This window comes from Betta splendens, chromosome 6 (assembly GCF_900634795.4).
Source record: "Betta splendens chromosome 6, fBetSpl5.4, whole genome shotgun sequence".
Classification (NCBI taxonomy): Eukaryota; Metazoa; Chordata; class Actinopteri; order Anabantiformes; family Osphronemidae; genus Betta; species Betta splendens.
Genome location: NC_040886.2, coordinates 10657813 through 10779708, shown reverse-complemented (window position 1 = coordinate 10779708; position 121896 = coordinate 10657813). Strand labels below are relative to the sequence as shown.

Here is a 121896-nt window from a genome sequence, read left to right as displayed (position 1 = left end):
CATATTAAAATTAAAATTAAAATAAATAACAATATCGCTAAGTACGACTAGACTTTTTCGTAAATGAATTCTAAATTGTTACGTAAAATTTAGAAGAACACACAATACAAATTCGTATTAAGAATTCGTATTAACCTCTGATGTTGAATGAATTGCGAACAAAATGTTATTTCTGCCACGGACCGAATACCATGCGTGAGAAGGCAGGTTTACGGGGTGCTCTGGAGGCAGCACGCACTGACCCCTGAACACTCATTCATTACGGCTTGCCTCGCGCTAGCCGTTGACTTGACTCGCTAACCTGCGCGCGCTAAGCGGTAATTAGTCGATAGTAACGCTACGAGGTGTAACGCGCGTGACTGGCCGTTATATTGGCTGCTGCGTGTTCATGGAACTTCAGCGACACTTACGTGCAGGAACTAGGAACTAACGCCTCGTGTTATGGGAGAGCTACGAAGGTCCGACGGGTGCTTGGCTGTCAACAACAATGTCCGGGTAAAGCGAGCCCGCTGCGGCTTTGACAGCTGTCCGTCGCTACTGTAGCACCGGTGAGGACGACGGCGTTTGCTCCGGGAGTAGCAAGGTCGCGGTTTTTGCTACATAGGTGGTAGCTTTGCAGTGTGCGTGCAAAAACATGGCCGATCAGGTAGAGCTAGAGAGACTCTGACTGCAATGCAGTTAACTTAAGTGGATTTTCTTGCTAGCTTTGGCTCGCCACCATACGGAGCTAATTGGTGGTTGCTAGCGTTTTTATAAACGGCGGCTAAGTAGAAGACTTTGAACAGAGCCAGCAAAGCTCTTCGAGGGCAAACGGGCGGTGAATGTTAGTTTAGCCGAGACAAGCTAGCTTATTAGCTAGTGGGCATGTAAATAAAGGAAAGGCACCTCCACCCTGGCAACAACATGACCACATAGTTAGGAGTCCCACTACTCACTCCTCAATGTGTAGTCAGCTATTATTGAGATCAGCGTGGATTAAAGTCACGTTAAAGACAGTGTCACGAGAAAGGACATTAATCGAGGGTTTGATCATGTTTGTTCACAGATCAACATTAATTTGAATCATGCCTGGGAAACTGAAGGCCAAAATTGTGGCAGGGCGCCACTTGCCTGTGATGGACAGAGCCAGTGATCTTACTGATGCTTTTGTAGAGGTCAGTGAAGGCTCCTGCACTGTTTAACACTTTCAATATAGTTGGTTCATCATCATTATAACATCATTGTAACAAGCCATTTAAAATATTTGCAATGCATCTTTTATATTTCAGGTCAAGTTTGGAAATACCACTTTCAAAACTGATGTCTGTCCCAAATCTCTCAATCCACAGTGGAACTCAGAATGGTTCAAATTTGAGGTAAAATCTCATTATGCTTCTCTTTAGAGATGACAGTCAATAGTGGAAAGGTTGAATGCATCAGATAATGTGGATTAATTGTGTTAAATGTAAAAATTACTATCATCTGGTATGCTCTTTATATTTTCTCCGCCTTGTTCTATTTCCCTGTCCTTTTCCTCATCTAGGTTGATGATGAAGACTTGCAGGATGAACCATTGCAGATCACAGTCTTGGACCACGACACCTACAGTGCTAATGATGCCATAGGGAAAGTTTACATTGACATTGACCCTTTGCTGTACAGTGAGGCCGCCTCTGTCATCTCTGGCTGGTTTCCCATCTATGATACTATTCATGGTATAGGAACGACCTATCTGTTAATGATCCTAATTGTTTTTACAGTAGACAGAGTATTTTCCTCTTATTATTTTTTAGGTATCCGAGGTGAAATCAACATTCTTGTCAAAGTGGAGCTGTTCAATGATTTAAACCGTTTCAGACAGTCCTCCTGTGGAGTCAAGTTTTTCTGCAGTATGTCTGGATTAATAGTAATCTATTGATAATAATTTCTTTGACCTATATTGCTTTTATATATGTAGTTTTTATTGAAATGTGTTTTGCAGCAACAGCCATTCCACGGTGCTACCGGGCAGCAATGGTGCATGGGTTTGTGGAGGAACTTGTGGTAAATGAAGATCCAGAGTACCAGTGGATTGACCGTATTAGAACACCGCGTGCCTCCAATGAGGCACGCCAGAGGCTCATCTCTCTTATGTCTGGTAAGAAAGTTTGCAGAGGCCCTTTTTATGTGGAAAAAAAGACATTTGATTGTCCTTCTCTTTTGTTAATGTCATGATGTGCTACCCGTGGTTAGGGGAGCTACAGAGGAAAATTGGGCTCAAAGTACTGGAGATGGGCGGAAATGCAGTAGTTGGTTACTTGCAATGCTTCGATCTGGAGGGGGAGTCGGGCCTGGTGGTACGCGCCATAGGTACCGCCTGCACACTGGATAAACTAAGCTCTGGAAGCGCCCCCAACACCAACACACATATACACCCTAACACAGCTCCTGCTTCCAATGCCTGCAATTCCCCTTCTAAGGATGGAAAGGAGTGAGTATGAACCAGCAACACAAGCATGGCCCCTCCGCCTTCATATGTGCAAGTTTCACGGCTAATCCACTTTGTGAGAATGGATAAAAAGTGTTTGGTGTGTGCATGAGAGGGAGTGTGTGTGTATAGAAACTGGACTGTTTTGGTCTTTGTGTAGTCTAGTAGTTACTCCTGTGTGTGTCTCAGTATCTGTTATTGCCCTTTGTGGTCTGTGTGTCCACTGTGTTGCCTGTATTGCATCATGACACTAACAACACATGATATATCCTGAGACACACACACGTATAGCGCACACACACAAACACCCCCCCCCCACCTCCCTCGTCTGCTCTGTTACATGGATCTTCTATGACTTTCTCCTCGCTTCTGCATGTTCGTTTTGTGACTTTTGTCGAATATCTAGCATACCTTTTGCTTAACCTCAATGCTATTTTTTTTCTCTGTTGCCCTCCCTATTTTCTAAATGATCGGTAGTTTGGAATTTCCTGAACTTACTTTAAACATAATGGCAATCTCTTATTTGTTTATCCACCATACCGTATCTATGTACCTGTACGCATAGGTTTAACCATTACATATTTTCTGTTTGAATGCACTTGAGAATTAGCTTGAAGTAAAGCCATCATTTACAAAACCATACTGTATATAATGGGTTGGAAGAAGACAAGTACTGTAAGATTTATTCTCATTCTGTGATCCTCAAGTTGTCTCTTTTGTGACTGCAGTCTCCTCCGTTCTTTTGATCATAGGAGTTTTTTGTGTGACTGCCAGGCTCAGTGTATAATAATATATCATTTATTTTTCCCTGTGTCATGTCACTGTACATTTTTTCTCTGTTAGGTTTCCTATTTAACGGTTTATCCTATTCATTATATTACTAGGTTTTGTAGCAACATACTTAAGCAGTTAGAAACAGACTATTAGACATAATTTAAATCTTACAAATCCCCCTGCTTTAACATTATAAACATTTTAATACTACTGTGTTTTTTGTGTAAACATTACCAGATCTCCAATCCAGTAAATTTACCTCTGTCTTACTAATGTTTCACATGTCTGCTGCATATGCTTTTGTGGCACTGACCTCTTGAGCAGACAGCTTTGCATGAGGTTCCTGCTGCTTTTACATAGCTTTAAATGTTGTAATGGGTAAAGAGAAGGGGTAAAAGAAAAACCTCTCTGTGCTTTTCTTTTGCTTTAGTCTCCCTTTCACATTTTGCTATGTTGTGGTGTTGGTTGTTGTGTGCATCTTTCTTTCTCCCTTGCGGATTGGGACCATTCTGACTGCTTGTGTCCAAATCGGTCCTCTGCCGTCCTTTCTCTCTTTGTGCTGACTGACCTAGGTCTCCCCTTGCCCATGGATGCCGCTCCACGCACAACAGTCCGGTGCATTCGGCCTGCAGCTCCCAGAGACTATCCCAGAACTTCTCTGTCTCTGTTCCCACACTCATCTTCACTGGTATGCAGGGGCAGGGAAGGAAGTAGCTAAAGAGTGAAATTTCGACATGCAGTAGGTGATCATGTTTACATGCCAGGTCAATTAATATATATTTGTCTGGCGGCTCAAGAGCCATGCAGCAGCAGTAAAGGCATATCATAGACTAGAAAGAAGGCAGAGTCCTACACATGGATCAGGGAAGATCCAGGCCTTGAAGCTGTACTTTCCTTAGATCCCTCTCTCTCTCTCTCTCTTTCCACCAGCAGCTTCAATCTGCGTTTTTATTGGCTCTTTGTTACGAATTTAAGGTGTGACTTCAGCCAAGAAAAAAGGCTTCTAATCTTTCGACACTTACCTGACCTTTGCTCCACTCCACTGGGACACATGCTTCAGCTTGTCATCCTCTGTTAAATTCAGCCTTCTTGTGTGTTGCCTTATTGCTTTCTTCAGTTCAGTGTGTCTATGTGTGTGTTTTGTTGTGTTTGTCTCACTTTTGCTTTCCACGCTTGCCTTTTTGTTTTCCGGCCATCTGTAGCACCTCAAACATGCCTCAACCAAAACACGAAAATCACACAGTTAATAACTGAATGGTGGTCCATCTCACATGTACACACACACAAACACACACTTAGAGGGTGATGAGGTGGTGACTGGAATGTACTTGTTTGTGTGTGTGTGTCATGTTCTCCTGGCAGGCCAGTATTTGGTGAGGATCTGCCCTTGTCCTCTGGCCCACCTACCCCCTTCAGAGCCCTTCCCACCTCCTCCTCCTCTCCTCCCCCCTTCTCTCCCTGCAAGCCATGCAGCCGCCAGTCCTCATCATCAGACACAGACCTCAGTTTGACGCCCAAGACGGGTAAGACCACTTGCCCCGGCCCCCTCCTTTCTCATTCCTCTCCTCCTACACCTCATTGTGGTGCTACTATGGTGTGTTTATGTTTGTTTTTCAATTTATTTTGCCTTTATTCTTTTGGTTGATTTGAATGATTTTATTGTCAATTATACCTCCATTGTTACCTTTTCCCCAGTGACCTGATGTGTTTTCATGTTTTTTTAGTACTGACTAGTATGAAGACGCACCAGATCTCTGCATTAGTTCTGTTCCTTGTTGGTTTGGTCTTTAATCGAAGCACTGTGTCTCAAAAGGGGCTGTCACTGTGCTAAGGTCACCTCTTATTATTAATAGTCATATTTAGCCAATAAAGAAAATGTATCTTTGGACATTCGCTACTCGACAGAAAAACTAGTTTAGCATTTATGTACAATACAGGATAAAATCCACTCACAGCACCGTCTTACCAGAGCTCCCCTCCCAAAACCTCCAGAGAACCCTACCCTTTCTTATTGCCACTTTAGTTTTCTTCTTCTTGTTTCATCTCACATACTCTATTTTCCTTCCCCCTCTCTTTGCTTCTCTCTACATCATGTTTTTTTGTTTATTTTAGGTTACCTCCTTTGCGTCTGGGATACATTAACATTTATTCTCCCTGCTTGAGATGACTCAGTTTACAGCACATATCAAGTAATAATTCAACATGAGCAGTATTGATTTCCTAAATTCAAACTGCAGACAATAGTACCCGATAAAGCCAAGCTTGTTGGAATTATTTACTATTAGATGACTATTATGTGAAATGGGCAATGCTGTAACATGGCTGCTGATCATGTTTGATTTGTGATTCTTTTAAATAAGGTTATTAATAGACCTGATAATTGTCTGCTATTTTTAGATCTGTGCATCTCTACTTTGTGCATCATTTCTCTGTGTTTGTGTCCACTTTTAATTTATTGTGTCCACTTTCTAGTTTTCTGTGCTATTGTCCACTCTTCTTGTTACTCTTGCCCTAGCCATTCTCAATATATCTGTTTTTTCTCTGCACCCTTCATCTGTTTCTCTGCTGGATAGAGGAACCCCGGCCAGTGAGACGCAGGTCTGGGATCTTCCTCTGCCCCAGCTCCCCCATCCTCTCCACAGAAACTTTGTCCCTTCCTGGTTCTGGCTCAGTGGGCTTTGGTCACAGCTCTGCCCCCAGAGCCACCACCCCGCCCCCTCCCTCCTCCATCCATTTAGACTCTGCCTTGCTGAGAAAGAGTGTGTCCTTCACAGAGAACCTGCTACTGGCAGCCTCCGGTATAGTAGGACTTCTGTGTGTCATCAAGTAACAGAACCTGAAATCAGTGACAGGCAGGGTTGTCCACTCTTACTTCACTGAAAAAATAACTCAACATGCATGGTTCAACGAGCCAGAGTCCCTTTATGAAATTGTAAGTGACAACTCTGAGCTCCACTTTGGATTCTCCCGTCCCAGCTTGTGATGTGTGGTTTGTCAGGTATACTCTGAGAGAAATTCAAGGGTAGGCTTGTTTTACGATGAGGATGGAGCCACAGTGTCCTAAAGCTAAGGTGCCGCTGACAGTTTTAGCTTAATACATAGACACAAATACTAATGTTTAACTATAAGTTTTACTTGATAGTCCAATGAATTATGCATGGAGGAGAGAAACTAAACCCAGACTGTCATCTGTGATTAGGAATGGGAAGTGGCGGCAGTGCTGGGAAGGAGGCGGGACCTCTGAAGACCCTGCTACGACAACAGACTCAGACGGCGCTTGAACAAAGGGTACAGTGACTTGCTCACGCACCCTTTTATGGGCTCACACCAATCAGAAAATGCAGGACCAAAATCCGCCACAACATGCAGTCAGAATGTTTTATTGCAGTGAAATTTCACATGGCATCTCAGTATAGGCTGAAACTGAAGGAAACATACACATAATCTGTAACAGAGGTCAAAAGTAAGAAGCTAGCTCGGTATTGTTGTTTCAGTAGCAGGATCTTGTATTGTAGTTTCTAAAGGTATTTTTAAAATTAATTTGCTGGCAATCAATATTACCCTGATGTCTGCTAACAGGCCATGCTCTTTTTAACTACTTTATACTGGTGTTTGATAGAGAGTAGGTATGTGTAAGAGCAAGTAATGTTCCCTTTCTCTGTCCCCTTGACCACTATGCTATTCAGGGAGCGTCCTCCTCTGGGTTATTGTTAAACGCCAGGGTATGTCCCATCAGTGTGACATTCTCCCTCTCTCTACCTTTCCCTCTAACCCTGAACCGCTGATGACTACCACCCAGTCTGAATCAACTCCTAACCTGTCCTGCCTCTGCTGTTTGTAGATCTGAGGGGAGCAGGCAGGGCTATGCAACATGGCAGTGGTCATTGCACGACTTTGCGATTGCTTGGCACCTACTGCACTCTAAACGATTCACAGACACGTTTGGTGGAGGGCTGGGGGCTAGGAGTTGCCTTCACCTTACATTTAAAGGGGTGTTTACTGTGTGTTTGTGCCTTTTGGATACTTGCGTTAAATATATTCCTTCTTTCTAAGTTATTTTCCTCAGCCTGATTTTTGTTTTTTGTTTCAACAATGGGAATGAGCACGCTCACCTCATCGTCTCATATATTTCATCTTGCTCTGACAAACTGTCAGTTAAATTAGTACTTTTTCCTCTCTGGAACACTGGACAGGAAAGAAACTAGTGTTGGTCCCACCTGAGTTTTTACCATTAAAGTAATTTATCACACATACAGTGGTTCCTGAAAGTTTGTGAATCTGTATAGAATTACCTCTGAAATTTAGTCTCCATTTCTGCATAAATTTCCAATCCAATCGAAAAAAACCTGGCCCTCAGTGGATGCCCATGATATGTTTTATTTCCTTGGCCATGGTGTAATCTTAATTGACTCTCGTCAAATGTTTCAAAATAGTATTTAATAGTAACCAGTCAATCTGATAGTAGACTGGTACTGTCCTAATTGGCCCATGGTCATTCCTTTGCCTAAAACACCTGATTTTACTAATTTTACCTTATTAATAACATTTGGTCTTGTTTTAAATCCTATTTATGCAGAAATGGAGACTTTCAATAGGGTTCACAACCTGTACATGTACCTGCATGTTCAGATACCACAATGTCACTCAGGCACTTCAACTTGGAGATTGAAGATAATCGTTATTGCTCTATTTGAGTGACTTCATAGATTTGTTTCACACTATTATGGGACAGCTTGACCGTAAGCGGAAGAGGGAAAACAAAACCTAGTGTATTATCACACCTATAACTTAATCATGCATTTGTGTATATTTTTTTAAGTATTGACTAAGCCACTTAGTTATTCATCTAGAATATCTAGTTTTTAATAAAAAAAAAAATTAATTGTTTCTCAATCACTTGAGTCCTGTTTGAAAAGAGCGATGCAAATATAGGTTGATATGTTGGATTGGGTAAAGGTAAACCTTGCATGGGGCACACCATCACAGCCAGTCCTTGATGCATGTTGACTCTTCTCCTCTTGTCACCCAAGTCTGCACATAATTGTTGAGATACAATACACAGTGTTTAGTACTTTGGACAAACAGCTGAATTTACGAATTCAACTTTTGCCAACTTTTTATGAAAAAAGAGTGAATGAAAGACATAAGTCCTTAAAGATATTGCCACTTCAGATGGAGCAAAGTGCAGTGATGTATGATTAGCAAATACCCAATGTAATAGTAATGAGGGGGTTTCCCTTAGTGTAAGTGATCCAGCTGTTTTCTGTCTGCAGGAGTTCCCCTTCTTCACCTTGACATCCTTCCCTGCTGGATTCTTGGTTCATGTCGGTGGAGTGGTCAGCGCTCGCTCCGTCAAACTACTGGACCGCATACACAATCCCGGTGAGTTCCTTGCGGACAAGGACAAAGTCTAGTCAAGGTCCGTTGTCCTGTAAAACGCTATGAGTGAGCTCCACCATTGACGTACTGTATTGTGTGAGTGTCAGGCCTTGTTGCAAATGGTTGTTAGCTAGTGCTGCCCATCATCCTTGTGTAGAGAAATTATGTTTCTTGAGCAGGTTAAAGTTGTTCCTGTGCTTAATAGAGATGCTGCTTTTTAATGAAAGTACAATTAGAATAGGCTGGTTCAAGCCTTTCGCCTTGTTAATATTGCTGGACGTGTAATTTGCAGTGTGTTCTGGTCATGTGATGGCAGTTTGTGTGTGCGCGCGCATATGTGTGTGTGCTCTGATGGCAGTGGTGGTTTCCCTAGGATGTGAGTGGTGCATGGCTCTAGTCCATTGCCTGCTGCTTGTGTTGTGTGGTGGGTGTTGTTGGCTTCAGGAGGTGCTGTGATGAGGTATTGGTGGTGTTTCCTAACCTCTGCTATGCTGCCTGGAGTGTTCACAAAGGCCTCTTATCTGTGCTGAAGTTAAAATTAGATTTTTATGGATTACAATCAGAAGGTGTTGAAGGGTTCTCCCAGAAGGGAGTGTTGATGAATGGTGACTGGGTTAAGATAGAAGCAGGGTTGTTTTCAGAGGTGGACAGGGCAGCACTTATAAGCTACCTAAAATATTTTAACAAGTTACAGAAAGATGATAATTAATGCTTTACCAAAACCTACGTGTTGCTGCCTTTGGTCCACCCTGAAGAGAACCCTGTTCATTGCCGTACTTGGACTGCAGTTTATCAACTACAGAGCAGTGTGAGGTGCCCTGTAGACTTCTTGACTATGAGTCACCATAGATTTTATTTGCCTTAGGTGTTTGCAGTGCATATAATGGTATACCCACGACTGAGTGTCTGGCGTAGGAGGTAGTTTTGTCATTATTCAGTTACCAATAATCAATTGTAAATAACAGTAATTCAAAATATCACATAATAAATATTTACACACCTTTCAAGCACTAGACCTCAACTATGCACAGAATTAGGTTTAGTGTAGTGATCTGAATGTAAATTTGTTCAGTTGAAAAATCCACAGGGCACCTTTTTGAATTCAAAGTCCATACTGCCACAGTTAGACTGCTACTGCATGCCTCATTTTGTATTCAATAGCTTCTTTTTTCTTGTAGTCTGTAGCTCTTTCTTATCTCTATACTCCTCCCTTCCTGGTCAGTCTTCTTTTCAGATTTTTTTAGTAGGCCTGAAACAGTTTGTCTTCACATGGTGACTGTGAAGTGTGCTTTCTGTCTTTGCATAGTGACTGTGGTGTGCTACTGTTGTGCTGTGCTTGTTTGTTAGACTGTCTCTTCTTTTCTTCTTCTCTCTTTTCTGTACTAACGGTGTGTTCTGGCCCAGCCTTGGGTAACACGCGCTCATACAAACTGCTAGACTGGAATAGTGTCACTGCAGGTATTTTCCCCCTTTTACTGCTCTTACCCACAGGAGTGATGGCAGCTCAGCGAAGTAGAACCTGAACCTCGATTTGTATCCTGATATTTAACTGACATTGACCAGCTAACCTGGTCACAAACACACTTTATATTAGCCTGATGATTTCCTTGAGCTGCCATCCTCCTTTCTCTATTCTCTGTGAGTGTATGCTGATCTAAGTTGAGCATGTGCTGTGTCCCCACCCCACCCCATCCAGACTGGCCTGGCTGTCCCCCACCCAGCTCATCCTGCTGCATACAAGAGCTGCAGCTCCTTCCTAATGTCGTCCCAACGCTGTTTTTAATGCTTCCTTAATCAGCATTGTGGTCAAACCTGTCTAGACCAAAGGAGGTTTAGGAGGTTTATTCTGTGACAAAGAGCCACTGACTAGGCATGTGCATCCTTAACTCCATGGGCCGTATTCATACTGAGAGAGAGAAAGGAGGTAGTGATGGATGAATGGGTGGAAAGCAGGTCGACTGGATTGGTGGCAGTGGAGAAAAATTGGGATGTATGATTCGAATGGAAGGCAAAGAATGATGATGGGGAATGGACGATACTCAATTATTCTCTAACCTAAAAATTAGACTAGATTTGATGTCCTCTGGTGAATGAATATGGCCCTTATCTGCCCATGAGCGTGCACATTGTCATGAGTGTGCACGTTAGTGAGCCTGTGCCTGTGCGACATGCTGCTTTTGGTTTAAAGGAACCCACCTCATGGGCCTGATGCCTGACTCACTCATTATTCTTCATCTCTTCAGTTGATATTTTATCCTACCCCCACCCATTCATCCCTTCCCTATCTCACCAAGCAGCTGAGTGTCTCTCGCTCCGTCAGCATGTGGCCCTCCCAGGGAGTCATGTGGTCTCCATCATCAGTTCGATCACGCAGAACTAGTAAAATGGTGCAATTAAACTCGCAACTGGCAATGATCGGGCTCTTCCATCAATGGCAATAAAACAGAGGGGGTATCTAGGAAGCAGGGATTTAGCTTCAGTCATTTGTCATCTTAATCAGAAATACCTTTTTGCTTTTAGGCTCCCACAGAAAGTCAGCAAGATTTATTTTTTAATCCTGCACCATCACAGCCAAACCTAGTGGCTGGTGGTTGTATTATTCACCTGTGTTTATTCATGTTAGTTCATAAAAAGAAAAATGACAGACAAAATAGGTTAACAGTGTATACCTGAAGTACCTTAGATTACTAATACAACTAACTACACTATCTTTACTTTCCTCATCAACACTCATTAATCATTCTGATCATGATGTTGCATTGTTTACAGAATGAAAGTTGGTTGACTTGCTTTGATACACCATCTAATACATATTCATCAGAAAATACAAATCTTTCTGTTTGTTGTCTGTTTATTTTCTGGTAAATCAAAGCGGTCAAATTGGATACAAACATCAGTTGTTTTACCCATGTCAATCTTTTTCAAAATCAATGTTAACAGATGTTAACGCAGCTGCTCACTAAGCTGCTAATAGATCATGTGAAATGTTTAGTGAAAGCTGTTTTATTTCTTGCAGATGAGCCAGAGACTCGCGATGCCTGGTGGGAGGAGATTCGCCAGGAGATCAAATCTCATGCCAAAGCTCTCGGTTGCCATGCTGTTGTAGGGTACAGCGAGAGCACCAGCATCTGGTGTGTAGTCAGACATACAGTACAGTAGTGTACCGTTCTGCCCTTTGTTAGAAATCAATCTTATTTTATCTTTTTTGTCTCTGTCCGTCCTGGTTTGATCTTTTCCTTTCCTTGCCTATCATTTAATCTTCCAAATCAGCGAGGAGGTGTGTATCCTGTCTGCATCCGGCACAGCTGCTATCCTGAATCCTCGGTACATGCGTGAAGGCTGCCTTGACATCGGAAGCACTGATCACAGGTTGTTTTGTGTGTGATACAGATATTGGGCGATTTCAGTGTTGATTTTTGTATGTACAGTTTGTCAGTACAGCTTAGATTGTGTTACGAAGGCTGATACCAGATGGTATGTGTTGCTTCCAAGGTTTGAGGAGCCGTCTCCCCCAAGCTGTGGCTTCTGTCACATCCCATACGACGAGTTCAACATGCCATTTCCTGCTCAGCTCACCTACTGTTACCACTGCAGACGACAAAAGGTTCTAGATTTATTACACTAAGACATGTTAAAGAATGTCAACACTGATCGGTAAAAATCCCTTTTAAAGCTTGCTATGTTTGTTTTTCCTGACAAGGTTCCTGATGTGTTATTTACAACAATCGACCTACCCCCAGAAGCGTCTGTCACAGGAAAGGGTTGCCTTATCCAAGCAAGGTAAGAGCCCCTCATGGTTAAATGACTCTTGATCCATCCAAAGTGTTGATGAACGCATGATTAAAATATGCATGATTTATCCAGACTGGATAACGTCTTTCAATCTGCTTACTTGTGTGCTAGGCTGTGTCGTCTAAAGAAAAAGGCCCAGGGCGAGGTGAATGCCACGGCTATCTCCAACCTGTTGCCTTTCATGGAGTACGAGCTGCACACTCAGCTAATGAACAAGCTGAAGCTGCGGAGCATGAATGCTCTGTTCTGTCTACACATACAGATCAGTGTTGGCGAGAACATGCTCCTGGGTCTGGCTGTAGGTTACATTTTCTAATCATGATTTGTTTTTACATTGTATATGTAACAGGCTGTCATTCCCGGGTTTTCTGAAGCATGTGTGGGTGTGTTTAGTCTGCTACAGGAGTGTATTTGACAGCCCTGCCCGCACCAGGGGGGATTCAGATTGCTGGAAAGACACCCGGGGACCTTAGCAATGAGCACCACATTCTCACCATCCAGAAAAGGATCAATGACACCATAGCGAAGAACAAAGAGCTCTACCAAATAAACCCCCCGGTGAGACATGGCCATATGTATGTGGCCAATAAATCTATGATGCACACATTTATGATTATGTCTGCAAGCGTCGATTAATATCTTTACTTTGGGCTATTAGTTAGGACTGTGTGTCAAGTAAATGAATGCTCACCAATTTCATGGTGAATTGTTGTGGGTATAATTTTTTGTTCTCTAGTGTTTCACACATCATGTATCAGTTTTTTATTGTGAATAATGATAAACTTTTGCCTCTTGTCTCTCTTTGGTCATTAAAGAAATTATTTGTCCTGGACCCTGAGGTATTCGGCGTTATAAACATGGTACTGAGCGAAATTTTTAGCTGTGAGATACAGCAAAGCATGACAAATATTTCACTCTATTAATCACACTACGCCACTTGTACTTTAACTTTATAACGGCTCTTAATTGGGGACAACTGGGAGCAGGACGATGTGGAACCGACTGCAGAGTCACTTCTAAAGCGCAAACCACTTTAGACCCATTGCGTCTGTGTTAATGACCTTCTGTCCTGCCCATTCACAACCTCACCTGAACATTTTTATGGTTTGTGTGCGTGCGCGTGTGTGTGTGTTTGTCTGTCTGTCTGTCTGTGTGTTTTGTGTCACTTCTTACTCAACCCATTTTCAATCTCACGTTAACACCAGCCATGTGTGTATGCAATAGCGCAGCTGACTGGGTACTCGAGTGACTGCGAGCATGTGTAGTGTTAGTTTAGTCTTTCTGCTAGCTCTACAGCCTGAACAGATGCTCATTGTGTGCTGCTGCAGTGGCCTGGTGTTCACCATGGCATCTCGCCAGCTCAGGTCTCATGTCCTTTTATTTGCAGGAGCTGACAGAGGAAACGGTGGGTTCTCCAATCCCTGAGCCGAGGCAACGACATCGACTTCTTCGCTCGCACTCAGAGAGCTCAGATGAACTGTCAGAACTGGATCTCTCCCATGGCAAGAAGGATGCCTTTGTGCTGGAGGTGTGTGTCTAGAAGACTGAATATAATGTTAATAAAACTTTATTTTGGCGTAAATATATGCTTGCATTTTTTTATAGATTGATGACACTGATGCTCTAGAGGACATCCACTCTCTCCTCACCGATGCCTCTCCTCCCACAGGTGCTAAGTTGTCTCTTGATTTGGTTTTATGTAAATATTATTACTTCTGTGTTCTGTTATCGATGTTTCTTTACCACTTCCAGGATTTTACAGCTGCAATACTGAGATCATGCCTGGGATTTTTAACTGGACTTCCGGAGTGCAGGTAAAACTTTCTTATTCACTATGTTTTAGTTCGTATAGTATTACAGATTAAAACCATATCTTGTTTTTTCAGAATTTATATATATTAGGTACATTTCAGTGAATTTTATGTAATCAAACCTATGATCTGAACATAACATCTGAACATTGTGGAATTTGTGGATTCTGTTTTACAGATGTTTACATCTGTGAGGGTCTTGAGGTTGAGTAATGCTAATCTCACTAACCAAGGGTTGAACAAGACTTTCACAGACCTTTGTGAAAATCTTTTAAAGGTAAGACATTTTTACGTGTTTGTACTGAGCATGCTGACTTTTCTGTGCTTGTTTTGGTTCTGACAGTCTGATTTATGTGTTTCAGAGTTTTTACTTCAAGTTGCGCTCTATGATTCCCTGTTGTCTCTGTCATCTCAAGTTCACTGTAGCAGTGCCAGAAGAAGAACTCATACAGGTGTGAAACCTCAGGCCATCAGTGATTTGGGAACTAGGTTATAAAACATACCTGTTATTATTTTCTCTGTCTGCTTTCTAGGTCACCGTGACAGCCGTTGCCATGACATTTGACAAGGACCAGAGTCAAGAGAAGCTGACAGAAAAGCCCACCACCAAGGGTTTGCCTAATTAAAGTCTTTGTTGGAAAAAAGGCAGCTAACCCTCAAACATTAAGCTACTTTACTGCTCTTTAGAAATAAAACCCCTTTTCAGTAGTAGTTACATAGAAAAGGGAATATTGTGTATGTTAGAATTAAAGCATCCTGGTGTTCATTTTCAGGATCCACTGAGACTGAAGAGCAGCTGCAGTTTCCGTTGGAGCTTAGCACAGACTTGTCCACCAACATGCAGACATCAAACAAAATCTCAGGTATCTTTTAAATATATCTACTGTAGTTACTCCTGACTTCCACCTGCACCTTGCCTCACTAACAGACCATAACCATGTCCTCCACTAACACCTTAGGTACAGTCTCTTTACTCACTCCAGCTGCAAAACTCTACCAAAATCAACTGATTATGGTTCATTCAGCAGGTAAACAAACAGTGATGTGATGTAGTCAAGTTAGTCCTGTTTAGTTTAGTTTAGTTTAGTTTAGTTTAGTTTAGTTTAGTTTAGTTTAGTTTAGTTTAGTTTAGTTTAGTTTAGTTTAGTTTAGTTTAGTTGATAATCCTAAAGCACTGTGTCCTGCCCCTCGTCTATTAAATGAACACTGTAACAGGAACAGACTAAACAATACACTATATTTTTGATGATGGTTAATGGTATGGCCTTTTGTGACTCGGAGGTTGACCCAGAGCCCGGTCTTGGGTGCAGATCTAGACTCTAATGTTTCAATGTGTATGTCGCAGGTGTCCCAGAGAGCACCACTGTCTCACCTAGAGGTAAGCCGGTTCCTCCTCCTCCATCTCCTCCTCCACCTCCCTGCTACCAAAAACTATTACACTACTCTGTTTTGACCTTTCATTCTTTTTTTCTGACAAAGTTATCCTGCACTGCTCCCAAACCTCATCCACTTTTCTTTTCTTTCTGTTCGTTTTTCCGTGTCCCGTTGTGTTGTTGTTATTTCTCTTGTTGTTGTGTTTTTGTATGCTCGGGTGTACGGTTGGGTGTGTGCGTTTGTGTGGATGTGTGTGTGTTCTCTCCAGCTGCCTCCGTTGATTACGGTTCCTTTGCAGACAGATGCAGCACCTGGCTAGAGCTGCTTAAGATGAAAGCTCACACCATAAGACGAGGATCAGTTAAGACAAGTAGGAGGACACAGTCTCTAGCACACCCTGGTGATCATACCCACAAATACAGAACACAGTTTCACCAAGAATTCACAGACTCGTACACACGCTTGCATACGCTCACACACCCCTCCATGCATGCCACTGGGGGGCGGAGCACTGTAAATCCAGCACCAGCTTCTTTTTTCCTTTTTATTTTTAGCTAGAGTGTGAAAGTTGAAGCCCCGCCCCTCAGAGGATCCACAATCACTGGCTTGGCTTTAAAATGCCTGCACCCATTATAACAGCAAAGAAAAGTGAAGTCGTTTTTGTGCAACCTTTTGCTCGTATGATGAAAGTTGGTGATAGATGGTAGAGAAGCTTTGATTTTACTGCACTTTGATTACACCGTTCACTCAAGCTTGGAAAATACTACGTGATTTAAAGAAAAATGCTGAAATACCTGTGTCTGAATGTCTGAATCCTGAGTTTGAACACGGTGTTTCTGAAGCAACTTCAGTTCTGTGAACTACCACATAATGTGTGGCTCTGAAGGTTTTTGGTTTGATGGATGTAAGCCACAGCGGGTGAACTTGCTGTAAGACGATCAAGCATCTTTCACACTCCGGCTCATGTACATGTGACCAGCTGAGGTCATAGCTGTCTGTCTGTCTCCATTTCTCAAGCCTCTCTTTCAAATGCAAAGAAATCTAAATATTTTCTCATGTACTGTACTGTACTGTACTGTACTTCAAATAATGTATCCACACATGAACACAGCTGTTCCTAGGTCTGTCCATCTGTCTGCAGACACTCTGTGACTATCTTGTCTTTTTGCTTTAACTGCATGAAATGCATGGCAGCGCACGCTTTTTAAGTAATTGTCTTTGCACCTGACATCCACACGACTGCATGTGAGGTCACACATGTACAGTATGTGACGCAGACAAACACTTTACCCACACATACTGTAAATGCACACATACAGTATGTCACTCCTGCTGTACAAATGCTAACAGGATTGTTAGTTGTTTTGCACTCAAAATTCACTTTTTCTGCTTTATAGTTCATATCTGCTCTTTATTTTTGTACTATTGTTCAGTGTTTTTGTGGTATCTCCATTCCCTGTTGTTTTCTCTCCCTCCTTCGTCGCCTTTTCATATCTCCCTCCTCTGGACCCCTGCTTGCTCTCTATCTGTCTGAACCTGCAGTCTCATCTTTGGACCGCAGCAGTCCGCTGCCTGAGGGGCGTTCGCGCTCATTGCGCTCCAACCGCTCATTTGGTGGCAGTTCGGTGCCAGTGGTGAAGATGACTCCAGTTTCCTTCCTCCCTGGCACACGCATCATTAAGTACCTTGGGATCATCAACATGTTTTTCATAAGAGAAACAACATCATTACGGGAGGTACAGTATGAGCAGCGTGACCTTGGAAAATAATAATATAGGGGACTAAGTTCTAGGACTTAGTTCTCAGGTGTTTGATTTGACATAATCACTTCAAAGACTAATTAGACATGACAGCATAATAATGTGTCGTATATCATTATACTGTATGTTCATACATAAACACAAGCAGCATGTTTTTGTCTTCTGCAGGAGGGTGGTATTAGTGGATTCCTGCACTCATTCATAGCAGAGGTGTTTGCAATGGTTCGAGCCCACGTAGCAGCTCTGGGTGGCAACGCAGTAGTGTCCTACAGCATGAAGGAGTGTGTGTTAATGGAGAATCCAAACAAGAACCAGGTAATCATGCACATTTTATTTACCTGAAACACTCCACTCACAAGTTACAATGAATGGGCATGGTGATTTTAGGGTTTCTTGACTTTTAAGCATGTCACCTTATGTCTTCTAGGCTCAGTGTCTTATTAATGTGAGCGGTGATGCTGTCATCTGCGTCAGGGAAACTGACCAGGAGCCTCCTTCAGTGGCAAACATCGGGCAGACCTGTTGTAGTAGCGCCGATGGGGCCACATGACATGAAATGAGAGGCCTCATTCACACGGCAGGACACAGTTTCTGAGTCAACACATTCAAATATGGTTAATTTATGTCTGCCTTAAAACTCAGTGAAAGAGCCAAAGGTTTGGACACCGGTAATAAACAGTGACTTCTCACACACTGGAAAAAATAGTGTGTAATATTACAGGGGTGCAGAATGTTCCTACATTCTGTGTACATTCTCTGGGAGGTGGTAATAATGTAGCTCTTTGAGAATAAAAACTAGCATCTGAGAGTATTTCAAAATTAAAATCCGTCCACATTGGAGTCACCCACTGTTATAGTATATTGTTCATCTCTTTAAGGCAGCTATGATTATTGCGATTATCCACAGATCACACAAGTCACAAACATACATGCCAAAAGGGACACAGTTGTACGTCATCAAACTATTTTAAAACCGTCACACTCTTCATAAGGCTCTGCTGCCTGTAACATGCAGATAAGTTGCCAATCTGTCCAGATGACAACTGTGTCAGGCAAGACAACCTCAAAATAGAACGTTCAGCCTGGAGTGGAACGTCTTGGAGCTAAAAGCCAAAAGACTTTGACAACCCTGTAGTGCAATCTTCCAATCCAGTTTATTGTCTGAAATATTTTTTCATTCTAAATTAGATTTTATTATGTCAGTGAGTACCCGTAGCCAGTGTCTACCACAGTATTGTTAATTGTAATGCAATATTATAATTTTTATTCCAGAGAGAGAGCATCTATATAAAAACATGCCAAGATGACAGCATTATGTTTTTGTAGTGTGTTTCCTACTACAGCAGCCATTAGCCTGTATTCAAGTAACTACTTTATAAATTAGTTATAAATAAACTACTATTTTTAGTTGGGGAAAAAAGTGGAAGATGATTTAATATGGACTGACATACAGTCTTACTCACAACGTGGCCCTTTGGGGCAGCAGGGATAGTTCTTGGGACACAGTCTTTGTGGTAATTTTGACTGAACTAACATGAAGCTGTGTATTAAACTGTTGTGCCAGTTGATCCAATCTTTCCACTCTCAGTACTTATTGCTGTGTGTCAGATTCTACATCCCTTTGCCAAGCCTCATTGTTGTTTTGGCAATATATTCTGCTACTGAAATATCCACTGCTGACATTCATTTCCTATGCTGGAAGAAGGCATCTTAGGGAGTAGATGCCACGTCAAAGAAAACTGTAAATGTTCTCTAAAATCAGATTTTAGTATTTTTGTAAAATAACAAAACTTCTCATTTTGCTTGTGCAATTCCTGGTGTTTGTACTCACTGTCAGAGACGTAGAGGTACGCTAATCTGTTTGTGCGATCAGCGGCGTTCGATTAGTTACTTCCCTATTTGTCTAAAACTTGAATGTACATACATAGATGCTTTTTGTTCTCTGACTAGCAGCATGCAGCCCCACATTTCATTGCCATTAATCTGTACGCTTGCCTAATAAGTCTTGCACAATAAACTCATTCAAATCAAGATTTATCAGTCATTGTTGATACAAATGGCAGATGCAACCTTTTCAAATATGAACCCAATTTCAAGAAAAGTTGGGACTACTGCAGTAAAGGTTTTGATTTGTTATTTAATTGCTCTGAGCTGTTTTGAGATTTCTTTGATTGACTACAAACATGCAGTGTGATAGATTACATTTACCTGATGCTACTATTAGTTGTAATATATGGATAGTATATAGAGTTGAATGTTTTGCCCAGTTGTTTAAAAGCTGAAATAGTTACAAAAATAATAGGAATAAGAAGAGTAAATAATTCGTGTAATGTATTTTTTCTAGATTTGAGGATTTTAATTCAGATGTATTTTTATGAATATTTTTGCTTCTTAAGACATGTTCAGATTTATGTTTTTCAATCTGGACATATTTAGTTTTGCTGTTTTGACTCAGACCTTTCGCACTATGGTTGTGTCCTATTTACTTCCGACACGTGACGTCCTGCAGATTACAGAGACCATGATGCCTTTAGGAAATGTCGGCCACAGGGTAACTGGTCGGAGTGGACACCTGGAAAAAATGACCGATAATTATTTTATTGCTGAATGGATCATACAACTGTTGAAGTGTTAGGTAGCAAGGGTAAATGATTGCTTCGCAATTGTTCAATAAAAATACAGTGATAATTTGTCACCATGGTTCGATAGTGGTCATCGGAACGTATGTGTTTGAATGCAACGTGTCGTGTAACCTCTAGCGTTTCATTCGCTGTCCCCTGAATGCACCATACTGTTCAAATGGACGACAGCGACACTTAGAGGCCGCTCGGGTGAACTTATCCTCAGCTGTTCCCCGCTTTCTACGTGTCTCCGGCTACGTTACGTCCAGCTCCCCCTGCTTCCCATCCCGCACCAGCAACAGACGCTGTCCTGAGCGGCAGCTTGGCGCAGACATGGGGGAAATCGTGCTGCCGCGGCGCATGTTCCTCTGGTGCATGTCGCTCATATATCTGGCTGCGTTTGTGTCTCTCTACGTGCAGATCCCAGGTGAGTGTCGGAGCCCTGCTAGCTACCTGTGGCGGACTCAAAGCTACTGCTAGGTGTTAGCTTGGTAGCGGGAAAGTTTTCTTCTTCGTCAATTTTCCTGCTAGTAAACGTGACACGGTTATGGGTTGTGTTGGTTAAACTACAACTCCCACAATGCCTTTGTTTTTTGTCATAGGTTTTATTTCAGTAGCTCAACACGTACACAAGTACAAAAGACGTAGCCTACGCCCATCTTTTAGCAGGAAAAAATGTTTCTTGATATATGACTGACTTCTTCTTAAAATGTTGTATTCCACAGCGCACTTTCACATAATTTACATTGATTCTACAAATAAAAACGTTAAATAAAGTTTTTTTATATTGATTTTTATGCTCTGAATATTAACAAAATAAATAAGATATTAGTGTTGCAGTAACTAATACGAAATAAAACATTTCCTAATCATCATTATTAAAATCACCATACATGATCATATATAATCGATAAATGTTAGTAAACAGTTTATTTCAGGGAAAATAATGAGAATAGGTTTGCTCCCTACTGTTGATTTGCTGCATCCTGCAGTCCTGTCCTAGTCTTGCAGCATGTTTTCTAAGACACTTAGTATTGCTTCACCCCGTCGCTTGCTTGTCCCGCTCTATTCGCAGGTCTCTATGGCAACGAAGGGCTGTTGCCCGCCCGCTGGCAGCTGCGGTACAGCGGTAAGGCCCTGGGGGAGCAGCTGCTGTCGTCTCCCACCCTGCTGTGGCTCGGCCCGCGCCTCGGCCTGGACACGCACACGGCCATGGAGCTGCTGTGCCTGGCGGGAGCCGCGCTGAGCCTGGCCGCGGCGCTGGTGGAGCCTCTCCGAGACAGCGTGGTGTTCTTCTGCCTCTGGGCCTTGTACCTTTCCATGTACCAGGTAAGTTTGTATCTGTAGCTATGATTGTTTTTCAGTCACTTTATTCCCAGTTATGATTCTATCACACATTACATGTGTGTGTTTGTTCAGGTGGGACAGGTTTTCCTCTACTTCCAGTGGTGAGTGTCGTTTACTGTTTTTTTCCTTTTTTAATACCAACACAACCTTAATGAATAGCATCTGGCTTTGTCTCATTTATTCCTGTACAGGGACAACCTGCTGCTGGAGACAGGCTTCCTTTGTGTCCTCGTTGCTCCACTGACATTATTCAGGAGGTCCCAGCAGGTCAGAGAGCATGATCGTGTGACTTTCTGGCTGATCCGCTGGCTGCTCTTCAGACTCATGTTTGCCTCTGGTGTGGTCAAACTGACATCGCGTTGTCCCACATGGTGGGGTCTAACAGGTACATGCTGTGTCTGTATGGAGGAGTTTGGGTTTCATTCTTTTTTTCTGCTACTTATACCTTTGGTTTTGTCTGTTTTCCATAATGTGTTGCTACAGCTCTGACGTATCACTATGAGACTCAGTGTATCCCCACTCCTCTGGCCTGGTTTGCTCACCAGTTGCCAGTGTGGTGGCAGAAGCTGAGTGTGGTGGGAGCCTTTGTCATAGAGATTCCAGTACCTCTACTGTTCTTCAGTCCACTTCGTAGACTGCGTCTTGGATCTTTTTACCTGCAGGTCTGTGGAAATTCAAGCGCCCTTTTAAAAAATGCCTACAATTATTCTCCAGAGTCCAATCTTTACACATCTTTGTTTAGCTTCTACTGCAGGTCCTGATCATTTTGTCTGGAAACTACAACTTCTTCAACCTGCTGACAATCGTCCTTTGCCTGTCTCTGCTGGATGATGAGCACATACACTTTTGGCTGCGCAAAGCAGAGAAGACTAATAACCACGGTACACGCTTCACACATTGACACACAAGATGTAAAGATAAACTTAGATTTCATGTGTTTACTTTATGTACAACAGAGTAAAAAAAGCATATGTTGTCTTGTTCACCTGCAAAATCTAAATCTATCAGACTCTAAACTGTGGTCGTGGCTGTGTTACCTGCTGGAGCTCGCAGTCTGGTCCCTCCTGATCTTTGGAACAGTAGTTTGCTTCGACCTGCAGCTGGACACCACAGCGTTTGCCATCACTTCCAGGACAGGTAAGTGTGTGTGGCCAGGTATCTGTGAAAGGGTGGTGTGGACAGTCTGAACATCTGGCTTGACTTACCGTCCTTACAGCGTTCACATACCACCAGTTCAACCATTTTCTCAAAGCTGTCACAATCCCCTGCGTCTGGATCGGGGTTCTCTCTCTCACCTGGGAGGTCGTCACAGCCATGTTCAGGTGCCAGTGTGTTCGTCATCTCACTTTTTCTGTTCTTTGTTTTAGAGAATATGTTATCGTGCAGTCGATGTACATGTACTTGTTTTTTGTAGGTGTGCATGTGTCTCTGGTTTCTTGAAGAGGTTCTGTGGATCTGTCCAGTGGACTGTGTTTGCCGCCGCCGCTGCTGCAATGTTCACTGTCAGTCTGGTGCGTGCTGTTGGGAATGTAGCATCATTAAAGCTAATAAATCCACCGATCATAATTCACCCCATCACCCCTATTGTTTTGATGTCATTTACTGTTCCAGGTGCCATTCACCTACATAGAGTATGACTCCAACGCCAGGCTCTGGCCTGGAGTGCGTCGTGCTTATGAGCTGGTGGATCGCTACCAACTGGTCAACTCATACGGCCTCTTCAGAAGGATGACAGGGGTTGGTGGACGGCCAGAAGTTGTCATTGAGGGAAGCTACGATGGCGTCTCCTGGACGGTGAGAACAATAGAAATATTTTCCTTATTTAAGTAAATACTTACTACTGCGTAGTGGTTTGCACTTTGATTCTAGGTTCGATTGTACGCTGATACAGGCTCCAGCATGTCCACAACCCTTGCCAAGAGTAAACAGCAAAACAGAGCGAGTTCTCGTTTTTGTTTTTGTTTTTTGCAGGAGATTGAGTTTACGTATAAGCCAGGGAACCTAAGTGCAGCTCCTCCTGTGCTGAGCCCACACCAGCCCAGGTTGGACTGGCAAATGTGGTTTGCTGCGCTCGGACCTCAAACGCAGGCTCCATGGTTTACAAGCCTCATTTATAAGCTCCTGCAGGGGAAGACTGATGGTACGTTCCCCCAGAGTTGCTGTGATGTCACAGTGTTGTTACATCACACCCCTGCAACCGTGTTTTGTGTCCTGCAGTGATGGAGCTGATCCAGACAGATGTGTCCCGCTATCCCTTCCACCAGCAGCCTCCCACTTACCTCCGAGCCCACCGTTACAGATATTGGTTTACCAAACTAAAAGCCGACGGGTCAGTGTTCGAACGTTTTAACCATTTTTGCTCAAACCCAACCTTAAGGGGATAAACGGTTTGGCTGGTGTTTGTTTGCAGTTCATACCCACAGCGTTGGTGGAGGAGGATCTATGATGAGGAGTTCTATCCCACAGTCCACCTGGGCAACACCTTCCTGGAGAGCATGCTGAACCAGTATGGACTCAAGATCAATGTAAGTCAAAAATGTATAGTTTATTGTAGCTCAATTCAATTTGTTGTATTGAGAAATCTGGAATAGAATCTATGTTAAGTTTTAATTTGTCTATAGGACAAATCGCCTCCACGACGCGTCTCCAATACAATCGTTGGCCAAGTAGTGAGGTGGGTGCGCTCTCAGGTCAGAGGTGTTCCCCCGCACACACTTATCTGGACCATCCTTGCCTGCACTGCCACCTTCTGTCTCCTCCGGGGATTACGAAACAGCAAGAGTCACCCGGAGAGGTCCCCACTTGGTCAGAAGACTGTGACAGTAAGTGATCAGACTAAAAAAACAACGGAAGACTCTTCAGATCATCCAGGGAAGTCAGAAGAACGACAGGCGGAGGAGGAAGATGGAGAGGACAGTGATGATGAGGAGGAGGAAAGAGAGGACAAAGACACTGTTGGGGATGAAGAAGAGTGTGAAGCCACATCAAATAGAGGAAGATAAATGTTATCTCACAGAAACTGTCACCACGTACCTTATTGGAATGTTACCAAAGTGACCAAAGAAATGATTATGTATATTTGTATGTTGATCAGTGAGTTGCAGAAACATAATTAGCCTTAGTTCACCTACGCCTTACTGCAGTGTGTTTTTACAGTATACGTCGTTTGTCTACATCAGAATCTTCATTATGTGGAAGCTTTCCAGGTTTTGAAATCTGTGCTGGTTGTGACTCGTAAAGCTGAACTCAAGGCTTTAAAATATCAAACTAGGTCTGTTCCGTACGCTGCATCCATGGAGTGTGCTGTGTATTGTTTATGTCACTGCGTTACTGTTTGTTTGTGGTTGCATCTGTGTGTCAGCTTATTTTGTTTTCTTTAAGTTTGTCTTTTGTTTTTGTCTTATGGAAAAACCACAACCAGCCATTGATGAACTTTATAAAAATTACAGCTTTTATAATATTAAAATACAATAAAATAAAACAGTTTGACATTTTATTTCAAAATGTGTAAAAATTACAAGCGAAAGGGTATTGATATAAATTGTTGATATATTTTGAGTCCAGGCTCAGCGTGAATGTAAAGTGATTTATCAGTTTGATCTCTGACGTCGCAGCCTCACTCCTGTTTTACCACTTCAGTTTTCCAGGACAGTACTTGTCGATCAGGGTCTGGTAGTACGGCTTCAGCTCGTTGACGTCGGGCAGATCCGTGGTCTTTGTGTACAGGTCGAACTTGCTGTGGAGAGGATGGACGGTTGCAGCCTCGGGTCAAAGCGGTCAGCAGAATAATAATTAATAATATTGAAGCCGGTGGATACGCACTTGAACTCTTGGACCCAGGGCAGCATGTGCAGGTCCCTGTCACTGCACAGGTGCATGTAGTCACCGTGGGAGTGCCAGGGGTAGAAGGAATGGAAGCGGATCATGTACAACCCCTGAAGACGGACGTGGACGAGGAGTCAGTCGGTCACCCGTTTCCCCAAACACGCATTCAACTAACAATAACCGACTCACCTCCTCTGGAATGGAGCAGCTGTTGAACTTCAACACTCTGTAGAGGTACTCTGCAGACAGAAAGCAAAGCGTGAGCGCACGCCGGTGGAGAGCAGCGTGTGCAGCCGGTGTCTCACCGTCATGGCCCCAGGACATGAAGACGTTGCTGAGCTCACAGTTGGGTTTGTAGATGCCGTATTCAGTGCTGAGGAGAAAACGGACAAACTCCCAGACCGACGCTCAGAACGGCCGTGGGCTCGTATTTCTTTCCATTCAATAGAACAAATGCATCCACTACATGTGTGAAATCCTAAATCCGTGCTATATTTATTTCTCATTTGGAAACGTTACACAACCAGAGCCTCAGTCACTTGCATAGATGGAACACCCACTTGTATTTTGGGTTCTTGTCGTCCGGGTTTTCCGTGAAGGTGTTGTCTCTGAACACAATGGACTTCTGGAACTTGCAGCCCACCGGGAAGGTGTCGCCCACCACAGCCCACTGCAGAGTGCCGCCGTTAAATGGGCCTTATTCTGTCCTCGGCCTCTGCTGAGCCTGAGTCTTACCGTACCTGCGGTTCTTCCCAAAGAGCCAGCATCTTCCCAACATCGTGGATCAGACCCACCAGGTGGAACCAGTCTGCGGGGGGGGGGGGGGTACACGTGTTAACCAGAGTCTCTATTCACAGCTGACCTCTCTCTCTCTCTCTCTCTCTCTCTCTCTCTCTCGCGCGCTCTCTCTCTTCCCCTCTCTCTCTCTCTCTCTCTCTCTCTCTCTCTCTCTCTCTCTCCCCTCTTTCTCTCTCTCTGTGCCGTACCTTTATCTGGATGGGCCTGGCGGATGCCCTCCGCCGTCTGGAAGGCATGGAAGGAGTTGGGGAAGTCCACGTCCGGGTCAGACTCATCCACCAGCTGATCCAGGGACATTACGGCGTCCATCATCCCCATCCGAGTGTGGCTGCAGCCGCTCCACTCAGCGTGCTGCCGCATATAATATAATTATTAATGAATTAATAATATTAACGACGGTCCAGGAGCAGGCCACCAGGTCGGGTCATGTCTCATATACACTACGAACATATTTGGCCTCGGCCCCGAATCTATTGACCCGATGGCCAGTCAGGAGACTGGCTGACTTTTATTTGCTCAGTCTGACACGATCGCCAGTCAGAATAAAACAAACAGTCACTGGATACTGTACAAATAAAGTTCAGAGAAGTTCAGCTGATACGAAGTAAGAAAAAGTTCATTTAAAAGAGAGTGGATTTTACGGTAATAAATACTGTATATTTACAGTATGGCCCATTTACAGTATATTTACAGTTACGGTATATTAACAGTATGGCCGATCTTGTGACTTACTGACCTTCTGCTTCACAAACGCCACAGTCTGGTTGGTGTGCATCAGTTTGTATGTGCTGAAGACTCGTTCAATCAGGCTGCCAGTCTGAAAAACACCACTACAACTACAGCACAGCTCCCTGGATGCAAATACAGACAACAACACAAAGGAAATCTGCCCTCACCTCAAAGTTCCTATAGTCCTTCTTCTCTTTGGTCGCATTCGTCTCCAGGTTTGGCCGATATGCCAGCGACGGGTCTGGACCCTGCATTTTATACATAGGATTTACACGAATGTACAACAGACTTCCGTAAGGGAAGGGGTTGGAACCGCACGTACGATGTCGACGACCCTCATGGCTGCAGCTGCTGCGTCGGCTGATGATCCTCTGGAGCGGCTCTCCTTATTTCCCGCAGGTTAAAAACAGCCCCACGCGAGGCGTCCGCTCGTGTCCCCGTCACATTTGATCCCAACCCGCCCTAATGAGGAATACTGCGCGTGAACCTTGACCCCCGCGTGTTTGTCCGTACGTGTGCTGATCCGACTGATAATCAGCGCCCGGCGTGCAGCGACGCAGCGGCGGGTTGTGGCAGGCGCTGCTGTGGAAGACACTCAGCTGATCTTTAAATTTACACATAGAAACAGGTCGGAGTAGGTTTTTTCAGCTCACGCTTTGCTGCAGATGCCTTCACTTCTGGCCACTGAAGCTGTTTCTTAGCACAAGTGACCGGCGATAACTGGCCTGTCCCCACACAACCTTCCTTTGACTCCAATACTGAGTGTTATTTATTGATTCCTGTCAGACTGTCAGAAGTGCAGGAACTTAACATCTGGCTCAGAGCCACGCCGCCGACTCCACGGCGACCAGGGCGCCGATATCTGCATGAACCCGGAGCTTGGGTCACTTTGCTGTTTGTCTGTCCTAGAAAATACTATTTTATAACATAAGGGGAAAAAAACAAGTACAAATTAGGAATCAGACAGGTTTCATTTTGTTCAAGTCAGGGGTGGGGGGGACTCGGCCTGACCTTGAAATCTGATTGGCCACCTTGAAAACCTCCCTAAAGCTCCGGAGGTGAACAACAACCGGGTCTGTGTAAGTTAAAGGGCCTTCCGCCAATTCTGATGTGTTAAGTTACCACTACAAAAAAACACAAGAGGCCTCGTCCAGATTTGTGAAGTTATGATCATATTAGTTGCACTGATCAATACAGTACATTGAGAGACACAGAGTTAAAGGGTTAAAAGTTAAATAACACATTTTTAATATTCAAGTCATACAGAATATAAAGAAGTTTAAAGTGCTTCCATGCGTCTCTATGTAGTCGTGGGCCCTCAGGTGAACGGGCTTCGACTGGCGCTTCCTCTGGGTTTGGGCCAGCGCCGACGTAACTGGTGGTACTGGCCGATGACGCCGACGCCGCGCGCTGGAAGTCCTGCGTGTCCCAACTTGATGAAGTAAAGCTGAAATGTTGGTGTTAGTCTGTAACTCATTCATCCACCTACTGAAACCATAACGCTGCTGATGCACTGACGATTTACAGCCCAAGCCCAGCTGGAATAAAGCAGACTGATGCCTCCCACACCGCGCGGCGCCAGGCTGGATTTGTGTGTGCGGCCTCTAGCCGTAGCTGTGGGGGCTCCGAGGGTTCATGGGGGAGGAGTTCTCTCTCCCGCTCTGTCCAATCAGCTGGTAGAGACGATGGCTGAGGTTCTGAACCTGACAGGTGCCCAGGACGCAGCCCACCCTCATCAGGCGGCCGTGGCCCCTGCCGACGCCGCCGTTGGCATGGCGACGACCCCGCGGCCCGCGCCGCCGGCCCCGCGGGGGGTCGGACGGCACCGGCGCCGCCCCCCGGGGCATCGCTCCGTCTCCCTGAGCGATGGAGTCGTCAGCAGACGCCGGGTGATGAGAGGCAGCGGGCAGGACGCTGGTGGGAGGAGGCTTCGGGTTCTTCCAGCTGAGAGACAGAGACGAGGGGCAGGTTTAGAAACACAGCGACTCAGTGCGTGAGCGTGAGCCGCTTCGCCGCCTCGCCAAGTGTCTCCTACTCTACCTGCTCCCATGAATGCGGGCCCTGAGTGGCTGCTTTCTCACCTCCCTGCTGCCTGGCTCAGCTCCAGTCTCACGCCGTCACAATAGGTTTTCTCATGCCGTTCACTCTCAGACACTGGAGAGCCGGTCGGATGGACCCGGACCCGGCCCTGAACCAGCCACAGGTGACACGTGTGAAGTGGCTGCCTGTTTCACCATCTAACGGTGACCGGAGGGAGATGAGCTAAAAATGTTTGTTTGTTCTGAAAAGTGGGTTAGAAAAACTAATGATCTTTATCCTGCTACTAATCCTCGCTGGTATTCTGACCGGTGCCAACATTTGTTCACTGACTTAAAGCTTGTGAGATTGTCCAACTCTGTTGCTTCGCCTGGTTTTAATGGATCCTGTGTCCTGGCAGGTTATGGTGTGGCCTTGGACAGCTAATATTGCACCGGTGCAATGTGTAGCGGTTACAGCTAACAGCTAGCCGTCGTTCCCCACTTCCTCTCTCTTTATCTGCCCCCCCCCCTCGCGTGCATGAGTGCGTATTGTCCCCGTCCTGGTTGTGAATCTGTGGAGAGTTTGGGAGTAAGTAAGGAGCTTCTCCAACATTCCTCCCAAGTTAGAGCGCAGCATGAGGCGCCCCACACACACACACACACACACACACACACACACACACACACACACACACACACACACTCTTCTTGCCAAATAGAAAACGTTTTGTTCAGATCCCCACTGTGTCCACTCATTACTCTCTCCTCTGTTTCTCAGAAAGCGTTTTCTTTTTTTATATTATTGTCATTCTCCTCTCCCTTTGCTTTATTTGCATTCCTGATAATTGTTGATTATTGAAAGATTATACATATTATGTCTCTTTAGCACCTGAACTTTGGACTAATTCAGAGTAATAAGGGATTAAAGTTTCTAAAAACTATTTAAAAAAAACCCTCTTATATAAGACTCAAACCTCCATAATCTCCCTGTAACACATTAAAATCTGAATAATGTAGTAAGAGGCCTTGTTCCTCCACAACAGAGGCTGCTGATGCGTCTGGTTCAGGTCTGAGATGCAGATTATCACCGTGCCCCTCGGTATGCACATGTATCCATGTCCCAAATCCCACTAAAGCGGCCTCACCTCTGTCTCACCTCCTGCTGCTGGGAGGAATTACCTCATTATGCGGTTACAGGTTTTCTCACATTAATGACTGCCACACGGCCAGTGAGAAGCAGCGGAGTTTAAATGCATCCACCAGTGTGGCCCCTTTAAACGGCCCCTCAATCAGTCAATCAATTTGTTTTCAGTTCACTATAACACAAAGGGCGACGCTTTTACATTGCTGCTCGAAAACAACCATTATACCGACAATCGACGCAGAAACCGCACGCGCTCGAGCCGTTCGTAGGTGGGTGCGTCGCCGCTACGGTACCTGTGTCTGTGGGTCACAACCAGGGACTGGATCCCGAGCGGCAGCAGCACCAGGCACAGCCACGCCGGCGGGAGCGCGCGCATGGCGGCGCGCGGCGGACGCGCGCCCCGCGGAGTCTTCACGGGACGCAGCAGGATACGGACCGAACCGGCAGCAGGTGTGGGAGAGTTGCCTCTAACATGTGAAGGGCTCCGCGTCGACGGGCTCGGCTGTGGCGGCACGTGCGCGCTGGCCTCGCGCACCTTTAGCGCAGCGGCACGCGGAGAGAGTGCGCGGAACCCATTGGAGGTCTCTCCCGGAGCCGCTGCGTTTATAAAGGCTGATTGAGGGAGGAGGGGGAGGGCGGGGGAGGAGGGAGGAAGGGGAAGGGAGGGAGGCTAATTGTCTGTCCCACTCAAGAACCCCTCCCCACTTAATTTACCCCTGGACACGCACTTGTTCTCGGTTATGGAGCTGAAGACGGAGCTGCGCTTTCCCTTTGTGTTTTATGTGACGGTTCAGGCTTTTATCACTGAAGCTCCATTTGTGTCCGGAGCGACTCTGACCTTTAAGGTCATTTCAAAACAACCTGATGCTGTACACACTAAAAAACTGTACTCATAATTCAGGTAAGAACAACACGCTACAACGAATGCTCCTTAAATATTATTGTGTGCTGTTGTTTTTTATTGTTGGTTGAGTCTAAGTTTATTTTTTGTGACTTTTGTAAAACCTGGCATTTGACTTTACAATGAGGTCCATTCTCAATAAAAAGAAAGATAAAAACCCCACCAACCCCTGTTTTAGATTAAAGAAGATGGAAGCCGATGGACACATGTCATATTTAAAGACCAGACTGTGTGTAGTGTATGTGTAAGTTGTGTAACCTGGCGCCTGGTGTCTCGTGATTTCTAGGAGTCCGAAGACGAAGGTTTTGAGTTACCATTAAGACAAAGCCACAGAGAGGAGGTCTGGTTGAGTGTTGGTCGCTGTGAACCTGCTCTCCTCGTTTTCCTCCTATAACAATTGTACTCTTATGTTTTTGTGAAGAAGGACACAGATGAGAAGCCTCCAGTCTGAGCCTGATTAAAGAATGCTCTGTATGAGCCTTAATTAAAGCACCGAGTGCGTGTGACTCAGCGCTTTGCTGTATTACCTTCTAAGCTCAGTTTCCAACTCAGTCCAGCATGTGCATTAACACGTCTCGTGTCTATCCTTTCCATTGACCTCAGTGTGTGTGTGTGTGTGTGTGTGTGTGTGTGTGTGTGTGTGTGTCCACGCTGAGCTTTTCCCAACAGACAAAGATGCTTTGGGCTCATTGCAGCGGCTGAGTTTCAGTTTCAGTCTTCGGGCCTTGTGTCTGCTGGACTCCTTGGCCTGAAACCAGAGATGAAATCAAGACACCTACATTCACTGCCACCCGTACACGATTAACACACTCTTGTTGCATCTCTTGCAAACTTTTAATCCTGATTTCAGATTTGTCATTTAGAAATCACAGCACGCGTGGGAAGATGAAGCGGAGTTTCCTGAAGGTTTGAAAAAATAAAAATGAGAACCTTGCTAAATACTTCAAATTTGTTAGTTGTTACTAATATAATGTAATTACCTACAGCAATTCTGTTTAATTCAGTGTAGGGTTGATTGAACATGAAGATTTTGTTAGGTTAATGTGTCCTCTCTGCATGGTGGCGCTTGGCTTCCCCCGTGTGGTGAAACTAAGAACTGCAGGTCATGTGAAACAATACATTCACTCCCTGATTCTGAGATAAACTCTGCCCTGATGGCTCCTAAGATGTCATGTACTGTTGTCATAGTGGCATCTACAGCAGCATCTACTAATAGTGGTAAAACTGGACCTTCTGGATTTTTTTTTATGTCATACATACGGTTCACCTTTTATCCAGATATAATTATATTATGTACTGTATCAACACATTGCCTCCAGCTGTTCACTAAACCTGAATTTAAAAATTTAGAACTAATCCAGAACTTAATCAATATCCTTTATTTCAGTTCAATCGCATACAGGAACATTTTTTTTTTACCAGAGTACAGAATCACACCTAAAGGTGCAGAGAGAAGCAGGGCTATTCAATAAAGATGCAGTCACGACAATGTAATCACATTTGTGTCAACACAGTCCCATTATGGGTTGTTCAATATGCAATAATGGCACATTTTGTGTATGCTAACTTTGAATTGCGTGGATCGCTTTATGCCTTGTTGGCAAAGTCACCAGAGACCTGTTAAATTCGCTGTATTGTACTTTTGGCCTCTGAGGAAGACGTGAACGACCTTGAAGATCTTGACCTTAAAACATAATACAGCACTGTAGCCCTTAAAATACCAACATGCGGTTTCACGTGTTATCACAATGACGGATAATGACTATATACACAGCGGGAGGCGGAAACTCTTCTTGACACATGTTTAAGTCTGGTTAGAGGCGTCGCTTCACAAACAGCCAGAACAAGGAAATACTCGTGTGCTTAAAACGTGTCCAGAGCAGCGATGAGGTCCCGCATGGGCTCCGTTTCCTCCGGCTCCAGCAGCGCGTGCTGCCGGCTGAAGAGCGTGAGGTGCGCGAAGAGCGTGTTGAGGTGCGGATGCAGGCCCAGAGCCAGCGTCTCTCTGTAGTGAGACCAGTAAATGTGAGCCAGAGTCCTGAACAGCAGCAGAAACACCTTCTGGACCAGAAAGACAAAGCCCGTCGGAAACACTGAACCTGGAAACAGACGTGAAACAAAAGACAGCGACTTAGCAGCAAAACCCGAACGCGGCGTGGAACAAGGCGCCCGGTGACGTAACAGGACGCTCACCTGCTTTTGTGGGGAACACGGCTTCGTCAGTCAGCAGGTCCTGAATGTACGACATGGCGTAGTCGAAGTACAGGGGAGCGGAGCACTTCAGCTTCCTGCCGTGGTCATCGGTCCAGAAATACACCCTGACAACGCCAACACGCAGCTGGTTACTCTTTAACAGCCGCGACCTTAAGCGTAAACATTAGAATGTGGTGCAGAATAAAAGCTATATGCTAAAAATGCTAAACCACAGGGCGTTCCATCAACTGCTTGGCTATTGTTGGTTTAAGGGCCTGGAGATGGATGTGGGGATGAAAAGACGACTGCAGGTCACTGTTTTGACCTTTAAAGTGGGTGATCTGTCCCTGTGTGTGTGTGTGTGTGTGTGTGTGTGTGAGCTCCGTAACGTACGTGTTGCCTGGTCCACAGGCAGTGGGGCAGGTGCTGGGAGTGCAGAACTCGCACAGTGCGCTGGAGAACAGGTTGATGTGCTTGAAAAACGCCACAGCTGAAAGGAATCGGCGCGATGATGATGTTACATCGTACATACTTCGTGACTCTCGACTAAACGTTTCCATGAGGCGGCTCCACTCACTGTTGCTGGCGAGCCACTCGGCCTCGTCCACGCCGGGCGGCAGCGCCGTGAGGGCGAACATGTCCGCGTGCGTGACGCGCTGGCACGCGTTCTGCTGCTGCAGATACGGACGCTCCTCCAGGTTATTGTTGTTAATTCCCCTTGAGAGGACAGTGCAGAGTTAAACGGAGCGGAGCCACGGGGAGAAGACAGAAAATACGGCCGCGACACGCGATCGATAGGTCGGCGGATCATCACTCCTGCTGCAGCCGGTAGATAACGCGGTTTTACAGTCTCAGTCTCTCACACACACACACACACACACACACACACACACACACACACACACACACACACACACACACACACACACACACACACACACACACACACACACACACACACACACACACACACACACACACACACACACACACACACACACACCAGGGCCAATAAACCTGCAGTTAATGTAATGAAGACAGTCAATTCTAAGCCAGAGTTAATGAGGCTCACTGCTGCAGCGCAAATAATGGGGAGGTGCATTAACATTGTGCAGGATCAGGGCTGAGTGTTGGGGCCGGCTGCGTTCACGCATCCTCTCCATCAGGTCTGAGCTCCGGGGGACGTCCTGGGATCTGCTTCGCAGGCGAGTCCGCACAACTAATGACGTTCGCCGGCACGCGTTGGCGAGCGAGCCCTGCTCGATTTGACTTTATGCAAAGGAGACGGGTGACGGAGTCGCTCTGCTGTGTGCGACTTCTGCTCAACATCCTTCCCTGGATCGGAACGTGGGCTAATCAAGCAGCTGCCACGCTCGGTTTGTGGGCGTCTACGCGCACAACAGCTGAGAGTTTACTCAGTGTGACCTTGCCTATTTGTGATAAGGGGAAACACTGGACTCTCTGTATGTGTGTGTGTGTGTGTGTGTGTGTGTGGGGACTGGCCAGGCAGACTCGGTTTAATGGCTCTTTGTCCTACGTAAAGGTCAGGAGAAGCAGAACGGAAAGGAAGCGGCGCTAATGTAAACATTAGCTGTGCAAACGCTCCAGCGCAGCAGCGAGGCCTCGACCGTGACCCGACTCCTGGAACGTCCACAGGAACCTCTCCTGTTAACATCCTGCTGGGTTCTCCCTCCCTGGTATCAACTCTTCGGCCACACGGAACCGCCGCGAACCCCGGAGACACTTGTAATGTAGTGTTTTAGTGTAAACACATTCCTCTGTGACCCAGCTCTCGGCCATCTGTTTACCTTTACCTACGCCCTCAGGGGATAATGAGCCGCAGTCACACTGAAGCAAATATTTGCACAGCGACTCTGGATTCAAAAACATTTTCCTGCAAGAGGCTTTCCTCGTTTTTGGTTCAAGCGTCTCCCCGACATGTGTTCTCTCTGTTGGAGGGATCCACGTTCACTGATGCCATCAGGCAAATATGTAACACACACACACACACACACACACACGCACACACGCACGTAACCGAAGAACATTCCTCAGTAAACCATGTGCAGCCACATCTTCTATTTTCACTATCATTAGTGCTCTTGCAGCTCAGTTCACTTAAGGTTGGCTTTAAAAATGGGGAGAAGCAAAAGTCAAAAATGCTAAAACTCAAACTTATTTGCAGACAGGAAACATGAATGCACACACAAAAAAAAAGAAGATCAACTTACAGTTTCTGGCCGCCGACGGCAGAAGGCTGAGGAGTCTTGTCGTCTACCTTCGTAGCCGAGGGGTAACTATGGCAACCCCCCATGGCGTGAAGCTAAGAGCAGAGCTGATTGTTGTGCCAGCCCCACTTTTCCATCCCAAACATGCTAACCCACACACTGAACACTGGCTGCAGACGCTAACTGCCGCTCCAGCGCAAACACTCCTCGGCTCAGGGAGGGATCCATACAAACGCGCACGCTCCCCCCTCCGGTCCCGCCGTGAACTTCCCCGACGGCTTGAGCAAAAAGTGGTGGAGGAGTTGTGGATCGCCTGCTGTGTGGAAAGCGAAGCTCCTCAGCGGTCTCCTGCTCCCTTTGCTCCAGTGATCCAGTGTCAGTGTGTATAGGTCTCCTTTGTCTGGAGTCCCACACCCCACAGGCTCCTCCTCTCAGCTCCAAGCGGACAGTCAGGTTTCTCTACAGCACATTAAAGTACAAAACAACTCCGCCTTCCTCCTTTCCTCCCACTGCGCACAAACTTGCCTCGCCGCGTGTATGCGCGCTCCACACAGACACGCACACGGGTGCGAATGGAAAAAGCAAAAGGTGGCGTTGCTGTGTTGGAGTGGGATCAAATGGGAAAGAGGCACAGAAGGGGTCAGAAGGGAGGGAGTGGGCGTGCGTACATCAATTATAGCCCCTAGAGGGAGGTTCTGACATCAGGCCTGAGGAATGAACGGACACACGGCACACAGGTGAGAGTCCGAGCTGCAAAGGTGCTGTGAATATGAGAAGAGCATGAAGACAAAAAGGAGTCTTCAGCTTTTACCCACACCGTCACATGAGCCCATTTTCACTTTCGCCTGCAGCTCAGCGAGGCCCGTGTGACGGGCTGCGGGTCGGCGCTGGGAGCCGGAAGACGGGAGGTCGACCGCGAGACAAACAAGACTCGTGCGTCATCGTTACAGGACATGTTTATTAGGTTCATATCTGAATGTACAAGCTAATTTGACAAATAACAGACACGGTACTCTCTAAACGAAAAGAAGATACAAAAAGAAAGTGACACCAGCATCAGTCCACTTTACAAAAAGGCATTTTGCAAACGGCTGTCTGTCAGAACATTCTCCCATCACTCACGCACAAAGCTATAATGCAATAAAGATTTAAACTTTAAATGGCCTCAGTGTACAGTAAGTAGCAGACAACAGGTGTAAGATCAGACCGCTGTTGTCTCTTAAATAAAGTCCAGGCACACGCTGCTTAACGCAGCACACACCCAATGAGGTGAATGAGGCTAATATGCAAACTTATTGGCACTTAAAGATGATAGTAGCATATGTCATGCCATTAAATATCACGCACGCACGCACATACCTTAAGTTTGGTGGAAGTCTGTAGGACTTACTGACTGACCCTGTACACAACCCTGATGAATAAACAGCCCTGTTTTTTCCCCTATTCTAACCCTGACACCGACTCTCTGCAGTTCCACTTCAAACAGCTCAAAGCGCAGAGGAGATAAAAGCAAAAATTGCCCATGATCTGAGAGCAATCTTCAAAGTCTTTCTTAGACATGTGGCATCCTCTCCCCCTGCTGATAATTCACATCACATCACTAAGACGAATGAAAAGAGGGATCAAACAAGGAGCTAAATGTGGACCTGTAAGACCACTGCAGGAGAGGGGGCTTCTTCACACAGGACAGCCACCTGTGGACCAGCAGGAAGACACACTTTGGCAAAAAAAAATTGAAGAAAGGGGTTCTACATAAGTCACTCATTTAAGTCAAACATTCACCTTCACATTCAAACACCCCTCCAAGGGAGCAGCGGCGGCTGCTGGCACCACCACACACAAACCAAAAGTGCTTCTCGAAAAAAGTGCTTTCGAAACAAACAACAATCCATGTAAATAATCCCGTAGACATATGTGTAATCAAAACCAACCCTGAGAAAGAGAGATGAGGATAAAGATGAAGAGAAGCAAAGAGAGTCTGGCGCGAGCAGATTTACAACGTAGGTTGTGTCACTGTGAAAAAATCAGATACAAATGAGCAAAAGATAATAAAGATTAGTAGCAACAAAACTAATTCTGACTTTATTGAGTAAACGATCCCAGTAGAGGTTTGTTGACACTTGATATTTCCTAGACATTCATCCTTAGGTCAACCATCACTACATCCATCCCCACATGAATCCAAAACCCTGCTCCAAGATCAAGTCTTAATCCTCAAACAGACTTTGTAGTTGTGAGAAGCTGCTAAAATGCGGCCAAACAACAATCTGTACACATGACAACTTCACACCAACTCACAAAGCACATATTCACTTAATATGATCACTATCTGAAGTGTGAATCCATTAAAAGCCACTTTTCAATTCACAGAGCACAAAGACAACACATCAAATGTTGACTCTGCTTTGAAAATGTGCTTGCTTTGAATCCCAAACGCTTGAAAGAAGGGATGATGCAACACAGCAGCAAACATGTTGTTCAGGCATGTTTAAACGTGCTGCTGATGGTACATCACACAGCGTGTTGTCAGTTCAACGTCCACGTCCTTGTTTGCACGCATCAGTGCATGTTTAGTTGCATTTTACAGCGTCCTAATTATTGGGATATAGGTTTTATACATTCATTTCCTAGAGGCTTAAACCTTAACCTATAATGAAACAGAACTAGATCTGAACATCTGCTCAAAGGGTTGATTAAAATAAGGTTGGTCCAGTGTGATCGCTTGAATTGTGTAGACAAACAAAACTAGGGCGTCTTACAGTAGCACTTACTGTAGAGCAAGTCATTCAGTAAACACAGAGTCAGTGTTGCAATTTGTTGTTTCGTCCAGTCCACGTGTCAAACGGTCCTTTGGCAACGCTGAAGACAAAGAGACACCTAGTGGGTCGAACCAGCGTCCTGTATAACAGCTCTATGCGCATAACTCTGATTGTGAGAACTCGTGTTTCCTCTGGTGATGCTGATCTCCACTATGTACATGACTGAATCTCATCATATACCTGTAAATTAGGGTTAACTATTTAAGCCTGTACTATACAGTACCTAAACTGAACTGTGATACATACCTGACAATTGTTTGGTGTGATTTTAATATTCAGCTTTGTTTTCTCTTTTTAATAATGGTAAAAGCATAATAAGACTGAAGTTGTACTAAACACCAACTATCCTGTAATTAAAAGATACGGAAGACGTAGGGCCTTCACACACACACACACACACACACACACACACACACACACACACACACACACACACACACACACACACACACACACACACACACACACACACACACACACACACACACACACACACACACACACACACACACACACACACACACACACACACACACACGCGTACTTCCATGTGTACTTCCTCCATTGACATAATGCCTTCCCTAGCCCCTTACCCTAACCATCACAACTAAAGGCAGATGTCTAACAATTGCTAATCCAAACCAAAACTCAACAGCTCCCTTCAAAGCAGTGAGAACCGGCCAAAATGTCCTCACTTTGTCAAAATGTCCTCATTTTGAATTCGATGCAAGTACAAGTTCACACGCACATGCGCGCACACACACACTTCCAAGCCACTATGAGAGAAGCACGTAGCAGAGGAGCAGGAACTGATGCTGGGCTAATAACCAAAACACAGACATCATTATTGCCTCATTTCAACAGTACAACACACATACAATACACACGTTGCAACCTGCAAAACAACTGCTTTTCCATACAGTGGATTTATTCCAAAAATAGATAGAATGTTTATATATACTGTTTACACTTATTACGTTTACTTATTACCAAGAAAAGCCACAACCTAATACAGGTTCAAAATTCACAATATTACATTTAAACAGCTTTGTGGGTGTATGAATCTGTGATAGGTGCACGTCACTGTGTTTGGCATGTGTGTATAGGCATAGTTTACTATGTGTATACTGTACATGCGTGTGTCTTTGTGTGTCACACAGGTGTGCTTTCTTTATACCGGCATACCTCTCCTTTGACCTGAGAATGTGCTCTGCATCTTAGACAGAGCTCAAACTCACAAACACACACACAAGCAGCTGTCTACACACATGACACAGCAACACACACACACACACACCTCTAAACTACACAAATCTGTCTATGGTGCACAACCAGGATGTTAGGGGGTCTAAATTACCAAAAGGAGCATGTTGATCAGAGGATTCTGCCTTGGACTGACTAATGGATGGCAAAAGCTAAATTATTGTCACTGCACGACTAAAATGCTTGCCTGGCATGTGCACTGAAATGCTAAACACAAAATGACATCTAGCCTCACAAGCAGCATGGCTAATTATCTGAATATTTTTTCTTTGCTCAAACACTTGCTCTGCTAGAAAAAGGCATTCACGTCCAGAGAGCAGACATGCTCAAACACTCTGAACTGTGGCTTAATGAAGCATTCAAATTACATACTGGAGGTGTTCTCTTGAGATAGCTCCTGTCTGTTCATCACAACAGCTCTTTCTTTTCCAGGTTTATGGAGGGAAATTACATATTAATTCATGTGGAACACAATTTGGTTTCAGGGGGGTTGGGCGTGATAAAAAAACACATATACACATATTCCTCTTTAAAGAATTTCAGTTGTATTTTTGTCATGAGGTGCAGGAAGGATACACCAATAGTACCGTGTATAGAATTGTGAAATCTGACATTCATACTATTCAGGTTACCTAACCACAAACGCTGCAGCTCCCATTCTTTACACAAAAAATGGCATTGGAGGGCTGCTATTGGGAAGCAAAGGCGGCATGATTTCACACCAAATGGGGAGGTGATAAGCTTGTGTGTGTGTGTGTGTTTGTGTGTGTTCCTGTACCACGTTGTTAGGCTGGTCCATTAGCAGAAGGTTGCATCTCTCTGCAGGGTAAAAAACAAAACAAAACAAAACAAAAAAAAACAAAAAAAAAACAGGAATGAATTTGGTTCCATCTACCGATTGTATTTTCTGATTATTTTTTTTATTTCAGACTTGCCAAAAGTCTCAGATTTTAGGTGTATCCAGACACACTTACTGTGTGATAGCAGCTGACTGGTTAGCTGGACCCACAGCGGTTGGGCTGGGACAGACTTGATTTTCGCTGTCACTCTCTTTGTCTTTTTCTTTGTCTTTGACTGGAGGTCCCTCTGCTTGCACCTTATCTGCTTCACTGCAAAATAAAAATAAAACAAAAACATAGCAACAGGTGAAAGTGCTGCCTTTCGCTAGATTTCTACAGTTTCCAGCTCAGTCCACACCGGCCATGCCCGTTGTATTACAATCTGTATTTGCATGTGTTATATTGGTCCCGTCAACACACACACACACACACACACACACACACACACACACACACACACACACACACACACACACACACACACACACACACACACACACACACACACACACACACACACACACACACACACACACACACACACACACACACACACACACACTCACACACACACACACACACACACACACAGTGCTGAGCGAATAAATTCAAAGTGAGCTGGGCACAAAGCTAGGTTTGTAAAAAGGTTGTCTGAAAAGTCAAATTAGATTCTGTTTTATTCTTGCATGCTTTCAAATGCACTGTTAGTAACCTATAATGGCTTGACTTGTTAGAAGGTTGATATGTTAAATTCATAGCATGTCATCTGTATTACTGTTAGTACTGTGGATGATCTGAAAGAAACTAATGCCAGTTTATCATATACATATAAGCACAATTGATAGTCATGCACACAACTGAACCAGTCAGATATCAGACCACCATATGATTTCTGAAACAAAAGTGTGAGTGGACCATCTCATCTCAGAGTTAGCTGATGTTTGAGCATTGCAAAGTTGTGTTAAGGATATTAAAAGAGCATGGCATAGTAACAGAGGTTCCTTCTTATGAGTGAGGCATGGCCTGAATAACAGCAGAAGATATTGGTACTCCACATCCTGTAAATGCAACAAGCAAAAAACAAAAACATAACACTTGGCCTTTTAAATCCTTCAAAAAACGTCAGGAAAGCATTCAGCACTCCAGAGTGAAAGACCCCAATACAACATACCGTCTGACTGCTGGTCTGAATACTCTGGAGACGGAAGATGAGAAAGGAGGGAACAGACAGGAGGAAGACGATATCAGAAGCACAACAGAGAAGGTGTCGGGGGGGGGGGGGGGGGGGGGCGTTTTGTTGGGAAGGAGAATAGAGAGAGCTACAGTACATAAAAAAACAGTACAATATGAGAAGCAGGACATGCTAACCCAAGCAGTCCGTTGAGTGTGTGGGCGTGCATACCTGGTGAACACAGCCCTCTCGTTTTTGGCGTCCACCGTGAGCCGGATGGTCTCCTTGCCAGCACCAGTGGTGATGGTCTCTGTAGTGGTCGTCTCACTGGAAGATGCAGACTCTGTCTTGTTTTCTTCCTCGTCGCTGTCTGAGCTGCTGGAGGAAGAGCTGTCTGACGCCACCAGTGGAGCTTTTCTAGCAACACACACACTCCACACACAAGCTGCAGAGAGCACAAAGAAAGAAATCCCTAATCACAGACTCTCAAATTATATTGATCAGTGATCATTGATCGGTTTATTGCTTTAAAAAACCAAAAAGGTTCAGGTTGGAAATAAATAGGTTCTGTGAAACAATGGCAGTGGGTTGGGGTGCTTTTTTAAATCACTTCTCTCAACATGGGACCACTGAATGTGACCATTTGCATCTATTGTCTGTTACTCATACATGCTGCAGCAACTTACGGTTCTGGTTTGGTTTGGTGTTCTCTGACCCACTAAACTCAGAGTCTACAGGCGAGCTGCATCTTGGTCCTGTTTCAGAGCTGCGGATAAATACCGTTTAAACACTCTGTTTAATTTGGATTTTAGGGGTATTTTTCTCATTATGCTGTGAATCAACACCACACCCACACTTACCAACAGAAGGGCTGGAAGTCACTGAACTTCGCCCACCCTTTCTCCTCCGCCTGTGCGGCAGCTGGCTGTGTGGTGGGAGTGTCCCAGGCTGCAAAGCCCACACCTGCTGCAGGAGCCTTTGAGTTTACCTCCCCAAAGTCTGCAATCCAGCCGGTGCCTGCATATGAACAAAACACCAGACACACTCCGTTTTAATAATTCAAGGCCCATTTTAGTTATAGACCAAGACAAGTGCATTACACTAGAACAAATCTCACTTTTTGCAGGCTCAGTCTGGCCCTGGTTTGAGAATGGATCCAGGTCATCACTGGGCTCTTCTTCTGAGTCTGTGTCAGCTGCTCTGTCAGAGGTCTCAGTGGCACAATCTGATGTCCTATCGCAGGCCTTGCTCACTGCCGGCTGCTGGGAGGACTGTAATCCACCAAACCTTAAAACAGACAAAATATGGAGTATGTTTAAATAGAAAGCGCAAAAGGGAGCTGCATATTGACAACACTGAAATAAATAATGAATTTATTGGAATTTTATCTGCTGAGGTCTGTCTACCTATTTCGAGACTTTGTTTGTGCTGCATAGGTAAACTCCTTCTCCTCCCAGATATCCTCTTCATCATCATCAAAGGGTTGAATCCTCTCCTTGGAACAGGCCTCAAACACAGCTGTGTTTGCCTGCAAGGAACACATGGATAACTTTAATGTGCAAGGTATGCATAAGTATTCCCAATACTACATACTGTAACAAAAAAAACTACTTTAGAAAGCAAACTCTCACTTTGCTTTCTAAAGTACTAACAACTCAAAAACCTTAAAAATAGACTCACACTGTCCTGGCCTGCATCAATGTTAATGTTTATCTCTGCGATCCGGTCAAACGTTGCCCTGATAAGAGCAAAGAAATCACTATATGAACACACAACCACAACACAAGACTGACACATGAAGAGTAATGTTTAAATTTACCCAATGCTATCATCATGATCAGTAAATTCCTCGTCATTGAAGCCAAACTGATCCACAAAGTTAGCTGTCATTTGCTGGATCTGGTAGTCTGAAAAGGCCTAAAACACACATCACAAAAAGCAGGATTACGTGTGTGTGTGTGTGTGTGTGTGTGTGTGTGTGTGTGTGTGCATTTCTATGTTTACCTGCTGTAGCGTCAGTTCTTTTGGAAAGGGGCTCTCCATGTCATCCTCAGATGACGGACGTGGGTTTCCATTGCCAATCTGTAGAGAACACAATATATATATTACCAATATTTATAATTTGATCCTGTGTGTAATCACAAAGATCTGCTTGATACTATAGACATGCATGTCGCCATTACTGCATTTACCAGGTCTATGGTATTCTTTCTGTTCGTTTCTGAAAGTGTCTGGTCCACAAAGGTTTCCCAGCGCCCTCTGTAGTCCTCTGGTAGCTCTACATTCGTAAACAACATTAGAGTAGTTTAGCTGTTATCACCTTTTGCTTTTATTACACACACACACGCACACACACAAACCTGTGATTAGGCTACTAATCTGTGTGTGAACTGGGCCTTTTTCCAGGTTGTGGACGACTGTGTTGGCAATCCTGGTGAGATGCCCCATGTACCCTCTTCTCATACCACCTTCTGATCTAAAAAACACAAGTAGTAAGAAAACAGCTCTCTGCCTTTCACCCAAAATCAAGATTAAGCAATTATTACAAAGCTACTCACTGTATTTTATCATTTTCTTCCCAAGCTGCTAAAATCCTCTGGACAAGGTGGCAGTGCTGGAACAGCTTTGGAGAGACAATGACAAAGACTCAATCATTTAGTAGAATTCATAACAAGCAACAATTGTGGCCCATCAAATCACACAGACACTTACATGAGTCACCAGTAGATTATGTGCAGAGTTCTCAGGGGTGACTGAAGTTTCAGAAGTCAGGGTCTCAGTCACACTCTGCTCTTGTGATGCATCCTGAAGAGGCTTGAATTTGTCTTGGGATGCCAAACCAGGCTGGAGCCTCATTTCATGGGCACAGGGACGGAGGATGGCAGCAACACAAAGCTCTACTTGGAGATGCAGGAAGTTGTTCCATGTGTACTTAAAAAACAATTCCTGAAAAAAATAATGCATTTCCAAAGATGGCATTTAGCATTTTTTTTAATAACGAACCTTTAACTTTGATAAGGCAAAAAATGCGCTGTGTTCCCGCCTCTCACCAGAAGCAGGTCCATTGTGCTGAGTCTACAGAGCTCCTGTGCTACAACTGCATGACTAGCAGAACTGGTATACAGCAGAGAGGCCACGAGCCGGGCTACGTGCAGGCGTGTGTTCCCCAGTGGCTCCTCCAGCACACCCAAAGTGGTCAGCATAGGGCTTCGCTAAACATAAGCAAAAGATACAGACATGCGTCTTGAAACATAATATGAAAAGGTACATGCAACTTATTGTTAAAACAAATTAAACATAATATAAAAGTAAAAAAAAACATTCTGTACCTTTGGAGGCTCCAAAAGTAGCTGGTGAAAATGTGTTAGGTGTGGTTGAATGGCCAACAAAATGCTGCTGTTAACAGTGTAACTTCTCTCAAATCCCTGAGCATCCATTACACCATCCACCCTATAATAAAAGAAAAATATGGCAGGGAATGTTTCATGAATGGCTGCAAAAAGATAATAGACATAGTTAGAACTTTTTTAAGCAAGGTTTAAATTTGCTCACACAGGCCTCCTGATTTCCAGCAGCGTGAGAAGAACTTGAATCCCATTGACAATACAGCTCTCGGTCCTCTCTCCTGAGAACATATTCTGCAGCAACTGCTCCACACACTCTTGTCTGCAGAAACACAACGTAGTAGGCAAATGTCTCAACGTCCCTTAAAGAGTGTGTGAATGTGTATCCATACACCTTTTTGACTTACGACTCCAACACAGTCAGCAAAGGGTCAGGCTGAGAGATCTCCTGAAGCTGATTGGCCTGGTCTCTACTTAGACGAATAATGTCACACAAAGTCTGCGATGCATTGGACTGCCTCTGTGAGAGAGAATTGAAAAGGTATAGTTTATAAGAGAAATGCATAAATCATTAACTGAGGACCACTGAAAAGACCTACCTCCTCATCTCTCTTCGGGTGAATGAGCTCTATAAGTCTCTGGGCTAGCTTCTCTTCATTCAGCCACTGTTGAGAAAATGTCACATAACTGCACACAATATCAGTGTGACCCTTAAAAGTATAAAGCTGTGTTCAGCATTGTCTTACAGTAAGAGTCTCAAGTCGAAGCGGGGGTGGTTCAACACAGCTGATAAGCCTTAGAAGCACATCCATCATGGCCGACGTATCAATGTGTTTTAGGACCAAGGAAAGAAATCCATCCTTCCGTCGCAAGAAATTAATCACCTACACAAAACAGAGGAAAAAATGCTGCCCCTCTGTCAACACTTACATACTGCATAAAGTATATCATTATTAGTAGAGCAGAACATATTATTTCATGCACCTCCAACATGCCACGTTGGGGTGGTAACAAAACATAAAATAGCTGATCGCAGAGCCAAAGCAAATGAAACACAATGTTCTCTTATTTCAGTTAGGCTTTATGTAGTTACCCACTATTCAGTTTGCAATAGATTTAGCTCCAGGGTCCACCCTTTAAACATGCCACTACCAATACTTGTCAATCAATCCATTACCAGCAGGTGTTTTAAGTGTCTGCCCTTGGAGTTACCTTGGTGAAATTCTCATGAAGCTAAATAGCAAAACATTTTTTTGAGAAATACATTAAAAAAACAATCCTGTAAATATTATATTCATGAACCATAGATTATAGCACATCTAAAGTAAAAACGACTATGTGGTTGCACGGACAACCCCAAGACATAGCTGTCCTCTTCTCTCAGTATGGCCTTTGATTTAACTGCAAGTGTGCGGAGTACCTGTTCAGTCTTCCGTGTGATGAGGTTCCCAATTGTCTTGCTAAAGAAAGACGCCAGGAGGGGGTTGAGTGGGGACGGCTGCTCCAGGAAGGCATATAGAGTTTCCAGCAGAGGCTCTTCATTACCTAGTTTGTCATTGATGACACCCACATCACACGTCAACAGCTCACAAGCTATATTTGGATACCTGTAATAAATGAAGAGAACACACCTGGCAGCAAGATGAAGCAACACCGAAGTCAATAACTCATTTTCTACCTTAAAATCGTTAGTGTGATAAAATTATCTGAAAAAAATGACTGTTCACAAGTTAATATGTAGTTTGTCATTTTAAATGGTTTCACAGATGCGTGTTGATAGTTGAGCTGAGGAATTCCAGATATAAAGTGGCAGATAAAACTTATGATGTAGTGCAGCACCAGCAAAAACACTTACTGAATACATTATAGTGGATCAGCATAATCTACACAGCAGCACCTACTTGAAACGCTTGATCTCCTCTACACCAGCAGGGGGCTCTGTGGTAATCAGTCGGACCATCTCCTGCATGCACTGATCCTGGCACAAGAGTAGCAGAAGCCTACAAATCCACGAGCACCGAAGAAAAAGAAAAACGGTTACAACCAGCAGCAATTAGGAGAAAGCAAAGTTTTAATATAGGCGTATGTTGCTAGAAATCAAACCTCCTGTTTTGAGCCTTGCACTCCTGCAGAATATCTTCTTCGTCCATGAGCTCCGTGAGCGTGACATCTTCTCTGTCCAGCAAAGCCTCCAGATGAGACGATGTGTGCAAGTCAAACTTCCAAAACATGGCTGGTGTCACAGACTTGTACACTTTGCTGTTGAGAGGATGTAGCACAGCAATCAGTGCCCTGGCTGTTTAGCATACACATAACAAAGACAGATTAATGCGCTGAGCAATTAGTTTTGTGCCAAGATAAATGGTTTGTATGTATGCTCTCACGTTTGGACAAGGAGTAGTGCCCTCAGTCAGATCTTGCTAAATAGCCATTTGCCTTTGTGATGTTGACTGGCCTGGACATTAATCTGCATCAGAAAGTGCACACACTGAAGATAAAATACACAAACACAATAGCCTCCAATCACATTAACGCAAAAGAAGACTGCATAAGCTAGAAATTAGAATAAAAAAAAACAAGTGACAGAATCGTTTCTAGGAAGTCTTCTGCTTACCCAGATCTTTAAGTGAAAACAGTTAAAGTTGGCCTAACTGTGGAGATTAGCCTTCACCCCTCTATGCAAAGAGTAGGAAGCAGTGCATCAGTAATTAAGTTAGTGCTGCACATCTGTGTACTGACATAACCCAGCTTGCTTTGGCAATGGCTCTCACTCTCTCACACACAGATACGAACTGGAGGAAGAATGAGGTTGAACAAAGACATCTTTTTATGCAGAAATACAAATATGAATGAAGTGCTTATTAACAAAACAAATGCGTCAGCCAGAGGGGGAGATACCGACTCTGGCATCAGTTGATATTTTTGCTGACATGAAGTGCGAACTTGAGATGAGTTGAGGTGATGACAGCTGAGCTCTGTACAGTATGAAGCAGAGAACTGCTTTAAGCGAGACATCTTGCATCACCTGAATGGAATAAATCCAGGCACGGTAAAGAATACAGAATGCTCCATTATTACTGGTGATTCTTATTGTGCTTTGGATAAACAGCTGATACCAGTGGCGAACACTGAAGCCACACATAACGGTCCCAACAGTGATCAAGGCCCAGCGTGAGAGCAAATATGACCTCCAATACCGCAAAGTCATCAATTACTTATTACTCAGACCAAATACTTGGCAGCTTTTGTCCACGATTTCGTTTGAACGCGAGTCAATTATCCAAAGACCAATGAAAACGATTGCATAAGCTTAACCGGGCACGGTGCACCTGTGTACCGTTCAATGAACCTGCCCAGGCTGCACAAAACAGGTGCTTCAGAGCAGAGTGTCCACTTCAGGGACCCATCCTCTCCTCGGTTGTGGCTTGATACGTATGGATTTTATGTCACACAAAAAAAACACAACCGTGATTATGTTTATAAAGGCCTTTTGGAGTCCTTGGGCCGATTGATGACGGCCACCGGTGGCTAATCATCGCATGCAGGTTGAAAGACGCTAACCAGCGCGTTACCAGTGGAGCAGGTTCGCCCCCTGATCCGCGTTAGTCACCAGAAGTTCGCGTTAAGTTAGCTTATCTGTGTAGCGACCTGCGCCGCTGCGGCTCCGCTGCCTTTCACCCACTGCCCCCCCCCCGCATGGACACCGCGAAGCAGCCCGCTAGCGAGCTCTCGCTCCTCCTGCTAACGGCACCGGGGCTACCTTCACCCCGGTACCGGCGGTTTACCCCGGTCCTCCGGCTCACGCGCTAACGCGGTTCCGTTATTCGCCGCGGCTCGAAGCTAGGTTCAGCGATGTCCGCCTGACTCCGACCTAACGTCACCGTCTTCCGACACTTGACAGCCAGTCATATCGGGAAAAGACGCACGTTAGCGTTGCACATTTCTCCCCACAAAAACACACGACCGGGTACCTTTAATCCATCACCGTGTCAGTCGTCTTGGAGCTGAACGGCAACTTTGGCTCTCAGGTCACACACGGGCCCATAGCGGACTGCTGAAGTCTGCGATGTTAGCTTGGAGGTACTACCCTTCCCCAGTAGCAATGTCATCCACCGCCGTTCCACCGTGGCTGGCCTGCTGAGCGACGGTGCTTCACTTAAGGCGACCTCCGATGAGGAACACGCGAAAAACACATCTGCCAGATTTGGGACACAAAATGGCGGATAAAGTACCCGCAAGTATAAAAAGTTCGGCTGTCCACCAATTGTCTGAACACAAGACAGCAACAATACGTGATTTACGAAGCATCACTGGGAGACTCTATATTCACACGATTCGCTCTGAAACAAGACGTCTTTCTAAAATAAAACGCTAAACTTGCGTTATTTCACACTATACAAAATATCGCAACAAGTAATTTAAACCAAATCACTATTGTCATCAGCCTCACTTTGACAAATGTTTAGGGACTGTCATTCTATTCCTGATTAAAAGAAACGAAAATATTGATTAAATTGATAAATTATTAGAAACAAATCGCACAAAAGTAAAGGTTTACATCAAACAGCGTGCTCACTATACTACAATATTCAAATATTATTGACTCACAAACATAAATACTCCCAAAATGACACAGTACTATACCTGAGTGGATGTAGCCTACCAAGATACTTTCATCATGGCTTTGGGTTTATTTTTCACGGACCTTAAATTCCTAAAAAAAATAATATCACAGGCAAAATATAGGCTAAAAGTTGCAATATAACGAACACTAAGAACACAAACAACCTGACTTGACTTGGTTTTAAAAAAAATCAACATTAATGGCAAGTATTGCTTTCTAAGTAGTGTATACAGATAGACTATAACTGCCAATAAGTATCTTTAAAGATTCTCATTAATCCAGGTCACGTTTGCAAAGTTTTTAAGATCTCAACCAAGGCAGTTTCCACCGAATTGAGCCTGAGGGATTTTTGACGGTCCCTTACTCTATCTAGGATCACAGTTAATTTAACTGTACAAATCCATTTTTTGGTCCTCGGTGTTCAGTTTCAAATGTTTTCTTTTCTCATTTGGTACAATGGATGCCTGTCTGTAATTTCTTTAAGGATTCATAAAAGTTAAAATTATTTTGTACTAAATTTTACTGCACATGGAACAAAACGTACCGATTGACGCTAATTTTATATGCTAATATGACGATAATTGAATTGTTTTATTTTTAAGAGATATTGTCATTGTTTGTGTAAATTTGGTATCTCTTCTCAAGTGGGTGTTTATGTGTGTCGTGTTATCCGGCAACCCTCGGACAGCCCCAGCCGGTGGATCGTCGCCTCCTCTGAGCTGAACCTCCGCAGAAGGTCTTTCTGTGGTAGCCGGTTAGCGTCATGGCGAACGTTGCGGATACCAAGCTATACGACATCCTCGGAGTTTCTCCATCTGCCTCTGAAAATGAACTTAAAAAGGTGCGTAGAACTTAGTGATAACAATTAAAATGGTGTGAGTGAAAACGAAATAAAAAGAAGAAGAAGGGTCACTGGTTAAATGTGGCCTAGAAACAAGCTAACGTGTGGTAGCTTCCTGGACGCTAGCAGAAGATGCTCCGTTAGCCTAGCCAATGGGCTAAGCTATAGGTGGATAAGTATTTCACAGCACGGTGTGTTTGATAAATATTTAAGTCACGTCTTATGGTCATGTATATTTAACCGCGTTTAATATTGGTGTATACGTTAATACTGAAGAACTGAGTTTCTTCGCCCCCAAACGACAAAAATAGCCCGCAGACCACGAGTGTTAACGTTACTAACTACACAACACAATCCAGTGTATAGCCACCACCAAGCCGGCAGTATCGAAGCATTTTGCTAGCTCATCTGCTCTCCTGGCGCTAGCTGGATATGCCAGAAAATATAACAATCCACCATAGAGCTCACTGTGTTCGTGTAACCTTAGTTATATATCCATTCTAACAGTTAACACTGAAAGTAACGTTAAGCTTGGTAGCTAACGCTAATACGCTAATACTGCCGACCGTCGTGTAACGTAGGTGCTGTATAAATACCGCAGTCAGTCAACATGCTAGTCGCTGCGTACTCCAAACTCCATTCAAACACCAGTCAGGCAAGAATAGTTGACAGTCTGCAACATTTAATCTCCTATAGAAACAGACTTTCAGCCATACACACAGTGTATGTTTGGTTGCTTATTAAATCGAACTATGTTGTTTAAAGTTGACTTGGCAAAGGTGTGTTGACATCATTGTCACGCTAGTAATGTCAGACGCAGCTTGCTGTTCCTGGTGTCCTGGCGTATTTGACGGCAGGCCCAGAAGTCAAGCCCTGGGCTAGTCAGAGCAGTTAATAGAATTATGATTTGCGAGCAGAAACATTTAACACGGTCGACAGCTGCACTCAGGGCGCTCACACACACCATTGTTCACATTTATTTTTGGTTTATTGCAGGCGTACCGCAAATTGGCCAAAGAGTACCATCCTGACAAGAACCCCGATGCTGGAGACAAGGTACGATGCTCTGCAAAGTGTGTTGTTGTTGTTTCTGCAACAACTGAACAGATCAAAAAACTGTACACAGCTTGGGTTATAATCAAACAGCCTAATTCTTTTAGGAGTAACACCAAGGGCAGATAAGAATACACATAATGAAATGGATTTTCCTTGAAGAAAACTGTCTTTGTTTTTGCTTTGTACTGCTCTGAGATAATTCCTCAGGTGCTGTGACTGTCACTAGACTAGACTTGTGTTTGTAGTTTTCAAGACAGACCTCTTAGAACAAATTTTATGCCAAATGTTTTTCATGTCCAAAGGTTTCTGAGTTTTCTTTCTCTTTTCACATTTTCAGTTTAAGGAGATAAGTTTTGCATATGAGGTACTGACAAACCCAGAAAAGAAGGAACTTTATGATCGCTATGGAGAACAGGGTCTGCGAGAGGGAGGAGGTGGAGGGCCTGGCATGGACGATATCTTTTCTCACATTTTTGGTGGAGGACTATTTGGTTTTATGGGTGGACAGGGCAGAGGACGCAATGGAGGCAGGAGGAGAGGGGAAGATATGGTACATCCTCTGAAGTAAGTGATTTACTTTTTTTTTTTTTTTTTTTTTTTTGTTTTAGCAAGTGGTTCATAATATATATTTGATTAACTTGTTTCAAACTTTTTTGTCAGAGTTTCTCTTGAAGACCTTTATAATGGGAAAACAACCAAACTGCAGCTCAGTAAGAATGTGCTGTGTAGTGCTTGCAATGGGTGAGTCTGCTTTGATAGTTTCAGCCTAATATAAAAACATTATTGGTATGCAGTCTAAAATCAACATGGATAATGGTTTGTAATTGTAGTACTGCTATTTTGTTTTTAAGTGACACAAACTAACAAGACTTTGTTTGCCATTTAGTCAGGGTGGTAAAACAGGAGCTGTGCAAAAGTGTGTGACATGCAGAGGACGAGGTATGAGAATCATGATTAGACAGCTGGCCCCTGGGATGGTTCAACAGATGCAGTCAGTCTGTACAGACTGCAACGGAGAGGGTAATGTTTCCATGAACACCCACTTACCAGAAAAATCGACAGTGTACAATTATGAGCAAAATGGTGCTCTATTCACTCTGCAATTCTTGATTCAATCTCTTCAATGGGTGTTTTTTTTTCTTTCTACAGGTGAAGTGATAAATGAGAAGGATCGCTGCAAAAAGTGTGAGGGTCATAAGGTGAGCAAGGAAACTAAGCTTCTGGAAGTCCATGTAGACAAAGGCATGAAACATGGACAAAAGATCACGTTTTCTGGGGAAGCTGACCAAGCACCGGGCGTAGAACCGGGAGACATAGTCCTGGTGCTTCAAGAGAAAGAGCACGAGGTAACGTACCCTCAATAAAAACAGCCCAATAATGCTGATAATGATTTTTCAGATGCATTATTATAGCTGTTAAAGACTCCAATTGTTCCTAACTACCACGTTTTATTAAACCTAAGCAACAAATTTTGAATTTGCATCTAATTCAGGAATTCCGGCGTGATGGCAGTGACCTTCACATGGTCCAACGTATTGGCCTGGTGGAAGCTCTGTGTGGGTTTCAGATTACTATCACTCACCTAGATGGTCGCCAGCTGCTTGTCAAATACCCACCTGGCAAGGTTATTGAGCCAGGTAAAAGATATTTGTTTTTTTTTGTTTTTTTTTTAGAAAACGTTTTAGTAAACAAGGTGGTAATTGCAATATATTATGACATATATTTTCTATATAATTAATCTTAAATTGCTTTTGGAACAAAAAGTGACTGGCAATGCTAATGGCTGATATCAGGCACTTGAGCTTTAAGCCTTTTTGTTAACGAGTCTTTGTGTGGCAGGCTGCATTCGAATGGTGAAGGGGGAGGGCATGCCTCAATACAGAAACCCATTTGAGAAAGGAGACCTCTACATCAAGTTTGATGTCCAGTTCCCTGAAAACAACTGGATTAGCCCTGAAAAACTGAATGTGAGTTAAACATCTTAAATTAGCTTCAATGATTATACAATGAACGGTTTCTTTTTAATACAATAAATTTCTTCTAGGATCTCGAGTGCTTGCTGCCTGCTCGTGGTGAGAATCCAGTTATCACAGCTGATGCAGAGGAAGTTGACCTGACAGATTTTGACAAGAGTCAAGGCACAGGAGGTGGAGCCAGACGAGAGGCCTACAACGATAGTTCTGATGAAGAAGGGGGCCATCACGGCCCGGGGGTGCAGTGTGCCCACCAATAGACTCGAGCATAAAGACATGCATACACAAGCATAAAACATCCCTTGAGTGTCATTGCTAATACCATTCAAGACTTAATGCACATACACGCACATATCTCTTCTTTTGTGATTCCATAAAACAAGAGATATACATACATATAAACTTATATCCACCCAGCACAGTTTCAGTGTGCCCATAAGTCAGTTTTATGCTGGATGATTGATGACCATTTTTATGTCTTTGGGCGATAGTGTTCATTAAAACCTCCAGCAAGAAAGTAGCTTCATTCTCAGAGGTTAACTGACTAACCTAGATCTGGAACTTCCTGTTTCCATCCTAGGCTTTTACCTGTCACTGTGGGGAAACACCAGTCTAGTGTAAAAATGCAAATATTGTTGACTTGTATGAGGTGTAGTTTAGTCTCGCACAAAGCGCATGCTGCTTCTTGCCGAAGATCTAACACTTGTAGATCTAGGGTCTGGACACATCCAACAAATCTGATGCCACTTGTTTAAATTTCATAATGTCAATGCTATCAAAGTGCCGTGCTGTCATAAAAGCTGACCTGATTGCAGCCCTGAAAGACTGTTCTCTGCACAACCTGCTGAGACCTGCACATGTTTAATCCACCTCGTCCTCTATGATCGACTGTCATATTTTAAAAATGAGCCTGCTGGTTTTGTTTAGTGCTCTGCTGTCACATTGCTAGAATATTAAAGCCCTGAGTATAACACCATGTTTTTTTGTTTGGAAATGTTTGTTGGTTAAATCGTTAGTATGTTCAAGAGCACAGAACTTGAACTTGTGTTTTCATTTAGTTCACACATTCGTGTTCTTTCTGTGTGTATGTGTGCAATGCAGTGGCCCTGTGTGCGAGCTGCTGTGGAATGTTCTGGCTTATTGGTGTGACAGGTATCCCTGCTTTGTGTTGGAGTGCAGTGCAAGTGGACACTATATAAGGTCAACTAAAGGGGGAAAAAAACTGAATGTTGCTGAGAATCTCTTCTAGGCACACTATTTCTCCTTTATTCACCAGAACTGGAGGGTCCTTTTCTCTTGCAGGAAACCAGTGGACCTGCTGTATTATACATCTGTTCCCATTGTAGAGTTGTTAGCCAAACCTATGTTACAAAATACCCATCCCTCATACACCTGTAAATAAACGCAGCCCCCAGTCCACAGGTGCATGCAGAGTCTACAGCAGTGTTCTCCTGTTGTCATGTTTCTTACACAAGTGAATAATGGCTGTTGGTGCCAATATATTAATGTTACTACACAGGAGAGTCAATGGAACCTCTGTAGACTGCTAACATGCGACCTTGTGACTTGATATGTATGTAATTTAGACCGCGGGATAATGTGTACACAAGTTAAAGGGGTCATTGATAAATGACATTACTGTTGATGCTTCTGTTTGTCAAGATGATAATTAAACTGTATAATAAACAGTCACTACGAGTATGTTGAGGTGTCGTATGTTTATGCACAATGTATGATCAGAAAGGACACGGCAGACTCCAGCTACAGGACTGATATTATTGATTCATGTGAAATTACATCACTTGGAACAAATAATCACTCAAACTGTTTGCTGTTGTATATGGTGATGATGAAGCGCATGTGTTGAATCTCAGTCTGTCGTATCTTCCGTTTCTCTGTAGAGCGTTACTGGACCCAGGAGCTCCTTAAATCCTGCAGTGTTTCTAAACGTTAAAGAGAAGTGAGGCGCGGGGCTGGAGGCTGATGTCGTCTGAGTGTATTCGGTTGCCGTGGTGTCACGTACCTGTCCCGTTTGGACTGCATCAAATGGGAGCGCTCTCGTCTCAGCTGTTCCAGCCGCTCCCTGACGACAGTCTTTTGCTGTTGTTTGTCCTCCTAGAATACAGATGGCAGGTGCAACAGTAGTGATGCATCTATGCAGCGCTGGACCATCCTCCACCCAGTTCTTACCCGTGGAAGGTCTTGTGTGAGGTGTTTTAGCTGCTCCATGTGTTTGAGTCCAAGCAGGTCTTTCTCTGTCTTTTTGTTCTGGATGATTGACAGCCGCTCCTGCACCTGGAAAGACAAACCCTGTCAGGCTGCCTTCACACCTCTGATCCAAACATGTAGCTCACTTCCCTTCTCACCCTCAGCCGCTGCCGCTCCCGGTCTCTCTGGTGCCTCTGTTCAGCCCTTTTTTGCATGTCCACCAGGTTGCGCATTGTTCTTTCTCTCTCTACGGCTGATACTTGCTCTCTTATCTGCTCCCTCTCAGTCACAGTGGATTCCCTCAGTGTCTCCCTCTCTGCAAGGCCACACGCTGCCTTTAAAATTGAAAAACAAACTAGTGAATGGATCACTGAAATGAAACACTGTGTGGCATTGTGCATCATCTGTAGTGTTTGGTCAGAATCTAACAGCACACATACTCTGGTTTGTAAAGTGTTTTCCTGCTCCTCAGCACCAGTGGGATCGGGTTCTCTCGAATCCCATGAATCTGACTGTATTGCAGGACTTGACTCGACCATGTCCCCATCTGTGCCGATCTCACTGCTCGATGCAGGGGTGGGCTGATGCGAGTGCGGCTTGGCCTCTGGGAGGTCAAACAAGGGGGGTGGTGTATGTGTCTGCAGGTCACACCCAGACACGGCTTCCTCCTTGTCTGTTTGACCAGCCGCTGGCCCCTCCTCTGAGGTCAGCTAATGAAAACACATGACACGTCGTAATGCCGTATTCTATCTACCTTACAGCGTAACCTGTACACTGCATGTACCTTTCCGTGTGGGCTGCGCTGCTGCTCTGCGGCCTCTTCATCGTAGCTCTCTGCCGAGGTCTCGTCGGACTGCGTGTGTTCAGCCGTGCTGCTGATGTCGCTGGACTGGACCCTGGTCTGTGTAGCGCTCTCACTCTGTGCTGCGACTCCATCTGCAGATTCCGCCTCACAGTCGGTGCCCCCATCTGGCGGTCGGCTCCAAGCCAGGGTGATCAGAGACCCCTGCTTCTCGTAGCTCTGGGCCCTCATGCTTCCGTCTTCCTCCTCCTCGGCCTCTTTCCCCATGCACGAGATCTCCAAGTAGGGCAGCTCCTCCATGACGGCTCCACAACCTGCAGGAAATATAAGAAAATTGTTCTTTGGACACAACCGTCCTTCATGTTCGGTGGTGTTTGCTGTACCTGTGCAGACGTCCTGTTTGACGGTCCCATCAGCAGCTTGGACACTGGCTGAATTGTACTGCAGAGAGTGTGCCGGCTCATCACTGCTGTTGTGGGGTTCTGGAGGTTCTGGAGTTGTCGGTCGGTCACTGCTGCTGTGGTTGATTATGGATGAAGCAGGCATGAGTAAAGAGCCTGGGTTCAGAGGCGCATCAGGCTCCAGGAGCTGGAGCAGGTTGGCGCAGCTCTGTGCTTGAAGGTCACGCTCATACTTGGCTTGTAGAACTTGGATCTGCTGCACACTCTATCAGACACACATTTTCACCCTTAATAGGAACACAAATTACAAATATTTTGTCATTTTTGCATTGCTTGCTTGACTCACCATGTCCGTCAGACCTGAGAGTAACGCAGACGCTTGCGCCTCCTGAAGCTCCAGCAAGTGGGTCAAGAGGAGCAGGGCACAGGCTTCCACCTGGTGCTGGGACCACATTGCTGGGTTACTGCTCATTTGGGGCTGGGCCTCAGACCCGCGTGCGAGGTCAGCTTGCTCTAAAGGAGCCCTGGTCTCATTCTGTGTCTGCAGCCTGTCATGGAGTTCCCTCAGCCTGTTAATACAGCCCTTTCTTAATGCAGCTTGCTGGTTGCCCTCTGCACAGAGAACAAGGTGGAGGAAACAAACTAAATGAGGAAAAAGTAAAACTCATGCAGCAAAAGAGAAGGAAAGCTATCGATTGACCTTCTTTTGCAGGAGCTGTGTCTCCTTGCAAGTCCTCCGGGGACAGTCCGTGTACCAACCTGACCAGGTGCCTTCTTTCCTGCTCCTGACTCAGCACCAGCAGCTGCAGCACTGAGTGCTGGGAGTGAGAGAAAAGCTCTTTTCTGCTGCAATAATACTCGAGTGTATGTTTTACTGTAGCTCCCAAAATGACATAGAGTATAAGTTTAAGAGCAATGCATTGCATATGATTTGGGAAATGTACCTGCTGTGGTGAGGCCGACGTCACGTCTTCATTTGTCTCCTCCTCTTCAGCCTGCAGCCACAGAAGCGCCTGCTGACGTCTGCATGGACTGTTTATATGGGGCCTAACCACACAGGTGATGGATAAACAGTATGTGGCTGAAATTGGGCGTGCAAAGGTCAGCAGACCTGACGATAATGAGCACTTAATCCCCGCTTGTTGACTCACCACGCCTCCCAGGACTGCCGGGCCGCCATAAGAGCTGCCTGTGACGTGCTTTCTCTCTGAGCTCTGAGCGTCGCCAACCGGATGTGTGAACACAGCAGTCTCAAGCTCTCTCTGTCCAGCCTGGAAGGTACAACACACATTCAGTGCAATCTGTGCAATCTCAGCCTGATATATGCCAAAAAATCCTTTACCGCTCTCCCAGGGCTGTGATTGCGTCCCTTTCGTGTTCGCGACACGCGCGTAGCTCATACAGGAGAGACATGGCCGACCAGGATTGCTCCTCAGACTCCCCCTGACAGGCCCTGCAACAGAAGTAGGATGCAGCAGCTGCTGGTTGGAATCTATAATTTAGTAGGTTTCACAATACTTAATATTGGCTCATGTAGGGACTACCTGTATATCCTAAAAGCTCCTGGCAGCTCCGCCAAATGGAGCATGTCACCTGATAGCAAAACCTCCTCCGCCAGCTCCTCCAGCCCCTCGTGCTCCTTGTGCTGCTGCCATGGCAGCAGGCTTTGCCAGGAACTGAGGGCTGTTGAGCAACGGGGAACAAAACAGGAAGGTGAAGCCAAACTTTAAAGCTGACTCACATTTACCTGGGACAGCTTTTCTTACTGTGATGCTCCTGGAGCATTTCTGTGAAAAGCAAGCGGGCCACAACGTCATACTTGACTTCCACCAAGAAGACGAGATCTGGCGGGGAGACGCGGCCCCAGGCGTGAACTTTGACCCCTGGCCTTCCACCCTGCCAGGGAGAGGGCACCATGGTTCGCAAGCCCTCTGACGCCAGTCTACAAGTATAGGTGTAAACACATCAGTGTCTTGAACGCAGCGTTACGTAAAGGTAGATAGGAAGCGACACACTCACTCGGCCCAGCAGTGCCTGGCTGCTCTCTTTAACCTCCTCACCCTCCTATGCAGAACCGACTGCGATGGCTCTGAATCTGATGGGTCGTAACGTGTTGGGAAACGATCTGGGTGTGTGCTTTGGTGCATCGGACAGAGCCGGTCGAGGTTTCCAACATTTAGCAGCTGCAGGTCCCAGTACAGCTGCAGTCAACCACATGGGCTGTTAGTAATGAAACCTGCTTTCTGACAGGATCTTACTTACTGTGCATATTAAACCTGTACCTGTTCCTCCCTTTCCCTCTCCCTTTCCATTTCTAAGAGAACATCCACAATGTTTTCACCAACACATGCCCAGCTGTTGTCACCTCTGGCAATCTGAAACAGTTATGTCACAGCGAGAGCGCTCTCTGAAGCTGCTCTGATGGTGAGGGCCCGTGCTAAAACGTGCCGGAGCTTTTACCTTCTCCATCGCTGCCCGTGCTCCACCTGCGTTGCGGTAGAAGCGACTCGCGTCTTCAGAGGAAAGCTCTGCTCCAGCAGACATCCCCACAGACTGGCACAGGTCCACAGAGGAAGGGGAAGGAAAACAAGGTCGCCGGCCGTAGCGAATGCTCACACCTGCGCGATGAACGCAGCTCCAGCACAACTTACCTGCTCCACGTTTTCCCCTCTGCGGGTTATGAATTATACAGGCTGTTGCCATGGTTACAGACGTCCTTAGAACAACAGCTGGGTCAGGTTACGGCGCAGCAAAAGCGACAGTGTGTCTGTTAGAGCGAGGCGCGGAGGAGTGAAACGTCACAGCACAACAAGCTAGTAAACAAGCACGTGTGAAAGTCTGAGTGAACCTGAAACCTGTCGACAGGTCGTCATGATTATGAAGAAAAATTTCAAAAATTATACTTTGAATTAAAGAAATTGATTGATTGTCTGTGCATGTGCTTGTTTATGTACAATCTGCATGATCGTATGCTCAGTTCATCTATGTTCACTTAAATGGTTCCCAGCACTGAAAGGTACCAAATGAACTCTTTGTTTCTACAGTGTTTCATGTTCCTCATGAACCAAATGATTTCTTTCCAGAAAACATCAAATAGAACCATTAAGAAATTAACGGGGTTATGCTCACATCTTTCGGAGAATGACTCACTTTTATAAAAAGCAAATGAAACAATGCAAATATTAGCAATTTCTTTTGTTTATTATTAAAATGGAAATAGAAAAATACCTGAGATTATGTGTCTTGTATAATCAGATATCGAACAGTGCTGAAATGAACCTGTACAGTCCACAAATGCCTCTTGGTAAATAATACAGGTTTAAAATGTGTACGTTTCACACGTAAAATTAGAAATGCTGAGTATAAATATATGAAGAAATTCACTTTAGATTTTGGAGCTCCCACTTTAAAAGTGTCTTGTTAGCGGTTAGCGGCGGAGCGAGTGTCCCCGTCAAGGCGAGCAGTTCGAGCACTGCGAGGAGTTTCCGTGAGTCACCTTGGGGCACTTTTCCCGTTGCACGCAGTAGTGGTTGTGTAAAACCAGGCCCGCGGGACACTGACAGCCGGGCACGCAGGGCTTGAAGCAGTGGCTCTCCATCACACCCAGCGGCGCGTCCGCGTTGAAGCAGGTGACGGGACACGGGGGGCCGCACTCGTCGAACACGAAGCCCCTCTCCGCCGGACAGCCCACGGCTGCGAAGGAAAACACAGCGTGACCCTCGGGACGACCTCGCGGCGCTCGCGCCCCCCGGCGCCCGAACTCACCGCACAGCGACGGGCTCCTCCAGCGCAGCACCACGCCGGCCTCCCGGCACCGGGCGGCGTAGGCCTCCAGTGCGTCGCACAGGCACTCGTCGCCGTCGGCGCCGCAGGCGCACAGGTCGTAGACGCAGGCTCCGTACCACGGCTCCGGAGGCACCGCGCGGTGACAGGCCCGGAAGGCGCCGGACTTCAGGACCGCGCAGCGGGCGTTGGCCTGCTTCTTGGCCTGGTAGCCGGCGTCCGCGCAGGGGTCCACGTCCTCCCCGGGGCGACAGGAGGACGGGGAGCGGCTGCTGTTTGTGACCTAACACGGCAGCGCAGTTGACGCGGTTTGTTTGCGTGTGCGGCGGTACGACTTTGCGTGTGTGAGCGTTACCCTCCAGCTGTTGCCGAAGGCAGACTCTGACAGGGCGAGCCCTCCGCCGGGCATTCTCAGGTCGTCCTGGTGGAAGCTGTTGAAGTTCCCACAGAGCCCACAGGTGCGACTCCTGTAGGACCCTGGCACGCTCACCTCCAGGTGGGATCGGCCGCTCCAAAGCACCTAGACATGGAACAGCTGTGGATCCAAAAGCACACGGTCCAAGGAGAGGAGGAGAGACCAGGTCTGTACCTTCAGGCCGATGTTGGTGTTCAGTAAGATGGTGTTGGTTTGACGCTCGACGTAGACGAACGGCTCTCTGAGGAACGGCAACGTCACAGCTTCGTCGTTGACCTGAACAAAGCAACAGCGGCTGAGTAACGTGAACGTTCAGAGCAATTAAGACAGTTTGCCCTCGACGAACATCCAAACCTTCACAACCCAGTCCTGGAGGAGCTGCACTGTGATGTCGCCGATGAACACAGTCACCTCTTTAGTCCAGGACACGCCGCTACGCCCGCGGTCATCGTTAGTCGCATGAATGCTGCGCAAACACGTGATTGTCACAAAAGAGGGAAAGAGGGAGGTAAAGCTGGACAGTAGTGATACTCCCTTATGAGATCATTTTAAAACTTTAATATGTTTCTCAGACGGTTGTTAGGAGGCAAAACAGAGCCCGGACACCAAGAGATGCACACCGTACGGCGCCTGCTTCTGTAACCATGGTAACGGCCTCACCTGAAATCTCCGCCCTCACAGTCCTGGGCCAGGACGTACGTGCACGCTCCCTGGAAGTGCAGCATGCGCCCGTCGAAGGTGCGGTAATGAGGATCCCCGAAGGCGATGCAGGTGGCGGGACGAGGGAGGCAATGAGGGCAGCAGAGGCCCGGGACCACGGCTGGCATCTCATCCTAGGAGGAAACACACACGCAGACTGGTTTCACTGGCTGAGTGATTTAAGAACGATTAAGTGACACGTTCCACTGACCGTGGCGCAGGTGAGGGGGGGGCACCGTTCACTGTGACAGTGCACGTCTCCACTGACGCACACACACTCGGTGCACTCGTCCACCTCCCACTGCTCATTACTGTGATAGACGGTTCCCAGGTGGGAACAGGAGCCCCCTGAGGCTAGAACACACACACAGACACATGTATGACATGCATGTTAGGTTCTGCACTCACACAGTACTTGGACATGCTGGCAGTGACACCTTGGCATTCGTAGCAGCACTTCCCGGGAACCTTGACTCCTTTATGACCAGTGGGACAATCCAAAGGAAGACACTCTTCAATGTTGCATTCTATGTAGCCGGACTAAGAACAGAGAAGGTGAGAATTTAGATGTAGTGGGTCTAAGTAGAAAGTTATTATATTGAAGTCAGTCATACAACAAATATAAAAACACCAAAGCTTACAGTAGATATACTGTACATACATCAGCTCTATGCAGTTGTAAACTGAACTGCTGAAACTTAATGTGAAGCGCGCTAACTCACGTTACAGCTGCACGTGATGCAGTCGTCATCGCCGTCTTTCCAGATGCTGCCGTTGTCCACTCTGGTTGTACCCTGAATCACGCAGTCTGCTTGAAACACAGGCACATACACACAACAATGACTGAACCATACCTAAAGTTAAATAAGAAAATATATAACTATACTGAAAAAAATCCATAAACTTTTAATAGTGGGGTGGAAGGAAATGTGGTCCTCTCACCTTTGCACACGGGACAGCACGAGTCTGGAGGGATGAACTGTTCGTTTACAGGGCACGTGAGTGGCAGGCACGTTTGGTGTAGGCAGGTCCACGTCAGGTCCTAAATTATAAATGATCATTTCACATTAGTGCATTGATTGTATTGATAGATATAGTATAGATGACGGCTATTTGAGTAGCACTAACAACTAACATGCATAGACGGGGTACCTTGCACTGGCAGGTGAAACAGGGGTCGTCTGTGGCCAGGACCTCGTTGCCAATCAGTGCAGCAGTACAGTTGCTCAGAGGCTCTAAACACACACACACACACACACACACACACACACACACACACACACACACACACACACACACACACACACACACACACACACACTGTAACACTTCACAACCGGTCTAGCGAGACAGAGGTGTAAATCATCAACGTGCGCTTTAGGACTGACGGGCACAGACGGGACAGCAGGAGTCTGGTCCTGTGAACAGCATGTTGCTTTTGGGACAGTCCACCAGGCTGGGACACTGCTTACGGTAGCACCTCAGGTGCTGTTCTCCATCTGGCATCACCTTAGATGGATAGAAGCATGCAAACATGATTAATGCCACTCATGCTCACAACTTCCGTTTCTTCTGTTACCGTACCTCACACGTGCAGATCTGACAGGGGTCACCGGCTGGGTTGAAACTGTCACCTGGGCCGTAGACTCTGCCCTCAAACACACAGTCTATTCAAAGACACGTGTAAAAGCTTATTAAAGAACTTCCTAATATGCATCTATTGTGCGTTCGATGCTCATTTTCTCACCGGCGCACACAGGGCAGCACTCCCCTGGCACGCTGATGAAGTTGATGCAGGGAGAAAGGCAGCGAACCTCCGAGCAGGTAGTCACCCCATCCACACACATGCAGGACATGCAGGGGACGGCGTCTGCGAACCAGCTGCTGCCCTCTGCACGCTCCTCCCCCTCATACACACAACCTGAGGAGGACAGTTTCGTGGCTGGTGAAAACCATTTCCCCCCGCGTGGCTGTAACGTTCAGCGCTCTATTTACCTCTGCAGCGAGGACAGCAGGCGCCGGGATCGGTCACCTGATGCACGCACGGCAGCCCGGGACACCGACTGGACGCACACAGCACCTCGCCTGCCTGCGGGATTCAGACGGATAAAGCGCGAGGGCGTACGCAAATAGAGGCCGGGCGACGGCTGATGATGAGATGTAGGAGATGCGTCCAACCTGGCAGGTGCAAGTGGAGCAGTGGTTGGAACCAAGGGTCCAAGACTGGCCATCGCTGAACTCGAGTCCGTCCAGCATACACACTAAATCCAGATACACACAATGGCTGTTTTTGAAATACTATTTGTAATAAATGTGCTATTACATCTTAATATGCACTAAACGTATACCCGTGCACTCGGGGCAGCACTGTCCTGGCTTGGTAACGGGCCGAGCGCACGGTGTCGGCGGGCAGACGAGTGGAACGCAGGTGACGGAGCCTCTGAGGCATGTGCAGCGCTGGCAGGGGTCGCCGGAGGGCGCGAAGGCGCGGCCGTGAGCGTGCACGGCGCCCTCGTACAGGCAGGAGTCGCACGGGGGGCAGCAGGTCTCCGAGGGGAGCGGGTGGGAGCACCGGACCGCACACGGCCTCTTCTGGCAGCTCACCGCCTCGTTCTGACCACAGGGGGGCAGAAGAGAGCGCAGCGTGAGCGTGGAGGAAGGCGGCTCATTTGGGTTTCATTGGTTCTGAAGGTTCCGCTGACCAAACAGGTGCACGAGGAACACGGGTCGGCGGGCGGAGTGAAGGTGGAGCCGGACTGATACTCGGTCCCCTGATGGAGGCAAACGCCTGTGCACACGGGGCAGCACTGTCCTGGGGGGGTCACCGGGCGCCCACAGGCGACGCTGGGGCACGGTGCATGAGCGCACACCACGGCCCCGCTCTACACAAACACAAGCTCACTGAGTCACAGGTGCAAAAAAAGTCACTTTTATAGTTCTTATATGTCCTTTGTGAGCGCGTTGTGCGTGTGTTACCAGACAGGAGCAGAGCTGACAGCGGTCCGCGGGGTGCGGGAACCGCTCTCCGCTGAAGCAGCCTCGTCCGTGGAAGCTGCAGCCGTCGCACACGCCGCACCCGCAGCCGTCCAGCGCCGGGTGCGGACACGCGGCGGCGGGACACGGCCTCCTCACACACCGCACTGAGCCGCTCTGCACGGGGAAACGCGTTGCATCACGTCAACAGGTGGCAACGGTGCCAACAGCTGGAGTGTGAGTGAGTCTGAGTGCTTGTGGTACCTGGCAGGTGCATTCTGCGCACGGGTTCCCTGAATCGGGGAAGGAGTGTCCGTTGGCGAGCGCAGCGCCGTTATAGAAACAGCCTGGAGAATTGTATCACAATTAAGGGATTAATCTGAAATAATTCATCCTAAAACTGAATAAACTAAGGTTTGAGTTCATCTCCGCATACGTTCGCATTCCCCGCAACACTGTCCGCGGGGCTTGTAGGGATGGCTGCATTCCCCGTGGCACGGCATCCTGCTGCAGCTGACCTCGCCGCCGTGGCAGTGGCACACGCCGCACGGGTCGCCGTCGTCGGGGAACTCGCTGGCGTCGGGGTACTCGCGGCCGCGGAACGCGCAGCCTGCACACACGCGAAGCAGAGGTTTGGTGCGCGGGCGCCGGCGCCCCGGGCCCCGCGTTCAGCGCCACCCACCGTCGCACGACGCGCAGCAGCGCCCCCGCACCGGGTAGCGGCAGCCGGCGGGCGGGCAGCGCGCCTTCGAGCAGCGGACGGAGCCCTCGCGGCACGCGCACTCGGCGCACGGGTCCGACGGGTCGCCCCACGTCTCGCCGTCGGCGCGTTCGCGGCCGCCGTGCGAGCAGCCTGGGGACACACACAGGGACGCGCGGCCTGAGGAGCGGCTCGAGCGGCGGCGGCGGCGGCGCGGAGCCTCGCGGTACCTTCGCAGGAGCGGCAGCACTCCCGGGTGATGGGGTGCGAGCAGGAGGCGAAGGGGCAGGGCCGGCGCCGGCACCGGACCGTCCCGTTGGCGCACGCGCACAGGCGGCAGGCGTCGGACGGGTGGTAGAAGCGCTCGGCGTGTCTGTAGGCCCGCTGCTCGTACGCGCAGTCCGCGGGAGGAGCTGATGGAGCCAGAGGCAAAAGACTTCAACTTCACAATACCTCCACGTCAGATCCTCCTCCGACTCGGCTTTTACCAGGACACTGTGGGCAGCACTCTCCTGGTGTCAGGTTTGGGTTGGAGCACGGCAGAGGTGGACACCTCTTCATCAGACACTGAATATTTCCATTCTGCAAAACAACCCACTGGCATCAGAACGTGTTTGATGGAGCGCACCAGCTCGTAGTTCTTACTTACTATGCAGCTGCAGGTCCTGCATGTGTCAGTGGGGTGAGGAAACTCCTGCCCATTGGGGTACTCCTTCCCAGCATAGCTGCAGCCTAATGCAGGGGAACGTGGCTTCATATATGAGTCTATTGTGATGTTGCCGCTGACTTCTTACCGTTGCAGTTGTTCCGACAGCACGTCCCGGGTCGGGGGGAGTTGCAGTGAGGACGTGGACACTGCGCGTGGCGGCAGTCGACCCGGCCGCTCGCGCAGCGGCAGTCCTCGCACGCTCCGACCGGACCGGGAAACGCTTCGCCGTCCACAAAGACGCGGTTTTCAAAGAAGCAGTCTGGAAACGAGCGGTGGTGAGTGGAGCTATTTGAGAGTAGGTAGGAATTCGGAAATGATACTTGACTCGTGGCCATTTCTGCCCGTTGGAACTGCACCTGGGCACTTGGGGCAGCACTCTCCAGGGGGTGTGTGTGGGTCGGTGCAGTTGAGTGGAGGACATGCTCTTGGCTCACACGTTACAGACCCGTGCTGTAGAATGAGGGGGGGGGGGGCACCCATGAGTTTGAAGACAAACAGCACAGTGTGATGAGTCTAAATGGACACACTCACATGGCAGAGGCAGATGTGGCACGGCTGCTCGGGCTCCAGAAACCTCTGGCCGTCGCTGTAGACGCGCCGGTTGAAGGTGCAGCCGTCGCACGCCGCGCAACAGGAACCTAGGAGCGAGGACGGAGGCGCTCAAGTCAGACCGCGCGCCTCAGCGTCGCGGCACACAAAGGCGGAGGGGGCGCTTGCCGGCGGGCGTGGCGGCGTGCGGGCACGCGGCGGGGGGGCAGCGCGTCTCCGAACACAGCGCCCGTCCGTCCACGCAGGAGCAGTTGGAGCACGGGCCCTCCGGCTGCCAGGTGGCGCCTTCCGCGAACTCCACGCCGTCCACGACGCAGGCTGCAGCGGGTGGAGACGGGGGGAACCAGTCAAACGGACACAGACGCGAGGAGGCGTCGGAGGGGGCGTACCTTTGCAGGTCAGACAGCAGAGGCGCGGGTCCGTGACGGGGTTGGAGCAACGGAGGGGGGGGCACCGCTCTGTGTGGCAGACGACGTTCCCACCCTGGAACGCACACACGCACACGTGCACACACACGCACGCACACGCACGCACACACACGCGCAAGCGATGCAGCAAACACACGGAGGCGTGATTCAAAGCTGGGGGACGTGAACCGACGGGGGGTCTCCGGCCGTTACGCACCGAGCAGCGGCAGCGGAGGCACGGGTCCCTCCTGGAGGAGAACTCCTGTCCGTCCGCATAGACGCCGGACTCGTACTCGCACTGCTCACACCTGCGGGAGGTAAAACATTTCACGGCCTGAAATCCGATAGAGACGGAGTCCTGCGGGTGTGGGGGGGGGGGTCGTATGGATGGGATGAGACGGGTCTGTTACCGTGGGCAACAGTCTCCGGCGCGATGGACGGGGTTTTGACATGACGAGGCGGGACAGGGAAGGGGAACACATGCCACACTTCCACTCTGCATGAAACAGCCGCAGACAAACAGCGCGTGACAGGAAACTCGTCTCCATGATCTAATCTGTAATTCGATGCGTGGCGACGTACCTCACACGTGCACTCCAAACAGCGGTCTCCGGTGGGAATCACAGCTCCGTTGGGAAAGTCGTGACCGTTCACACCACAGCCTAGAAGACACACACCAGCATCATCTATCTGGACCCACCCGCCAGGAGATGGATGGAGACGCCGAACCCACCCTGACAAACGGGGCAGCAGGTTCCGGGCGGCGGGGCAGCTGGGTTTTTGCACGGCGTGTGACACGGCTCCCTCTCACAGCGAACACGGCCCTCCTGGAGACAAGGCCGGAAAGCATCACGGCGGGTGACGGCGACGGGACACGTGCGAACCTTTCGGACCGAGTCGGACCCACCACGCAGCGGCAGACGTCGCACGGGTCCTCCGGCCTCCACTCCGCCCCGTGCTCATACCGGACACCGGAGAAGACGCAGCCTGCGGACACGCGGCAGATAAGCACGTGGCGCTATCGGCGACATCAGAACACAGAGAGAGCGCCCGGTTCCCGCACGTGGTCGACCTATCAGACGTGCGACGCTCGCTCAGCGCTTTGGAGAGCTGCAGGACCGTGCACGTTGGAGAAATGCTTTCACGGAAGCACCCTTTAGATGGAGCAGATTGCGTCGTTTGGGCTGGGACGCGTCCTCACCTCTGCACCGCTGGCAGCACCCGTCGGGCGAACTGCGGTCAAGTGAGCCGTCTTATTGAAAAATACGAAACAAAATATTGCATATATAGAAAAACTGTCGCCTAATAAAGATCTGTATACTTTTACTGTAAAATTAAGCATTTATTAGTATTTAAAACTACAATGTCATACTGTGAAATTTTTATAATTAATAACTTAACTTTGGTGCATAGTTCCAGGCCCAGACCACTTTCCCCTTGTTCTACTAGAACTGTACTATCACCACACAAAGATCTGTATATTTTTACTGTATAGTTTAGGATTTATTAGTATTCAAAACTACCAAGTCATACTGTAACTGTATGGGCCGTATAGTCAACTTTAATCGTTAATAACTAGACTTTGGTGCATAGTTCCAGGCCCAGACCACTTTCCCCTTGTTCTACTAGATGTGTACTATCACCCCACAAAAATTCATGTATTTTTACTGTATAGTTTAGGATTTAGCAGTACTTGAAAGTACTATGTCATACTGTAATACAGTCAACTTTAATCATTAATAACTTGACTTTGGTGCATAGTTCCAGGCTTAGACCACTTTCTCCTTATTCTACTAGTGATGTGCTATCACCACACAAAGATTTGTGTATTTTTACAGTATAGTTTAGGATTTAGCAGTACTTGAAAGTACTATGTCATACTGTAATACAGTCAACTTTGATGATCAATAACTTGACTTTGGTGCATAGTTCCAGGCTCAGACCACATTCCCCCTGATCTACTAGAGATGTACTATCACCACACAAAGATTCGTGTATTTTTACTGTATAGTTTTGGATTTATTAGTATTCAAAACTACCATGTCATACTGTAATACAGTCAAATTTAATCATTAATAACTTGACTTTGGTGCATAGTTCCAGGCTCAGACCACTTTTCTCTTGTTCTACTAGAGGTGTACTATTACCCCACAAAGATCTGTATATTTTTACTGTATAGTTTTGGATTTATTAGTATTCAAAACTACCAGTTCATACTGTAACTGTATAGGCCGTATAGTCAACTTTAATGATCAATAACTTGACTTTGGTGCATAGTTCCAGGCTCAGACCACTTTTCTCTTGTTCTACTAGAGGTGTACTATTACCCCACAAAGATCTGTATATTTTTACTGTATAGTTTTGGATTTATTAGTATTCAAAACTACCATGTCATACTGTAATACAGTCAACTTTGATGATCAATAACTTGACTTTGGTGCATAGTTCCACGCTCAGACCACATTCCCCATGATCTACTAGAGATGTACTATCACCCCACAAAGATCTGTGTACTTTTACTGTATAGTTTAGGATTTTAGTAGTACCATGTTATACTGAAATATGGCCCTTACAGTCAAGCATAAAACCAATAAGTACTGCACTACAAACAGTGTAGTGTGTAACTTTCTTTTTTATTGTTTTAAGTCTGTATTGTGAAGAGAGAATAATTGCATTAAATCTAATCCTGAATATTTGGTTATATACATTTTGTATTTACATTTTAGTGTTCAAAACTAGATATTACAATGTGTAAGAACAGAGACGGCAATAACTTTGATAAAACAAACTCCAGACATGGGAAATGGTTTAATGAGAACAAATAACGATTTCAGTATCCATCCATTTTCAACCGCTTTTTCTGGGGGCGGGTCGCGGGGGCAACAGTCTAAGCAAACTCCAAACTTCCCTCTCTCCGGACACTTCCTCCACTTCAGCCCAGCCCAGGACCTGTTTGCCTTGGGAGACCCTACCAGGGGCATTTAGCCCCCGACAACATAGCTCCCGGGGTCATTCAGGCACACAAACTCCTCCACCACGTTAATGTATGTTTCACACATAAATATTCAGTTTTTGACTGTTCAATGACTTTATATTAAACATTAAACATTTAGTTTCAATATTAAAAGTCACACTTTGGAGTCCTAACAGATGGTAATAAAAGGATTTAATGTGTGTGTGCTTAGCCTCACTCAGTTTTTTTATGAAAAGTGACATAATCTGGGCCTGGCATTATGCACTAAAGTCAAGTTATTCATCATCATAGTTGAATATAAGGCCCATAGAGTATTACAGTATGACATGGTAGTTTTGAATACTAATAAATCCAAAACTATACAGTAAAAATATACAGATCTTTGTGTGGTGATAGTACATCTCTAGTAGAACAAGGGGAAAGTGGTCTGAGCCTGGAACTATGCACCAAAGCCAAGTTATTAATGATCAAAGTTGACTGTATTACAGTATGACATGGTAGTTTTGAATACTAATAAATCCAAAACTATACAGTAAAAATATACAGATCTTTGTGGGGTAATAGTACACCTCTAGTAGAACAAGGGGAAAGTGGTCTGGGCCTGGAACTATGCACCAAAGTTAAGTTATTAATTATAAAAATTTCACAGTATGACATGGTAGTTTTAAATACTCATAAATGCTTAATTTTACAGTAAAAGTATACAGATCTTTATTAGGCGACAGTTTTTCTATATATGCAATATTTTGTTTCGTATTTTTCAATATTTTGAACAGACCAGACGTGTCGCTATGAAAAGAGGAAGTCGCGACGAGCGTGTTTTGTGCTCTGCTGTAAAGCGTGTAATACGGGCGCAAGACGTTTCTGAAGCGCGGCTGGCTGAACGACGGATGAACGAACGACGGCTCACTTGACCGCAGTGTCGGGCGAGGTTTCGGTCACGGGCGAGCACTCCCCGTTCACGCCCTGCGCCCAAAGGAGGGACGAACGGTCAACGATTCGGCCCCGGCGCACGCGCTGAACGCGGGCGACTGTCGGACACGCGCGCGCACCTCACAAGCGCACGTCTGACCGCCGTCCGGGACCGCGTGGGACACGTTGTGCACGGCGCCGTCCGCCTCACACCCTGAGGACGAGACGTTGAGTTATGAACGTGCACGACGCCGCTCTCATCGTTCGACCCCCGCCGCTGCTTCACTTTCCCTGCAGGACGTTTTTTTTTTGTGGAGCCCTTGTTTTCTTTCGGGGAGCTCATTAAAAAGCTCTCTTGGACATTTCAGCAGGTAATTACTTTAACGACGTCCCGTGTTTGTGGGCGAGACGGAGCGGTGATCACGCAGTGAGGAAGAGGAGGATGGTGATGAAGCTGCCTACTGTGCGAACAGTCACCGGGCAGAGCACATCAAAGCGTGTCCATAACACAATATCAGCACGAGCCCCACGTGTTTGTTTCACCTCGAATGCAGCAACTGCTAAACGAAGGCGAATGTTGGTAATTACTCGTTCACAGCTGCGTATGAGCTGCGAACGCAGGGAACCAAGTGAGAAAGCGAGACGGCACCTTGGATGTCAGCTTGACACGTAACCTTTCCGGCCGCGCACGTGCACACAGTCTCGACGTCCGCCCGCCAGCGCTGGCCGTCGTCCACGTCACGCCCCTCCCACACGCACCGCCGTGTCACACACTCGCAACCCTCCAGGTGCTGTATGCGGGACTGCAGGTCTGCATTCTGCGGTACAACGGGACAAAGAACCCCATCGTCAGTGCACATATCAATACATTTCATGGACAGCGCCTCACATCTACCTGACTTTTGACCATGTCCAGCATGCGAGCGAGCGCGTCCAGCTTCTTCTCCAGGACATTCAGCCTGTCGTCGCTCTGAGCCTGAGAAACGGGCTTCGCTCCTTGGGGAGGTCCTGGAGGCCCCAGGACGGAGCCTCTCTGCAGCTGGTCGCCCTGGAAGTCCCGGAGGTACCGGCCGCTCGGGTCCGCGTGAGGCTGCGTGGGGACGCCGTCGGGCCGGACCCTCCGACCGCCTTCGGCCTGAGAATCTGGGTTCTGGGCGTCCGCGTGCTGAGAGGGAGGCAAAAGGTCTGGAGGAGGAAACGGACGGAAAGACGCAAGAAAAGTTCGGGGCCTAAACAAACATCCTGGAAAAGTAAAGTCAAAATTAAGACCCACAGCGAGGAACAATAACAAACTGGGGGAAAGCCTGTCTACAGGCCTAAAGGTACGATTAATGCCACCATTGTTTCAAAAAGAGCTTCATAAAATCAAAACATATTTTTTGCAACAGAAGGAAAGATTCAAACAAGAGGAACTGAGAAGGGTAGAAAAATTGGCAACCATATTCAGTATAAATCTCTATAGATGTGCCTCCAGGCATGATCCAATGTGCTTTTTCTTTACCTGTGACGCTGCTGCAGAGCCACGGGCGCTTGAGGTATGCGTGCGTGGAAATGGAAGCTGCTTTCAAATGTCCCTGTGTTAGTGAACCAAAAACAAAAAAAAAATTGTTGTATTGCACTGAATTTTCTTTTTATATATAGGAAACATAACTTCAGCTATTAAATCCAATTGCTGGAGCAATTAAATGGGTAAATGTTGACGACTAACAATAAAATACAGCTCATGCTCTATAATAGTATGATAGATGTGCAGTAACTCACGTTAAATTTGCTGTCTTTCTCTCCCGGGGTTCCGCCAAGAGTGACAACCACACCTTTGGGCGGCGCCAGGTCCATCCTCTCTCCGCTTCCTAGAGGGACGACCACGGCTTCTCGACAGTCTACAAAGAACACCAGCCTGTCCGGCTCCAGGCTCACGGCCAGCTGGACCCACGCGTCCCCGGAGAAGGGGTTTCTCCCGGGGAAGCGAGCGCTGGCGGGGGCTCCGCCGCCGGTCCGGTAGTCCACGCGCAGGGTGCCGTCGAGGGTGGAGGAGGCGATTCGCAGCATCCACGAGGACGCGGAGGAGAGGGAAAGGAGAGCGGCGCCGGAGCCCGAGGACTGGTGCCCCGCCACGTGCACGCCCATGGCGCCCCGGAGGCTGGCGCCCAGGGAGCGCGTTGACTCCGCGGGCAGTGTCAGGAAGGGCGCGCGGGGGCGGAATCGGTACGTGGCCCCGTCGGGGCTCTGCAGCCGGGTCACGCCGCCGACGCGGTGGGACGTGTTCAGAGCCGCCAGAAGGTCAATGACTGGAACGAGAGCGACGCAGAGGAGACTCGAGGAATCTGCGGCTGCTGGGCCTCTAACAAGCACCATGATAGTTCTCATTTATGTGACCTAGAACTACTCATCAGTGACGTGAGCGCACGTAAACTCACCGTTCCTGTGGTCGGAAGCAGACTGGCCGTGCACCGACGGCGCCATGACCCAGAGCAGATGCATCTCCAGTAGCACGAGGTTCCTCAGCTTGCTGCCCCCCATTCTGAACCACGGTGAGGGGCTAGTTTGAAATCCAAGCACCGCACACACACGGCATTACATTCAGTAAATCTGGTGGAGGTCACATCTGGATGCCGGCGGGGCGTCGCTCCTCTGCAGGCGCCTACATTCCCCCCGGGGGCACGTCTGCACCGCACTTTCACAAAAGGCAGATAGGCGCGAGTGTCTGGAGATCAGCTGGAAATAGTGAACTAACCTCGAGTGGTGAGAGAGAGGAGCATAAAAACCCACCAGACGGGTCCAGGTGAGCTGAGCGGGTCACTGTCTCCACGGCGCTGAAGTTCTGTTCCCAGCAGGACAGCGGGAGGGAAGTCCTTTCTTCGCCTGTTTTCCCTCTTTTTGTCAGGGAACACTATCTCCACCCAGCACTGCTCAGTGGTGCTGATTCCCAAAGACCCTTGTTTTGGTAATCAGCTAAAACCTGGTCTGGAGACTGGAGAGGAGCCATGCTCCACAGCCAAAAATGCATGTGCGTGTGGAGGAGGAGGAGGAGGAGGAGGAGGAGGGGGGGGGGGGTTCACTGTTCTGGAGAACGTCCCAGTGTGCATCTCACCCCTCCTCTGGCTCCTTTGTTGTTGTGCTGTGCTGCGTTCGTTGTTTCAGAGCTTCATGAGCAGAAGCACGGAAAGATGTCTCTCTGTTTCGCAGCCTTGGAACATGGGGTCAAGTCGAGTCAGGTTAGGCTGTTATGGTGCACAGTGACATGACAAAATGAAACCTCTCCGCAGGACCAAGGTCTGCGTCAGGCAGCTGAAATGAATGCAACGCAACGTAGCAACATAATCTGATAAAAGAGAAATCCCAGTTGATTGATGCTCAGTTATAATGTATTCAGTAATATAATGTTTAATGACTTTTTTTCACCTCATACTATATTTTGACATTGATTTTTCCGTTTGAAGACAACTTACTTGTATCTATAAGAACTTATTCATAAGATTTGTGTGGTGCGGTCGCTAGTCAGTCATTGGCTCTGTAATAATTACATAGTAAGCGCTGTGGAGAAACAGATGTTCAGAACAACTGCTCCATAAAGATCTGTCCTTAACGTCATCTTTGCTGACATCTACTGGTCACATTCAACCACAGCGCCTCGGATCCGGTGGTGCAGTAGAAGTGATGCTAAACCAGCATGAAGCATAAAGTAAAGTGACTTGCACGTAATGAGACACACATTTAAACGTGTGTAGAGATGCTCTGGACGCTCTGTTTCACCCTGAAGCGAACCTTTAAGCTTTGCGAGTGTGTGTTTACCTGCGCATGCTGGCACAGGTGTGTGAAAGCGTGTGGGTTAATCTTCGGCAGACGAAACCTCGACGTTTGATGGCTAATCCCTGTCAGACCTCATCAGCCGTGACACATGCTAATTGAACAAATCCAATAGATGTAAGCTGCGCAGCCACCAGCCAGACGTTGAAAACAAGCTCCGACCTACGCGGAGCCATAAAATGTGCATTTATGACACAAGCCTCCTGCACCTGATGTCATGTTAAGCCCCGCGACGGTGCCGCTGAGTCCCGATCAGTGTTCCAGACAACGCAATGACTGTTTATGAAGGTCAAATGTGTCTGTGCCAGACAAATCTCTTAAATTCACTTCTGACCTCACCATCAGCTTCCTGCTGTGCCTAATCTGATTGGCTCCGTCCTTGTCCATGACCAGGTAAGCCCCGCCCCCAGGCTTTAGTCACTGAGCTGACATTTATCCCAGGACACATGCCGTAAGCTGCTGTCTGTTTTTAATGTGCGCGCGGGGTCATTGTGTACCGGAGGGTGTGTGTCACACGCATTGCTGTGCCTTTGTTCATTCCCACAGGCTTCGCTCTCGCGGTTTTGGGGGATTTTAAGGGGTTTGCGTTTGGAATTCGGCGATGCTGCGTTCATCACACGTTTGGAGGCCGGGGAGAGCCGCGGACAGGCTGCAGAGGATTTAACAGCAACAGGTCAGTCACCTGGAGCACAGCATTGTAACTGCTGAAGTGCTGATGGGGGTCAGTTAGGTCTACGTTGAATATTTGACAGAGAGAACAAGGGGAAAGTAAAATAACATAGCAACTAAGTCAAAGCAAGGAAAGATCCACTTAAAGGAGTTGGAATGTTTGAATGAAGAGCATTTCCAGTAATACTTTACCTTCAAGGCACGGTTCACAGCCCTGCTAAGGTCATTCTGTGTGTGCTGTCACTCAAAGCTTTGCTTCCTGAGGCCTGTCCGAGCCCAGGAATGGCTCTGTCTGACCCGGCATCGAGTGAGAGTCAGGTCAGCGTTCCGGTCTGCTCACTGCTGGTCCTCCTATGCCTGCACACGACCACAGGTACAGATGTGCTCCAGTCGCTCTTGTAGCTCATCAGTTCCGGGTCCCATTTTGTGCATCTCTAACGCGTGTGTTCTGTTGGACTCAGGAATGTCGGGCTGGGGTGGATGCCTGGACGGCCAGGACATATTCACCACCGTTAGAGAGAACAGCCTGTGGGGAGAGGTCGTCGCTGAGCTCATGGCGGACAATACCATAGGAGGGGTTCAGTGGAGTCTGGATGGGAAGGACTCAGACTGGTTCTTCCTGGACGAGAGAAACATCCGGCTCAACGCGTCAGCCGATAAGATCCTCGACCGAGAGGTAACTGGGTCCGCTGGCCTCTTGACCGCTCATCAAGGATGAGATCTTTTGTTTTCACGTGAGGGGATACTGTGCAAGGATTATGAAGGGGCTATGAGGAAGCTGTATCCAGGTTTAGACGAACTATCGTGGGATTATAGACCTGTTTCCTGGACGGAGCACGTCCTTTTTCCAGTCTGGCTCAAACAGATTAGCGGCCACTCTCGCTGTCATTCATTCCAGCCACGGTGTCATTACGTTCATTGTTAAAACATGTTCCCACACTGAATAAGTGTCTCCTCGGGTCACTTAGACTCAGGGTCCCGTCCTGATGGCTGAGCTGACATGTTACGAGGACGACACATTCCAGGTACGTTTTGTCCTGACCCGTTGCTCCTCCGATGCTCATTCAGCTTTTAAATCTTCTACCTACGTGAGTCTTGGTGTTTTTGTAGAGCGTGTACAGAGTGGTGGTGGAGATACTTAATGAGAACGATAACACACCCGCGTTTGCAGAGGACACCGTCCGCTCTTTCTTCGTCAGCGAGGTACTGAATGACGCCTAACCCTTCGCAGTCTCATGCAGAGGTCTGCACATGAACACACACACTATAAACCTCTGCCTGTGCTTTCCAGCTGACACCAGTGGACTCTGTGGTCTTTACTGTCTGTGCCACAGACGCGGATAACGACAAGATCATTTACTACATTGACCAGACATCGGTGAGATGCCTAAACGAGACAGATAGGACCACTCCAGTGGCTTTCACCCTTTTGTTTATATTGTTCTGTGTGTGTGTGTGTGTGTGTGTGTGTGTGTGTGTGTGTGTCAGCCTGATGCTGACTACTTCAAGGTTGAGCTCCCCAACAGCGGAGAAGTGATTCTGTCCAAACCTCTGGACTATGAGAGCAAAACTCAGCTGACTGTCACCATTCACGCCTCGGTGAGCAACTGCAGTTCCTCTTTTATATACGTATATAATACTGTTTAAGGGAAATAAAACCAATAAAACCAACGCTACAGTACGTACCCTCTTATAGGACAAGGAAGACCTGCTATGATCAGGTGCTCCTTATGATTATACCCTTTATATCCTTGTCATCGCCTCAGGAAATGAGCACAGCCGAGCACTTCAACACCAGCACCAACATCACCATCACTGTCCTGGATGGAGACGACCAGTACCCGCAGTTCCTGCCCTGCGCTCTGCTGTTCCAGGACCACACCAGGCACATCTGCACCAGCCCCATGTACACGGTCAACGTAACAGAGGGGGAGGAGGTCCGTGGTTCAGCCTATTTTACTGTTGTTGCAATTAGGCAACGTTTAAATGAGAATCTGATTTGTTGAACACAACGTTTGTGTCACACTTTAGGACGTGATGTTGGACTTTTCCCCCGGTCCCATTCATGCAGTGGATGGAGACAGAGGCCTCAGCTCTCCCCTCAGCTATGCCATTCTCTCAGGTACATCACACACCACCATTCACTACTATTTAACTTTTTACTGCGCCGTTCTTTTTCTGGTTGATGTATATAACTGAATTTGCAATCACAATAGGAGACCATGATGGGCATTTACTGATGGACAGGGAAACAGGGGAAGTGAAACTAGTTGAGGGGGTGAGAGACAGGCTCACAACCCCAGCACTGCAGCTTCAGGTCATGGTAAGACTCACATTCTCAGTGTGTTTGAGAGACATGCTCTGTGCTTTAGCCCGGATGCTGTCAGAGCGTCTGCTCTGTATCTGTCTCCAGGCGTATCAGAACGACGACCCCAGGAAATACTCCGTGGCTACAGCTCTGGTCCGAGTTTTGGCGGCGAACCGGTTTTACCCACAGTTCGAACGGGCCGAGTATCACGGCTTCGTGACCTCAGGGAGGAACGCGGCCGCTCTGGTCAACACCTACGGCAGCAGAGCTCTGATGTTACAAGTCCAAGACCAGGACTTCAATAATGTATGCGTCACATGACACCCAGCACGGCCAGCTCTGGATTTGCTCTGCTTCCTCCGCATAATTTAGTTTTTCTTCTCAAACGGACAGGGTTTCAACCCCATGATCTACTTCACCTTCAGTCCTACATCCAATCACACGGACACATATCAAGTCACACGGGAGGGATTTCTGATCACCAGGAACAGTCAACTCAGGCCTAAGCAAAAACACATTCTACAGGTGAGACTCTGTCAAGAAAGAAGTAAATAAGATGCTGCTGCTGATGATGACACAAGGTCGAAACACTTTGCAGGTGATGGCTATAGATGAGGAGTCAGGCGACGCCACCTCAGCTACTGTAGTGGTGGAGGTGTTGACTGAAGGACAGTCAAGTAAGGACGCGCACACACACACACACACACACACACACACACACACACAGTGTAGACAAAAACAAACGTTTTTGTCTGCCGCAGTTCCTCATGGTCCACTGGGAGACGACCGCCTGACAGGCTGCACTGTGGGCAAAGCTTTGCTCCTGAGCATGGTGTTCATGACTCTGCTCGCATGCATCTTGTTTGTCATGATGTGGTTAAAGAAGAAGCAGAAGGGAAAGAGGGATCCGCTGGAGAGAGGCTGCGTGGCCCAGGGCAAACACCCCAACGTGGTGAGATCCTTTAGGATAGAAAGCACTGTGGGTTACGCCTAAAAAACTGCATTTGTACATCCTGAAATAATTTGTACTGCATATATTTTCAGAGTTTACGATGGTTCCAGCTGGTAAGTTCTTTATTTACTTTACTTAATGTACAATTTGCTCTTTAAACTGTTTATAAACTAAAGTCATGTGTGATTGTTTTGTGTAGAATAGCTATGTTAAATAAAGGCAAATCTCATGAAATGATCTACTGAAAACATATAATAAAGCTCATTTATATGTGAAGTTACTCTGTGGTTAGACCACCGGCCTCTTACTGGTCGCTAGGAAACCCGATCCCTATATTTACATCTCACATTTAACCATCATGCACAGATTTATGAAAACCTTCACTCTGCATGTTTTTCTCTAACCACAGCTAATTACCTGTTAACTACATAAATGTGAAGCTATGAGTGTAGACATAGTTGGAAAACAAGGACTGTGACTATTAGAGACCAGGGTTATGTTAAAGGGCCTCCTTGAGCTCGGCATTAGGGGTTCTGAGTTACTGTTGGGTAGCTTGTATTGACACCCATGCTGTCTTCAGGCAGATGTTTAGCCCACTACTCCACCCTCATGCTTGAATGTTGACTCAGTGACTGTGATCGCCCCAGGTGAATCAGCGCAGTGCCATGTCGCACATGGAGGAAGCTCCTTACAGAAATGAAGAATATGGAAGCTGCAATCCTTCCTTCAGCTTCTCGGAGAGACCCGACGTCTACGCCCGTCACGACCTCCCTTCCTCCGAAGGACCCGTCGCACGCAGAACGACGGCTGCGTCCCACACCAGCTACTTCCCCAGCGAAGGTCCACGGAGCCCTGCCAATAATATTGTCTTTACACCCACCAGAAGCTCCTCTAGGTCACCCACCTTGGACGTGGCTGCCATGGATGGGAGCTCCGCCCATAACACTCAAGCTGCTTCAGCCCTAGAAAACCTCAGCTCTCTGACCCCTCCCCACGATACAAAGCTGGACCCCACTGAGGCCACTCCGAACCCTGCACCTCAAGATGCCACTAACCCTTCACCTTTGACGTGTCCTGACTCGGACACAGCCCCCAACGATTCTCCTGCTGACCCTGTCACCAGCCCCTCCTCCCAGTCCAGCATACCCTGCAGTCGCACCCGGATAGCTTCGGCAGAAATAGACAAACCATTCCGGAAGCCCCGCGTGAAGACACCCCCGTATTCACCCTTACGTTCCTCTTTCCTCACCAAGCCTATCAGCACACCCCCACCCACCCCGGAGCAAGCGCCGTTAAAAGCTAAGCTGGTGCACATAGACACGTCTCCCCTCCATACGCCGCCAGTAACAGCAGCAGGGGCAACTATGACTCTGAGCGCAGAGATAGACACACCTTCCACGTCACTGGATCAACCGGACCAACCAGAGGACCAAGGTGCATCTCAGGACAGAAGGGCTTCAGCAAACTCCGGCGCCACCCGGGATGACTCCACATCGGGGGATAAAGGTACCGAAGATGCTGACAAGATCAGTGAGGTAGATGATGAGTTAGAGTCAGACGAAGAGGAGCTGCTCAGAGTGATGGCTCGCTGTAATCCCATTTTTATCACGTTTAGTAAATGATGACAAATCGCAGGTAAAGGGGAAGATGGATGACGGGCAGTGAAGTCTGGTTCTGCTGTAGATACCGGTGCGACAATGTGTATAAACATGTACACTTAACATGATGATGACAAGATGATGATGTCATGTTTTTATGCTGTTACAGTCGCTCTACATAGTCTAAGTAACAGAAATCAGTGTTTGTAGCACAACAACACAGATTTCTCATGAATCAAAATGTTTCCTTTTTCTTTGTTTACAAGGAATATCGCGTTTTTGCTAAAGTGTAATCTATTCTGCACCCAGTAAGGTTCTGTGTAACTTAGTTTGTCCATAAAGAGTAGTGAATGTTTCAAACTTTTCTATAGTACTACTGGACTAATGCAGATTCTACGAGCTGCCTCTGTTGTTTCTTTGAAAAATGAGTAAAGACATTGTTTAACTGTAACAATGGGCCATGAGTTTTGTTTTTATTATTATTGTGCTGTGATTAATCCTTTTAGGAATATGTCACACATTCTGACCAGCTACAGTGAATTCAGTTCTATACTGTTTCTATAGTTATGAGTAATTATTAAGAGAGGATGTGAATAAATGTTCATCAGATCTTATCTGACTGGAAGTTCACATAGGTGGAAGGAAAGAGCAGAAGAATCCTTCAAACATTCAGCCTTGAGACACCAAGAGTCTGTAAATTGCAAAATATACATATTAAGATTAAAACAATCAGGATGTGCACTGTCATTTAAAGAACAGCTGATACTACAGGAAAAGAAGGCAGTCGACCACAGGCCTAGATTTTGGGTTGTTTTTATTGAGACATTCTTCCCAATCACAAAATCTAGTCCTGATTGTTAGAGTGCTCAATGTGCAGACCAACAACGTATGTACAGTAAAGTCACTAGTGAAAGGCTTGTTGCTGCAGGGAGACTGTAAAAACATTATCATATATGCGGTAGTATACCGTAAAAACTATCAACAGTGGTTATAAATGGTGGTAGTGATAATGCAGGAATAATAAACGTATTAAAGAGGAGAACACTTCTTTTCCCCAGTTGCTTAAAATGTTTTGCTTAGCACACAAGTTTGTAGTTCAACTGAAAATATAAAAATTAAAAATAACAGGGAGCAAATCAGTCATCCAAAATACAAGCATTATAATGTACACACGGAGACTTACTCATAGGCACAAACATAGAGGAACAAACAAGGAGGCAGCTTCGAGGACAAAGCATTTGATAGAGCAAACAGTGTTGTCCCACCGATGACACTGTATTGCACTTGTCCGACTGGTCTTCACTGTAATTCTGTTTAATAGTAATATTTCAATCTCAACATCTTATACTCCAGCATTACCAATATAAATGATCAAATGATCCATCAGCAACTAGCACTTTACGTTCGGGCCTGGAAACGTGATCAGACAGAGGAGCTGCACAAGTTCTAAGGGCCTGAAAACAGCTTGACTCCTCTCAGTCCAGTGCATTACAAACCTAAAAAAAAATACACAAAGTGTTCTGTATAATGCAAGCTTGTTCTATCAAGGGCTTTTAAGAAAGCATGGCTACGTTATAAAATCGTTGTGTCAAAGAGGAAAAAGTTAACACTGTTTGCACTTAGCATAGTGTGTGGAAGCAGGGCAAAAAGGCTGGTAATATAGTCCAATCCTACACAACTGAGCATGGGCACACACGGTATGCGCTCATGACTTACAATGTTAGTGTGTGTACAATGCAACACATTCAAGAAATTAAATAAATTACTGTCCGTGGCTGTTGGATAAGGTGAGTTTATCTCGTCAGACATACTCCAGACACTGTCAGAGGAGTAAGGTGGTAAACACAGGATGAATTCATAGTCTTTGGAGGGAGGTGGACGTTAGAACTCATCATGTCGAGTCAGAGCCTCCCCGAAGTCGGTTGCCTGGCTGCCTACAAACAAGTCATATTTTTCCACGATTTCTGCTTTAGTCAGACGGCCATCCTGAAGGAGGGAGAGTTAGAAACACCATAAACCTTGTATACTTGCAGAGACTCTTGATAAAAATATATTACTGAAACTATATCTCATATTAGCAAAGTTGCTCATTGGGACAATAAATTTAAATGGCATCTTCATTACACAATAAACATGCAATTACAGTGGCAGCCAAACTGACTTCAAAGTAACTTATTTACAATTATGTCATAATGTCAACTGATTCCTCAAACCCTGATGAACACACAGAGACACACTGACATATATGCAATGTGTACGACAGCAATCACACACTGAAATAATTTAGCAGTACGTACTTTGTCTGTATCTGACTCATAGACGAGGTGTCTGGCCTCAGCTTCAGCATGATCATAGTCACTGGGCAGGATCCAGTCTCTGGTCTCCTCCTTGTCCATCTTCCCGTCTTTGTTTTTGTCCCTGAATTCAGTAAACTGTTCTCTCTCTGTCTTCACCCACTCAGGTTCTGTAGCATCTCCCTCTTGGTTGTACATGTCACCTAAAGAACAGGATAGTGAGAAGTAATAGTAGTTCCTTAAACCCTTACGAACACATTCTGGTACAAACTGACAAGCTTTATATGGCACTGCAAATTTAAAGACTCACCTATGTACTCATCAAGGTCAATTAAACCATCTCCATTCTTGTCAATGTCTTCCATAGTTTCCTATAGAACGAGAAGAGCAGGTCATTGAAAAGACGTGTAAAAGATGGAATGCTAGTATATAATCTAACTAGATCACTCACCAGCACAACAATGTCTTTCATATGGTCATACTCCTCTGGATGAAGGAAGGCCGTGAACTCCTCCTTGTTGGCTTTCATGTCATTATCTTGGTCAGCCATTTTGAATCTCCTTTCATCCCGAGCCATCATCTGTCTGTAGCTGAAACCATCATCAGGATCGGGGTCATCTGCAAGTAAGATTTGAAAAGTAAATATCTGCATTTAGAGATACTGGAATTATCCAATGTAAAATGACAACTCTGTGCAGCTGTACCAAGAATGTATCCATATGTGGCGTTCTTGTACTCTTCCCAGGACACCACTTGATCCCCATTAAGATCATGACTCTTCCATTGTCTGTCCCGGTCATCATAGATCCACCTCTTCTGAGCGTGTTTGATCCACTTTTTCATTTCTTCAACTGTCACGTAGCCATCCTTGTCATCATCGATGCGTTCAACCAGCATACTACAGTACATTAATAGAAGTAGAGCAAATGCTGAGTCATGTTCTTCTCTTAAACAAATTTTCCACGTCATGTTTTCTTACCCAAGCCTCTCCTTGCTCTCCTCTGGTGTGAGCTGGTCAAAAGACTTGGCTTCCTCTTGTCCGAGAAAGGCTTCATGGTCATAGTCAAAGTTCTCTGCGTCATCGTGTTCTCGGTTGCTGAGGGGTTCGTCGTGGTGAACCCGGTCCTTCTTCTCTGTGGGTTTGCTGGTGGCGTAAACCACACAGAGAGCAAAGCACATGAGGAGTGGCCGTAGCTCCATCCTGAGTATGTACAAACACCGTCTGAACCAAAGACAAAAAAAAGTTATGGTTATTGCTCAAAACAGTGTATTCTAATAAAATGTCAATTTCAATACATTCATATGTTATTGTGGCTTACGATCAGATTGTGTCAGTACTAAACACTGGGACTATAGTGAGCAAGTGAGTTTAGAAATGTACTTGCAAGTTCTCCGACGATGAGAAAGGAATTACTGGGTTAATCTGTTGCTGCTGACGCAATATTCCACTTTTCCTTTGACTTGTGAGAGACTGAATTTGACTAAATCACACTAGAAACTACACCACGCACACATTTTAGAAGATAAGACAGGACTTTCCTACTGTTGGGAAAATCCTCATATATGGTCTTTTTGATTTTAGGCTGTGAAAACATACATAACGTTGAAGCTCTCACATCATTCATGAGAATTCCGTATTAGTTAACACCAATTTTAATTCGATGACGGTAGTAAAACGGAAAATGAAAACTTGAAAAAAAAGATGCAGCAAAAAAAGATGAAAACAGTCAAATACTTCCATCTTTCAGTTTGCTATTTAAAAGTAAACTATACAGTCAGTGTTTTTGGAAAACTACGACTTAAAATCCAGCATTTTTATCCAACTGGAATCTTTTCAGATTCTCTCACTAGTTACGGTTACATTGTACGTTTTACTAGAGCAATTCCCTTCTGTACTTTCACTACATGTTCGAGCCCCTCACATTTCACCGGTCTCCTTTTACTTTTATGTTTCGGCATCAGCCGCATCTACCCGTTATTTCCAACCAGCCACCGTTACTAGATCCAAGGTTGAGACTAACATCAGGCTGGCTAACCTAGCATCCAGTTAGTCTTAGTTTCAGTCATCCTAAAAATTCTCAGCCTAAATAAATCCCCATGTTGAGTATTTCTAAATACCTGGTAGAATTAATACCGTACTTTTGCTATTTAAATGTTTTGAAAAATAAATTACGAGGACAACTCACCGGTGTCTTTTAGGAAGTTCGTCGTCGCAGCTATAGTCCCTCCCCTCGGAAACACACCCTTACACTTCCTGTGCTAAAACGTCAACTGACCAATCAGGCTCCTACGAAGCCAGTGCCATGTCGCTCATTGATTGGTCCGAATCCATAGAACATCGGTGATTGGATTGGCCAAGAACCGCCACGTCCTCAAAGTCAACAAAATCCTGTTCATTCATAAACCTGACAGGAGCTACTGGGAAAACTGAGCCACACGGCAACATTCCACACAGAACAAACAAACTAAAGATTTTTTATATTTTATTTTATTTTTTCCAAACGGTGCTTAAAATAAATGACTAAGTAAAACGTTTCTGGGTCGACAATGGTACAAAAAAATGACATGTTTGAACAGTATAATTACACCTAAAATGTGAAAATATGAAACCTCTTTCCACTAACTCTAAATGACTCCATTCATGATGATAACAGGGTGGTTTCAGTAGGTCTGGTAAAACCAATGTGGTATAATGAATATAATGTATGACTTACTTTTTAAATTACTGTAACCCGCTATAACTTTTCAAACTCCTGCATCTTACTCCATGCACTGCAACAACTCCTTTATTACTTAAGTTTCCTTTACTTAACTTACTATCTGGTCTTTACAAAACCCAAAACATCAAAACTCATGCCTTCCTATTCATTATGACACCTGTACTATTGACTATTTGAACACCACTCTATTCATTTAGGCAATTATTTATAGCAGCAACATTTCCTCCCTTTGCTGATAAAATGTATTGATAGGGTACATCTGTCATCTATTGGTGAATTTTCAGAATATTTGAATATTCAGTTTTAGATAGAGAATCCCCCGCAGGTTTACAAATGTTTGTGTCTCTAGAGTTAGATAAGGAGGGAGCAATACAGGAGAAATTCAACATATTAACTCGTCTTCGAGGCATCCAAGTCTGTGTTGCCCATCTCATCGTCTATCTTTCTTTGTTGGTCCGCATCTGTTTCTTGACTGGACTGACAGGTGATAGCTTGCGTATCACTATCGCCACTACCTGCCAAAACAAGAATAGTCATATTTGGGCTTATAACACAACAAAGTTGGCTTTTTAAGCTCTGTCAAGAAAAGCTTTGTTGATGTGTGATGACTCCACCTTCTTTCTTCTCAGTCAGGAAGATTCGTTGCATCATCAGCTTCTTTACAGTGTGGCACATATACTTTAGCTCTGGAGCACTGGCTGCTTTTCCTGCCAACATAAAAAAATAAACATTAAAATAACAAATCACATATAATATCGAGCAGCAAAAACAAAGAGCATGAAGATGGGCCATACCTTTTTGTGGCCCCTCCTTGAATAGCACACACGTTCCCAATGCATCTTTGAAAAAGCAAGAATAAGAAAACAGATTTTAGGGTTACTTCTAAATAATAGTGTCTTATGGTGGCTCATTCAACTGCAGGTATAATGCTTACAACAACAGCAACAACAACAAGCTTCTGTCTTACCTTCATACTCCCCTGTAAAAACATATTGTCCGACTTGCATCATAGGGTTCTCGCTATCAATATCCTTAAACAAAAATGAACCAATTACATCAGTAAAGCGCTAATGAGAGACTGGCAATATTGTGTACAGTATGTCAACATTATATCAAGGTGTCTCATTCAGCAACAACAAAACCCTGAACTCACCAGTATCTTGCAAGTTCCCTGACACTTGGTTAGAAACTCATTGTCGATTATTCCAGAGAGCTCGACCACAACAAGTTGCTCCTAAGCGTACAGAAAGACACGTGACTCGGTATTATTACACGTGGTTTTCATATAGACGCAATGATTGGTATTTATCATCATAAAATGTGAGTAATTTTAAAATATTACAACACAGTATACTATTCACTCTCGAAGGCTGTAGTACTACCCAATAATGTTAACACAGCAAATACAGCTAAAATTAAACGCGTTAGTTTAGTGAGTAGTCGTAGGACAAATTAATGTTAGCTAAATTAAGCTAATGTTGATTCCATTTATTAAACAAACACAAGTACGTTGTTGTTTTCATACCTCTTCTTCCCAATCATCTTGCATCTTCAATCTCCTGTTCAAAAATAAATCAAACGATTACACTTGAATAGATATTTCCTACAAATTATGGGGCTAAAACTACAACAATCACTTTCTAGACAGCAACAGCCAATACTTCCGTAACTCTACGGTGGCCGAGAAGGCGCACTGAGTACTTTTGCTGGACTGCTCACAACTAAGGGTGTTGACCATCTGAGGGCGCTGTTGCTCAGTTTTACACGCACCTTTTGTACTTGAGCCGTTTAACGTGAATTGGGGATAAAACCAAAAGAAATGCAGGCTACCTGTAGGCACGCTCATCTCCATCTAACATCAGTGTTATTATGTTCTCCTGCAGGAGGCCATAGCCAAGGTGATGAGATGAGATAAGATGAAATGAGATGATACACTTTATTGATCCCCAAGGAAAAATTCATTTGTCAAAGGCTGAGCCAATAAAAATGAAAGGAAACATGCACATCAAACATATCCAAAACAAAGGAGAAAGACGGACAGGAGGGCACATTCAGCGTGACTGAATTATATCAAAGTGCTCAATAAGCTCATAACCAAAACAAGCCCTCTGTAGTTGGGTGATATGAAAATAGATGGGAGCATCTGAAGAAGAGAGAGAGAGAGAGGTTTTAACATTTGCTACATTCTACAAATGTACAAAGGCAGGTTTGTCATTAGAAATACATTTCTGCCATCAAAGTAATTTAACTGTAAATACAACAGCAGCAATAAACCACACACAAAATAAATAACGAGTACAAAGACAGTTACAAGCTAAATACATTTTTTGGTCAACTGTCCAGAGTATCACTTTATTCTCGTTCTTTTAAATTCAAACAAATAGTCTGTGAAGCTCCTTGTGATTTGTATTTAATAGTCCTAAATAGTTATGGTACTCATTGATCCATATAGGCAAATCTCTTTTTGCTTGTGACCCTGTGTAAAAGGTGTCATTGATAAGGGTCACGGGAGGTTCACTACCCCTGGAGCAGGTGGGAAGTCATCATCCTGCTGTGGACCAAAGTCTGTAGATTACTCCTCAACTTGAAGGCGCATGCTACAAGCCCATTATGAAAAGCAGGGCGCTTATTATAAATGTATGATATATATAATTGAAGAGTATTTTTACAAATCTGTTCAGCGTGCTCCACATCTTTTATGAATCATGTTTGGTGCGTTTTACATATGCACGTCATTCAGTGCATTTGCTGCCGTGTGTCTGCTGTGTTTTTGCATTTTGAGGAGTTTTTGTTTGCGAAGTAGCCATGAACCCTGTTCTTTGTACCGCACCTTTGACAGCCCGATTGAGGTGCAGTTATATCCAACCTGTTTAACATGAGGCATGATGAAATTAATACATTTTTGGTAGCGCCTTTACTGTAACTGTCCTCTGATTCAGACAATTAAATTTTAGCCAGATATGGCTTTTTATTTATCTTGTTATTCTTCTGGGATTTCTCATACTTGCATTAATGAATCTGGAGCTAGCATTAAATAGCAGATGATCAGTTTATTGCAAAATGTTGTAACACTCAAATACATTGAACTCAATATTTAGGGTTGCATAGAGAGTGTATAAATAAAATTAAAAATCACAAATGTTTGTTGGTCTGAATTAACACATGTAAATGGTACTGCAAATATATTAATGGGATTTAAAATAAATATTATTAAATAGTATTTAATTCTAATAATGTCCATCCAGGTGCTTTAGAGCATAGCAGGTAACCCTGCAATGGAGCTGCTTAAAGGCCGCAGTGTGTGCAGGCTATAAATACCTGTATAAATGTAAAGCAGGTTGATGCTGACTGCACCTCGCCCTTAGAGAAAGAGGGAGAGAAAAAACATTATGAATCAGAATCAGGCAAACCAAATTAAAGGGGGTGCAAATCCCCCTTGTGCCTTCTCCCTCCCCATTTCTGGCCTATAATCTATCTCTGGACCATGGCGGTGTTGTCATGTCGACCAGCCCACAAGTTACTATGACAACGGCTCAAGGGGAAGCACTTGCTATGGAGGTTATTGCCTCCTTGGGGATGCAAGAAGGACAGGGTGAATGTGAGAAGAGACAAAGATAAAGGGAAATATGGGCATTAAAAAGGGAGAGGTCAACTTAGGCTGCGTTAGCTGGGAGAGTGTTTGTGTGTCGACGAGGCAAGGCGGCATCTATAGTCATGCTAAAGTTGACAAGGTGTGAAAATCTGTGTTCCGCCGCCGGATCTTTGCATGCGGCTCAAAGTTTTCTTCCTCCTGGATGAGGCCTGAGCTTCTCCGGTACATGATATATTACACTTCCTGCTCTGTGCCATACCCGGGGGCACACAGGGGCGGGGGCAGGCGAGGGAGTGACATTAAGGACCCTCCAAGGTGTCAGATGGGTCCCCAGCTTCCCCCATATTTTGTCATATAAATGTCATAAAGACAAGTTTGGAGTTGGGGAGCTTTTGGCTCTCCGTCTGCCTGGGGGGTATCACACTGGTTAATTGCCCCATTAGCACTGACAGTGTAAATTGGTGGAAGGGCTAACTATATATTACAGTGAAAACAACAACCATGGCACACACCTGAGGGCATGAAAGGCATGGTGCCTTTTACTGTGCATCTTGTGCATGCTTGAATGTTGTAATGCAACTGAGTGTATGGGTGATTTGCAAATTCAGATTCTCACCCTCACATGGGAGCTTTCATATCAGCAAAATATAGTCCTTCTGCTTTTAATCAACTATCAGTGGTAGTCAGGGAGCACGTCTACGGCCAGAGCTGTGCTTAACTTTCCCAAAGTGTACCTCCGAGCAATCAGGGAAATTATTCTGTTCTCTAAACACGTGTTCACCTCATTGATTTAAATTGGACAATAATAGAATTGCATTGCAGATTAAGATGGAAGAGTGCACCAAGAACCCGATATGTAAAGAATGGGAAAATTGTGATAATATTTTTATTGTGCCACAGTGTAAACCTGTAGATATATTATTAAGGTTAGTTTTGCTGCTGTACACAACAGGCTTAAATTCAAAAACAATTATTAGGACAAAATTTCCCCTTAAATGTTTAAATGTACAACGTTTTATTCAAAAGAAAACATTTTATTTATTACAGACAGCTCAAAGCGCATATGCAACCACGAAAACAGATTTCCTGTCATATAAACAAAAAGATGCACCAAGTAGACAAATGATCTCTCTGTCTGTCTGTCTCTCTCTCTCGCTTTCTCTCTCTCACACACACACACACACACACACACACACACACACACACACACACACACACACACACACACACACACACACACACACACACACACACACAGAAAGAATACAGTAACATCGCTGGTAAATAGTTTATGATTTATGTTTGTGATAACCTACGGTCTTTGCTTTAGCGGGATGTGCCACACGGACAAACACTTTACACGTCAAATCATAAAACAATCCCAGAATTTACAGTTTCCGCAGAGCATCATGGGGCCTGCAAACATTTGGACAATGCTTCATATTTTTGCATATTTAAAGTTGCACAATTCTTAGAAATTGCCACACCAGACAGAGCCACACCTACATCCAAATGTCAGTGCACTCGTGAAATATTGTATTTATGCAGGTAATATTTGGTACTGGCCTTGTAGTGCGGTTGCTCCATACAACGAGTGTGAGTTAAGAGCAACCTCCTCGCAGCTTATGCTTTAGATTTTTACTTGTGTAAATACGTCACAACCCTTTCATACCTCTCGAAAAGTATATTTATAAAAAGAGAAGAAAGTCATATCTGACAATCAAAGCGCAATAAAGAAAGCAAAGGGTAGCATTTGATCCAACAAATGAATTCAGTTTTCACCTTTTAAAATATGGACAATCGACAGATTGCACATCCAGCGTGAAATCCACAATAGTATTATCATAACAATAGAGACGACTGGCGAGGACGGGATGACCGGAGCAGAAAAAAACGCAAAAGGTCCTGTGTGAAGACAAACGTTAAAAACGCGTCAATATGTGCGTATTTATATATTTAAACACACATATGTGGCTGATAACGTCACCTCCTCACGTCGAAAACAGTCTGATTGGAATTTCACATATTATATTCAAGCACATAAAGACTTTCTCACGTTTTTTTTTTGTAGCCAATACTTTTTGTTGTTTTAAATGTATTCGGAAAAACAGGAGATTGCTATTCTAGTTATAACTCGTCCCGAGGAGACATTGTGATATTACGGAGAAATTTCAATGATTCGTGAACCAAAGACAGAGATTCAAATTAGACCCAACAACAGTATTTGAGCGTCAGTCGCTGTTTTTTTATTAAAGTAAATATAAAAATGCTATTTCTTAAATAATTCTTCAGGGCCTTGGTGTTTCTTTGATGCGAAACAATGAATTATCGTGATAGTTTCGCATCGTTTTTTAGCATCACATTATTCCTCTTGAAGCTTTTTGTGTTATTTTTAAAAAATCAATCTTAAATTGTATTTTCAAATTAGTGCCTTTGTGCTTTTTACGTTTTTCTTTTGTCAGGGCGTCAGAAATTTTGCATTATTATCCATATAAATTTATTTTATTGCAAATATCCAGTCGTATTTCCATATTATGAATAAATCTCCGCTTTTTGTCTGTATTTCTTCGTACTTTTCAATATTTTCCTCTCCTCCGTGTCTTCTCTATGCGTTCCCGTAGCCTCTCCTCCTCCCTCCTCCCTCCCTCTCTTTCTCTCTCTCTCGCGGAATCCTATTGATCCAAACGGGCTAATTAGCGGTGTCTGCGCAATTACGCACATGCGCAGTGGGCGTAATCTCAGCCATTTTTTGAAGGAAACTAATTAGCAGGAATAAAGAGCCAAGTGTTTTTCCCCCCACAGTGATCAGAACTCATTCTACCTCTGGAGCTCGCACAAACCCCTCCGTCCCCTATCTTCTGTTTACTACAGCCTATATGTAGCTTTAATTACACTGTTGTTTGGTAACAACTTGGACTCCGCTGCTCCCTCTTCCATTTTTTCCTCCTGGCTCCGTAAGAAACGCAGAGGATCATTCATAAGGAATGAGTGGGTTCTCTACGCGATTGTTTTCTGGACTACCGCACATCCAGCGCGAGGAGCTTTGTACCGGAGCCGCTGCAGACATGTAAGTGTGCCATTTGTTTACGGTATTAAGGTGGAAGGAAGCGGCGGCGGCGGCGGCGGGGAGGAGGAGGGGGTGTTCGGTCGGTGCGGCGTGGAATTCGCACAAATCGAGCTCGTGCGGATTTGTTTGTGGACCGAGTCACCTGTTACTGGATACGGGGAGCGAACGCGCCGGGTTTCGCCGGTTCGGAGCGTGGCACGGTGCGGTCCGGTGTAAACAAAGGCTGAAGTGGGCTGGAGGCTACGCGACACCGACACGGGGAGTGAACTATTCAAGTCTCTGCCCATCCGGTGTCGTCCGCCCGACCTGGTCGCTAGTACGTCCCGGGAAAAAATGTTTAGCGCTATTACCTGAAGGCTGCGGTGCACGAGCTCCACGGGTCTCGTCCAGGTCCTGCTGTATTTACCCAGGTCCTTTAATGAGAAAATGAATTGTCTTTAAGTTCAGCCACATAACTCCACTGTCTATGTCTTTACTCTCTACTACTCACACCCTTGTCCTTCGCGTCTCTCTCGTTAACACACACACAGACACACACACACACACACACACACACACACACACACACACACACACTGTAGGGAATAAAAAAACCCCACACCTATTGTATATCTACTGCATTATGTGGATTCACACATTATAACAAAGATGTCCTGCGCATTGTTGATTTTAAACAGTTGCAATAAGTTAAATTCCCTGGGCTTAATTGACATTATCAGAATCTGTTTGCAGTACACAACAGGATGTACACACACTGTTAAATGATGGTTTCCCGCACTTGTGATCAATAGAGAGCCAGGAATGCTTGTATAAATAGTTACATTGTCGATAGACCCGGGTTATTGATTGCAGTGTAAATGAAAATCTTTATCAGATTAGAGACTGTTCTCAGCTGCTGGCTGGCAGCCCCGGCCCCCTCGGCTCTCTCGGGCAGGACAGTGGACAGCTGCAGTGGGCAAGGGTCCGTGGCCTGTGACATAAACACAGTACATTAAAGCACGATCAGAGTGCAGCTATGAGCCATATATTTTTAAGCTGCAGAGAGGTGGAGGGGGAGGGAGGGAGAGCGAGGGGAGGGAGGGAGGGAGGGAGGGGGGCGTTGAAGGAGCAGGGGAAGGAGGGGGTGGGTTGCTTGAAGGAGAAGGTGAAAGGGTACATTAAGGTCTCTCCTTGATTAAAAAAGGTCAGTAATGAGATTGTGGGACGCACACAGAGCAAGTGAGATGTATCTGTCTCATCTGGCATCCATCTGTCAGATACGGGCGAGAACGAGAGACCCGGTTCATTGTTTTCAGAAGTGTCCGCGGCGATGCGTGATGCTGCTGACGACCGCGAGTGTTTGCAAACTCACTGCCTGGATGTGGAACTGATCGCTGAATGTTTAGAATGATTCTGACGTTGGGTCGCTCTTAAAAAAAAAAAGCTAGCAGAGAGAGAGAGTCGAATGAGGTTAAAGCAACACTAACATTCAGATTTCAAATTTGTTTTTATGGACATTTCACTATTATTAGCAGTGATGTGTTATTAAGTTTAGGTTTGTGACAGATATGCATTCAATTACTGTTTTAATGTGAATTGTTCTTCTAGTGTTTATGTTTGGCAAACACCGTGCCAAGCCCTGCAAATAATTTAAGAAAAATATTTTAATATAAAAAAAAATTCTTGCGAATGTCCCACACAAGTGCTTGTTGTAAATGAGGTTATATGCTGTTTATTTTACCTGTGTCCTACGAGTTGCCGATTGCTACGCTGAGGTCCCGCTGCCTCTCATAATATCTCCGCATTAATATGCAGCAGAAGATGAAGAGGCCGATACAGTGGCTTTAAAACTGTTCTTTTATCTGCTTTTATCTAACAGTGGTAATTTAGTGGAAGCCCTTTAGCTCAGAAGCATTCGGTTCTTTATTTAATCCTATCCCCTGAGGAATATTATAGACCTCCTGCGTAGCCTTTACCCGCATTCCTCTACCTAGTTTAGCGCTCATGCTATTGATTTTCCCATTAAGGGCTAACACTAACCCCTGAGTAACCAGGGTGTGTATTGCACACAGTGCAGGCTGTATTGAACAGATGCTATCCAGGGACTCTAATCAATGGCCTCCATTGTTATGCAGTATTATTTACATGACTTATGTATTTAATCTTCGCCTCCCTTTCTCCCTCTATTTCCTTCTATTTCTCTCTGACCCGCTCTCTCCCCTCTCCTTCCCCTGTATCTGGAACTCACAGGTGGGGTGGTGATGCGTGGCAGCTGTAGCCTCTGGTATGGACAGCAGTGAGGGAGGAGGAGGGGATGGAGGGGGAGGAGAGGAGAGAGATGTTGACCTCAGTCCCCAGGCTTTATCTCTCCCTCTCCTGACCCAGGCGGTCATCGCTGAGCAGGGGTCGTCCTCCCACACCTCAGCCATGGCCCCTGCCAACGAGCCCCCGACCCGGCCTCGGCGGGAGGAGGGGGGTGCGGAGGGGTCCCGAGCTCGAGAACCGACCGAGGGAGGTGAGGGGAAGGAGGGAGGCGGACGTTCGCAGGAGAACGGAGTGTGCCCGCAGCAGGGGAGGAAAAAAGACTTTGGGGAGGGGTATTTGTCAGGGCACAGGAAGGAGGACGGGGAAGTGCGTGTGGGTGTGGGGGCGGCGGCGTTGTCAGATACAGGGGGCCTCTCAGCAGCCCTCAGCGGAGGAGGAGAGGATGAGGAAGAGGAGAAGGCCATCTCAAACCAAAGCCAAACCAAATCCAAATGTTCTTTATTACCTCAACAGAGCCAGCACAGCTCTTCTTCCAGCACTGCGAAGGCCAGTGGCACACTCCACAGCAAAGTAGGCGCCTCTCCAAAGCCCTCCCACACACCGTCCACCTCCCCAAAGCCCTCCCCGTTTCTTTCTGCCTCTCCAAAGCACTTCAGTTGTCCATCCTCCTCTTCTGCCCTGCCGAGCGAGACAGAGGTAAAAGACATTAAGGCAGATCAGGGCTGGATTTCTGGGTTTCCTCAGAGCTTTAAATCCCAGCAGCATACTCTGGCTTTCCCACTGGCAGGCGCGGACGCTGCCACGGCGCCTGCTGAGGACGACGGGCCGGCAGGGGGTCCGAACTCCTCCATTTCCAATGGAGATGGTGCCAAAGCTCCAGAACCAAATGACAGCCAGCTAGAGGTAGAGGTGGACGAGGAGAGGGACAAAGACGACGAACACAGAGAAGATGTCCTTAAAAACCTCAGCCAAGACCTCTCTCCCAATTCGCTGACTAGTCACATGACCATAATGCACTCACGCAATTCCTGCAAGACCCTGAAATGCCCCAAGTGTAACTGGCACTACAAGTCTCAGCACACGCTGCAGGTCCACATGAAGGAGAAACACCCGGAGACAGGGGGCCAGTGCGTGTGCGGCGCCTCCGGGGGGAAGTGCGTGTGCGGCGGCGCGGCGCGCGGCGTGTGTGGATTCTGCAGTTCGGGGAAACCGCACCCGCGCCTGGCCCGCGGCGAGACCTACGCCTGCGGCTACAAGCCCTACCGCTGTGAGGTGTGCGACTATGCTACCTCGTCCAAGGGCAACCTCAGCATCCACATGCAGTCGGACAAGCACCTCAACAACGTCCAGAACGGGGGCCACGCCGGCGCCAACGGCCACGCCCCCAACGGCGGCGGCGACGAGCCGCCGTACAAGCTCCCGCTCCCGGCGCCGGCGCCCGCCGGCCCGCCGGCCAAGCAGGCCCCGCCCGCGCACCCCCACCCCCACCCGCACCCCCACCCCCACGGCAAGCGGTGGCGCTGTGACGTGTGCGACTACGAGACCAGCATCGCCCGCAACCTGCGCATACACACCACCAGCGAGAAGCACACGCACAACATGCTGCGGCTGCAGCGGGGCTACTACCTGTCCCAGTGCAGGAGCCTCGCGCCACCGTTTAAGCACCTGCAGAGCGGCGGTGAGCGACGCGGCGCTGCACCCGACGCCGTTGGGGAAAGCGGCGCGGAAGCAATCTCACGCGGCTTCTCTTCTCTTCCAGGTGCAGAGCTCTCCCTGAACATGCGGCTGACCGCCCAACAACTCGCCGAGCAGCCGGTCGCCCTCGGCTCCACGCTGACGCCCTCCCCGTCGCCCTCCCCGTCTCCCCCGCCGCCTCCCTCTCTGTCCCCCACTGGAAACCTCTCCCAGGGCGTGTTCCAGTGCCTCGTCTGCTCCTGCTTCTCATCCGACAGCCTAGAGTTTGTAGAGCAGCACCTCAACGCCCCCCGCTCCCTGCCCCAGTCCGACTGGTGCTCCCTGGTCGCCGGCGGCTGCCACTGCCGGCTGTGCGGCTACACCACCCCGCTGAGGGCCAACTTCTCCTTGCACTGCCAGACGGACCGACACCGCACCAGGTACCTGCTCGCCGCTCACCTCCAGGAGGGGGGGGACAGGGGTCAGGAGGGAGCGGCCCTCATCGCCAAGGGCAACCCCGTCCAGCTGAGGTGCAACCTGTGTGACTACGTGACCAGCAGTTTGGAGAAGCTACGGGGGCATTCCCTCAGTTCGCAGCACGAGTCGGGCGTTCGCGTTTACAGAGTCAGTACACTCATAAATAAACCAATTATGGTTGTAATTTTAAGATTATTCTCATTATAGTTTATTTTCTACCTCTCTCTCTGTCCATGTGGTCAGTTCCTGCAGCAGTATGATGGTGAGGTTGACGGAGGTTCGTGGCTGTTCCATTGCCTCTTATGCAACCACTCCTCCAACACCAAGACCCAAGTGCTGAAACACAGTCAAACGCCGACCCATCAGCAGAGGGAAAGGCTGCTGCAGCTGCAGCCGCTGAGCGGGGAGGAGCTGGCCGCCATATTTACCATCAGGAAATGCCCCGACGGCGTCACAGGTGAGAAGAGATTTCGTGTTACATGTGCTTGTCGACATCGGGAAGCGGACGGGAGATTAAGATGAAAAGAGTGCGAAGGTGACTAATGGCGGGTGCTGTGATATTGATCAGGTAAATTGATTAGTCGATCCACGTCCTTGTTATGTGCCCAATCACCCCTGACAACAGCTAACTAGCACCTGCTAATCAATGAACCGTTACAAATCCGCTGGGCGAGACTGGATGGAGGTGGATTCCAGTCTGTGCAAGATAAAACGTGGAATTTACATTGGCTGAAGCGGGCGAGCTGCCGACTCTAAAATGAAGTCTTCCCCGTGGTTCGTCTCTGAGCGGATTAAGACTTATTGAGGTGAACTGATGTGGTGTAAGTCCATATTACCTCTACTCCACCTCCGAGAGGGCTATGTAATGGAGAATCAATACCTGATCGATAGTCTTATGGTAGCAAGAAGAATGAAGTGTGGCTTTAAGACACTGGCCTGATCAGGAGAATAAAGTAAACCACAATTACATGATTATTTGATGGAGCTAAAGAAAATATTTTTCAAAGTATGTATGAATTACAAAGGCATTGATTTTGTCACCAGGAGAGCTCAGCGAGGACGTGGAAGCTTCCAGAGACAACACCACTGCTCCTTTGGAAACAACCAAAGACACAAGTAACATGAGGACAAAGGAGACGTCTGAGGAGACAGGTAGGAAAAACAACAGGCCAGACTACATTGTATGCACAGTAACATCCATGTATTTATATTTCTACATTTACTTTGCTTGCTGAAGGTGAAGTTAAGGGAGAAGAAAGAGAAAAGAGGGAGCCGCTGTCCCCGATCAAGCGTCCATCTTCTGGATGTGGGGAGGTGGAAAACAGCATCGCAACCAAACGCCCCAAAATACACCAGCAAAACGAGAACCAGCAGGTGAGCGGCTCACACGCGACACCGATCCGAGTGCAAATGGCTCCGATCGTCGCTGTCCCGTGCACGTTTTACTGTAAGCTAATAACGGCCCGGCGGGCCGCTCTCGTCCTCTCTTAGTCTGTCCAGTGCCCTTTGTGCCAGGTTCACCTCCCACACACACACCTTCGGCAGCACCTCACGCACGTGCACAGTGTGGCGCAGGACTGCGTGGACAAGCTCATCAGCGCAGTAAGTGCACCGAAGTGTGTATTTCTTGTATTTGCCGTCGTCCCGAAGCAAAAAAAAAAAAAAAAAAAAAAAAGACGAGGAGAAGCCAAAGTGATGGGGGATGGGGGCGAGTGAAATGTAGGGAGACAATTCCATTAAGAAGGCACCAGAGAGAAAGGCAGCGCTTTTTTAATGCATGTTTAAGTAGCTCCCCGCTATCATCTTTGATGCAGCCGAGCATTCGGCGTGTATGTGTATACGCGACTTTTAGAGTGGAAGAGAGCGGGTTTGACTGAGTGAGTGAGGGAAAAGCCAGTCTTTCTATAATGCATGTTTAAGTAGCCCTCTATTACCAGAAGTGCAGTCAAGCTAAAAAGGGGCCCCCATGCTTTTTACTGTGTCTCTCCAACTAACAAAGACTGGTCATCTATCCACATCACCATCCTCCATCTCCCTGGCCCGTATGCTAAGTGGCCTTTGTCTCTTGCTCTCTTCGCCTCCACTTCACTGACTGCTTTTCACCCTTTCTCCCCTTTGCTGTCCCACCCTCTCCCCCCCTCTGGCTACTCCTATCATTCCTATTCTGCAATTTCAGTCCTGGCCCCTCCCTCTGTCTCTCCTAAGGTCTTTCTCAATTTCTTATGCGTTGCCCCTCCCTCGCTCGCTCGCTCCCAAAGCAGTTTTTTTGTTCATTTCCCCATACTTTCTCCCTCCCTCTCCCCACTCTCTCTCTTTTTCATATTCTACACCCCTTGGACCCCCCATGCCCCACGCCACCACCAGCACCACCGTCCTCCCTTCCCCTCCCTCACTCCCTCTGATAGTAATTGAGGTTCATTAATTCAGACTGAGGTGATGATGGCCATTATGTACCTAGCTTTCCAATTATGCTCTCTAGATTAAGCCTGACCTTCAGTTTTCGGTGTTGTGTGTGCGTGTGTGTGTGTGCGTGTGTGTGTGTGTGTGGTTGTTCTTCTCTCTCTTATGAAGCTGTTACGCAGAGAAAACTCTTGTCATGTAAATCTCATCTTTAGCTGTCCGTCCTTTCCTTAGGGTAGCTGGCTGTTCGGATAGATATAGTATTTGCTCTTAGTGCTTGAAGCTGTGGAGATGGAGGTTTTCTGTATGAAGAATGATTTTAAATAAATTCATTATTCACCTCAGTAAAGTTTTATTAAACCCTGGGGGCATGCATGAGGGTGTCGCAGGAGCTGAAGGGCTGAGCCACATGTTTCAACCATATACACTTATTACCGAATTGATGTGCTAGCTGCATATACTGCTATGCAGGCAGGTGCAAGATTTAACGATACACTTACAAATGCACACTTGAATGTTTTATGATATTGGGACAGGGAGTGGAGGCGCTTCATGTTTATACATCACGATATTTGCTTGCTGTTATGCTGTACAATTAAACATGTTTTATTCATAATGTTGGATTTAAAAAATATGGTAATATCTCAAATTTGCTTTATTCTGAATTGGTAAAACAACACGGAGGCTAAGTGGTAATAAAACCGACACAGACCAAAAAGAGTTATCACTTTTCTTATTTTTTGCAGGTCACGCCATCCGTGGAACAACCACAGCCTGATCTGGAACAAGAACTAAAGACCGATATGCGAGCAGATGATACTCAGAAAAATAAAAACACCAAGAATAACAATGCAAATTGTTCCCACACTGCTGATTCCATTACCTCGGATTCACAGAAAAGCAAAGGTTGGTGTAAAATGCCCCATAAAACTGAAGAAATTGTGTATATAAAAGATGAACCTATAACAAAGTATGATGTTGTTCGGTTTAGTCATGTTTCACCCTATATTAAAAGAATAAAATAATATAGTCACTAACACTGTGCACTTTGCAGGCATTTTAGTGGAGAACACGGAGAAAGATGTTGCCGCACCCAAAGATGTCACAGCTCTACTCACCCCACCCCTAGAAGACAACACTCACCCTTCCAATGGCAGGCTGGCTCCTCACTCCCCAACTCAGATTCCCCCCTCTTCACCACCCACCTCCCCAGCCAGCGATCCCCCTCCTCTCTCTGATCGCCATGGTTACCGCTTTCGTTGCAGCAGGTGCAGCCTGGCGTTTCCCACTCAGGAGAAGCTCCAGCTGCACTGGCAGTATCACGCCATGAGGGCGGCGACAGAGTGCCCCCTCTGTTCCAGACAATGCCGCAGTCAGGAGGCCCTGCAGAGACACATGCAGAACACACACTCACAGCTGGACAACACACAGGGACAGAATACACTCCTGCAGTCCCATACTGCGCAATACATGGAGAATAATAATAAGAGTTCAATTCAGCAGGAATTCAGTTTGTCACCTCAAGTTGGTCAAGAAGCGGGAGAAGGTGAAGAGGATGACGAGATTGAGGAAGAAGCACTATGTATGGAGGAAAAGGAGGAACAAAAGGAAGAGGTTAAAATAAAAGAGAAGGACGTGTTTGGTGAAATTAAGGGAAAGGAGGAAGATGTAGTGGAGACAGAGAAACAGTTGCATGAAGAGGTTGCATCAGAAACTAGTTCCAACTCTGCTCTGAAAAAGAGCTCTAATCCCACAATGGATCGCTTCCTTGATCCATCCCGGCCCTATAAATGTACCGTGTGTTCTGAATCTTTCACCCAGAAAACCATTCTTCTGGTCCACTATAACTCTGTGTCCCACCTTCACAGAGCTAGACGAGCAGTGCAGGACTCTGGCACAGGTGTTGGCGCCCCCGAAGCTCCGTGTGGCATCGATTCTAGACCTTACCGCTGTCGACTGTGTGGAGTGGGTTATAGCCAGAGCTCCACACTTGACATACACCTTCGCTCTGTCCTTCATCAGACTAGAGCTCGTGCAGCCCAGAACCCAGCGTCTAGTGGAACTGCTTCTGTATCCGTCCCGACTTCTGTTACTCAAGCTGCTGTCACCAGCGAAGAAACATCTAATAGTTTACCTTATACCAAGAGGGCAGATGTAGCAAGCCCATCAACGTCTTCACTATTAGGCCCTGGATTAGTGGCTGAAGCTCAACCAATCCTCTCTAACTCAACTGAGAGCCAGCAGGCTAAAAAGAGAGTGGCAGAGCTTCTAGCATCAAGAAACCAATTAATGCTAATGCAACAACAGCAGTTAGTCCAGGCTCAGGCCCAGGCCCAGGCTCAGTTGCAACACACAGCTCTGCTTCAGTCTCAGATGATGCAACACATTCCTTTAAGCCCAGAGAATCTTATCAAACAACACTTTTCCCTGGCACCAGAAAACTTGCTTTCTTTGCAGCAGCAGCTCCTCCTGCCTTTTTATTTATCAGGAGACCTGAAGCTTAACCCGGACTTGGCAGTTAAGATTTCAGACCTTACTCAGATAATTTCTGCCAATGGTGCCCCAAAAGAACAGGCCAAGGCAGAGCCTAAAAGTGAGTCCGCACCTCAAACAGATGAGAAACAAAACAAGAGACACAGTTCTAATTCAACAATTAGCCAACCAAAGGATCGTGTACAATGTGAAGAGAAAGTTGAAACTGTCTGCAGTAGATCTTCCAAAAACCAGATGCAAAGAGAATCCAGCAATTCAAATATTGATGAAGAACAAGAAAAGACCCTTGTTAAAAATGTGAGTCCAAAAGAGTTGGAGTCGTCCTCCTCAGATCTTCTAGGATTACAGTGTCCACCTCCCAGAGTGCCATATGCTGCTGTGAACGGAGAGCCTCTTAGAGCCCTGCTACAGAGTTACGGCTACGAGTTGGCACTGCAGTATATACAAAATAGACACAGACACCAGCAACAGATAGCAACCAAAATGATTCCAGGCAAACAAGAGTACTCGGATATCAGCAAGACTGAGGTGCGCTTGGAAAAACAAGATGAGTTAACCAAGTTACAGGAAAACCAGACAGAAACATGTAACAACGAGCAAAAAATAGAAGATGATGGAAAGAGAGCGAGCTTGCCATCAGAGAAAACGCACAACAATAATGAGAATTCACCAGGCAAGAAGAAAAGATGCTGTGGAGGGAAAGAAAAATGTAGACACTGTGGCAAGTTTTTTTCAGACGCCTTGGTTTTAAAAAGCCACCAGGAGTATAGTCACAGGAGTCTGTTTCCCACTGCTGCACTGGAGAGGTTTTCCAAGAAATACAGGCTGCAGTATGACCAGATGTACCCGCTCGCACAGCCGAAGTCTGGAGAGAATCCAGATGTTTGCCCTGAATCTACACCCTCAGCCGTGGCCCCATCGCCACCCTTAGAACCAGAGCTGGTGAAGCCTCAAGTTAGAACGTCTGCACCCTCTCCTGTGGTCTCAGTAACTAACACAGATGCAGTAACTAAAACAAGTCCAACAGCTACAGATGTAACACCAAATGCCAATGCGCCCTCTTCCCCTGTGTCTCCTTTGCAACCTCTGTTTCCACCAGAAGCACCGATCTCAAGCCCACCTGCTACAGCTACTTCTCAAACCACATCCCCTTCTAAGTCCATTTCTCTTTCTTTACCTAACATGCCTATGCTCCCTTTGCCCTTGTCTCAGCTTCCTATCCCGCCACTGCCTTTACCTAAGCTTCCTCTACCCACTCTCCCTTTTCCCATGGACCTGCCTCTCCTTTCTCCAGTTGTAATGCAGTCTGTGGCGCTGCAGACTCAACCTTGGTTAGACTCCAGCATGAACCCAGAGCTGGCAAAACTCTACCAGTCTCAGCTCACCCCAGCACTTCTAGGACAAAAACCCCAGCTGAGTCCAGCTTTGTTAAGTCAGGCTCCTCAACTCACGCCTGCACTGCTGAGTCGCCCGTCCCAATCTAGCCCTCTCCAAACAGGACAGCAGCCGCAAGTCAGCCCAACAATAGTTGAACAGCAGCAAGGTAAGAGAACACGAACACGAATTTCTGAGGAGCAGCTAGCTGTGCTGAAAAAACACTTTGATATTAACAGCCTCCCTAGTGATGAAGAGATCAACAAGATATCCAGTATGTCTGGTCTGCCTCATAAAGTCATCAAACACTGGTTCCGAAACACTCTGTTTAAAGAGCGCCAGCGAGACAAGGACTCCCCCTACAATTTTAGCAACCCTCCAACCACAGCCCTGGAGCAGTCCAGAGAGGAAGTGGTTCAAAACGAGACTCTGGCTCTTTCTCCCTGTTCACTGTCACCAAGTGTCACAGCCTCACCACCCCAAATGACTCCAGAACTGCACAGAGGAGAGATCCATAGGGGCAGGCGCTCTTCTAGAACTCGCTTTACTGAGCAACAACTAGAGACCCTGCAAGGGGTGTTTGAGGCCACTCCTTACCCCAGAGAGGAAGAATACGACAGGTTGTCAGCTCTGTTGTCACTTCCAAACAGGGTCATTGTTGTTTGGTTCCAAAATGCCAGACAGAGGGCACGCAAAAACCAAGAAAGAGGGTCAGATGATGGGTTTGAAGGGAGGAGCCAGACTGACAACATCCAGAGACAAAAAGACAGTGGGTACAAGAATGAGGACGATGATAATATCTGTGTAGATGGAAGACAAGGTGACAGTCAGAATGAAAACTCCATGGATTTTACATATGAGTATTACACCCACCCCGACTCGCCTATCCATGATGATTCCACTCACAGCATGGAAAAGGAGCATCTGACTGCCAAAAATGAACCAACATCTGTTAGTAGGAAACTAGGAGATAAAACTGTTTCTCCTCAGGCAAACAAGAGCCCAGCTCTAAATCAAATTCCCAATGAAATCTCAAACCCAGACAAACAGGTAAAAGAAGATGGCCAGGTCATGAAAACCAGGTCATCTCCACAACCTGAGCCCAAGCTGGAACCAGAAATTGACTCTGAAAAATCTGAGCCTTGCTCATCCTCCTCTTCTCAAAAATTATCCACTGTCCCATCTATGTCGAAATCCAGCCAAGGGCATACACACAACCCCCCATTTGATCAAGGTATGGAAAAACCTGCTGAAACATCATCCCACCGTTCTTCTGCTCCAGAGTCTGAAACTAGCTCCACTCAGCTTCCTGATTCTAAGTCTGGCCTATCCAATGAAACCCAGCCACAAAACCAATTCCAAACCCAGACTCAGTTCCAGTGCAGCATCTGTCCAGTGTCCTTGCCATCATTTCAGCTGTGGCAAGAGCATCAGACCAGGCATCTACTGGCAGCTCAGTCCCAGGTCCAACTCCTTCACTCTGGCTTCACAGACCGAACCATGCCGTACATGATGCTCCACCCCAACCACACTATGATGGCCAGCCAAATGCTTTCAGGCGCCATGTCCCAGATGCACCCCAATTCCACACATTCCATGATTTCCCACTTAAACAGCATACAAATGAAAAACGCACTGTCTGATCTCCCCAGTAACTCCCTGACCAGCCTCTCTCAAAGTTCCCTGACACCCATGAAGCAGAATACAAAGCTTATGTCAGAGACCGGTTTTGAAGGCCAAAGGGGCAGTAGGGATGTTGAGGAGGAACAAAGAAGGGATAAGCGTCAGAGAACCACCATCACTCCAGAACAGCTTGAAGTGCTGTATCAGCGCTACAGCTTGGACTCCAACCCCACCAGAGGAGTCCTCGAAAGCATTGCGCGAGATGTGGGCCTCACAAGACGTGTGGTTCAGGTACTATTAACAAAGAATGTCTGCATGTGAAGTTCTTTTACTGTTGTTGTCATTTTTATTATGAAAACTCACTGGTCTTTTCTCCAAAGGTCTGGTTTCAGAATACACGAGCCAGAGAGAGAAAAGGTCAGTTCCGGTCAATGGGGCCAGGATCCAGTTTCAGCTTGGGTTTGAACCACCTGCGCTGCCCATTCTGCAGGGCTCTTTTCAAGGTAAAGAGTGCTCTGGACGCCCATATGAGGTCACGCCACTGGGCAGAGGCTGAAAGAGCAGGATACAGCTTATCTATGAATAATGGAGCCAGTGGGCAAATGGGGATTGGTATGTCATCTGTCATGGATAGACCAGGCCCATCCATCCCCTCCAACCTTCACCTAAACCCTGGCTTTGTCATTAGCAACAAAGAGCTAACTAGGCCAACTGTGAACACTTCAACTACTGATTTGAACAACCCAGACGAGGATGATGACTATGAGGAAGATGGAGAAGAGTACTCATGTGAGGAGGCTTCCAGTATGGGTGATCAAGGGTCTCCAAGTCCTGAGGGATCTGGGGGTCCAAGCTCAGAGTGGGGTGAAACTCTGCAGCCTCACCACCATCAGCAGCAGCGCCAAAGGACACAGATGACCCACTTCCAAGTTCTACAGCTCAGAGATTTCTACAGGAGCCATCGTACGCCCAACCGCCACGAGTGTGAGGCACTGGGCCAGGAGCTAGGGCTGCCTCACCGTGTGGTGCAGGTAACCTCTTAAAATGTTAAAAAATGCAGTTTGATTTACTTCCATTCAAAGCAACCACATCAGACAAAGTGCTAATACCTGTTCACATTCCATACAGGTGTGGTTCCAGAACGCCAGAGCTAAGGAGAAGAGGGCCAGGAGTCTGAGCTCTGACTCTGCAGAGAGGGAGCAGGCTGAGCTGTCTGCTGGTGCAGGGGAGAGGGACCGAGCATAGAGAGGCAGACTAAGGTCCATTTGCTTCTTTCTGCAAGAATCTCGCCCAAAAGAACACCCGCATCTGCTTTTACCCTCTACACATATATCCTGTCCACTTTTGCTGCCAAACCTGTTACCTGAATGCCCCAAAGATAGAGAGCCACAGTGGCCCAAAGAGAAACTCTCTCCAGAAAGTATGGGAGAGCCCAAACCACGTCTTCTCTACCACAGCTTTCCTCTTACCATTTTGTTCGTAAACTCTTCCGTGGTCTGTCCGTTCTTGTTGAAAAGAGCTCCTCTCCCTGTTCCGTCACAACCAAACATCACCTTGATACAAACCAACCAGATGCCACAGAGGCCAAAGAGCATTCTCCAAGTATGTGACCTCACTGCCCAGCTAGACCTGCAGTCTACCTCTCAGTCTGCATGACAGACTCACAGTGGGCCCTCCACCAGTGCTAGTTGACTAGCTGTGTAGCATGTAGTCCCAGTCTGCGTAAGGCTGGAAAAGAAATTGTCAAAGAGATTTTAGTGTAAATAGAAAGTTCCAAAAGATAAACATAAAAAAACAAAAACAAAGCTGTAAACACTGGTGAAGAAGAGGAAAAAATGGAATAATATCCTTGCTATAAATGGAGGTATTCGCATAGAGCTTTTGTAAAGACTGACTCAGATTCCAAAGCTCGTAACCAAAATTTTACATGTCTGTGGATTTCATTTCAACATGTTTGTGCTCATAACAAACTGCAGAGCTGACGTCTGTATGGCGAAGGGGTGAAACCTGCAGCTGGCATAGGTAAGCGGAGAACCAATAGACTGATGCGGTGCTGGAATGCAGCCTCACCCTGCACAAGCCAATGATGAGTCTTCTGTTGTACATGTACACCTTCAATGTTCCTTTAGTGGATAACAGTCCAAATAGCACAGAACGTAAAGGTCAGTTTGTCCTGGGAAGGGTCAAACTATTTTTTTATAGCACTCAACCATTATACTGTATATGAAAACTTTAACCAAACTCAAATTTACATTGTGGGTGTTTAGTAATAGTTTCTTAATATAAATCTTATGGATGGAGATAAACTGTCTTGCTTCGATATAAATGGTGTCATGGTTATGAAAAGATTATGACAGCTTTGATATGTTCAGGCAAGGGGACTTACTGCCTTTCTGTTCCATTTAAATATACCAATGGTTACCAATGTTATGTGATTAATGTAAAGCTTTGTGTGCTCAGGTCAACAGCTCAACATGGCTCTGTTTCAAATGTGATCTTAATAATGCACGTTTCTGTTTCTGAAACAGAACAGGCGTGGTTTAACCTTTGGACTAGCTATTAACAGATGTGTACAACAACATCTCTGTATTTCAAAGATCTGAGCTTTTCACCTCTGAGTAATAGATTGTTACGAAAAAAAAACCTTACTGACACTAAAGTGTTTAATAGTGTGAGGGGTAAATGTACAGTATTTAGCTTTTGTATGGTTGACTCAAGACTTCATTGGATGTTTGCTCCCTTCTCCACTTTCCACAAAAAGGGAGCTACTGCGCAAAGCTGAGAAAAACTTTGGATGATGTTGTTGATGTTATTTTTGTACACCTAATTTATTTCTCCCTCCCCGCCTACTTTTACTGTTTTCCTTTCTACCGTTCTTCCTGTGTTGATTTTAAACCACTCCTTATTCTAACTGTAATAATGATAATATAACAATAATAGCTAAACAATAATTAATGCTTTAAGACAAAAATCCAAAGACGTGATAATACTTTAACCATATGACCTACAAAAATAAGCGCTACTGTTTACTTGACGATGTATTGCTGTTTTTGAAGAAGGAAGGAGTCCCTATATCTAAGCTACTGTTTTCTGCCTCTCATAAGCACACTGGCGACTGTAACCAAAACTCCAAACTAGAGCCATGGCAGTCTGTAATATAGCGGTTAAAGAGTTTTACTTCTCTTGAGAAATGTTACAGTTTATTTTTCTTTTTTCTTTTTTTTTACCATAGTGTTGAACTTCAGCCCTTAAGGATGTCCAGTTTGCTGCTAATGTACTGTAGTTTCTAATGATACTGTAGAAAGATGCATGCTCTGATCGCTTTACCACTAGGCTTTAATGACTACAAACTGTAATGATACCTGTGATGCTGTTGATAAACTGCTCCTCTGTTCTTCTGTTGAAAACAAATGGATACGTGGGGCTCAAGTCCAGCAAGTTTGTTTTTCAGTATCAAATAAATGACCCCTGCTTAGCTGATACGAATGGCTTTCATAATACCAGAAGTACTTTCCGTTTCATAGAAACCTACATAGGGCAGGAACTTCTCCACACGTGCGTAGATACTGCATAGCTATTTGAAGGAGTTCATCCCCAGACCTTAAGCTGGTGTTGTGTCGGTCTTCCTGTGTTGCAATGTGTCTGTTCCATTTGTCCAGAGAAAACTGACATCACAGCCAACTTCCCAAAGGATATGGACTGACTGAACACTGTCATGTTTTGTTCCTAAACTAACCAATGTTTACGACAATACCAATGAGCTTTCTTCTGTCCAAATACCACAAAGGCAGTTTTTTTGTATACCGATTATTTAAATCTTTAATTTCTCTCGTATTCTCTTGATCTTAGTGACTGTAAGATGTACATATTGGGGTCCTCTATGGTGAAGGGACTCTGTTATCCCTAATGTAGGTAAAGGTATTCTTTTCATTTTTTTTCTGGATATGTTGTTGCCATAGTGATGACCAAAAAGATACCTGTGATGTGCACCTGTCCTTATGTCCTGCTCCAGTGGTTTAGTGTGTCTCTATACTCTCCCTTCCCCGCTTCTCCCCTACTGATGTGTGTTTCTCTCCCTCCCCCCTTACTCCACTGAGCTAAATAAAGTCTGCTTTGGTGCATGTTCTGGTCTCATCCCTTTGGTCCAGCCGAGAGGAGCCATTTTGTGAGTGCCGTGGTATGCGCCGTGCTGCGACGCGTCTCATATTGCAGGTTTGCGCGTTCGCCGGCGGTGTGCGTCTGGCTGGAAGCCTTTTGATGTGCAGCCGCGTGTGCGTAACACAGCAGTGTGAGGAAGGCGCTTGGTGAATGGAGCCATGACCTCTGGGGTCACTTCATTAATTACATCTGTGACATTCAGCCAGATGAGTTTCCTTTGTGACTAAATGATATGATGAATATTAACGACCTTGGATGAATTACACTGCTGCTCCTGCTGCTGCTGATGATGATAATGTGTTTTACGACTCTGGGAGAGAGGGGAGGAAAATTGCACACTACAGCACATTTAGGACATGCACATTTTGATATGCAACATTTCAAAGAGCACGGCGTAGGTTGGTGGCGCAGGCTTTTATTTTCCTTTTTGCTTCTTTTTGTGTTAACTCCGGCGGCTGATGAGACAAGTTGCCAGGGAGGAAGAGGTCGTTACATCAATATGGGAATGCGTTGTTCATTCGGGGTCTCTGGCACAAACTGGTAACTGTCCCTTGTTCTCTAGCAGGAAACAAAACATCCATTTAATCATTACACAGAAATGCGACAACAGGAATCGGCCCTACTGGGGTTGCAGGAGCAACACAAACAGATAGGCGAGGAGAACAATAGCAAAGTAACCACAGCAGAGGGCTAGAGATAGCTTGGTAGCTGATGATAACTATCTAAGAAAGTCATACTGATAAAGTGATCCCCCACCATCTCCGTCCCCCCTTTTCTCCAGCTCTTAATCAAATGAGTGCTGTGCAGCTGGTGGGGTTGCGGCAAAAAATGGTACGAGTGTGTGCGTACGGGGGGCTGGGGGAGCGTGTGTGTGTGTGTGTGGGGGGGGGGCTTTGAGGGATGGCGTGAAATTATTGCCTGCTGGTGTATATGTGTCGCTGGGGGTAGCGGGTAGAATGGGGGGATGGGCTGGTGGGGGGGTGTAATGTCATTGCCTGCTGGTGTATCTGTAGTGGGGGCTCATTTAGATTTAGATTGGTTATGTGAGGAGAGAGCTGAAAGGCCAGCTCATGTTTATGCATGACTCCCAAAGCACGCTGCCGCGGTGGAGCCCTCCGTTAAAGAGACAGAGCTGAAATAAATTCGCGCATTTAGACGCGGCTCTGCTTCCGCGGATAAGGCTGCAGCCGAAGCCACGCCGCGCTATCAGATACCTTTCAATCAGCGTGTGTGTGTGTGTGTGTGGACACACCTTGGAACAAATCAATAGGCTTCATCTGTTAGGCATATTTAATGGTTAATTTTACATTTCCTCTGCACTGCTTTGGTTTCCTCCACAACCAGTGCAGAGCTACACAGTACGTGGGTGCTTCCCATGTTACACTCACTCATGCACCCAGACAAATCCGTAAATGTCTTTGAGGGGAGTTTGTTCAGCACTTCATCAGGTATAAAGTGGTTTTTATTTGGAAATGTGGTCCCTATCCATCTTTTAAATGACTTTTTAATGGTCATCACACCCTCCTAATCAATCATTTGGCAGAACTAGTCTGCAAGCGCAAATACGCTCTATTTATAATTCGTACGGTCTGCTGCAGAGACGGGCGCTCTGTGGCGTCTTAGTACTGTAAATGAAAAGTCTGTGTTCTCGTTCGTCACCTTTTTAGAGAAGACTTCCTGTATCAGTCTCTGGCCTCCTGGCTACTGTACAGTGTGACCCGCGCATCTTATTTTATTCTATAACCTGAATCATCTGAGTTTATGACAAAAATACTGTCATTCTTGGCTTTCTCTTTCTAGGGGCCCTCTCTTTTTTTGATGACCCCTCACCATCCCCCATCCACACCCCCCCTCCTCCCGTCAGCCCCCCTTTGGTACTTTACATCTATAATGAGATACAAATACGCATCAGCAGGACAGTGTCTACGCCACGCGTCACTGTGTGAATATTACTCACACTTATTAGCTGGATTATGTTAATCTTTACACTCTCTGCGCGCAGACAACAGACTCCCCATGATATTGGGGTGGTCACGGCATTAGGCCCGTGCTGTCGAGTGCGCACGGCCCGCATGTGTGTGTTACGGTGATTGCCATGTTGTCAAACTGATCTGCATGTGAATGGGGTGGTCTAATTATATCACTTATGCAAATGGGAATTGCACGTATGCGGGCGCATACACGCTGCTGACAGCTTACTACTAAGGTCAAAAAGACAGCGTGAGCTATCCTCTTACTGACATGCGGCCTGGCATCGCCACCTGTCAGAGATAGGCATGTCCTGACACAATATGGAGGAGTCACAATGGATGTTTTGATACACTCCTTCAGATAAATTAGAAGAAAGAGTGATGGGTCAAGCTCACAGAAGACTCAGGCACTTAGACTGTTATTGGAAAATGTCCAACTGTATATCCACTGATTAGTCTTTTTCAGACTGAAACATTGATAGTATCCCTGTTGGAATGATTGATTGAGTCTGACACATTTTAATTACGCCCAAATTAAATGAATCGGCTGGCGGACTATAAAACATTGCTGTTTAATAACGAGCCCCTCCATTTGCAACCCCCCCCCCCCCTTTTCTTCATCCAATCCCATTTTGGCCGCCCGCACCAAATAACCTCTCTCCGTTTAATGATATGCAAATGAATTTTCATGAACCCCATGATCCCATGCAATGATTAAACTGAGATGACATTAGCTGCCATGCTGCTGCCACTGTCAGTGTTTCTGTCTGCCTCCCTTCTCTCTCGCAATATTGCTGTCATCTTTCTTTGTATCCAAGACAACGGCCAACTGGCGACATTACGGGCTTCCCCTTATGAATTTTCTTTGGGAGCGACAACATTCTGTACATCCACTGTTAATTCAGAGAAGTTTCTCCATAAGTAATAGAGACGACACATTGGACTCCAAAGCGTTGGTTCTTCTCAGCCCAGAGGACACTGGTGCTCCAGCCAACACGCCTGGAACACAGTACCATCACACGGATGCTCTGGTAGCCTTCCACATCTCTTCATTTTCCTCTCCCAGCGCTCGCCTCCCACCGTTCCGCTTCATTCTAGATCCAGCTCCACCTCTGCTGTCGTTTATTGTACTCCATTTGCATAATGAAGCCCGGGCTTAATTAAGATCCCACTGGAGTCTGGAGGATGAAGGAAAGAAGGACGAGGAGGAAGGGAGGGCGGGGGATCCGGCGTTCCTTAGCTTATCCGCACATGTCCAAATAGGAGGCACAATTTAAGGGGGGAGAAAAGCGTTGACGAGCGATTAAATCGCTAATTATGATCGGCTGTTAGAATTAGCGTGTGGCTGTTAATTAGCCGCGGAGGAGATGCTCAGACAGTTGCCCGCCCCTGACGACTGCAGCGCCCTCCCTGACTGGCAGGAGAGACGCGCAGCTTGACACCCCGGAGATGGTGCCAACGCGTTGGTCCCTTTAAGCAGTCTGGGGGGATATCCCTTTAAGAGCATCCCAGGTGTGCACGTGCAGGAAGGAGCCTCTTCATCATCCCCGTCCCCCCACTCCCACCGTCCTTCGTTAAGCACAGAATTCCACTTTTGCCTCCTCGGTATGCTCCATGCGTCTGGCTCATTATTCCACGTGCCGCTCCTCTCCGCGGCGGGCGGCGCGGCGCGGCGCGGTCCTTCGCCGTGGCTCTTCGCGGTGGACAGCAGCCTCCTTCTGGTGCGGCCGTTGGCACTGAGCAGGGTTGGCGGCGCATCATCTCCCCCGGCTGCTGCTCCTTTGCCTCCTGTGCCGTGTCCGCCTTCGCTTTGGCTTTGTGCGGCTGCCCGTGGTGCCTCCCGGCGAGCGTTTGGCACGGTGCCATGCCTGCTCCTGGTCTTTCCCTTGGGGGGGTGCCTTTGCCACAACATTGGCGGCACTCAGACTGCTCTGTTAACCATATGGAGGCTCCTGTTTACAAATGTGTGCGTTGTGTTGGCTTGGCAGCGTGCCACCTTTCTCCCCGTGCCCTCGCCACCCTGAAGGGATGCCATCACAGAATCGGGACGCCGGCGCCCGTCGCCCGGGCGCCGCTCCTCGCTTTGGTCCAAGCAAGTAAGCGGCGACTAGCGGCAAATCCTCAGAGGTGAATCCCGTTATCGTCCACCCATAGACTTCGACGTCGACGGCTCAACCGCAGGCTGGCATGGCGCCCACCGGCTAGCGCACACGCGGGAAGTCCACAAAAACAATAGTGTGCGGGTTCTCCATCGAAATGCTCCTCGCGGTCGATGCCCGGGACCGCCGTTCCCATAGTACGATCCACGTGACTCTTCATCCTCCTTCCATCCCGTACATCTGAGTCATCCTCCCTCTGTTGGCACCACGCTCGCCCTCCGCTGACGGGATTTTCCCGCATCTTTCCTTCCGTCTTTCGCGCCTTGTGCTCGCCGTGCCTGTGCCAAGGTGGCACCATGGCGGCACTGTGGCAGCCTGGTTCTGCTCTTCCTCCATTCTTATCCTCCTCGCCCCTTCGCCCGTGCCCATGCCCGCCCCCGCTCAAGCCCTGACTGGATGGCACCGTGCCAACCTGCCACCGCCATCGCTCTCATTTGCGGCTCATCCCTCCCCCTGTCTCTACGTTCTCCATCCCTCTCTCTTTCCCTCACTTCATTCACCACTTTCTGAATCATTTACCCTCTCTGTGTATTAAATCTTGGCGTGTTTACACAACATGCACAACATTACTCCACTGATGCATGTGCAACTTTGAATTCCTCCCCTCCTCGTCGTGGTCACGTGCCGTGGACTTTTTTGGGAACCTGAAGGAATCTCTGAGTGACTGCCCTTTAGGTAATTACTGCAGTGGCTCCTTATTCCGCCGAGAAGAGCTGAGGAAGACGAAGAGAGCCCTGAGTTTGGATAAAGCTTGTGTTGTTTTAATTAACGTTCACCAGCCCCCATCACCAGTGCTCCGCTTCACATCTCTAAGAGTGCTTTTTCCACACACGCCCACTATACAGCAACACGATTGATGAATTATCAGTAAGGATGGGTTGTGCGCCATTGACCTTGTGCACTTTACCAAGATGACCCTTCCTCTGGTGTCACTTTATCTTTTTTTTTTTTTTTAAATCTCCCATGTCTAACAAAAGCTGCCAATGGTGATGAAGCTATTAAGCAAATACTCTCATTAGTACACACAACATAATGAATATGTAAATGACGTGTGTAATTTATGCATGGGCTCAAAGACTTGTTCCCTTTTCATTCCTCTATTGTGTTCACTCTATTTATGCCCCTTTTCCTTCAGACCTCACACTCTTACTTGAATTTGACTCTGTTCTTAGACCACATCCTGTGCCTGAATTCATGGGGGATTTCTCAAGGTCTCACTAATGTCTCTCCTGTTTTGTGCCTCCTTAAAGCACGTTTCTCCTTGCCTTTAACCATCATTTGTAGTTTTTAATAGAGTCTCCGCTGCCTCCGTTCGCCTCTTCCTGCTCACTGTCTGTCCTCACCAAAAACAAACCCTGCAGTGGCGCATTAAACCAACAACTGAGTGTTTGAACAAGGTCCTTCTCCAGGAATATAAATACAGAGGAAGCCATCCACAAAATCACATCCACACAAGACTGTGTGATGTGTTCCCCTTTGTTCCTCCGCAGCGGCGCCGATCCTAACGCGCGGGTCCAAACAGTGTGCGAAATTGAAGTGTATCCTGATAGATGGTGAGTATCCTCACTCCTGTCTAGAATAAACACCTATAATACTCTGGCTCCCTTGGCAATCACCATAGCAACAAACCATGGTACCCACGTGAGATGCATAATAAGACGTTCCCCAAGACCACAGACCACAGCGCGACAATAAACTAGACAACCACAGCAATGAATGTAAATCAGAAAATAACCATCAAACGTCAAACTTCTGTCAAACCTCTGACTCATTCCAAACCAATCTCTTTCTGTTTATCAATCGGTTGGCGTGGCGCCACACACACACACACACACACACACACACACACACACACACACACACACACACACACACACACACACACACACACACACACACACACACACACACACACACACACACACACACACTCTGGCGCACGCGTGCACCTTCGCTCTGTCTCTCCAGACCTTAACAGGTGCTGATGAGCCGCAGTCAATGATTGTAATGAGCTATCGATCACCGTGGGAAAACAGAGGGACAGAGAGGGGTGAGGGAGGCAGGGAGAACCAGAGGACACGCACACACACACAAACAGGAGGCGGATTGCCAGAACAGGAAAAAAAAAACACTTCAGAGGAACTAAATGGAGACAAGCCACCCTAGACAGAGTATCAATACTCGCTTTAATAAAGTCCTCATCGCCTATTGTTGTGCTTAAAATAGAATTTATAGGTTAGTGCTTCGTGGTGGAACGATGGCGCTGCAGCGGCGGCGAACTGGAGCTGACCGTGTCATAACCAGGTCCAGATGCCAGTGAGTGGCACTGACGCAGTATCTCTATTTTTCGCCCTTTTTTTGTGCTGTGTGCATGGAGTGGAGGCAGACAGCTTTAGAGAAGGGGGAGGTGCGCCTCGTGTGTGCGTGTGTGTGTGTGTATGTGTGTGTGTCGTGTGTGTTGGCTGGCGTTTCGGATAATGAAATGCAGCAGGGAACAAAGAGCTGGGGGCCCCTATTCTCTGTGCCGCAGCTTCATTTTAACTCCCGTCAGTCTATGATTCTTCCATATCCTCTTCCCTGTGTGTACGTGTGTGTTTATGTTTGTCTGAGCGGATGTTGTGTGTACGTACTGCCCCCTCCTCCTCCTGTTAGTATTCTGCATGGCAGATCCCCCTAATGTAATAACTGTGTCTGCATGTCTAATTTACAGCAGGAGAGAGTAAATAGCCTGTGGTTAATTACAGTACGTGTGCGTGTGCGCGCCCGTGTGTGTGTGTGTCCACGTGTGTGTCTGCACGCGCGTGGGTGTGTCAGGATGATTTATGAGTTGCAAATAGCTACACCAGTGGCCCGTTTCTCCTCACTTAGTTTTTAATCTGTCTTTCCATTAATTTTCCGCGAGACGTTATTATGGTTTTATAACGGTGTGCACGAGGATGCGCACGTGAGCGCACGTACGCGTTAATGAGACGGCGGCGTGGACATTTTGTGAGTCTCGCGGCTGCGCGGCAACCTGGGCTGCGCTCGGCGCCGTCACCTCTCCACCTGCAGCCTTCGCCTCCTTCCTTTTCCTCCTCTTCCTCCCTTCCGGTGCCTCGTTCGCTCTCCTCATTGAGAGCCACAATGAACACAGATCTTTATTGACAGTACACGGTAGAACATGGAAACAGCAGGTCAATCCGTTTAGCCCAAGGGCCGATACACCAATTCACCAATTTGTCAGTGTTAGTTTGAGAGAGAAAAGCAGCTAATCTCTCCTCTCTGCTCTCTATTGATCACACACTTAGACTCCACTTCTCTGTCTAAACACTATTGATTCTCTCTCTCTCTCTCAATCTCTTTCTCTCCCTCCCTCTCTTTTTGCCTTGCTCTCGCCACATACCACAGCTCTCAACACATGTTCCCTTCATAGGCTCTCGCTACTATTTCTGAAATAAGAATAAAAAAAAGCTGAATAAATGACACATTATGTCCTTGCACACGAAGCCTGGACACGTTTCCGTTGAGTACTAGAGAACGTTTGAGTGCGAGCAAAATAAGACTTTGAGTAATGCCTGTAATACAGTTGTATAAGTGGTGCTTATCAAAGCAGTTTTAGAGTTTGGTCTACAAGTGTCACAAATCATTGTTCCCTGCTGCGTATATTCAAAAGCGTATGCATGGTCTCATTAAAAAAAATCAATCACTTAGCAACCTCTTTACAGCATGAATACAGAGCGTGATTAAAAATTCACTGCTGGGTACACTGTCTCCTGGCTTTGTTTTTCAGCCTCACATAACAGGGTGCACTTGAACACAATCACATTCCTGTCAAGATGAAGGCTATTTAAGAATTATAGAATGATTATATTAAAGGAAACGTCCCCAAAGCATTTTAACATCAATTCCAATTGCACCAAGGATCTCTGCTTAATTGGATTTAGCTTGTGGGGGACCCCCCATTATGAGACGTCTTCGCCGATAGGTGGGATTTAGCCGAGAAGTGACTACGCAGGAGGGTGAAATAATAAAACCAATGCTGAAACAGATGACTTCATCGTTTGTTGCCTCCGCAGCTCTCCACGTTAGAGGCAATAGAATTAAAGCTAAACAGGGAATCCCTGCTGCTGCTCACGCACTGTAAATCAGCCAGCCACACGCAGGCGTCACCTCACGCCCATCATTATACACCTACGCCCCCTACAGGTGATATCTGCGCATTACACCCCTTGGGCTGTGACTGTTACCAAACACCAACACGTGGCTTGTGTAACTCGGAATCAGCTGTTGTTTGGTAACCGGTTCTGAGGGTGGTTTCAGGAGGAGGACTCGGCATTAAACTGAGTTTCTCTTCCACAGTTTTACTTGTGTGTAATATTTTATTACCTGAAGATGCCTCGTTCTGCGGCCGCTATCGACGATAGTAAAGCCTGGGTGAGAAAGATGATAAGAGAAGTGCTGGTGGGTCGAGAGGATCCGGAGGGGCTCTTTGCAATGTGTCTGTCGGTTCTGGGCCCCCAGGAGACCCGCTCTCAGTTCCTGTGCCTCATCCGGCCCCTGGCGGCGGCCAACGCAGAGCTGCATTTTAGGCTCAGCTCCATCTACCAGGAGTACTTCTCCAAGGTAAGTGATCCATGCTTAAAGCAATGCTGATTACAAAGTGGGTCAAAATTACAAATCAGTCAAAGACAATGGTGCCAGAGTAATAAAATAGCCAGAGATAGAAGTTAACTGAGTACTACATAAGTGGGTGCTTTAGTGAAGTACATTTTAGGGTAGTATTACTTAGGGGTACCAATACAAGATTATTTTCGTTTTGTTTTCTTTTTCTATACAACTGTGTTCAATAAAGTTCTTTACATTTAGTAAATTTCCTCACAATAATAGGGTGAGAAAATGCTCAGGCTTTTAATTCAGTTTCAGACTGAAGAGGATGAACTGGAACTTGCGCTGGCTCTCTCTCTAATGGAAATAAAGGACCAGGATGTCCTTTCAACCCAGAGTCAAGAGTCCAGGTTCCTGCAACCTGGAGACGAGGGTCTGAAACAGACGCCCCCAGAGAATGCTGTTGGAACATGCGCTGCGGAGGCGATCGCACGAGGCGTCCCAGTGATGGAGGAGGGAGGTGTGCATCAGTCAGAGAAAGGGAACCGGGTTAAGAGCAGGCGTCGGAGGCATAGAGCTGCCAGGCAGCAGGCTGTGGGTTTGCCCAGCTCTCTGTCTGCACCACCACCTGTACTGCTGTGGTTCAGGAGGGATTTGCGACTCTGTGACAACCCCGCCCTCAGTGCCTCGTTGGAGTGTGGGGCCCCTGTCATCCCTGTCTTCATCTGGAGCCCCGAAGAGGAAGAAGGACCTGGCACTACCCTGGCTACTGGGGGAGCTAGTAAGTGTGAACCAGTGACTTTTTGTGTAACAAAAGCATTTTATTTTTAGTGTTGTCTGTATTTGCTATTCAACATTAATTAGCGGCTTGTTTTATTGCAAGACTTCGGTTGTTCAATCATCTCTGTTTGGAACAGGTAAATACTGGCTTCATCAAGCTTTGTCTTGTTTATGTGCATCCTTGGAGCACATTGGCAGCCATCTTGTCTACATCAAGGCACATGGAGGGGGGGCTGGGGTTGGCTCGTCGCTGCACAGCCTTCAGGAGCTCATAAAGGACACTGGGGCGAGAACGGTGCTGGCTAATGCTTTGTATGAGCCGTGGCTGAAGGCGAGGGATGATGCAGTGGCCTCAGCGCTACAGAAAGATGGTACTGAATTGAGGATGTTCCACTCATACTGCCTCAGAGACCCTTACTCTGTCAGCACGGAAGGTGTGGGACTTAGAGGCAAGTCATGGAAAATAAACATATGGTGTACTGTGGTGACTTTGGTATTTGTGCCTAAAGCTTATAAGACATACAGTATGCATTTTACATTCTTTGTTTACTATGTGATGCAGGAATAGGTTCAGTGTCTCACTTCATGAGCTGCTGCAAGCAGAACCCAGCTTCTGTGCTAGGAATGGCTCTAGACCCACCTGCTTCTCTCCCGGCAGCCGCCCAGTGGCCTCAGGGTGTCTCCTTAGACACACTGGGACTGGCGCAGATGCCTCGCAGGAAGGACGGCACCGTCGTAAGTCACTGCAAGAAAGGAGTTGTAAAAGTGAAATAACAACAGCTCCTCAACAGCTTGTGTTAATCATATTGTTCAGATTAACTGGGCGGCCGATATTCAAAAATGCTGGGATTTCAGTGAAGAAGGAGCACAAGCTCGACTCGAAGCCTTTCTTCAGGATGGTGAGTGTGTTGCATTCACACTGAAAACAGTTTATTTAAGCGTTAATCTGAAAACACCCTCAGCTCACTGCCTCGTTTTCTAGGTGTGTACAGGTACCACAAAGAGTCAGGCAGGGCGGACGCTCCGAATACCAGCTGTCTGTCCCCCTACCTTCACTTTGGTCAACTCAGCCCACGCTGGGTGTTGCAGGCTGCAAAACGGACTTGCTGTCAAACCTCTAAGTTCCAACGCAAACTGGCTTGGAGAGATTTGGCCTACTGGCAGCTAACGCTGTTTCCAGACCTGCCATGGGAATCTGTCAGACCCCCATACAAGGTCAAAATTAACTAGATCTCAATGACAACCATGTCATAAAATAACTTAAATACTAAAATGACACTAATCTTTCACAGGCTCTGTGCTGGAGCAGCCGTCGCGACCACCTGAAGGCCTGGCAGCGGGGGCGAACTGGGTACCCTCTGGTGGATGCAGCCATGAGGCAGCTGTGGCTGACAGGCTGGATGAGCAACTATATGAGGCATGTGGTGGCATCTTTCCTCATAGCTTATCTTCATCTGCCTTGGCAACAAGGCTACCGTTGGTTTCAGGTAAAGCACAAAATGCTCTCACTCAGTTGGTCGGTTCGCTGCCTCTTTTCTGATTGCATCCACTATGTGTACACATGTAGGACACTCTGGTGGATGCAGATGTTGCTATAGACGCCATGATGTGGCAGAACGGGGGAATGTGCGGTCTGGATCACTGGAACTTTGTGATGCACCCTGTTGACGCAGCCATGACCTGTGACCCTTGTGGGACCTATGTTCGGAAGTGGTGTCCTGAACTTGCAGATCTGTCTGATGAGTTTATTCACAAACCCTGGAAATGTCCTATATCCATGCTGAGGCGTTCAGGTGAGAGACGTGGCTGACGGTAACCATTTCTTAGATCAAACAAACATTTTTTTTGCTGTGTAACTGTCAAATAATGATACCTGTCTTGCCCGTTAGGTGTGGTATTTGGACAGACATATCCTGAGCGAATAATTACAGACCTAGAGGAGCGAAGAAGCCAGTCTCTGCAAGATGTAGCTCATGTGCGGAAGGAATTCAACCAGTACGTAGACAAGCACACAGGCTGTGATTTGGTGCCTTTGCCTCCACGCCTTCTCAGTGAAACCATGGGCCTTTCACAGAAAGATGACTGTGTGGTTTTAGAGGGGAAGCAATTCCTGTTGCCTGTTATCACCCGCATGGAATTCAAATACCAACAAGAAAATCCTGACACAGATGCTGCAGCAAACCCCTACAACGCTCTTCTGAAGGGGTACGTGAGCCGTAAGAGGGATGAGACGATTGCCTTCCTTAATGAAAGAGACTTCACAGCCAGTGTGATGTATGAAGCAGTCCAGAGGAAGGAGAGACTAGAGAGTGATCATCGTAGAATGGAGGGACTCCCTGAGCCTCCTGCACTGCGGGGCAAAGTCAGACGAACTCCCACAGCCAAGGACAAATTCTCTATCGTACCTGGGGGGGGGGCAGTCACTTCATTTGAGTGACCCAAAGATTAAGACTTCACTGAACACCAGAGGTTCTAAGTGATTGCTTAGTTACAAGTTATAAAAAGTGTACTATATATTAGAACTGATTATGTTGAGGTAAAAATGAGAAAATGTTGAGTTTCACTTCTAGTATTTTATAAATCACCAGCTGTTACCACAACCCTGTTTCTGAAAAAGCTAGTATTCAGAGTAAAAAAATGTTGAATGCAACATTAAATCAATATTTCCTGCTGAAGTTAGAGGTTTGTTTTACCCGTAATGCAACTTAAATGTGCAAATAGAAACTGAAGGAATACTGTCTTAAGCTCATCAGTGATTTAGTACCTGTACAATACACAAGCACCTGCAGTCGCAGGAACTGAAATTATTAACGATAAATAAAACAAGGAAAACAAACTTTGTAAGGAAATGTTTATTTTCTAGCTTACAGGTCCCATTTCAACAGTACAGCTGGCACACATGTAGTGCAGACACAAAATTAATAATGGCAAAGTGCTTTTTATAGTCTAACAATATCTTGGAACAGAAATTCAAGTTTATGAATACTTGGAAACCGTTCTGTTGACTTAGAGACACTGTGGCTTCTGTTGGGAGTTTTAGGCTGCACGAACCCAACATTGGATGTTTAGTCCATGCAGACTGGTAGGTCCCCTAAATTCAGTCTTTAACAGTAGATAAAGGATTCCTAATGTTCACAGCTCTACAACACTGTCAGGGCAGCAACCCAGAGCTTTTCAGCTCCACTGGTGGATGCTAAGCATAGTGTTATAACTGACACAAGCACATCTTATGCTTCTCCCTGACAGGTGTGTTGCGAAGGAGAGAGGGAGTATAGCACTTGTTTGAAGGTGTTCAGTTACTCCTCAATAGAACGGATATATCTCTCATAAGCCGTTTCATCCATCAGAGTGTTGAGTTCTGCAGGGTTTGTGATGGTCATTTTCATCAGCCAACCTAAATTTGGTTAAAATAAAAAGGTTAGACTATGACTCAATGGTCACACATGTTTCTGCAAGACTTTAGCCCCTTTATCACGAGGCACAATAACCTCCTGGTTACCCACTAGGGCAGGGGTGGGAAAACATGGTCCTTGAGGGTCGCTGTCCTGCTGGTTTTCCAACTCTCCCTGCACCAGTTATGGCTGATTATCTGGATCAGGTGTGTTCAGTCAATCAGCAGGTGAAAAAGCGAACTGACACACCTGATAGAGGTGATCAGCCGGGAGAGTTGGAAAACCAGGGGACACTGGCCCTCGAGGACCAGGATTGCCCATCCCTGTACTAGGGTCACATCACATATACGCAAAAATGTCTCTTAAAGTTTAAACAAGGACATTTACCTTTCTTACACTACTTTTTAAACCAGCGGTTGGAAATCATGTTTTAGATCTCTAACATCTCACAATCTGTTTCATTAACTATTACTGAATACATGCAACCTTCTCTAGTAATATCATTAACTTGATATAGCTCATTGATTTTTGATTATTCCACTTAATTATGAGAATAGAAAACGCATCTAGCCTGTAATTAATTAAGTGCATTTTTGTTTTTACATTTGCTTGTTACGGTATGAAGAACTGTTTTCTCTCTTTACATCTTGGAGTAACTGCTTACTGCCACCTACTGTCCAAATACTAGCATTGCTGACATGCTGTACTATTCCTATTTAAAAATTCAGTAAATTTTCACTAGTTTAAGCCATTACAGTGGGCTTCTCAATTCTTCAAACACCAATGTTTTGCATGGACCAGACTTTTTCTCTATGCGTACATACCATCTTTATAGCAAGATTTGTTGACCAGCCCAGGGTTGTCCGCCAGCAATGTATTGACCTCTACAACTTCTCCCGTCAAAGGCGAATAGAGCTCACTGGCTGCCTTTACACTTTCCAGGGCTCCAAACTCATCTG

At 46.3% G+C, this 121896-nt stretch overlaps 13 protein-coding genes and 1 long non-coding RNA gene across 38 annotated transcripts in view; 6 read left to right on the top strand and 8 right to left on the bottom strand.

Annotated features, from left to right (window-relative positions):
• Positions 1–212: 212 nt before the first annotated feature.
• Positions 213–19367, top strand: c2cd5 (C2 calcium dependent domain containing 5). 15 transcript variants are annotated; one of them, XM_055509544.1, is made up of 33 exons: positions 213–548; positions 1046–1154; positions 1269–1355; positions 1523–1694; positions 1773–1868; positions 1961–2116; positions 2212–2449; positions 4583–4743; positions 5794–6018; positions 6420–6508; positions 6907–6942; positions 8494–8602; positions 10004–10057; positions 11616–11730; positions 11870–11968; positions 12092–12203; positions 12300–12379; positions 12503–12689; positions 12785–12949; positions 13207–13251; positions 13779–13919; positions 13997–14060; positions 14144–14205; positions 14381–14479; positions 14565–14654; positions 14736–14814; positions 14976–15065; positions 15162–15230; positions 15548–15580; positions 15845–15976; positions 17119–17312; positions 17505–17651; positions 17764–19367. In XM_055509544.1, exons 2-33 carry the CDS (start codon positions 1065–1067, stop codon positions 17884–17886), a joined length of 3639 nt encoding a protein of 1212 aa, XP_055365519.1. In that variant the 5' UTR covers positions 213–548; positions 1046–1064; the 3' UTR covers positions 17887–19367. The 15 variants fall into 15 exon arrangements, with proteins under 15 accessions (XP_055365519.1, XP_055365520.1, XP_029008776.1 ...); XM_055509545.1 differs by lacking the exon at positions 10004–10057; XM_029152943.3 differs by lacking the exon at positions 15162–15230 and having other exon boundaries at positions 214–548.
• Positions 18146–21032, bottom strand: LOC114856977 (uncharacterized). The gene is made up of 2 exons (XR_003786158.2): positions 20927–21032; positions 18146–19908 (listed from the first exon to the last, which is right to left on the bottom strand). It is a non-coding gene; the product is annotated as an uncharacterized LOC114856977 (long non-coding RNA).
• lmf2a (lipase maturation factor 2a) lies at positions 20128–24793 on the top strand. Its single transcript, XM_029152972.3, has 14 exons — positions 20128–20384; positions 21033–21286; positions 21377–21405; positions 21496–21689; positions 21788–21966; positions 22047–22185; positions 22313–22441; positions 22521–22626; positions 22719–22815; positions 22916–23098; positions 23276–23444; positions 23522–23633; positions 23715–23829; positions 23926–24793. Exons 1-14 carry the CDS (start codon positions 20291–20293, stop codon positions 24304–24306), a joined length of 2181 nt encoding a protein of 726 aa, XP_029008805.1. The 5' UTR covers positions 20128–20290; the 3' UTR covers positions 24307–24793.
• miox (myo-inositol oxygenase) lies at positions 24733–27389 on the bottom strand. Of its 2 annotated transcripts, XM_029152974.3 has the most exons (10): positions 26979–27385; positions 26824–26904; positions 26664–26744; positions 26116–26278; positions 25870–25937; positions 25690–25799; positions 25435–25502; positions 25319–25368; positions 25127–25239; positions 24733–25040 (listed from the first exon to the last, which is right to left on the bottom strand). In XM_029152974.3, exons 1-10 carry the CDS (start codon positions 26994–26996, stop codon positions 24932–24934), a joined length of 861 nt encoding a protein of 286 aa, XP_029008807.1. In that variant the 5' UTR covers positions 26997–27385; the 3' UTR covers positions 24733–24931. The 2 variants fall into 2 exon arrangements, with proteins under 2 accessions (XP_029008807.1, XP_029008806.1); XM_029152973.3 differs by having other exon boundaries at positions 25319–25502; positions 26979–27389.
• A 397-nt stretch (positions 27390–27786) lies between these two features.
• Positions 27787–30421, bottom strand: adm2b (adrenomedullin 2b). The gene is made up of 2 exons (XM_029152975.3): positions 30112–30421; positions 27787–28600 (listed from the first exon to the last, which is right to left on the bottom strand). The coding sequence occupies exons 1-2, from the start codon at positions 30192–30194 to the stop codon at positions 28261–28263; spliced, it is 423 nt and encodes a 140-aa protein (XP_029008808.1). The 5' UTR covers positions 30195–30421; the 3' UTR covers positions 27787–28260.
• Positions 30422–32082: 1661 nt separating this feature from the next.
• On the bottom strand, positions 32083–49012 carry ppp6r2b (protein phosphatase 6, regulatory subunit 2b). 7 transcript variants are annotated; one of them, XM_055510012.1, is made up of 29 exons: positions 48548–49007; positions 46961–47043; positions 46680–46835; positions 46478–46576; positions 45997–46183; positions 45323–45460; positions 45176–45241; positions 44984–45096; positions 44785–44898; positions 44562–44682; positions 44283–44444; positions 43945–44178; positions 43791–43855; positions 43593–43708; positions 43425–43510; positions 43237–43314; positions 43052–43149; positions 42913–42970; positions 42639–42760; positions 42350–42519; positions 42093–42249; positions 41919–41998; positions 41464–41677; positions 41233–41256; positions 40197–40331; positions 33490–33629; positions 33306–33402; positions 32913–33037; positions 32083–32818 (listed from the first exon to the last, which is right to left on the bottom strand). In XM_055510012.1, the coding sequence occupies exons 3-29, from the start codon at positions 46805–46807 to the stop codon at positions 32583–32585; spliced, it is 3363 nt and encodes a 1120-aa protein (XP_055365987.1). In that variant the 5' UTR covers positions 46808–46835; positions 46961–47043; positions 48548–49007; the 3' UTR covers positions 32083–32582. The 7 variants fall into 7 exon arrangements, with proteins under 7 accessions (XP_055365987.1, XP_055365982.1, XP_055365981.1 ...); XM_055510007.1 differs by lacking the exons at positions 32083–32818; positions 32913–33037; positions 33306–33402; positions 33490–33629 and adding an exon at positions 36079–40041 and having other exon boundaries at positions 46680–46872; positions 48548–49009; XM_055510006.1 differs by lacking the exons at positions 32083–32818; positions 32913–33037; positions 33306–33402; positions 33490–33629 and adding an exon at positions 36079–40041 and having other exon boundaries at positions 48548–49009.
• An 811-nt stretch (positions 49013–49823) lies between these two features.
• On the top strand, positions 49824–54768 carry dnaja2b (DnaJ heat shock protein family (Hsp40) member A2b). The gene is made up of 9 exons (XM_029152405.3): positions 49824–50041; positions 51038–51097; positions 51435–51661; positions 51758–51838; positions 51984–52117; positions 52247–52443; positions 52590–52734; positions 52937–53064; positions 53142–54768. The coding sequence occupies exons 1-9, from the start codon at positions 49964–49966 to the stop codon at positions 53328–53330; spliced, it is 1239 nt and encodes a 412-aa protein (XP_029008238.1). The 5' UTR covers positions 49824–49963; the 3' UTR covers positions 53331–54768.
• LOC114856729 (uncharacterized) lies at positions 51670–59337 on the bottom strand. Of its 2 annotated transcripts, XM_029152393.3 has the most exons (17): positions 58942–59337; positions 58764–58856; positions 58501–58682; positions 58248–58423; positions 58026–58164; positions 57824–57934; positions 57633–57752; positions 57426–57528; positions 57182–57299; positions 56828–57093; positions 56464–56746; positions 56063–56394; positions 55719–55988; positions 55437–55613; positions 55261–55365; positions 55094–55185; positions 51670–55013 (listed from the first exon to the last, which is right to left on the bottom strand). In XM_029152393.3, the coding sequence occupies exons 1-17, from the start codon at positions 59182–59184 to the stop codon at positions 54941–54943; spliced, it is 2883 nt and encodes a 960-aa protein (XP_029008226.1). In that variant the 5' UTR covers positions 59185–59337; the 3' UTR covers positions 51670–54940. The 2 variants fall into 2 exon arrangements, with proteins under 2 accessions (XP_029008226.1, XP_029008227.1); XM_029152394.3 differs by lacking the exon at positions 58764–58856 and having other exon boundaries at positions 58942–59336.
• Positions 59338–59661: 324 nt separating this feature from the next.
• kcp (kielin cysteine rich BMP regulator) lies at positions 59662–73154 on the bottom strand. Of its 2 annotated transcripts, XM_055510003.1 has the most exons (39): positions 73020–73154; positions 72364–72890; positions 72104–72176; positions 71498–71787; positions 71252–71420; positions 67624–67703; positions 67450–67543; positions 67299–67378; positions 67127–67212; positions 66699–67024; positions 66478–66627; positions 66292–66398; positions 66117–66210; positions 65846–66019; positions 65701–65783; positions 65540–65633; positions 65282–65464; positions 65034–65204; positions 64788–64961; positions 64616–64698; positions 64355–64528; positions 64081–64260; positions 63727–63991; positions 63557–63639; positions 63374–63467; positions 63126–63299; positions 62963–63045; positions 62767–62887; positions 62531–62613; positions 62321–62420; positions 62101–62189; positions 61816–61918; positions 61590–61732; positions 61340–61512; positions 61034–61145; positions 60854–60955; positions 60620–60784; positions 60247–60547; positions 59662–60174 (listed from the first exon to the last, which is right to left on the bottom strand). In XM_055510003.1, exons 1-39 carry the CDS (start codon positions 73120–73122, stop codon positions 59933–59935), a joined length of 5928 nt encoding a protein of 1975 aa, XP_055365978.1. In that variant the 5' UTR covers positions 73123–73154; the 3' UTR covers positions 59662–59932. The 2 variants fall into 2 exon arrangements, with proteins under 2 accessions (XP_055365978.1, XP_055365980.1); XM_055510005.1 differs by lacking the exon at positions 65034–65204.
• On the top strand, positions 72995–80393 carry LOC114856732 (uncharacterized). Of its 2 annotated transcripts, none has more exons than XM_029152404.3 (17): positions 72995–73133; positions 74956–75082; positions 75329–75451; positions 75540–75754; positions 76047–76103; positions 76189–76281; positions 76370–76456; positions 76567–76677; positions 76845–77015; positions 77110–77200; positions 77295–77401; positions 77492–77692; positions 77780–77911; positions 77985–78063; positions 78148–78338; positions 78431–78451; positions 78986–80393. In XM_029152404.3, exons 3-17 carry the CDS (start codon positions 75361–75363, stop codon positions 79958–79960), a joined length of 2622 nt encoding a protein of 873 aa, XP_029008237.1. In that variant the 5' UTR covers positions 72995–73133; positions 74956–75082; positions 75329–75360; the 3' UTR covers positions 79961–80393. The 2 variants fall into 2 exon arrangements, with proteins under 2 accessions (XP_029008237.1, XP_029008236.1); XM_029152403.3 differs by lacking the exon at positions 72995–73133 and adding an exon at positions 73713–74802.
• Positions 80394–80733: 340 nt separating this feature from the next.
• Positions 80734–92869, bottom strand: calub (calumenin b). Its single transcript, XM_041071173.2, has 17 exons — positions 92819–92869; positions 92431–92579; positions 91960–92022; positions 88269–88310; positions 86476–86509; positions 86104–86184; positions 85918–85981; positions 85745–85789; positions 85565–85657; positions 85344–85465; positions 85282–85295; positions 83210–83452; positions 82935–83128; positions 82682–82848; positions 82541–82601; positions 82234–82433; positions 80734–81922 (listed from the first exon to the last, which is right to left on the bottom strand). Exons 1-17 carry the CDS (start codon positions 92852–92854, stop codon positions 81818–81820), a joined length of 1713 nt encoding a protein of 570 aa, XP_040927107.2. The 5' UTR covers positions 92855–92869; the 3' UTR covers positions 80734–81817.
• LOC114857728 (zinc finger homeobox protein 3-like) lies at positions 90862–108015 on the top strand. The gene is made up of 11 exons (XM_029154492.3): positions 90862–91609; positions 93839–95531; positions 95613–96151; positions 96248–96461; positions 97049–97156; positions 97242–97378; positions 97496–97606; positions 99151–99310; positions 99459–104185; positions 104275–104925; positions 105023–108015. Exons 2-11 carry the CDS (start codon positions 93875–93877, stop codon positions 105137–105139), a joined length of 8421 nt encoding a protein of 2806 aa, XP_029010325.1. The 5' UTR covers positions 90862–91609; positions 93839–93874; the 3' UTR covers positions 105140–108015.
• Positions 108016–116426: 8411 nt separating this feature from the next.
• si:ch1073-390k14.1 (deoxyribodipyrimidine photo-lyase) lies at positions 116427–120377 on the top strand. The gene is made up of 9 exons (XM_029154501.3): positions 116427–116783; positions 117078–117546; positions 117683–117994; positions 118108–118280; positions 118360–118444; positions 118528–118760; positions 118838–119032; positions 119113–119338; positions 119435–120377. The coding sequence occupies exons 1-9, from the start codon at positions 116553–116555 to the stop codon at positions 119980–119982; spliced, it is 2472 nt and encodes an 823-aa protein (XP_029010334.1). The 5' UTR covers positions 116427–116552; the 3' UTR covers positions 119983–120377.
• Positions 120378–120379: 2 nt separating this feature from the next.
• The window catches only part of LOC114857741 (glycine cleavage system H protein, mitochondrial-like), a 2538-nt gene continuing 1021 nt past the window's right edge, over positions 120380–121896 (bottom strand). The window contains exons 4-5 of the mRNA XM_029154518.2: positions 121762–121893; positions 120380–120939 (exon numbers count right to left, since the gene is read on the bottom strand). Coding sequence (XP_029010351.1) covers positions 120842–120939; positions 121762–121893 — 230 coding nt within the window. The 3' untranslated portion in view covers positions 120380–120841. The remainder of the gene's footprint in view (positions 120940–121761; positions 121894–121896) is intronic.

Coding starts and splice junctions, on each gene's coding strand:
- ppp6r2b (XM_055510012.1), bottom strand. CDS start 46,807: ATGTTTTGGAAGTTTGACTTGCACACATCGTCTCATCTGGAGGCTTTG. Junction 42,971..43,051: donor GATCATGATGATAGCATTGG/GTAAATTTAAAC, acceptor TGCTCTTATCAG/GGCAACGTTTGACCGGATCG. Junction 33,630..40,196: donor CAGTCAGCTGCTATCACACA/GTAAGTGTGTCT, acceptor TGTCCTCTCAAG/GGGAATTAACAACAATAACC.
- miox (XM_029152973.3), bottom strand. Junction 26,745..26,823: donor AGGACTATAGGAACTTTGAG/GTGAGGGCAGAT, acceptor GGTGTTTTTCAG/ACTGGCAGCCTGATTGAACG. Junction 25,938..26,115: donor CCAGGCCCATCCAGATAAAG/GTACGGCACAGA, acceptor CCCCCCCCGCAG/ACTGGTTCCACCTGGTGGGT.
- LOC114856729 (XM_029152393.3), bottom strand. CDS start 59,184: ATGGCAACAGCCTGTATAATTCATAACCCGCAGAGGGGAAAACGTGGA. Junction 57,935..58,025: donor GGAGCTTTTAGGATATACAG/GTAGTCCCTACA, acceptor CTTCTGTTGCAG/GGCCTGTCAGGGGGAGTCTG. Junction 55,014..55,093: donor ATGCAGTCCAAACGGGACAG/GTACGTGACACC, acceptor TTTAACGTTTAG/AAACACTGCAGGATTTAAGG.
- lmf2a (XM_029152972.3), top strand. CDS start 20,291: ATGGGGGAAATCGTGCTGCCGCGGCGCATGTTCCTCTGGTGCATGTCG. Junction 21,967..22,046: donor TTGGATCTTTTTACCTGCAG/GTCTGTGGAAAT, acceptor ATCTTTGTTTAG/CTTCTACTGCAGGTCCTGAT. Junction 22,186..22,312: donor AGAGAAGACTAATAACCACG/GTACACGCTTCA, acceptor TAAATCTATCAG/ACTCTAAACTGTGGTCGTGG.
- adm2b (XM_029152975.3), bottom strand. CDS start 30,194: ATGCGCGCGCTCCCGCCGGCGTGGCTGTGCCTGGTGCTGCTGCCGCTC. Junction 28,601..30,111: donor GTTGTGACCCACAGACACAG/GTACCGTAGCGG, acceptor TCTGTCTCTCAG/CTGGAAGAACCCGAAGCCTC.
- si:ch1073-390k14.1 (XM_029154501.3), top strand. CDS start 116,553: ATGCCTCGTTCTGCGGCCGCTATCGACGATAGTAAAGCCTGGGTGAGA. Junction 116,784..117,077: donor ACCAGGAGTACTTCTCCAAG/GTAAGTGATCCA, acceptor CTTTTAATTCAG/TTTCAGACTGAAGAGGATGA. Junction 119,033..119,112: donor AAGGCTACCGTTGGTTTCAG/GTAAAGCACAAA, acceptor GTACACATGTAG/GACACTCTGGTGGATGCAGA.
- dnaja2b (XM_029152405.3), top strand. CDS start 49,964: ATGGCGAACGTTGCGGATACCAAGCTATACGACATCCTCGGAGTTTCT. Junction 51,662..51,757: donor GATATGGTACATCCTCTGAA/GTAAGTGATTTA, acceptor CTTTTTTGTCAG/AGTTTCTCTTGAAGACCTTT. Junction 52,118..52,246: donor TACAGACTGCAACGGAGAGG/GTAATGTTTCCA, acceptor TTCTTTCTACAG/GTGAAGTGATAAATGAGAAG.
- calub (XM_041071173.2), bottom strand. CDS start 92,854: ATGCCAGATGAGACAGATACATCTCACTTGCTCTGT. Junction 83,129..83,209: donor GAGAGCAAGGAGAGGCTTGG/GTAAGAAAACAT, acceptor AATGTACTGTAG/TATGCTGGTTGAACGCATCG. Junction 82,849..82,934: donor CACATATGGATACATTCTTG/GTACAGCTGCAC, acceptor TCTTACTTGCAG/ATGACCCCGATCCTGATGAT.
- LOC114856732 (XM_029152404.3), top strand. CDS start 75,361: ATGGCTCTGTCTGACCCGGCATCGAGTGAGAGTCAGGTCAGCGTTCCG. Junction 75,452..75,539: donor ATGCCTGCACACGACCACAG/GTACAGATGTGC, acceptor TGTTGGACTCAG/GAATGTCGGGCTGGGGTGGA. Junction 76,457..76,566: donor ACTACATTGACCAGACATCG/GTGAGATGCCTA, acceptor TGTGTGTGTCAG/CCTGATGCTGACTACTTCAA.
- LOC114857728 (XM_029154492.3), top strand. CDS start 93,875: ATGGACAGCAGTGAGGGAGGAGGAGGGGATGGAGGGGGAGGAGAGGAG. Junction 95,532..95,612: donor TAAGCACCTGCAGAGCGGCG/GTGAGCGACGCG, acceptor CTTCTCTTCCAG/GTGCAGAGCTCTCCCTGAAC. Junction 104,186..104,274: donor TCACAAGACGTGTGGTTCAG/GTACTATTAACA, acceptor TTTTCTCCAAAG/GTCTGGTTTCAGAATACACG.
- kcp (XM_055510003.1), bottom strand. CDS start 73,122: ATGGGGGGCAGCAAGCTGAGGAACCTCGTGCTACTGGAGATGCATCTG. Junction 64,699..64,787: donor GTGTTGCGGGGAATGCGAAC/GTATGCGGAGAT, acceptor ACAATTCTCCAG/GCTGTTTCTATAACGGCGCT. Junction 63,468..63,556: donor GCTCCACTTGCACCTGCCAG/GTTGGACGCATC, acceptor TGAATCCCGCAG/GCAGGCGAGGTGCTGTGTGC.
- c2cd5 (XM_055509544.1), top strand. CDS start 1,065: ATGCCTGGGAAACTGAAGGCCAAAATTGTGGCAGGGCGCCACTTGCCT. Junction 11,969..12,091: donor ATCGGAAGCACTGATCACAG/GTTGTTTTGTGT, acceptor GTTGCTTCCAAG/GTTTGAGGAGCCGTCTCCCC. Junction 14,815..14,975: donor AGAAAAGCCCACCACCAAGG/GTTTGCCTAATT, acceptor GTTCATTTTCAG/GATCCACTGAGACTGAAGAG.